Consider the following 139482-nt stretch of genomic DNA (forward strand, 5'->3'; position numbering starts at 1 on the left):
CCCAGCATAGCCCTGAAGTCCCGGGCAAAGAAGGATGCTGTGCGATGGCTGTACTTTTGTATTTGTTCTAGCTAAGGCAGGTGTGTGTCACCTGCCACATCTTCATGCTGAACACAAGCACAGCAGCTCCAATGGAGGGGCTGTGGTTGACTTGTACCCCACAGGGGGAAGCTGTAGCCCTGAAAGGCCCCTCCAAAGGGAGCTGATGTCTAGCCTACATTAGCAGAAGTCCCTCCTTGGCTTAGGGCTTCTCTGGCAACATTCTGCCAGGAAAACCGAGCTTGTTTTGTACCTCTCAACTTGCTCAAATGAGAATCATAGAGCAGCCTAGCCTGTGGCTGGATACTGATACTGGTGTCCTGGCTCTGCTAAGAGAACACAAAGTGTTAGGGGGCAAAAGGGCCTCTCTATCACTGACTGCGCTCTTGTTTTCTTTCAGAGTAAAGGGTTACAGCCTTGGTTACTTCCTAGCCCTCCATCCCTGATCGGAGTGCATCAAAACTGACCCATCCCAGGGCTCCAGCCCCACACTGGGGCTAGGAAGAAGTACCCTGACTTGCTTCAGCTTCCTCAGAGTGGTCAATCAGCTCTATACTGGTCCCTGCTGAAGGGAGGGCCCTCTGCCCAGTTGCTGCCTCCTTTGGTTTCAGCTGGGGTGAGGAGGAGTGAGAGGACAGTATGTCTGCGGCCCCAGCTCCTACTATGTCCTGTCTCTTGGCCAGGCGGGCCTTACTGTGCCCCTTCAGGCAACTACCAGCAGTGACCATGCATGTCAGAGCAGTCTGGTGACTTGTTCTTGGCAGTCTAAGACTGACATGCTGTGTGCAGGTGACATTACAGCTTTTTCTGGTTCATGCAGCCTCTGCTGCAGAAAATGCTGCCTGCTCCTCCACTGCAGTAGGGCAGAATAGCTGTTTTTGCAAAGTTCAGTACTGAATTTAGGAGCCAAATGCTATTGGAAACAAAAGGGAGGACAGGGGCTGGAAAAATACAGCAACAGCTGTAAGGGGCTGGCAAGGGTATGAAGCCTGATACAAAACAAAAGGTTAATTTACATTGCCACAGCCAGCCTGGACATCATGCAGGAGAGTTGTAAAGCACCCCTAAGCCAGTGCATAGCCTTTAGTCATACATTCCTCCTGCTGAGGGGAAGCCCTGGTGCCAAGCAGAGGCTGCATGCTGGGAAGCAGGCACCAGTGGTCAACTGACCTTTAGCAGAGCTTGAATCCTTAGCACTTGGAAAATGTATTTATTTTTTCCAGGCTCAGTTATGCTGGTGCAAATTGAAGGCAGCATATTTGAGTGTTTACCTGAGCAAGAGCCAGGACAGCCACAGCTGCCCTGCGTCACAGAGCTGTGGACTCTGAGGCTGTGGGGCTGCACTGGTACAGCTGGGAGTGCCAGGGATGCTGCACAGCAGACTAGCACCTTGGCCTGCGCAAAGCAGCTCAATAAAGCTTGCGCCACCCATCAGCCTGTGATTAGCCAAGGGTAGATTATTATTAACTGTTTTCACCTTCCCCTAAGCACACACAGTACCACACTGTACCTGGCACCAGGCTCCTGCTCTGCCTCCTGAGCTTTAAGCCAGCTGGAACCTTCAAAGGTGGGCAGTGTTGGCACCACCTTGTGCTGTGCTGAGGCCAGCCAGTGTGCACCCTCTACTTACTGTTGCTAGGGGGGCAGAGTTCTAAAAAACCAGCTTGCAGCAGCTGAGCCTAGTACAAGCATTGTTACATCTCTATTTGGACAGCTGGAGAAGAGCAGGGGACATCCAAGGGAGGAAGAGGCAGCTCTTCTTTCTCTTCAGAAGCAAAGCCTAGGGCAGCAGCTGGATCCAATGGGGCAGGAACCCATAGACAAGGTTACATGCTTCCCCAGAGCTGTGGTGCTGTTGTAGGAACCCTCCCACACACCCCTACAGTTCAAGTTAGCACAGACTTGCCCTGTGGCCCCACAGCAGATCAAGTCTTCCAGTGGTTCTTGACCCTGGAAGGAAGGATTTGCCTGACAGCTGGTGGAGTTTGTTCACTCCCATTAATAGCAGTTTATCTTTCTCTGACAGAGCCTGTCTTGCCTCTCTCCTTAGCACATACCCACCCCCAGAAGCTGTGCATTACACACCCCTTGAAGTCCTCTGAGTGTTACTAGAAGGTGATGGTATTGCAGTGCCTTCCTTTGGCCCCATACTGGTCCTACTGTCCTGGAGCAAGGAGGAGCAGAGCAAGGAGCAGGGCGCTGATCCAGCAGGCCCGGGAAACCCTGCCATATACGGCGTGAATTCAGTACAGACCACAACAGTGTATAAATTACCAGTCCATGGAAAGATCACAGCTAACAGGAACAATTGGAGGAAGGGAGAGCAGAGCACACGCAGGGAACAGCCCATTTTAAAATGCTAAGCAGAAGTAGTTGAAGTATTGTTACTATTTTGGGCAAAAGCAAAAAGAGTCCTGTCTTTACCAAGAGCCAGCTGGGTGGAGAGAAGGAGGCAAGGCATGAAAAGCTGGATTGTCACCTACAGTGGTGATTTCTGAGCACTGAACTAACATTATATACCACTTCAGCTAGGAGCAGAACAAGGTCTCCTGGCCCATCCTTGTCTCCAGAGAAGCAGCAGCTGGGAGAAGCAGTCAGGTCCCATTTTAAGGCTTCATATGTGGAAGGGCACTGGGCCCTGTAAAATAGAGTGATGCCCACATGCACTTTGGTCACACCAGTTCAGGTCACTTGAGGAGATTCTCCTGCATGTCAGAGCCCAGGATTAAGGTGCACAGCAGCCTGGGCAGGGTCAGCAGAGCTTTCCCTCACACCAAGCCCCATTCTAGGGCTTTGGCTGGACATCCACCAAAGCCCTCCCACACCCCAACCAAACCTACAGTGAAACTCAGCTTCTGGAGACCTGCTGGTCTGACACACTCCTCCTCCCCACCACAAACAGCCCAGCCCTGCGTCAGCACCTGGGCTGGCCTCTCTGCTCAGGGCCCAGTCACCAGGTGATGGGGAAGGCAGCACTGCATCCTGGCAGCGCTTAAGCCAGACTGTCTCAGGCAGCAGAGACAGCTCAGCCAAGCCCGCTGCGCTTCTGCAGCAAGAGCAGGGCAGCAGCAATATAAGCCACCCTCTGGCCAGCCAGAGCTACATTCTGCACAGATCCATGCTGCAGGGGCATTTACAGATGGCAGCAGCTTTGGCTTCAGCCGATGTCAAAAGCAACAGACCGCTGTTTCATCATTACCTGGGTTTCCCAGGTCTCTCTTCCCACATCTCAGCTCCCCAGGATTTCTGAAAAGCAGCAGCTCATTCTGGGCAGCTGGCCCAGGTCCCAGCTCACACCCACGCTCCACCCCAGCCATTCTTTCACAGGGTGGAACCACTTTCACAACAGGAGCCTTGACACATTTCCTGCCCTGAGCACTGCTCTACCAAAGCACTTGGAAACAATCTGCCATCTGCTTCATCAGCACACTGCTATCTCCCTTTCTTCCCCCAACACACAAACCTGCTGTGCCAGCTGCATCTCCTAGCCCTGCCTCCAACCACATGGGGCAGGACCAAGCACCTGGAACAGCTTCTGAATATAGCAAGCCAGGAAAACAAGAGGGCAGAGCCAATTCTCCTTCTGTCTGTTTATTTGTGGTAGAAGAGCAGCCCAATCTGACAGGGCCTGGCTCCTTCACCTCATCCTCAAGGCCATCAGCATGGTTTTGGTTACAGCCAGAGCAGGTGATGGGCACCAGGCCCAGGAGAGCTGCTGCACTGCCCTGCTGTAGGGCAGCATGCACCTTCACCCAGGCCCAGTGGGACCCACCAAGGCAAGAGGTGCTCACTGTTACACCACAGCAGGGCATGCTACAACCATCTTCCACTGTGCTCACGCTGGGCCAGAGCAGGGCTGGTCCCATGCAGGAGAGCCCAGGAGCTGATTCTAGGGGCTATTATTGCTCAAGTCTTGAGCTCTCAGGAATGGAAGTGGTCCAAGACAAGGCTGAGCTTGGCCTCCCTCACTCTGGAGCAAGCCACCGGTTGCCACACAAGATCAGGGAAGTGTGGCTAAAGCACACACCAAGCACCCAGCCCAGGCACAAAACAGCAAGGCAACCTGAGCTTATCATGTGGGGGAGGCACTTTAGGCTGTCACAACCCCTGCTCCGCACTAGGCACGGGGCATGTGTACTGTACTGGGCAGGTCTGGGCCCTCAAGTCCCATACACGCTGTCCCTACATTCTCCACAGCCACGCCTGAGCAGATACGCCAGGGCAGGACCCCCTACCTGGGCACACAGGGACCAGAAGGGACATGCAGTGCTGTGACATTGCACAAAGTGGCACAAGGCATGGCAGAGCAGGAGCACTCACGCTTGAGCTGGCAGTGGCAAGCAGCCAGGGACAAGTCTCCTCATCCACCCAGGCTCTGATGAGACAGGGAAAAGGAGAGGGCACCAGGACTGGGACCGGTCTCTTCTTTTGGTCCTACTCAGAAGGAAATGGCCCCCAGGGCAGAAGGGCCAGATGTAGGCACTTGGGGAAAGTTCCTTTGGAAACACTGGAATGGGACTGCAGCCCCACAGCTGTGATGCAGGCAGCTGCCTCTCTGCTCAGCAACACCGAGAAACAGCACAAGCCCTCCCAGGAGCAAGAGAAGTTGCCCATGGCTGCTCAGAGCAGAGGGGCTGGGCATGCAGACAGGACAGCAGGGCTGGGCACAGGGATACAACAGTCTGTAGGCACTTGACTTGGCTAGTGGCACCCAGGAGCAGGGGAACAGGTCCCAGCTGCCTCTGCCCCTGGGCTCTCATTGGCTCTGGGAGGGCCTTGCCCTCTAGTTGGCTTTGACCTTGCCATTGGTGACGGTGCCATTCTCATGGACGCTGCTACCGTTGTGCTGGGCTGCTTGCTGAGCCACCCTGGGCAACCGTTTGCCCTTGGTGTAGGACTGGTACCAGAAGTTGGAGAAGAGGATGAAGAAGATGGTCCCATAAATCCAGATGAGGTGGATGAAGATGGGGAACTGGTACTGGCAGCTGGGCATGAAGTAATACTGGGAGATGTGGAGGGAGACAATCACAAACTGTGCCTGGGAACAAGGCAGAGCAAGGACAAGTTATTAATGGGAGCAGGATCCGGGATTTCACCAGAGACCTTTCTAAAAGAAACCAACAGGCTCCTTTCCCACTCTGTCCTTATCACACAATCACAGAATGTCAGGGATTGGAAGGGACCTCGACAGCTCATCCAGTCCAATCCCCCCGCCAGAGCAGGAACACCCAGATGAGGTTACACAGGAAGGTGTCCAGGTGGGTTTGAATGTCTCCAGAGAAGGAGATTCCACAACCTCCCTGGGCAGCCTGTTCCAGTGTCTGTCACCCTCACTGAGAAGAAGTTTCTTCTCATATTTGAGTGGAACCTCCTGTGTTCTTACAGTGAGGCACAGCCAGCAGCAGTTGCAAGAGGCAAGCACAGGCAGCATGTGCTTCTCACTCTCCCAACATGGCTACAGTCCAGGGGCAGCAGGCTGAGCAGCACCCACACCCCAGCCAGGCTGGCAGGGCCAAAGGCCTGCAGGGGGCCAGAACTGCTGGAAACCCACAGGGAGAAGCTACAGAAGAGATAACTACAGCTGCTGGGTGCATCTTTCACAGGCACAAGGGCTGGCCTGCCCCCCCACATCAGAGGCTGAGGACACATGCTCTGCTCCACAGCACAGACTCACCAGCTGGATGGCTGTGATGTGCTTCTTCCACCACAGGTACTTCTGAAAGGCAGGTCCTGCTGCTGAGAGCCCATAGTAGAAGTACATGACAACATGCACCATGGAATTGATCATGGCATGGAATGAGCCCATTCCCCCTGTTAAGACAGATTTTCATTAGTGTAAGTCAATCCTCCACAGCAATCAGCCCTATAAGGAACTCCTAGGAGCCCAGCAGGGCCAAAATACCTTTTTCAGCATGCTGGGGTTAACCCCAGCCTTTCCCCAAGCTGTACGCCCAGAGTTTCCATCTTACCTGGACCAAACTTTGCTCCCCACCACCAGCTCCAAGGCAGAACAGAATGGTGGAAGACGTGCAGAAATGTGACCTGTTCGTTCTTCTTCCGCAGGACAAAGATCACCTGCAATGAGAGGCCAACAGTATCAAGGACCCGCAGCCCTGGGAGCAGCTAGGGCAGGCTGCGCCACTAACTCACAGTGTCTGATCTCTGTAACACTTCACCCCCTCCAAGCCCACTGCCACCACACATTAGGTCACCCCACAGCTTTCAGGGCTTTAATATGCCAAGAGTAGCATCCTTGGTGATGCCAGACAGAAGCACTACCAGCACAGACTGGAAGGGCTGAAGAAAGCACTGACCCAATAGAACACTGGGCCCCAACTACCTGCCTAGAAAGCAGTGACAAGGCCTCCTCAGTAAAAAAAATCTCACCGTGTCTGTCAGTTCGATGAACTTGGAGAAGACAAAAAGCCAAGCAACTTTCACCATCTGTAATGGAACAGGTTAACGTTAGAGACCCACCTCAGCCTGAACATGCCCAGTGACCAAGGGCCTCCATAAAGTAACCCTGGTTTAAAAGCAAGAGCCAGGGATTGCAAGTCCTCTGCCTTAGGAGAGGCAGGTAGCTGTGACCTTATTGTCCAAACAGAAGTGCTAAAGGCCATCCCCACTTATCAGGAAAGGGACAAGAACTCACCCTGAGGGCCTTGGGGTCCTGTGAGAAGTCCACAGGGTCACATCGCCAGGTGTACCCAGTAAGCCATCCTGCCATCAGGAACTGCAACAAGAGCATCAACATGATGAGGCCCAACACATCACCCACTGCACTGCCCAAGCCCTGTGCAGAAGGGCAGGGAACAGCCTGCAAGAGGGCTTCCCCTCACCCATGCAGCCTGTGTGCATTGCTTTATATATGCCAGACAAAGCCTACACTGACAACTCACCTCATAGACTATGTAAAGTGAGAGTCCCACCAGAAAGAAGTTGTAGAGCACCATGAACTTCTTCAGGTTAAAAGGCTTCCTGTTGGCCATTAGCCGGGGACCCAAGGATAGTACAAAGTAGACATATCCCAGAAGGATGCCCATCACAAGGAACGGGGACTGCATCAGAGGATAATCAGCGATGCGGGGGTCTGCAGAGAGAGCCACAGTGCAGAGCGGTTAGCATCCTCACCCTAATCTGCTGCCAGCACAGAGGCAAGGACACGGCAATCCTGTTCTGCTAGGGCAGGAGTGCAAGTGAGGGGCAGTCTGGGAGCAGAGGCTGGTAAAGCCAGCAATACTCAGTAAGGTACAGCCTGAAGCCACACTGCAAAGCAGCCCGTGCCCGAAAAGGGGCTGCACAGGCACTGAGGCAAGACAGCCTCATAACAGGCAGCCCCAAAAATCCACAGAGCTGCATCTATGCCAGGGCTGAGGCAGGATGCAGCCAGACCCAGACCACTTCCAGGATGACAGACCACCCCCCTGTGCCTGTGGCAGCAAAGCATGTAGTGCCACCTGCCCTGCAGCTGGGCAGAGCCAAACACTCACCTGCTTTCTTCATGAAGTCCTGATACATGGTCACAATCCCCTCCATGGTGGTGGCAGTATCTCTGTGGAGAGAGGAAGGGCAGATCAGGCAGCTGGTAGAGCACAGCCCTGCAGATCAGCACATTTCAAGTAGAGCTTGAGAGGTACAGTTGTGTATCTGACCAGCACTGCTCTCGGCTCATCACACACCAGCATACACTTCCAGCTGAGCCACGTGCTCCCCACTTCTCACTGAGCCTGGCTCTGCCTCTCCAGCTCTGCTGAGAACCCCATCATCTATCACCAGCAGTCCTTCCAAGGCAGGATCTTAACATCTTAATCCAGCTAGGAAAGCTTCCAACCTCAATACTCTATCTCCAGCCCCTGAGTCTTGCTCTCACTTTTCAGGCTCAAACATTAGCACCCACAAGAACCACGATGTTGCCATACCAGCTTTGCCACCCACATCCACCCAGCACACTGCTCTGCCCAGCACTGGTGCAAGGGCTTCCAGGGAGATGCAGAGCTGGCCCACACTCTCCACAGAGCAGTGCTTTTATGATCAGCTTTGGGCTCCTGCTCACTGATCCCCACCAGAGAAACACCACGGCATCACTAGCAGACCCACTGCAGGACGAACAAAAGTCATCAGTTCAGAAACACCAGTTTCTGGTGTCAGAGTCCCTGGTTTCACATCCTTGCACAAAACCCTCCTGACAAGAACTACCACCCCATCTGAAGGGTGGATGTCAAGAAGATGGGACCAGACTCCCTTCAGTGGTGCCCAATGATAAGATGAGTGGCAATGGGCACAGACTGAAGCACAGGAGCTTCCATCTGAATACGAAGAAAAACTTCTTTACTTTGAAGGTGACAGAGAGAGGTTGTGGAGTCTCCTTCCCCGAAGACACTCGAGACCCGCCCAGACACATTCCTGTGCAATCTACTCTAGATGAACCTGCTTTAGCAGGTGGGTTGGACTAGATGATATCCAGAGGTTCCTTCCAACCCAAAACATTCTGTGATAACCCAGCACCTCAGAGACTACGTGCATCCTACATGGCAGTGACATTTGCACTCCCCTTCCAGGCAAGGCACAGTACACCCAGGTAGTGGAGAAAGATGCAGGAGAAGGATATAAGGCTGCAGGGAGGGCTGGCACTACCTACACTTGCCCAGCCTAAGAGCACACACCAGACAGCAATCCAGGCAGATGCTTTCTGGAAAAGCAGGAAGGGCTCAGGCTCTTGCTGCTGCAAACAAGTTTGAAATGGTCTCCCCCAGCCCCCTGTGCTCCCCAACCTCACCCCAGCACACAGGACACCAGAGCAGCAGGAAGGGAAGCAGAACACAGGCCCAGCCTCACCTGACTCAGCCACCTGCAAGGGAGGCAATCCCCAGGGCTGCTACCAGACACTCCACCTACCCCTTCCTCCAGGAAGGCACACAGAAATCACTGCCCACACACAGGCCTGGGGAAACAGGTCCCCAGCCCAGTCTCCCCAAGAAGTTTATTGCTACCGCCACTAGGAAACATGCAGCCTCTCCCAGACCAGCAGGCTGAAGTCAGAGTAACCTTAATCCCAGTAAGGTTCCACCTAGGAGCATCCAGCAGCCACTGCCAACTCAAGCCATCACCAGCCAGGACCAGCATCACTCCATTTTCACTGCTAGAGGAAGAGCTCAGCGGAGTCCTCTTTGCTCTAGCTGGGACCCAGGCAGGAGAGCAGCACACATCACTTGTGCAGCGCTACCAGGCACCTACATGACAGGCTTTGCAGGCAGCAATCTTCACAGAGGCCCGGCACACACTGTTCAAGCTCACCATCCCTTGCAGATCACCTTGGTGCAGCAACAGTGCTGGCTCTGTGCCTGCCCAGTCATACCCCCTGTGCTCCCCCAAACTGGGAAGTGCCACCCAACCTCTCCACAACTGCACTGGGGTGGAAAAATGTCTCCCCCTTCAACTCCAGGCCCCAAAGTACCCATTCCTCCAAGCAAGGCTCCAGAGCAGCATGCACAGCTACAGACCTCAAGGGCAGAGCTCAAGTTTTGCTATGCTTCGAAAGCACAGAAGGGGGCTCCCCATTCCACCTCAGAGGCAGCTACAGCAACAGGGCAAAGCACACTCAGGACTGATCCCCACACCTCAGGGCCACCAGCAGCAGAAGAGATGCTTACCTTCCCAATCCAAGGTTTCAAGAGGTTTAATAGCAAGTAATACTCACTTGTAGTATCACTGTGATACAAGTAATATTTAAGGTCCTGGGCACTGCCAAGATCGTCCACTCTCCACACGCAGAGGCCAGAAAAGTATAGCAGCAACTACAGCATCCTTGAGAGCCACTCAATGCTCCAGCTGCGGGAAATGCAGTAAGTACAAGTCCTGAAAGCTGCTGAGCTTTATGTTGCTTTAATGGCTAAGAGCAAGCTCCAAACTTGTCTGTCTAGTTTCAGCTTTCAACCACTACATCCAGCTACACCTTTATTTGCTAGATTGAGGAGCCCTCAAGAGTTAGTTCCCAGCACATGTACCTGACTATTCAAACTCTGTTTATCTTATCAAGCTGAATGAGTCAGCCTTACTACAAGACCAGGGCAGACACAAAGCTCCTGCAGAGTACTTGCCTATTTTAGGCAGGCTAGGATGAGAAGATAGTATCAGTCACCCTTGAGCTCAGACCTACATCTCACACTGCGGGGCAACACTTGAGCTCAGGCACCACAGATTACTTTGTGGACCCCGATGCCAGCAAGGCTCCAGCACCACTGGCCAACCAGGACCCCAGCTCAAAACAATTCAGGGTCTCAACGATACTGTACACTTGGGTGAGAAGTCTCACATTGCAGTTTCACCCTGACAAACCTGCTAAAAGCTGCACAGAGCACACAGCAGGCAAGGGCCATCCTGGCAGCAGCCCTGAACCCAGACAACTATCCCCCCAAGTACTGGGAAAAATCTCACTTCAACCTGACACTAGTACAGAAGTCCCCATGAGTGTGAACAGCAACAAGTCCCTCTTACTGCTGTGTCCTGAGAAGCACCTCCAGCACCCCTATAGCTAGACATGCCACAGGGTGACAGGAGGCATTGGAGCTGTCCTGAACATGGGCTCTGGGCAAGCACCAGGACTCCTGCCAGGGCAGAGCTAGCAGTATAATGCTACAGGCGCTTAAGAGAAGGATCTATGCGTTTTCCACAGCTTCCCTACTCAGAACATCCTGCTGCATTCAGCTAACAGAGCAACCACAACTCCAGGGAATGTCCAAGGTCTTTGGGTCTTTGCAGGACACGGTATCTACACTAGCATGCTACACGGTCCCGCATTAGGCAGATGCTGAAGTGTGCCTTGCTCGGTGAGCAGATTTAGCTATGTCTCACCCTCCTCTGTCTCCCAAGGGGCAGCCCCTGGCCTCAAGGTGTTGGCAGCTGAGCTGCAAAAGGGAGAGTGTCTGGGAACCTGAACTCACCTCTGCCATTTCCTCTGTGCACAACACCAGCACCTGATGTCCTTCTACACTTTGAGAGGCATCTGCTCTTGCTGCCCTCCAACGCTACACCACACATCAGTGGCTGGTGTCTGTCCTCTCTGCACAAAGGAGCCACTTACTCTCCTTTGACTCCTCCTAGGTTCTGATCCTCTTGTGCAAGGAGCTGAGAGGACACAGGGAACCCAAAGCTGAGCCTTGAACAGCTGAAGGGAAGTCAAGCAAATAGGTCCAAGTACCTCAAAGCACCAGGAACCCTTAGGGCCCCAACAAATCCTGCACAATACCTAGAAACCTTGCAACACTCTACCACCTCTCACCAACAGGGTGTCACTCCCCACATCAGTGAGAAAGTTTCCACTGTTTACAAGCCAGAGCACTGGGCCACAGTCTGTCCCAGTAACCAACATCAAGGATTAGATACTTGCTTCCACCATGCAATGTGTACACCACACATCTCCAACAAGCTATACAGCTAATTAGTGCAACTTCAGCAAGAACAGCAAAACCCTTTATAACCAGCCCCAGCAGCCCAAGAGCAGTCAGATCACAGCATTGTGAACCACGACACTGACAGAACAGAGCTCAACCCAATTAATTGTGTTAACAGCGTCGCAGGGTGCATCTCTCCCCACACAGCAACCATCTGCAAAAGACACTCAGCCCCAGCCATGCAACACCAACACTCCTACCTCATCAGCATTTGAATCAGAAATCAGTCCTATAATAAGTGTGAAAGCAAGCCACCCTAATCTCCTCACTAGTTTAATTACAGGCAGCACCAAAACAGTCTGGTAGGTGGCCATAGAGCTGCCACCCCAGGGAGAGCTGGCGCAGGGCCCTTGCTGAACTGGCTGAAGCAGGCCTGGCTCCCGTAGCTCTCCCAAGGGAGCTGCAAACCTCAAAGGAAGGTCAGGAGATAAGCAGTTTGCCATCTATCAAACCAGCCTACATCCTTGACCTACAAGCTGGCAGCAAGGCTTGCTGTTTGATGCAACTCTGAAGAAGAGGCATCTTCATCTTCCAGCTCTCCACCACAGCAGTTGCCCAGCTTCCTGAAGCTCCAGCAAGTCACTATGGGGTCCAGCAGGGCCTGCATGCAGCTCCATGCATTCAGGGAGATGTTTCCCAGCAGAGATATGGGGACTTGTGTTTCAGAAGCATCTGCCTCTATAGAAGAGTGCGACTGACCAACCCAGGGTCTAGTGGTGGGGCCAGGAACAGACAGGGCTGTGCACAGCACACACTCATGTTGGCATCAAACCATCACCAAGAGCTGTCAGTCACAGCTCCAGAAGCTTTCCTGAGCTTATGCACAAGTGAATCCAGCAAGCTGAGGAACCAAAACCATTCCTACCCTGAACAACACATAAGCAACAAGGCAGCCAGAACAAGACAAGAGGGACAAGGAGCTCAGACACCCCTAAGCAGCAAAACCCTGTTCTTTATCAGCTCTGCAGCAGGATTGCTCTAAAGTTTACAGGTAAAGCCTAGAAAACTGGATTTGGATCTCCTCCTTCTGTCCCTCTGTGCTCAGGCAAAAGGGAGAGGGGCTCGTAACAAGACAGCGCACACTTGCTTCCCACACAGCATCTCAGGGCACCAGCTCAAGCACAGGCAGCAGAGAGCACTCAACAGGAGGGCTGGATTCAAGTACACCTGCATTACAGCAAACGATTTTAGCCATCTGACTGCAGATTCAGTTAAGGCACTGTCATCCACATGTTACTAAAGTCACACTGTTCCCTCAAGAGAAATCACAGCCTAAAGAGGTGCCTGTGAACCAGCTCACAGGGCACAGAAGCCCAGTCTGGCAGGTGAGCATGATCTGCTATGTTTCAAGTGTGGAACACCATACTAGCACATCAGCGCAGGGCAGCAGCTCTCCTAGCCAGGCATCATGGTTCTGAGCATTCAGCACAGAATCTGAGAACAAGCAGTCCCAGAACTCTCAGCCCATGACATAACTACAAAGTCCACAAGGAAACTTCATGCTAACACCACCAGGTAAGTTTTCCTACTTGAACTGCATCTATTTGTCACTTCCTCTGGTTCAGCGACCTCATGCTGAGTGTCAAAGGACACCGCTAACAGCTTGCTGCCATCTACTCTGCATCAGTGTGCTCTGAAGTCAGCCTAGGAGGACTGTGTTCGCAGAGAAGGGATCCAAACTCTTAAACCCTCAACACGCAACAGGCTCTTGCAAGAGCTGCGTTGCAGCTGGCACAGGAGTCACACTGGCTGGGTGCTGCTCCTGGCACATGGGCTGCCAGTGGCGGGAAGTGACCTGTCTGAAGCTGAGGAGTTTCCCCATCGTCACCAAGTGTGTGTCAATACCCTCCTTCCACTATCTCAAGCAATGGCTGTGAAACCCTGAGGCCTTTGGGTAACATCCTATGAACAGAGATTAAGCTGTCCTATTCCCATGCTCGCTGGGAGCAGAGAGAGCAAGAGGAGACTGCCAGATTAGCAGGCAAACTCTGCAGAGCCTGGGCAGTCAGCATGGCAGCCCACAAGCTTTGGGAAGGAGCAACCCCATTGCAATAAGGTACTGATAACCTTGTACAAAAAACAAGGCAGGTAATCAGACTTCAAGGTCCCACAAGAGCATACATGGCAGTAAAAGGCCTATATGCACAGCACACAGTGGGGCTTTTTTCAGGGACAGCACCTCCCCAAGCTGATCAGGCAAGCTGTTAGGGGTAGGATTATTCCTTATCACATTCAACACCAGTGGCTGCATATTCAGGGCACTGGTATCAGTACAGATGAGAGTAGTCAGAGAAAAAGCAGGGAAAAGGCAAAATTAGGCATGAAGTCTGACATAGCAAAGAATGAGGGAGTAAAGAAATGAAGGAAGAAAAGAAACAGAGGGTGAGATACCTACAGAAGTGGAAAATAAGGTATTTCCTTCCCAAGCTAACCATACCAAGCTGTGTCCACTCCCTCGTGCAGCACCAGCTGAGCAGAGAAGGAGGTGAAGATGGCTGGGCTCCCTCTCTGAAGGGATGGCACCCATCAGCCCCCCCAGATGACAGGAGAGCATTTGGGACAGACAGAACCAGGGCAGCAACAGAGGAGGACAGGCAAGATTAGACCAAGCCAGGCTGGCTCCTGACACCTGTTTCCAGATCTAGGTCAAGCCGTCCAAAGCCCTCTAGCAGATGAACACAGAGCATCTCTACCTGGAGGTGGGACGCACAGCACCAGAGCATTCATCTCTGTGTTTTTAATCATTATGCAAATGCCTTAGTACAAGGCTTCATCTCTGTTCCCACAGTCATGTCTATGATCACTATGCTGTAATGATTACTGTACTCTGTCCCAACCAGGCCTACATTAATTGGGCAGGCACACCAACACAAGTCAGACATTAGAAGTCTAAAAAGCAAGATGCAGGAAGGACAGACTCCTGAAATCCCTCCAACAGCTCTGTTTGGACCAGTCATGAAGCCCAAGTGTGAACCCAGAGCCATTTGTCATTGAGACAAGAGGTCACTGTCTGGAAATCACCATGACATCTGCTTTGGACCCCCATACCCTCTGCACCAAGGCAGTGCAGTCACATAAACACCCTCTAACAAGGGAAGGGATGTTCAGTGGCAATGCTAGAGCTGCCAGAGACTCCAGTAGCACAGTAGAAGCACCACAGACCCCAAGAGGCCTGAGGTTTAACAGATACCACCTTTAACAGGGGTCACAGCCCACCACACACATGAAAAGATGAATTTGGCCCAATTATCACAAGTGTACATGGACCACTCCAAGACAGGGCTGTTGTTCCTACTGCTGGTCCTGTGCAGCCAGATAAACCCTCTTAGGGTTAAGTAGAAGCACCATGAGATAAAACTCTGTATATATAAAGAGAAAAATCTATTAACAAACCATGAGAGTTGATCTGATCCACAGGGTAAGAGCACTCCTTGTAGCCAGGATGGACAACTTGCTGCCTAGTGACAGCTTAGCAATCTGATCCATCCCACAGAGAAGGAACAAGCAGAAATTAAACACCCTGAGAGACGCTAAGGGAAAAAAAATCAAGAACCACGAGACCTGGTTACCACATCCCCAGCCCCAAGCCACTAAAGTCTCAGATAACATCCCGGCACAGACCTGCTGGTGGGGAGCTGGCTGTGGCAGCTGCAACATGTCATCTCTGAGCAACAACAGCCTCAACTCCTGCAGGGAAAAGCCCTGGCTCCTGGGGACCAGCTCCTCCCTGCAGGAGCCCAGGCTGCCTCACCTGTCTGAGTGGCGAGAACCAGACTTTCCAGCCCTAGTACTCCCACCATCCAAGAGCCAGCAGGGCACATGCTAGCACAAATCCAACAGGAAAGCACAGAAACACCAAAGATATCTTGGGCCATCACAGGCACCACTCCCAGTATCTTCTGTAAGCTTCTTCCTAAAGGAAGGATCTCAGCCTGAGCATTATCTGGGCTGTAACCCCAGCAGAAGAGGGGAATGCATTCACCCACAACCTTCAAGGACAGTGCCAAGCCAAACACATAGCAATGCACCTGCTCCTGATGACAGCTTCAAAGCTTCCTGGGGATGCAAAGCTTTCCTCCGCTAGGAGACAGAGGAGACACTATGCACCTTGAATAAACTCAATTATTTTCACCTCCAAAACATAGTGCAAGACACCTCTGCACCAGATCGAGTTTTTACTACCCTAGCCTCAGCTTTAAGAGTACTTTATCTCATATTACGTTTCTGCCCTGAAGGACTAGATATAATCCCCCCCCACCTCACAGACTTTCAAGAAACAGAGGTGAGGATACAATGCAGGGCAGGACTGTGGAGGCACAGGCTGTGTGTGCAGCATGGTTTAATCCCCACAGCGAGATGCAGCAAGGAGATGCTGCAACAGCTGGCATTGTGCTACTTCTCAAAGGAACAGACTGTCAGCAGGAGCTCACACCCATGAGCTAGAGGGGCTTCCTACAAAAGAGACACAGCAGTCTCGGTCAAGCCCCAGGGGTTCAGCCAGCTGTTTGACTCTCTAAACCATCCTCAAGAAGCTGCCCAGCAGGTCTGGTGGGAAGGTCAGCTCCATCCAGCAAGGAATCTGCCCTGGCTGCATTCTGGCAGAAGAGAACATGGTCAATTTGGGGCAGCACAGTAGGATGGATGCACTGCTGCATAGGCAATTCTGGCCTCCAAGACGGGAAGAGATGCTCTACTGGAACACACTAGCAGGGAAAGCACCCAATATTATCCCATGCTGCCCACTGAGCATAGGAAGGTGTGTTTACCTCACTTTTTCCTGCCCTTGGGACTCCAGAACCAAGGTGGTCCATCATGGAGAAAGCACCTGACAGAGCCCCTGCAGAAGCAGCCAGGCACAGCAGCACACAGACTGTCCCCCCAAAGCCTTCCCTCCTGTCAATGCCTGTGCACCTACATTGCCTCATTTAGCCTGCTGCAGAGACCAAAAAGAAGTAGCTTTCCTACTGCCTCTTCATTATAAGGGAGGAACAAACCCTCATAAGAGACCTACAGACCAACTCTAGTGCTGCCTGTGAAAGGTCAGATGAGCATTTGTCCATGGTTATTAAACCTGCAGTTTCCCTGCAAGCACAGAGCCTTGTAGCCCAAGGTGAGCTTGCAGCCAGGCTACTGCTGCCACCAGGAGGGTGACAGGGACCTCCTCCTCCTCCCACCGGCGTTCCAGAGCAAGGGCCAGAGGGAGGCCAAGCACCTACACGAGCAGGCACTCAAAGCTAACATTGTGTGGCAGCAGCAGGGCAGGCCTGGTACTGCCACCCTGCCCGGAGGAGGAGGGAAGAGCCATCTCAATGGCACATTGATGTGCAGGAGAAAGCTCTCCGGCCGCTGAGCAGCCAGTGCTGCCAGCGGAGGCTGCTCTCGCCCTGCTGTGATGAAGGCCCAGCAGCCCACAGCTTTCCTCAGCAGCTCAGCATCCCCACAGCTCTCAGCCAGGGCCGAGCTCCACAGCCGCACCAGCACGGAAAGTGTTGCGGAGCCAGCACAGCCGGGGTCTCCATGCAATGTCCCACGTGTGCCTCACTCCCACCCTTCAGCACAGGCCGCTCGCCCCGCCGCCGGCTGGATGGAGCGCTGCGGCCCGCGGGGATCCGTCCCGCCGGGATCCGTCCCGCCGCCTCCAGCCCGGGAGCGGGAAGCGCGGGCGGCTCCCGGCGCGGCCTCGGGGTGGGGCGCCGCCGGGGCCTAGCGCCGCTGCGGGCCCCGGAAGCGCCGAGCCGCGGCCCGGCCGAGCGCCGGCACCAGCGCCAGCGGGGCCTGTACGGCCGGGCCCGCGGCTGCCACCCGGCTGGGGCTGCGGAGAAGGGCCGCTGCGTGTCCCAGCGAGACCCCGCGCCGCTCCGCGGTCACCGCGGGGGTTAAGCCACCCTCCAGTGAGCCCCGGGTGCGGCCTGTCCCGCTGCCGGCTGCAGGAACGGGCCGGGACCAGCCCCGGAGCTGTCCCCAGCCGCAGCAGAAGCGCCAACACCGCGATGCCGATCTCCTTCCTGGAAGCGCTGCAGCCGCCAGATTCCGACCCGGGGAGGAAACAAACCCCTGGCTGAGGGCCCATGGCTGCCAGCCGCAGGGAGGCAGCCCCAGCACAGCCAGGAGCCCGTCCCCAGCACGGCCGCTGGACACAAACCTGCCGGGATGGAGACCAGGGTGTTCGTGGCCAGGGTACAGCCAGCAAGGAGAGACAGGTCCTCCCTCCTGGCAGATGGGAAAGCATCCCAAGCACTGCACCGAGACACCGCAGAGGGGACTCTGGCATACAGCTGCCCCCAAGGAGGGCAACTCGGCTGCGGGAAGGGAATTACACCCTTCCCTGGGCACCCTAGAGGGTGCCCCGGCACAGCGGCACCAGGTCATGAACCAGGGGCTCTGGGCGTGCTGCAACTCCTCACAGCACCAGCTACTCTTAAAAACTATTTTAACAATCCAACTCGGATTCCACTTACCTTCCTCCTGGCAGGCTTGCACAGCACTGGCTGTCACATAGAGCCACACTGCTTATCACAGTTATCCCCCGCTCCAGGGGGGTGACAGCCCCCACCAGCACCTTCCTGCCTGTTGGCAGCCGCACCCAGCCTCACCATCTGCCAAGGGCATGTCACAACACCCTTCCCGCCCATCTGGCCACAACCTCCCCAAACTCATCCCTCTGACGCTTTGGCGATGGAGATATCACCCACCTCCTCCCATGCTCTGGAGCATCCCAGGTGACAGGGACACAGGCACACACAAGCCTCTTCCCACTGTTTAGTAGCTGTCAAGACAGCACATGGCCTTGCCAGGGCAGGGCCCACCATCTGCAACAGGCAAAGCTTCACTCCCAAAGCAGCTAAACCCCACTAAGGCCTCAGCACTTCCCTGATCGGTAACCACCTTCAGCAAACAGCCCCAAAAGCCCTTCCAGCACACACCATCAGCAAACCCCAACCCACCAGCGAGCTCAGAGACCTCCTCCCAAGCCTCTTCAAACTCCCCACACGCAATAACCTGAAAGGACTCCTAAGAAAGACCAGGCACCCTCAGGCCAGCCCCACCAGGCAGAGCTGAACCCATCATTCATCTCCCCTGCAGGTTCGTCATTCCCTCCCAACACCCACCGTCCCGGCGGGATGTTCCTTTCCCCCACGTGTACCCCGTCCCCCCGCACCGCACACACTCACCACCAGCCGCACCCCGCTCTGCCCGCCACCACCGCCGCCCCGCCCTTAAATAGGTCTGCCCTACCCCCCTCGCCGCTGCCGATTGGCCTAGGGGGAGAGCTCCACCTCCTGGGGCGGAGCTCGCTACTTGAGACCAATCGGCGCTGGCGTAGGGGCCCACCCGTTCCGTGGCCACGCCCACGTCGGCAGCGGCTGGGAGATCGGGGCCGGGCAGTGCCGTGACGTTTCGGGATGAGGGTGCTGGCTTTTGGGACGGTTTTGGCTGATTTTTAGGGAAGAGGAAGCAGGCTGGGGAGCCCGAGGGGCAGCAGGAGGGGGGGAAAAGTGGAAAATAACTGGGAAAAGGTCGCGGGTCTGGCCAAGGTCTGGATGTGGTATGGAGGGTGGGCTTGAGAATGATGGTGAGGGAATGGGGGGGACAGAGGTCCGAGCACTGCGCTCACCCGCCTCTGCTTCTCACACCCGCCTCTGCTTTCCCGGGTGCTCGGGAAGCAGAGCTGGTCCTGTCCTAGTTCAATGCCAACTGGACATCTATTGCAAATGGGAGTCCCAGTCCTGCAGGCTCCCCCATGGTGGCCACGGTGCTCCCCAGCAGGCGAAGCAGCCGCGCAGTGGGTAGAGAGGCCGAGCAAAGCCTGGGTTGTCATTAGCAGCCAAGGCACAGTCTCCTGGTCACCCGCAGGCAGTGGTGTACACCTCTCCACAGGAGTTCAGTGTCAGCAGGAGGCCCTCAACTTCAGTGGTTTGGGTAGACTCTTCCAGTCCTAACACTTACAAAACAACCAACGATAAATCAATAAGCAAGTGTCACATACAGTCACTTTTCTTTTGGCAGTAACACCACAACAGCTACCGCAAGCATTTGGTAACACGGGACAAAAGGACGCCCCAGAGATTTTAAGTGTGACTGCACACTGTCTCCAGCACCACTTCACGGTGTGCTGTCTCCACAGACATAACAAGCTTCATCTTAAAAATGGCTGGGCTTCAACTTGTGTTTGTCTGATCTGAAGGCAGTTTCAGAATTCATTGATCTAATTTTTAGGAACTATCTTCTCAATTCCAGCTTATATTGATGCACGGCCAGTTAATATCCATTTGTTCTGTGCCATCATTGTCTTTTATTTTACATACATCCTTACCTTGGTATTTATGCTCCAATGTATTTGTAGACAGCAATCATCTTCCTCTCAGCCATTACGTGGAAGACTGAACAGGTATTTACAGCATTTTCTTACTAGCCAGTCTGTCCCTGCATCTACTACCAGGGAAACTCTTCTGGCCATCTCACTGTCTCACTGTTCAAGTTCCCTCTCTGAAGACAAGTGACCAGAAGTGGTCACAGACAGTGCTCTCCCAGTGAGAATTCTCTGTCTGGATACAGCCAGGGCTGCATTCACCCCTCAGTCCCACTTTGCAGTGACAGGTCAGAGCTTCTCTCTGGCCAGTTACTCCCGTAACTCCTCTTCGGGTGCTTGCAGCTCACAAAGTCCCCCAAATGAAGTAATGAACTACACTCCTGGTGACTACAGCATTTCTTTACTCTCCTACAGTGCCAGTACTCTTAATATTTGTGCCACTCCTTAAGGAAATCAATCTATAAGAAGATCCACAACGTACCTCAGTAGTAACCTTCTGTGTGTCCTGATATGCATCCTTTCACCAGGCTCTACTTTCATCTTGACCTTAATCACTCCTTCCCACGTGAAATTCCTGTGCTGGTTTCTGCCCTAATATCTACCAAGGTTCCCAGTTGGTCCCCAGGCTCCCAGCTCCTTCCCTGGAGTCCACACAGGGTCTATAGCTTTATAGAAAGGGGTTTTTAAACTATCAGCTTAGTCAGACATAATAGACTATATTTTATCCCACTTTTCATTTCCTGCCCATGCACTGCATTACTCTTTAATTGAGTAGTATTAACATCAGACCGGCAGGCCTGCAGCTGTCTGGATCACTCTTTCTCCCTTGTTAAATACAGGCACCAGTCTTGTTTACTATTCTTCACTTTTTTTTCCTCCTTTTATTTTGCACCATTAATCTATTTTTAGTTGTTTTGTGCTCCAGTTCAGAGGAAATCTTGCTCTTTTGTTTGTCACAAAATGACAGGTCACCAGTGGATTCCTTCCCACTCCCTGCTAGATACCTCGTATCCCACATCTCATAGCTTTCTCCAAGCATTCTTTCTCTCCTCTGGATCCACCCTTGCTGGCAGGCTGAGCCCCAAATTACGCAGCCCAGCCTCTTCCTGCTATTGGAATAAATTTCCAGGTCACTCTCTTTTTTTTCTCCTCTGAATGGAATTTCTTTTTCCTCTCTCTTGGTCCTGGACTCTTGTTCCCTGTTGCATTTGCCGTTTCCACTATTTTTCCTGTGGCATATTTGCTCTTTGGATTTCCATTGTTATAGCATCTTCAATTTCTCTCCTTAATTCACCAACATACCAAATACATTTTTTTTTCCCATTTTATTTCTCCTTTATCAGTTGTTTTTTCTTGTCACACTCGCTTTGATGAGTTACCTTTGTCTGCCTGTCTGCCTTCTTTTACTGCTTATGCTCAGCAGGTGTCTGCAGTTCCTCAGCGTTCCGCATTCCCACATTGCCCCCAAAGCTCCATCAGCCTGGGCAAGAGCTCACCTGGCCCAAGGACCCTGGGCTGCTGGAGCACCCAGGGGACCCAGTGCAGTGCTGGCCCAGTTTCAGCTGGCAGGGGGTGATGCAGAGTCCTCTCCTAACCCTTGGGGACAGGCCTCCAGCAAGGACTTGACTAATCTGCTGCATGTTGTGGATCTGGGTTTCTGCCTTCCAGGCTCTTTGGAAGCAGGGTAGCATGAGCACACGCAGCAAAGAAAATCCCTCAAAAATAAGGGAGGTGAGGGAGACAAGGCCAGAGTGATGTGACCAGTTGTGTACATCCTGATGTTCCCAAAGTGGCTGGAGGGAGACTCTTATCAATGGAGAATCTTCTGCTACCGTCTTGAATCCCGCCTGCGTGACCTGAAATCTGGGAGAGAAGCTGTTTGCAGCCAGCCAAGCGTGTTGTTTCGCTCTGACTGCAGTCTGGACCGTCAAACCCGAGATGATTGTGTCACACCCCTGCACACGGGTGTCCTTCCTGTGCCAACTGCTCCTGCAGCAGGCAAAGCCCTCCAGGTCATTAACTCTTCACCTGCGATTCAGGACACAACCTGGCTGTTGTGCTCGTGGTTGCAGCAGCCTGGGCTGTGTCAGGCTCCAGCTTGGAAGAGCTTAAGCTCCTTCCTCCATTGCTTATCCTGGAGAACAACACACCATAAGCCACTGTAGCTTTAGTGAGGGTCTTGCTGGTCCTCCTCAACATGGAGACCGGTCAGATGGAGGTGAGCATGAGTCTCTGCAATCCTCCTTTCTGTTATTCCCTCCACCAGCCCTCATCTTCTGCTTTCTCCTTGCTTCATGCAGAGCTAAGTGCACCTCTGTTTCTCCTTTTTGCTCTGTCTTGGTGCAAAAAGCAGATGTGCACTAATGTGACTTGCTGAAGGCACTAAGGTGGAAGCCATCATCACTGCAGAGGATCATCAGACTATCAGATGGGAAGGTCTGGAGGAGCTAAGCAATGAAAAAGGGATGAACTTCAATGAGAGGTTATGAACTTAGGAATTAGTAATGATAATTTCTTCTGCATGTGATGAGAGAAACTGCTGGTGTAGTTTCTCAGTGTTGTACCTTTTCTAGTGTCAGTCTTGAATGCTCTAGTGTCAGGCTTAGGATCCCCATGCAGATAGGTGGGGAAAAGGTGGGGGGATTCAGACCCTCCACATGCTCAGTTTTCATGACAGAGATAGAAATTTTCAAAATCTCAGCTTTCTGGGGAACTAAACCATCTTTTTGACCATGTCTGATTTATGTAGTAAGTTTATATTTTCTTATTCACTGACTTTATAAATATGAATTCATTTTTTTAAATACTGAAAAATTGAATTGTGAGTTTTTTATGGGGAAAAACCATTCGCATGATTCAACTTGAAAAATCTAAAAGATAATAGGAACACCAAATGAATTTAGTGAAATTAAACACGTGCCCTGTAATTTTTCAGTAATGTATTTGACATACATAGTTAGCAAATTCACCTAACTTATTACACCTGGAGAGTGAAAAGACAATTTCCAGATCTTCCCATCCTTTTATTTTAAATCAAGAAAAGCCAGTGATTTTGCATGTGATCGAATAAAACCACTGAATGTAGATTGGCTCTCTAATGTTTAAGCTCTTCTCCCATGGTTGGACCCTAAAGCATTATCAACCACACATCAGCGCTGCGCACCTTCTCCGCGACTCCACAACAAAAACTGACAAGCTGATTACACTGACAACTGCAAAACATCCAAGAAAAGCTATTACACCACCTCTGTCTACACTGAGAGAATAAAGCAAGGCTTTCCTGACCACTAAAAGTGGAGACATATGACACTATTTGGAGCCTGAAGGACCAGTAAGTGCCAAAATGTCTGTTTGCGATTTCAACAAGTGGAGATGGGCAGATAGGCCATGCCCAGCACGTATGCTTCCTTCCACGGTTGATATCAACATTAAGCGACTCGTCTTGTGCAAACTCTTGTCTGTTATTTTTGCTGATTACATCACCCTGACAGCAAAGGCCAATTACCCCATCACTGTCAGTGTTGCCCTCTTTCCCCTTCAGCCACAAGAAATACCTTCACTCCCGGAATCCAAAGTCCCCAGAAGCCCCTCAAGCGACCAGCAAATAACTCACATTTCTATAGCCAGCAGGCATGAAATGACCCCGATGAAATCCCTGCTGTAACATGATGCTGTAATTTTACTTTAAAACATCACCCGGAAAAAGGCACACCATGAGATAAGAGGCAGAAGCATCACCCTGAACCTTGCAGGCACACTGGTGGTGTGCTGGGGCACAGGTGCTTTGATGGCAGACTTTTCACAGTATCACAGTATTTTCTGGATTGGAAGGGACCTCAAAAGATCATCTAGTCCAATCCCCCTGCTGGAGCAGGAACGCCTAAGTGAGGTTGCACAGGAACTTGTCCAGGTGGGTCTTGAATGTCTCCAGAGAAGGACTTTTACCCCGCTGTGTTTGATTGCTGGACTTTGCCTGACAGCTGGCTGGGCAGCACGCATGACTGAGGTTTCCTGCTGGGACCAGAATTCTTTATCAGCTGCATAAAAGCCAGCAGGCTCTCCAGTGTGAGCCCTGACACCCACTTCTGTGGGCTGGCAACACCACCCTAGCGATGAGTGACACTCTGGGGTCCTCCACAGACACGTCAGAAGTCTCAGCTCACACCGGACCTGCTAAAGCATCCCTGTTTGTTCCTGTGGCCTGTAGGACAACATAATGGAATAACGGTGCTTGTTCCAAATCTACACAAATCCTGTGTGGGGAACAGGCGGCATGGCTGGAGCAAGGCACCCAAGGAGACTAAAGCCTGGAGAAGCCCATTCTTCAGTGCTTCTGTATGACAGGAGTCACAGCAGGACCAGCTCAAGGCCCAGAACAGACCAGTGAGAGGGTGGAAAGGGCCAGGAGCTTTGAGGGCTTCAATACACACAGCACAACAGGAGTCCTTGGTCACCAGTGCAAGCACTTGTGATCTTCCACATGCAGGATACTGATGGCAGAAGACCTGTGAGCTCTGCCGCTGGTAGGGACCTGAAAACTGGCCCTTCTCAGGGAGCTTTCAAGGCTGTCTCATGGGCACATGCTCCTAGAGAGAGACAATGCAGGTGGTGGGAAAGCCCCAGTCCTGCTCCTCCCCAGGATCTCTCTTTTCAGCTGAAACCATTTAATTTTATCTCTGTGATTTAGAGCCCTCAGGAGCTGACTGGCTCCAGCAACCTGTCCCAGACTGCTTGGAGCCTGAGAGAGCAGCTTGGCAAAGCCAGGTGACTTCTTCACTCCCTGCAGGCAGTTAGAATTATGGTCAGACTTGGTGACCTGATACCCACATGCCACCCTCCACAACTGCATCCCAGGGCTGCCCTCCTAACATGCGGTGCAGCATTGCCACGCAGCCCCATGGAGTGAATAAAACCAGAAGAAAAACACCTCCTAAGTGCCCCAGGTTTCGCTGGGGACTTTCCTGGAAAGATTTAGCCTTGATATGAAGTGGCCACAGTCCCATGCAGAAGCTGCCCAGCCCAGTGGTTCTAGGTGCTGCACCTCAGCCATGGGGCAGCGGGGCTGCAGCAGACGCTGGTGCAAGCTGCCAGGCGTCAGGCTGAGCACACTGCTGGTCACTCTGTGGGACTAAGCTACAGAAAGGATGTTGTCAGAGCGGAGGATTGTTCTGGGAGAACAGGCTGCACAAAGAGGGATTGTTTTTCTGTGAAATGAGGCCGTGTTTTAGCTCCAGCCGGGGCTGGGCTTTGCCTGCCTGTCCGGGCTGCAGCGATGCTGAGTGCTCCTCAGCGGTTGCCATCCTCCCCAGCCTACCTGGCATCTTCTCTGCTTCTGAGGTTCTCCACTGGTGTGGTCAGCAGCACAATGCGTCCCCTGAGAGCCGGGGTGGGGGTGAGGACAAGGAAATTCAGGGATAAGAGAATCCATGGCAGGTCCTGCCATGGGCTCCCACGCCTGCCTGGCAGGTCTGAGGGGCACCGGGGCAGGGGAGGGCAGCAGTGGGGCAGCTCTCATGGTGAGGAGCTGCAGTGTTTCTCCCAGATAGTCAGGAGCAACCATCCTCCCTTAGAGGAACAGATATAACCAGGAGGCAAACAGAGATACGCAGTAAACTGCTCCAAGATAGTGGGCAGAGAACATAATGGCCTCCTTTCTGCAAATAGGTCTCAAAAAAAGTGCTGTTTATGGCGGGCGTCACAAGCGTCCTTGGGTGCCCTTGTGCTTGCACTGTGTGTGGGGACAAGCGTCTCGCAGTCAAGCACCAGCAAGACACAGCAGGGAGTACAAGGCATGAAGACATGAAGGAGAGGGAGCTGCACGCTCAGATTGCGTGTTGGAGCATTCCTGCTAATTCCTGTTTTCTTTCATTCCCTATGTGAGTGAACACAAATGGTTAAGAGCGAGGGTGGGCGCACCCACAGAGACAGTGTGAGTCACCCCTGGCTTGGCAGCTGCCCTGGGGATTCCGCAGCCCTGGGCTGCCCAGCCCCGAGCTCTGGTCCTCCTGCCTTGTCCTGTCGCCCGGCTCCCTGCCCAGCCCGGAGCTCTGGTCCTGCTGCCCAGCTCCCTGCCCAGCCCGGAGCTCTGGTCCTGCTGCCCAGCTCCCTGCCCAACCCGGAGCTCTGGTCCTGCTGTCCAGCTCCCTGCCCAGCCCATAGCTCTGGTCCTGCTGCCCAGCTCCCTGCCCAGCCCGGAGCTCTGGTCCTGCTGCCCAGCTCCCTGCCCAGCCCATAGCTCTGGTCCTGCTGCCCAGCTCCCTGCCCAGCCCGGAGCTCTGGTCCTGCTGCCCAGCTCCCTGCCCAGCCCATAGCTCTGGTCCTGCTGCCCGGCTCCCTGCCCAACCCGGAGCTCTGGTCCTGCTGCCCAGCTCCCTGCCCAGCCCATAGCTCTGGTCCTGCTGCCCGGCTCCCTGCCCAGCCCGGAGCTCTGGTCCTGCTGCCCAGCTCCCTGCCCAGCCCGGAGCTCTGGTCCTGCTGCCCGGCTCCCTGCCCAGCCCATAGCTCTGGTCCTGCTGCCCGGCTCCCTGCCCAGCCCGGAGCTCTGGTCCTGCTGCCCAGCTCCCTGCCCAGCCCATAGCTCTGGTCCTGCTGCCCAGCTCCCTGCCCAGCCTGGAGCTCTGGTCCTGCTGCCCGGCTCCCTGCCCAGCCCATAGCTCTGGTCCTGCTGCCCAGCTCCCTGCCCAGCCCGGAGCTCTGGTCCTGCTGCCCAGCTCCCTGCCCAGCCTGGAGCTCTGGTCCTGCTGCCCGGCTCCCTGCCCAGCCCATAGCTCTGGTCCTGCTGCCCAGCTCCCTGCCCAGCCCGGAGCTCTGGTCCTGCTGCCCAGCTCCCTGCCCAGCCCGGAGCTCTGGTCCAGCTGCCCAGCTCCCTGCCCAGCCCGGAGCTCTGGTCCTGCTGCCCAGCTCCCTGCCCAGCCCGGAGCTCTGGTCCTGCTGCCCAGCTCCCTGCCCAGCCTGGAGCTCTGGTCCTGCTGCCCAGCTCCCTGCCCAGCCCGGAGCTCTGCAGCGTGGGGCTGCACATGGTGTGTGCTCCCCCAGAGCCCCACACAGTCAAGTCACAACCTGGTGTGTTGTTACACTGACTGGAGCAAAACAGGCTGTGGTACGATGGTGAATGTTGACGATGACTGTGGCTGTTTCTATTGCTGCAATGCCCATGGGAGCCTAAAAATACAAAACCAAGCCAGCCAAAATTGTGGCTGCTCGGCCTCACACAGAACACATTTCTCACGGGGGCAGAAGCTGGTCCTGTACTTGCTACTGCCATTAGATCTTTAGGTGGTGCTTTGAAGTCCTGCCACGCTGTTGCAGCAGAGCAGGAGGCATCTCTCCCTTCCCACCCAGCAGGACGCTGACTTCAGTGCTGCACCAGTACCGAAAAGAAACTCCACGTAAATATCCACCTCACACTTCAAAGTTCCCAGTTCCCCAGTTCCACCTCTGTGCTATGTGCCAGGGTGGGTGACAGACGTGTCCCACCAAGGCCACCTGGTGATAGGCACAGCAGGGACAGTTCTGGGTTCAGAAGAGGACCATCCTGGGAAATGCTGCAGCTTCAAAATCACACCCATGGACAGAAACCCCTTTGGCCCAAAGCATGGTCAGCAAACACTCAATGAAAACAATAACGCGAAAGCAGCCTGGGGCACAGTCTTCACTCACAGGAAAGGATGTGCCATGCTATGAAGCACAGTGAGGCCTTAGCACCGCCATGAATTTGGTGTAGAAACTGCTTGGACTTGGCAGTAGTAAAGGGAGAAACTTTGCACCAGGCGGGTAAATCAGTGACAGAATCTGAGCAGCAGTGATGAGATGGCCAGTGCAGGAACCACAGCTCTGTGTCCTCTGAAGTGGGAAAATATGTGTCTCAGTCAGTAAAATACATGCAATAATTTCCTTTCATTTAAAAAATAAAAAAGAGCATAAAAAGACGAAATCTTCTCCTTCAGAGGGGCCAGCCAGCACACTTTGCATTACTCTTACACACTCCCTCATGTAAAGAGTTACCCCTGAGCAGATTCCAGTTTTCCATTAATTTTTAAGTGCAGGTTTCCACCAAGGCCATGTTCATGGATCCAGCCAGAGAGCCACAGTATCATAAGGACAATAAACAAATTGTGGAGTCATATCAGCCTGAACTATTTTTATGGCTTGTATTACAAATACATCCAAACATCCTGTCTCTCAAGCATGTACTTTTACTACCCCAGCATCCATCTGAAGAACGTAGTGGTGACATTTTGCTTCTAAGACAGATGAAGATTTACTGCACTCGGTTGAAAGGAAGAGCTCCATGGGTGCTCCAAAGGACCTCTGTATTCTTTTGTAGGCATCAACTGTCATGTAGACATGATCTGCTCCCCCAGGGCCACCAAGCTCATGGGGAAAGCCCAGGGCATAGAAAAGAGCCAGCCTCGGGTTTCTGCTTCCACCATGGGGCCATTTTCCCTCTGTTTGTGTCTTTGACATTCAAGCAGCTCCTGAGCTTTTCAGTGGCCAGTTCAGATGCATGTTTTGGTGCTGTTTCCATGCTTTTGTCCCTCCTCCGTGAGCTGCAGGTCAAGCTAACCTTGGGAGCGACGCAGGTGCAAAACTTGGCACCTTAAAAGCTCTGTAGGTTAAAAAAAACCCCAAAGTGTTACGGTTTCTTTTTTGAACAAAAGAATCCACCTGTGTGTGTATCTCCACCTGGGGACACAACAAGAGAACCCACACAAGGCACATGTTTGCTGTGCTGACCAGTGGATGCAAAGAGGTACAGGGAGGTGGTGGCATCATGCCAAGCTTTGTGGCTTCCAGAGGCGAGCTGGCCCAGGGCAGCGGCAGGACAGGCTGGATGCGCAGAACGGGCTGGGAACGGTGGGACTGTGGATAGCTGGGCAGGAAGGAAAGGCAATAAATACCTCGCTGCCGTGTTTGGGAGGAAGCCAGATGAAGCATTCCTGTCACGAGGGTGAAATGCTTTTCACCCTAACAGTAACTCAGGAAGATGTTAAACAAAAGCATTAGGCAAATGTTAAAAACTCAACAGTCTGGCTACCCTGCATCTCAAAATTAAAAACAAAGAAAAAAAAAAAGCAAAAAAAAAGCTGTTTTTAAAAATCCAAACTGTTAATACTGGCATCCAGTAAGACAGGGGAGCCTGGAGAAACTCCAGAGAACAATCAAGCTGTTGTTGTGCCAGCATTTAAAATAAATAAACAGGACGGCCTTGTAAACAGGTGTGTCTATTCAACAGTCATAACATGCAAAATAATGACAGAAAAATATGTGATCATATCTGTGAAGACTGAAAGCAGAGAAATATAAATACCAATCATCAGGGAGTACAAAAAATAAACCTCTTAAACTAACATGATAATTTTTGTGGCGCTCTGTATCGGAGAGTAACATGCTGGTGCAGCAGCGTGTGTGATCAAGGAACAACCTGGCCAAGTGTGAGACAGCAGAGGAGATGCTCCCCGGGAAACTGGTACCGAGGTTGTGTTTCTAGCAGGGAATGTTAAATAGCATAAAGCCAATGACCTGGAAGGAAACAAAGTCATGACAGGTAAAGCATGATGTTCTGGAAGCCCGGAGCATGTCAGCAATCTGGAGCCCTTGGGATTCCCAGGGCAGTGGGGCTGTGTGATGAAGGGTGTCCATCCTCTGCACCGGCGCCTGATGGGTGCTGGTGGGGATCTTGGGGGCCAGAACAGACCAGCGCCTGTGCTCTCCATCACCCTTCTGTCTCCTAGCCGGTGCTCAGGCAGCCCAGCAGTGCCTCCCGAACCAGGGCTGAGCCTCCTCCTTGCCAAAATTATCCTATTAGGAAGAGATGGGCTCAAAAAGTGATTAGACAAAGCAGGGGAAAAAACCCTGAGGGCTCAGTGTGGCAGCACGTCTGATGCTTGCAGGGAGAGGGCTGTTCCACGAGGGGCTGCTTGGTCCCTGCCACACCAGGCACAGACGGAGCCTTTGCCCTGACCCAGCAGGGCTGATGCTTTTATTCTGACACGATGCGCAGGGAATGGTGAATCCCTGTTGGACTTGCAGGCCCACGGTGACAAGCAGTGGACCATGAATTTCCACCCTGACTTTATGGGTAAAAGGCCTATTCCTGTTCCCTATTTAAACATTCAAGCACTGGTGGTGACTAATCAGCAGGGTAAAGTTGTTCTGTGTTTGAAATTCCCTTTCCCACAATTAGAATAGCATGTCCTGGTCCAGTGTCCCAAAGGACACAGATACATAAGATTTGGACGTGAGCCAAGAAGTGGAAAATGGAAAATATGCCTTAACACAAAAGGGACTTTAATCAGTTCAGTTTGTGGTAAAAAAGGATCAGGAAAGCTTGATCATAATATCCGACTCCTCTCTCTGGAACTCAGGGGCTCACTCCCTGGCCAAGATCCAGTAACTTGAGGGGAACTAAAGCCATGCAGCCCCAATATAAACTACAGTAAGAAAAGTAACCTTAAGAATAACCTAGCAGCCACTGCTGCAGAGATTATCAGTTCAACTGTTTTCCTAACAACAGTGCTCCAATTTACACAAGAACTAATTCAGGGCAGCCTGTGTCATGCAGGAAGTTACGCTGGCAGCCCCGCCGGCCTCCCCGTCTCTATAATCTACGGAAAAAAACCCTGCCTGTATTTCCCTTCCTCCCGTCCAAGTGTGTGAAAGGTCTGGCCTGCCCCACTGGAGGCGTTTTCGGGAGAGCCGGGTTAGCGCGGGTAGCAGGCACCACGCTCTGCCTGTGCCCCAGCCTGCCCCACGGCCCCGGCGCTCCCGTGATGAGACGTTTTAGCTTTATAAGGAAGCCGGTCTGAGGCGACAAAGTGAAGCAGATTCTTAGAGCTGAGGCTCTGTGGATGATTAGTGCCAGGGATCTGACATGCGTTCCTCTGACAGTGTTCTGCATGCCTTTCCAGCCAATGCAGGGACGTGAGACAGAGCAGGGAACAGCCGTCCCCGCGGTGCTCAGCCCGTCATAGGGCACAACCCTGCAGGCTCTGACTCCCCTGCCAGCGGCTCCAGGCCCCACAAAACCCCTGCACGGAGCCAGCATTGTGGCCCTGCCTTCACACCAGCTCCCCGTCATGGTCCGCGTTCATAAGGAGCAAAAAGCAATCCCATCTGTCTGGCTGGGCTGGTGCCATTGCGGACACGTCACCGGGCTCGTTTGCAGTAGAGCGGCTTTGCTTTTCGTATAAGCTGCTTGTGCTTCCAGCTCAGCTTCCTACTTCTCAGTTCAGTGCTTTTCAAGGGCCCACACTTCAAAATGGGTCAATAACTGCCCTAGTCACAGCTTTATGGAAGGTTTTATTTTGAGAGAACAGCCCACAGCCGCTACAAATAAGCTGGATCTGCTTAGCTCAGAGGCAAGCAGCGCGGGAGCAGCTGCAGGCTGTATCTGCTGAGTGGAGATTTCCTCACCCGTAAGATTGCTGACAGATGCTATTGAGTAAAATACAGTGCTGGCTTTCACCACAAGTCCAAAGGGAAGCCCAGGCAAGAGCACCAAGAGGCAGAACGATTGTCTTTAGGATGGTGCTCTTGAGTATGCATCCCGTCCCCCTGTTCTCCAAATAAATTCATTAGGCAGATTATATGTTACAACTCAAGGGCAGAAAGTAGAACAGGGATGGCTTCAAAATGCCCACTTCCAAAGAGAAACAGGCCAGATGTCACAGCCTGGCCAATTCAGAGGTGCCCTGGTCGTGAGCACATTGAAATACCTCTCTGAGGGTATATGAAGTAGCTAAGAAACTTCATAGGAAACACAGAAGCAGAGAACTATGGAAGTGATATCGGACCCAGTTGGGATTTGTAGCAGCACCGGAATACAAAAGCTCTGTGCTTCTGTTCCTGAAATGTTGCCTTCTTGTTGTGGGCCCTGTAATAGTCCTTCCCAGTATTTTGCTTTCTGGGGAATAGTCATAATGGGTTTACAATGAACAAGATGTTTACTGCTTATGTTTGTAGCCTGCTGACTCACTTTATAACAGCCCTTTACACATAAGCCTACAGCTTCAGCACTCAGCCTCCAATGTTTTCTGTATATTTTAGATTGAAGCTGCTCTGTAGCCTTACCCAAAGGGAAATGAGAGTCTTTATGACCCAACACCAGCATCTCACAGTGTGCAGAACAAGGTCTTTATTCAACAAGAGGGAGGAAAGCAAGAATATCTCGAGTGAACAAGCAGAAATGGACAGAGTGCTCTGTGCAGCTCTTCAGGTTCTGTATCAGGAAAGGGTACGCATCCTGCAGGCCAGACCTGAAGGAGATGGAATCAGTACCAGAAACAAAGTCTTCTGCTCCAACTGAACAGAGAAGTACTTGAGTCCAGGAGAACATGGCATTAGCGGGTCCACACAAGCCACCCAGCACTAAATAAAACCCAAGGAAGTGCCTCATAACCCCTGGCTCCCTGGGTATGGTGTGTGTGAAGGGACTTGGAAGTCCTAGAAGGAATCCAGATGTGGCGGCTGCAGCAGGGACAGTGCTGGTAACTGCTGTTCCCTGGGTCTGGTTCATCTCAGCTCATCTCTGATATGGATGCATTGAGGCAGATTTGATGTTTGTTTTTATGCCACTCGGCATTTTTCCTGGAGAGAGACAAAAGAAAAAGAAAAAGCAGTGTAAAATCAGCTGCCTGAGAGGACATTTCCCCAGGAGCATGCAAGACTCACAACAACCCTGTCTGGGCTTTTCCTGTTCCACTCCAGGTACCACACCAGGCTTACCTGCTACAGCATCTTCCAGCTTCTGACCTAGCACAATCAAACTCTTCTGCAAATTGGCATCTTTCTCTGTTGAGAAATCTTGACAATTCCTGTGTCCCCCTGCTGTCCCCTTAAATTCTGTCCTTGTTCCATCTTAGACAAGCTTTCCTCTTTGTCAGGAGGCTCCTACAGGAGCCTGGGACTTGTTCGGTCTCACAGAAGTACCCAGACTAATCTCCACTTCCACTCCAGAGAGGCAAACACAAGAGCCTGTATACCCTTCCATGTAGCATTAAATAGTCAGGACATATATTTAAATTACTAAGTCTCTCCCAGATCCCATATCCACCTCTTGGACATTATTACTCTTTGCTGATAACAATCACACATGGGAGTGTGTTCAAAGACATCATAGCAGCTGACAATAAGTGTACAGTGCTAGACAAAACCAAGATGATCAGAAAACGAATCAAAAGGACAGCATATCCAGCACAGGTGGATATTCAAAGAGCACTCCTTCAGAAAGTGTGATGTGTGTTCAAATCAGAACAGAAAAAGGGGACAACTTTTGAAAATTAAACCCACAGTGCAGCAGGACAAGAAAAGATCTGATGAGCAAATGGTTGAAAGAATAAAGATGATTAAATTAAACTTTCTCAAACATATCCAAAGCGAGTCCCTGCCTGCAATGAGTTGACAGGCAACCTGGTATCACTTCAGCACTAACCATCGGTAGACAAATTCATTAAGACATTACTCCAAAAGGAAGAGGGAACAGGACTGTATGGTTCACCCACATCTGGAATACTGTGAACGCTTCTGCTCCCAGTCTTGAAAACAAACAGAAAAGGTGCAGGTAAGTGTGACAAGGATGGCATGAGATAGACTGTAATTTAAACAAAGACAGATAAACAGAATAGGACTCATTAGCTAGAAAGAAAAAAGATGGACAAAGGGAGGAGGACATGACAGCCTTCAAAAAATGAAAACTTGTAGAAGAAAGCAACTGAGGAATAATTGTGCACTGTTTCCTACAAGACAGCTAAAAAGGAAACATGCAATAAAATTAACAGGCAAAAGATTTAAACATAAAGAGGATTTTTTTAAAAGCAAAATGGGATAAAGCTGTGGGACATACTGCCATAGGTGCTGTAGAAGTAAAAATTGCAGTTCAAAAAGGAACTGTGGAAATTGTTGGCTGCTATACGCACCGGTCTCAAACCAAACTCTGGCTTAAAAACCTTAAACAACAACAGCTGTTAGGATATACTTTGTTCTTATATCCTTTCAGCCTCGGCTACGGGCACTATCAAAAGCGGGATAGCGGGACTGGCCTTTGGTGAAACCCATTATAGCTGCTGTTATGGAAAGGGAATTGCGGGTACCACCAGCTGGAAAAGTGCTCGTGTTATCAGCGCTCTGCTTACTGCACGGCAGCAACTGCCTGCCCGTCCTGGAGACAGTGTTTGTGGGTACACAGCCAGAAATCACAGGAGCCCTCTTTGTTTCCAAATCACAGTGGAAATTACTTTCTAACTCTTATATAAATACATCATTAACTTAGGATTAATATTGTTGCTCAAGTTCATTTCTGAACAACAGTCATTACACAGACAAGAAAACACCAATTATGATATCTGATATTGAAAATCTCAATTAACATGAACAAAAGAATGACAGCACAGGGTTAGGCCAGCAGGTCCCCCAGGCCAAACCCACTCCTGACAGCAGAAGACATACCAGAACAGGGCAAGCCTGCAGTGATAGCCCTGCAGAATACCCACTCAGCTTCCAACATACTGTGGCTCAGGGACTTGGAGTGAGAGGTGGTGTCTTTTGGGATTAGCTGCTGATTGATTTTTCATCCAGAAATTCACCTACTTACTTACTTTTCCATCTCATAAAAAATTTAGGTACCCATCACACACTTGGCAATGTGTTCTACAGAGTAATTACTCAGTGTTCGGAAAAGTATCTCCCTTTTGTTTTGAATCTCCAAGCTGATATTTTCATTGGTGCACTTTCATCAGTCCTTCGGGATCATGAGAAACAGTGAACAATCATTCCCCATTCACCTGCTGTACACAATTTGGGATTTTATAGGCTTCTACACTTTCTTCTCCTTACCCCAAAACTATCGTCAGTAGCAGAGATCAGAACTGCACATAACATTTCAAGTGTAGGTGCCCAAAGGATTTATACAAATGCCCTCTGTTTCTCTGTTCCATTTACAGTAATTCCTACATCTGGTTTGCATTTTTGCCCCAACTGAACATCCAATTAATGTCTTTACAGAACTATTATATCATGTATCTATTCCCCAAATACAAGCAACTAGGTTAGAGTCCAGGTGCTGGACATGTAAAGTCAAATTGCTATGCCTATATGTTTCACCTTATACTTAATACAAATGTAATCTACTATTATTAAGTCAAGTCACTTTGTACGTTAAATCCTTCTGTGACTCTTTATAGACAGCTTTTGTTTTTTTCTTACCTTAAATAACTCATTATCATAAAACTTTTCCACTCTATTGCCTACCCAGAACTTAAATTTGACAGCAAAAAACCCAGCTTAGATCCCTGCAAAACTATACTGTGATCTCCCTCCACACTAAATCCTGTGTTCACTAAGTCTATTATTAAAATGGTATTGCAGTGTGAGTTAAGAAGCCGCAGCCAGATGGCTGGAATCCATTTCAACCTCACAGCCAATGTGAAGCAGGTGGTACTCTGCTGTTACAACCTGCCTCATGTTACAAAGGCCAGAAAGGAACCTCTTACTTGGTTATATCTAAAAGGTGCCTGGGGAAGGATCTCTACATCTGCATTTGTCTTTCTTGCTCCCTGCATTTCCATCACCCTCAGATATGCAACTTATTTACCTGGCTGTCCTGTTTGTGCCATCTGCACTCCTGCCAGCATCGGCTGCTGCTGAGCTGGTGCGCCCGACATGGAGACCTGCTGCATGCCCGAAGCACCTGCAATGATGGCACCAGCTCCTGGCTGACCTGACTGGACAGATGCTCCAGAGCCAGGGGGTCGCCGATTTGACAACCCTTTCCCAAAGGCCACAGCTGCTACCAGTGCATTAGTATCTGCAGGGTTGAAAGTCTGCTTGTTCTGTCGCAAACCTGTAGAAAAATAAGAGATTTTGAAGCACTTTGGCAATCAAGTCTAAAAAGTGGCACAGCTGGTCCTGAATTTACTTGTCTGCTATTTCAACGCATGTAAGAGATCAGCTTCTAGCAAGCTGTCCTAAGAGTTTCAGCAGGGTCAAAGAAGATGCAAAATCCAGGGACAGTGGTGATTCAAGGGTTTCTCTGCTGCCTGCAGGTCGTATACTGCTCAGGGACGGAGGAGAGAGGGAGCCAACTCCTCCATGCCCATAAGAATGTTCCCACTAAAGCCCTGTCCATGCTGAATCCTATGGCAGGTAACAAGCACTGCGTTTAGGATAAACAATGGCAACATCCTCTTTTGGAGGCTCATGAGCAGCACAGTGTCTACAGGTTTTTCTAACACACGCCTGCCCAGTTATTCTATTGACCGTGGAAACCAGACAGAACCTGTCCTTGGGTCCTTGTTCACACTATGTGTGTGTCAAAAAAATTACAAAAGAACCCAAAGCACCACTGCCTTTGAGAGTTGTGCATAGCACTCCTAGGAATAGTGAACAGCTGATGGCAGAGACCAAAAAAATCAGAGTCAGAAGCAGAAAAAGTTGACCATGAGTCTGAAGCAGCCATCATCTAGAGGATGTCACACAAAAGCCTGCCAACAAACATGTGGACTCATTCAGAACATGACTAAGGGGTTTCCCATTCACTGCCACTGCATTTTCACAGCTATTTTTATTAATCCAAGTTGACTGGGATGTTTTCTTGGTAAATACCTACCACCTTCTCAAACGGGGATATGGCAAAGGGTTGGAATGACCTTCCTGCCATGAACAGGTCACACAAGCAGGACCCATCACACCCACAGGACCCCTTTTCAAATTAGGGTGCTCCAGAACAAATCTTGCATCTTCTGGAATGCTTTCGTCTGTGCTTCTCTTCTGCATTTCCCACACTTCAGGCTCTTTGATTTACCTATTTTGGCGCTACCTTCCAAGCCTGCTGCTTGGACCCTGCACCCCACTTCCACCCCAGTGACGTACCTCCACTTTCAGATTCACGCTCCTCCTTACTGATTTTCTCCAGCAGATTTGAGCACATTTTGTTCAGACTTTGGATCTGTTTCTGCAAAATGAAAACCATCATAAACCACCAGGATACCTCCAACTCAGTACAAGTCAGCAAGGTAAATGAACAAACTTTCTCTTCCCCGGATCTGTGGAACCAAACATAAGCATTTTGGTGGCAGCGCCTAGACAGCCCAATGCTGATGCATGCAGGAGGGGACTATGGGGACAGGATAACCTTCGTCTTTCTCTGACGGGTTTGATGGCACCTCCTGTGAACAGCCAGTGGGCTGGATACCCTTGCTTTCTGAAACTGTGGAGGAACCCAAACCTCAGCTAGGGTCAGCTGGAGAAATCTTGGACAGAAAAGGACACAGCCAAAAAGAAAACTGTCAGGTGGAAGGGTGAAGGAAGCAGAGTTAAAGGGCATCTTGTGCTTGAGGACTAATAGGCAGAAATATCAAACTTCTTCACCCACCTGTGCCACATCAGGGCTAATTCGAGCTGCATCTGTGATTAGCTGCTTCTCCTGCTCTTCCACCTCGGGGTCAGGCTTAGTTCGAAGATGGTCGGGCACGACCTCATGGCTGAACACCGGCACGCGCCCCTCTGTCTGCCGCTGTGACGGTTGGACAAGACACACTCAGAGCCTCCTCCAGCCCAGCGCTCCGGCAGCTCAAGACCAGAGCGCAAGGCCAGCAGCTTGCTGTGGGGAAACCTCAATCTGGGCAGTGTTAGGAGGTTTCAACAATTTGTCTAGGAATTTGCACTCTGCCTGTTCAGTCAGAGCAACCCACAGGGTTCTGCAGTGCAAACCCACCAGCGTAGCCATGATCAGTTGAAATTTTTTCTCACTCAAGCAGAGAATAAACATTGCCAGTGCATGCCAGAAGTTCTGTAACACACTCTGTGTTGGTCAGATGACAAACAGAGAAGTCTAGATGGAAATATCTGACAGAAACAGCACAGCTATGGCAGAGGAAACCAGGAGCTTGCAAGGAGGCCTTCCAGTTACACAACAGGACATGATCTCTTTCAGCTCCAACGTCGTGAAAATAACATATTCATAAACAGGAACACCTTCTGTAAAGTGTATCCAGTTCAAGTGTTTGTAGGTGAAAGCCCCCCAGCAAAGCAGCTCCCAGGCAAACTACTCAACACCTTTCCCTTCTCTACACCCAGAGCTGAGGAATGGCAATCTGGAGCAGATGCACAACCACTTTCTGATGCTCCAAGGCCAACAGTCAAAGGGAAGTTTCTTACCATGATCTCCTCATCGCGGTCTGGAGACAGCACTAGGGGTATGATAACCTGGTTTCGCAACAGTGGGGTCTTCTCGTGCTTTAGCACTTTATTCAAGGTGTTCAGCTGCCCTGACAGCAATGCAAAGCTGTCCAGAACTGAAGGCCTGGGAAAGCAAACAAAGAGGACATAAGATGGAAAGGAATGCCACAGAGGGCTTTTATCTCTTCTTCACTCAAATGGCTGGAGAGTGAGGAAAACAGCCATTACTCCTCAAATCAGCCTATTCCAGCCAGCAAGCCAAGAAACCTAGAGCTGAATGTGCAGGTGTAGACAAATCCCAGTCCCTACATACTATGCTGCAAATAGCTCAGGGACGTTACAAGCAGTAGCCCTGGAAGTGGCAGATGTTTGGGATTCCAGTAGCACACAGAAGTAATGATTTCTTTATCACTATCATTTATCTCCTAAGCAGTACAGCCAGGAGAGATTATATTTATAGCTTGGCTCTCCAGACTAAGGAATAATGAAACAAAATAACTGGTAATCTTGTCAAGAAAGTCCCCTTCAGCTTGCTCCCCCCAGGGATTCACCACCTCTCCTGCCTTCTGCAACATGAACTATAAACACTAATTGCCTGTGAAGCTTTGCTGCAGTGGCAGACACTGTTTAAGATACTGTATAGTTTATTAAGCTGTAGATACAACATCTTCAATCAGGAGGAGAATGCCACCTTGCATGTCTCTCAAACTGTCTGGAGAAACATGCAGGACCAGCAAAACACAAGAGCTCAGTTTATACCAAAGCTAGAAAAAGACAGAAAGGTCAAGAAATACTGAAAAAAAAACATTGCTCATTTTATAGAGTATGTGGGTATCTGGGATATTTTGTTCAAGCAGCTTCCAGTCCCTGCAGATCCAAGTAACTACACTAGTTCTCATAAAAAGCCTAGATTAAAAGATACTAGCGTGACTCTACAGCATGAAACCTACTGACAGCAGGCTAATGTTTTTTAATTATACTTTGTGGCCATTTGAGCCAAGTCAGGAACAGCTTCAGCAGTGACTGTCAGTGTTCCCAGCTCTGTGAGAAACCTTACCATGTGAGTCGGTCATACTCATTCTCCAGCTTGTAGATAAAACTGACCAAGGAGTTCTTCAGGTCGGCCACCTGACTGATGAGCGCCTCCAGGGTCAGCTCCAGCTGCTTCTCCTCTCTCTAAAAATAGGCAGGAAAGACAAGGGATGAGGACAAAACGCATTCCCCAGGTGTTGTGGATCCATACACATGCAGCCACAGTCCCATTTCTCCTACAGAGAGACTACTTTTCAGGGGGAGCAAACAGAGACTCTGGAGAGAAAAATCCTATGGTTTCACACTGACCCCTTCCTCTTGGGTCAGAACACTTAGGCAAGAGACATGGCCCTGAGACAAACCCTTGGCTAGCTGTCCTCTTTAAGATTTACATGAATGTAGTGAAGACATTATCTTTTTACCACATCAGGCAAAGTCATCAAAGTTAGTTCACACCACCTTTGTGAGCCACTTAAACTCATCCAGCTCAAAGCAGATTAGCATTGCCTCAACCTTTTCTGACAGCAGATGTGGGCGCACTGATGTCTTCATCCAAAACAGCCCTTTGCAAAATGAGTACCAAGTCCACAGCCTCAAGATTCCAGTTTCTCCCCTTTGCATCATTCTTCACTTTCTTCTTTCCCAAGTGCCACTTCCAGCTGCTAAAGGAACTGGAAGTTCCTACTGTATTCATGCTGTACCCACCACGGGAGGCCCCGTCGAGACAGAGACCACACATACCACCACACGTACAGGTCACCTCCCAGCTCTTGTGCTGGATTATGTTGTTTACCTTTTCCACTGAGATCCTGGGATGAGGGAGGATGGTGACAGATAAAGTGTTGGGACAGGGGATCTGTTGCTAAAGACACCAAGGCATATCCTTGACTCTTGCAAAAACCCTCTAGAATCTATTCTAACTTCTTCATACTACAGTATTGCGCAAAACATAATTAAAGTCCCAGCCCTAATGAAGTGTTCATGTAAGTCAAGAACCATACAATAATAATCCATGAGGAGGGTGGGACAAAGCAATCAAATAATAGAAAGGGAATGCCGATTGGGAAGGCAGATAGAGTGACTCAGCCTCTTGGCACGCTTGCTATTGGTTTTGTTGTCATTCTGTTTAAATGCACTGGACCAGCGTGAGATTCACTGGAGGGATTATCAGGTATCGCCCATGTTCACAAGAATACAAAACTATTTTATTTGATTTATGGTCTGTAAGACTATAGAGGCTTTTTTTAGTAATCACTTATCAGGCGTCACTTCGCTTAAACACTTTTGAAGACACGGCTGATTCAACTTTGTTAAAAGGTGATCCCCAGTCCATGGAGCGTGTTCACAGAGTGGACTGCCGTGTGTTCTGCCTCGAGACAAAACCACTCTCCTCCATCTTGTGATGGAACCGGTCAGTTCCTGTGCAATTAAGAAATGAGTTTACAAACTCAACTGTTTGTGTGTGCTGTGTTTGTGCAAGACTAACTAATGCCTGTATTACGAGCTGGGCAGGCAGCCAGTGTTCTGGTGCCGGGGTGCCAGACATGTGCACCCACAACAATTCCCTGGTCCATCGCCTGTGCTTACCCAAACAGCCCTCAAGAGGGTGAGTGAAATCCTATTGCAGACACATTGCCCTTGCGGCAGCAGCGCACTCCGAGGCTTCTTCTTCCACAGGCTCCCTCCAACACCATTAAGAGCTGGAAGCAGGTGTAAGCACTGCAAGGCATGCACACAACAAGGCTGCCCAGTGCTTCCAAGGACCGCCGTGCCTCTCGCAGGGGTATGCTATATTCAAGCAGCACTTTAAGGAGTTTGTTAGCAATACTAAATTGCCCCAAGGTAGTAAAGACAGCGCTTATGGGAAGGGTTGCTGAAAGACCTCCTGATGTGGAACAACTGAGAGGTAAAGGTCAGATTCAGAGAGAGTAGATCAACGTAAAGCAACACGTGGTAAAACAAAGGGGAAAAAAAAATCCTGACACACAATGATATTCTCTGAGTAAATAACGTTATCACTCAGAAACAAGATATCGGGATTATCTGAGGGTAACCCATGAAAACATCTGCCCAAGGCTCAAGAAGCAGTCAAGGAAGTAAAACTGATAACTAGATTTATTAGGGAAGCAACAGAAAACAAAGCACCATGTCACTTTATAAACACGTGCCTCGTTTGCATATAGGATATCACATGTCACTCCTGCTCCTCCAGCTGAAAAGGGATACAGTAGGAATATCTACAAATAAAGGCAACAAGGATGATCAAGAATATTCATCAGTTCTACGGGTGCAGCAGTTAAAAACAGAAAAGAATCTACTATGTGCAAATGGCTGAAACAAGGAGAGACAATATAATGAACTCTATAGGTGAGGAATTGCAGGACAATACATTTTTACTGTCTTTTCTGGTAGGAGAACTGGGAGACTTGAACGAAGTCAGCAGGTTTCAAACAAACTAGAGGAGGTGGATCTTTACAGCCCATTAGCCCGTCATGAACCCCTGCAGCTCTTTCCCATCGGACATTATGGATGCTAAAAATCCACAGCACTTCGAAAAGTAACCAGATCCTTCACCCATCAACAAAGTTCACTCAACGCTATTGAACGCAAGGGATGCGCCAGCAATAGTTTATATAGAAAAGGGACATACTGGCAATAATTTGTACAGAGTGCCATCAGTAGCTTATTTCGCTCTCTCAGCTCCCGGGCAGCAGGTTCCCGGCACAGCCGGGGCCGGTGGCGCCGGGGCCGGTGCCCGTTACGCCGGGCAGCAGCGAGGGCACTGCAAGCGGCGTCCCCACGTACAGCCCTGCAGCCCACGGGCTGTTTCCCGCTCAGGCCGCGCCCCGGCCCCCAGCCGGGCTCACTCGGCCCGCGGGGAGCGGGCACCGGCGGGAGTCGCCGCTCGGCCCCTGCCAGGGCCGGGACAAAAGCGGCAGCGGCGCCCGTCACCGCCTCGAGCCGGGAACCCCCGAAACGCGGGGCCCGACGCCGCCGGCGCAGCTCCCGCCTCCGGCCCAGGCGGCCCCGCTGTCCCCAACCGGGCCCGCCCGGCTCCCGGCTCCCGGCGCCCTCACCTGCATGGCGGCTGCCTCGGTTACCGCGGCAGCGCAGCGCTTCCGGGTCGGCCGCGCTCCGCGAGGGGCGGAGGTCAGAGGGCGCGGGGCGGGGCCGCGCGGACATGGCGGCCGCCGAGAGGCCGGACTCGGAGGTGGGAGCGGGACGGGGCTGCGGGGCCGGGCCGGGCCGGGCCGGGCCGGGCTGGGCTGGGAGGGGAGGTGAGGGGCGGCCGTCGTGCGGGGCACGGGGTCGCGGTGGGGAGTAGGGGGGCGGGCGAGCTGGCTGGCTGGCCGGCCGGCCCGCCCGCGATGGGCTGGAGCAGCCTGGGGTGCGCGGTGGGACCAGGGTGCCCGCCCGGGGTCCCGCCGAGCCCCGGCTGAGCTGGGCCGCTGCGCTCCCGCCGCAGGTGGAGGAGGCCGGGCATGTCTTCCTGCTGATGAAGAAGGACTATCGCATCTCCCGCAACGTACGCCTGGCCTGGGTCCTCAGCCGCCTCCACCAGGTCATCTGGGCCGTGCCCGAGCCCGAGCTGGTGAGTGGGGCCCGGGGTGGGCAGTCAGCGCAGCCTGCTGTGACAGGCCGGCCCTGCGCCGCTCGGAGCCTGCAGGAGCCCAGGGCCTTTCTCTGAGGCTTGGGTGGATGTTCCAGCGCTTACTATTCACTTGGTTTTGTAGGTAAACTCAGAAAATGAACTTGATGTTCTCAGCATCTTGCCTAACGGGTGGCAGCCAGACGAGCCTGTCCAGCCCAGGCCCTACCTCCTCGTGCCCTCCACGCGGGTCACCTTCCTGGCCCGCCAGTACCGGTTCGTGATTGAGCTTGACCTGAGCCCCTCCACAGGGATTGTGGTAAGTGCAGAAGCTGCTTCTTTGGGCTGTTGTGTATGAAAAGGCTGGGCCCTTTTCAGTTTGCTGAGAAAGCATATTAGTTCCTGTGTTAGTTTTACCTTTGACAGAGGTTTTGCTTTTGCCAGGAGCAAAGAGTGCAATGCATGTAGCTGTGCAGCTTCATGGCAGATCCCGTCTCTCTGCTGAATGCTCAGTATATGACCTTCATCTGCAGAGAGCTGTCATTCCAATCCAGCTGCCATTGCAGAAGGATGTTTGTTGTTGGCTCTGCATTTTAGGGCAATGAGCAGTGAGACTGAAAGTCCTAGAAGATGATAAAACTGTTTCCTTTCTCTGTTTCTGTAGGATGACTCAACAGGGGAGATAATTTTTGATGAAGTGTTTCATGCCCTTTCCCGATGCTTGGTGGGGTTGTTAAGACCTTTTCGTATCCCTGGTTCAGACATTATTTACCAGCCAGAGATCTTTGTCACCATCCAGGCGTATTCCTCCATCATTGGCCTCCAGTCCCACCAGGTAAAGTTCAGCCTCTCCCTTGGCACGTCTCAGCGTGTGAGCAGCCCGCCCTGTTGGCTTCCTGGGAAGACAGGGGAAAGTGGGGTCTTGTGGTACCCGCGCTTGGTTATCTGGGGTGCTGCATGCTTGTCTTGTTAAATGTGCAGCCTGGTGTGTTGGGAAAGGATGTGTGAGTGACTTCTTCTTCCTGGGGAGGAGGCAGCAGTTTCTCCTGGGGGAGCAGCACCCAGCAGAGACCACCACCCACAGGCACCTTCTCAGAGCTGAGCCATGGGGAGTATTTCCCTTGTGTTGAATATGTGCTTGTTGTTTTGGCTTTTTTTTTTTCCCCTAATTTCTATTGACTAATGCTTTTTGGCCTGTTGTAATTAGAAGTATTCAAGAAGTCTTGGTGTGCCCCAAAGCTTGTCTGCCTGCTCCAACTGTGTAGCAGTGGTTTATTGAAAGATAATTGCCTCTTCCTACAAACCTTGCTCTCTTTTTGCGCTGGTACAAATGTTTCTCCTTGCTGAAGAGACCAGCTGGGCTCCAGCGAGATTTTGCTTGAGACGGGGCAGGTCTGTTTAACAAATCAAAATCTGGTTTATGGTGCCAGTGTAGTTTTTGAAGTTTATCCTTCTTGTTTACCCTTCCACCTCACGGTATTTTAACGTTATTTTCAGGAATTTCCTTATTTGCCAATGATATTTTTGTGTCATCAGCAGACACCATCATGCTTTGCCTCATCATCTCCTCTGTTTACTCTAAATTGAACACTGTGACATTGCTATGTGTTTCATCTTTGGATCTGTCTAATGACCTGTTTATTGTGTGATGCCAGGAACTGCAATCTTTGGGTACAAGTGAATAAGCTTTATGTTACTTATGTGGAAGTAAAGGCACATACGTGTATCACTTGTCCTGGAATGCCTATCTGTTTTGTAATCATTTAGTTTTCCCGTGTTGTTCTGAGGTCTTGCCCATCTGAGGTTCAGGGGTTGTAGATAACAGTGTCCCAGCTGTCTGTTGGGTTGTCTGTGTGTTGTGTCTTTTTTGCCTCCTGGTTGTGGGCAGAGATTTCCTGTACAGTGGTGGCGTCTGTAAACACAAGTGTCATGCCTGTCAGCTCAGGGAGTTCCTGTGGTGACAGGCTCCCTCTGTCACATCACTCAGCCTCCTCTGTGATGTCCTGTCTTATTTTTGCTTTATTTCAATTCCCTGTTCCTTTATCCAGCCACTTACTGGAAGAGAATAGGATCAGTCTATAGAATCTCAGAATTATTCAGGTTGGAAAAGATGTTTAAGGTTGAGTCCAGCTGTGCCAGCCAGGTGGAAGGACTGTCCTTCCTTCTGCAGTTTCTAGCTGTGACAAGCAAAGCCACCCTGAAATCCCGAAACACTGAGCGTCCCACTGGTGTTCACGCTGAACAGGTTGAATATGGAGGGATAAGCACGGAAGTACAGAACCTTAAAATATAAATTTATCAACAAGCTCTATTTTTTTGAAATGTTTAAGATGAACTCCATCATACTTAATGCTTCATGAAGAATAGGGCAGAAAAAAGCTGCATGAATGAAGAATCCCAAAACAGTAATGACAAAAGAACAGTATGCTCATATACCTCTTACATATACTGTCTGAAATTCTGTGTGGGGTAATACCTTGCTAATAGTAAAAGGATCTCTAGAAGACATTAAATCTACTTTGACTAAAAATCTAGTTTATTGAACACATCTTGCCTGGTATATTCTTGGCTTTTAATTTCAAATATATCAAGGTTATTAGTACAATAATAGCCAATATTCATGCTGCATAATATTCTTGTACAACTTGTATTGATGAAGTTTAAATCTGCTGAACACAAACGTCACAGCTCTATAGGCACGTTAGATTAGTACAAACAGGCCTTCCCTGGAGACATCAGGTCAGGGTTAAGGGCTTCTAACAAGGATCTTGCATTGCTTTCTCCTGAAAACTGCTTATCCTGGAAGAAGGAAGAAGTAGGAATTTGCCTGAGAAGGAGATTTCCCAAGGAGCGATGTGAGCATCTGCCGCAGAGCTGCTCGCAGGCAGTTGGCACTAAACAGCAATAGTGACAAGAGGCCAGTGCTGGACCTGGGCTTTGTCAGGGATGTGTCTGAACTGTGCTCCTGTATATCGTTTGGGGGGCTGGTGTTATAAAACCCTAACTTGGTGACTGACATGTGTCCTTGGGCCAGGTACTATTCCAGGGCTGTCAGCTGGATGAGACGAAACGAGAGGCTTTTCTGGACCAAGTTTACTCACAGCTCTGTGCCTTTGAGAACAAAGTGGCAGAGATGCTCCAGCAACAGTATGAACCCAAACCGCAGGTGAGGAGGGCAGAGGTGGTTGGGGTCTCTTGGCTCCTTGGAGATCTCTGCTCTGGGGGGGTGGCAACAAGAGGAACAGCAGTGTGGGCCTGGAGAAGGAACAGCTAAGGAGTTTGTAAGAGAACTTTGTGGGATCCAGTTATGAGATGTGAACACTGAGGAAAGCAGAACCGAACCAGTGATGGGAATGGTTACTTTCCCCAAGATGATTGCACCATAAAGCATCCTGACTTCTTGTACATCATGGGATAAACTGTAGGATATGCTTTCTCTCCGAAGAAGATGGTGGGAGAGATGATTATGCCAATATCCTCAGTCTGTAAGTAGCTGTGAATATGCCCCTGGCCCTTGTTACAATCTTGAATGAAAATACTTCCTTGTTACCATGAAACTGACCATGAAACTGAATAAACAGCTGGTGCAGATTCTAATACTCCTTATAATCTGTGGCAGATGCTGTTCAGTAGCCAGGATGTAGGGATCAGCCAGTTAATGATAGCACTCTAAAATACAGCTTAGGATGAAATTAAAAGTGAGACTCTGTAAGGATTCAGAATGTTTATGGGTTTCTTATCAAGATAATCTCTCCTGATCTTGGAAATTAAGAGCATGAAGGTTACATTGTGATACTGCCATGTTCATGTAGCAGTCACAGTTGTATCTGTGGGCACATTTTTGCAGTCAAAGGCATTATTGGCTTGACTGAGATTATTTAGTCCTTATTTAGCATTAGTTATTAGAGTTTGGGCAAAAAATAAAAAAAATGTCTCAAAACCAGGTGAGCTGCTGGTTACCTATTGCAGTTGTATATCTGAAGTGCTTCGAATCTCGTATTCTAGTGGAAATGTATATTTTTGAATGCCAAGACTATCAGTCCTGGAACAGAAAGAAGACTGCAGGAAGTAAATACCTTTACCTGTGTGTCCAGCTGATGTTTTTGCAGTGCTTTGTATGCATTCCTGCTCGCTGTAGTATTTCTCTTGTGGTAAACTATCCTATAACTTTTTTCATGCAAATGGGGGGAAAGAGACGCGCTTGCAGCCGGAGGGACTGGTGAGTCCTGCCACAGGCTGTGGGTGGAGGCGGGAGGTCCCAGGGGAAGGGCAGGGACTGAAACTGTCTTTAACTTTTGAAGTTGCATTAGTTATATCATTGTCAACAAGTGTCTGCATTTCAGGCATCTTGCAAATTAAAATGATGGATTGTCATGGGTTTTGCTCATGAGCACAAACTGCTCCCATTTGTGCAGAACAAAAGTTCACTTAGTTCTAATGTGCTTTTCCCAGCTCCAGGCATCTGTAGTTTGGCAGGGGAGGGTCTTGCTCATTCTCTGTCATGGCAGTAAAAATGAAGCAATAGTTTATTACAGGGTTGAACTACCAGAACCTCCTGGAGATGGGGGACTATGAATGCAGTAGGTTCCTCATCAGTGTAATTATACAAATTTCTTGCTTTGCCTGAGGGGTATTTTTCATAGAAGACCCACAAGAAACCTGCCTACATTTCCTTATATCAGCACTGCATAACGAGTGCTGTTTAAACAGAGTTAAATGTATAGGCACTAGACTTTGTCCTTATGAGGCTCCTCAACCCCTCTGCTGCAGTGCTTGGTATGTGGGATGTTGCTGTCTCTGCCTCTCCAGTGTTTTTGGGCTTTACTTGAGTAGATACTGAATAGCTGCAGCTTCTGCTAGACTACAAGGAAAGAAGAGGTATTAATCATCTCTTTAATTGGGAATTGCTCTGCTTTGCAGAGGGGTTTTAGTGACCCCAAAACATCTCATCTTTCCCCTAGTGTGAGAAATCAGCCTATAATAAAGCTCTGAGCATGTTGTCCACTTCCTCTGCCCCCAAGCAGCCCTGCCCAGCTGTTCTAAGGGGCCTGGGAAATTAGGATTTTGAGAGCACCTGGAAATCTAGAAGTTGAGTCTGCTGAAGTGCTCCAGAGCTGTGGTACTATGGGGTGCTAGGCTGAAGGCTGTGAGGAGAATGAAAACTAGAGCTAGGCTGAAGTCTGTCCCATGGGGCCTAGTGGTTGTTTTTTTCACTTTTCCAGATGGATCTGTCTCCTCTGAGCCAAGAGAGCCCTGGTGATGTGCAGGAGCCGTCTGGGAGGAAGCCCAGCGTATCTGTTGTCACTGCAGATGTTGGCCTTGTCAGCATGGTCCGACAGGGCATCCTGGCGCTGCAGCTGCTGCCCTCCAACTCCAGCGCAGGTTGGCTTCCTCTGCTGCATGAAGGGTTGCCCAGTTGCCTATGAAGGATTGTATTCCTCCTGCCTTGGACTGAGATTGATTTTTCTAAGGGTTGATGCATAGACCCTTTTGTTAGGGATGACATTTCAGCAGCAGCTATTGCTCTGCACTCTGTGGGCAAATTGTGACGGTGGGAACAGGGAGGAGAACAACTCTGCACCATGTGTGGTCTGTCACCGTGAGGGGATTTGTGAGGAAGCACAGCCATGACTGTTGCTCAGAACAGCTCGGGGTGTGCAGAGCTGTGCCCCATCTGAGGACTTTGTTGTACCTGGTTGGGAAATTTGCCAGCTCCACAACACCTTGGAAGCTGTAAACCAGCCTCAGCATTTTCCTCTCTGCTTTTGCCCTGCCTAAATTTTATCCCTGGTGGATATGTCTGGAGAGTGGTATCTGGTTGAGATGGAGAATGCACTAAGATACTGCCCTCTTCACAGGTATCATAATAATTACGGATGGTGTGACGAGTGTCCCTGATGTGGCTGTGTGCGAGACTTTACTCAACCAGCTCCGCAGTGGCACTGTGGCCTGCTCCTTTGTACAGGTAGGTCTGCTGTTGTCTGTGAGCGTGCGGGCAGCTGCTGGCAAGAGGGGAGGAGAGGAGTCGCTGTCAGCAGTGTTCACCTTCAGAGGGGACTCTTCTGCCTCTCCAAGGCCTTGGCTTGGTTCTATCCCTTGTCCTCAGCAGTGCCGCACTCTGAGGTATTGTCTTTATCCATCCCATAGGTGGGCGGTGTCTACTCCTACGATTGCAGCTTTGGCCATGTTCCCAATGTGGAACTGATGAAATTCATCGCCATGGCCACTTTTGGTGCTTACCTCTCCACGTGCCCTGAGCTGGACCCCCTGAGCCTGGATCTGAATGTGTATCACAAGGCGTTCCTACTGTACTCCTTTCTGCGTACTGGCGAGTCCCTGAATCCAGAATACTACTGTGGTGAGGAGTGTGCATCTCTTCCTTCCAGCAGACAGATGTTTACAGCACCTCTCTTTGGGGTGACATCCCCAGGCTTGGTTATGCTGATGCCCTCCCTTGTCCCCTCCAGGTCATTCTGAGTATTATGGAGGCAAGGAAAAGGCAGCAGTGTGTGCGCTTTGGCAAGAATGCTGCCTTCTCTGACAGGCAGCAAGGCATGCTTGTGCCTGGGTGAGAAGGAGGGCCCTGGGGGTGCACAGTATCTTGGACCCCCCAGAGCTCTGTGTCTCCTGTAGGCTCTGGGCAATGTTGGGCCATGCGGCCTCTTCTGTAACTCCCCTCCTGGTTCCAGGAATTGAGTGAATTGGGGAAAACTGCTGTCCCATTTTGCACTGTTTCCCTTTCGGTGGATTTCACTCAGCAAACTGCAGTTAGGCCTGCCATGTTGGAACTTGGAAGGGGCGAGAAGCTGTTGTTTGACCTTTCCTGCACGCTGGCTAGCTCGCAGATGCAGACATTCTGGAGAGCTTGTCCTAATTGGGTTTGCAGATGGCAGTTTGGGTTGAACAACTAGGCCCCTGAGAGCTGTCCCAAATACCTCTCTTGGTTGTTCTTATTTGTGAGTGTTAGTGACCAAGAGTATGCCAGGAAAGATTAGTTACCACCCTTTCATGCCCTGGCGATGTGCTCGTGCCATCTGTGCTTTCTGTAACTCAGCAGCAGAATCTGTATCCAGTCACAAGTTTGAAGAGAGTTGGCCTGGGACTTGAAAATGTTGAATCTTAAAAGGTTCAGGAGTTAGTAGTTTAAACGCAACCCTTCTGCATCCTGATACCTTTTAGAAAGCACCTGGAAATTCAGGGTTTTCCAGGGAAAGGGGTAAAGCCCAAAAGCTTGCTGTGCAACTCTTGCAACAGCTGTGCAGTTTCTGCCTGTCTAGGCTAAACATGTAACACCAGTGTGTGCCTTGTCACAGAAGCTGTCCCAGGGGAAGCCAGGCCTGGCTTCCCACCCTGCCCCTCTCCCAGGCCTCTTGGTGACACGAGTGGACCTGTTTGCTGTGTTGCAGAATCAGGATTGGGTGCAACTGGTGCCTGAAGGATGTGCTGTTCTTCAGGCCAGTGAGTGTTCCTGGCAGTGTTTGTAGAGCACTTTGGGAGGGCTGTTGCTGTAGGGCGAGCAGCAGCGGAGCTGCTTCCTCACAACCCCCATCTGTGCCGTTTGCAGTGTCCCAACATAGACTGTTCAATGAGCACCTCGTGTCTGCAAGCAGCAACCCTGCTCTGGCGATGAGGAGGAAGAAGCACACGGAGAAGGAGGTGCATGCTGACCTTGTGAGCATTGTCTCCGTCCGGCTGCGTGAGGGCTACAGCATCCGTGAGGTCAACATCACGAAAGGTGACTGTGCTGCACTGGGGGCTGGAAACTCAGATAGGACTGTTCTCAACTGTTTAGAGTAAAGTGCAGGGTCTGCCACCTCAGCAGAGTCACTGGTATTGTGAAGGAAGGAGCCATTTTCTGCAAATTCTAAGTTTGTGTTCTGGAATAATTGCCTAACACAGAACTGTCCAGTATTGGTTGTGCAGTTGTGCACTTGCCATGCTCATCCTCTGTGGCTGTAAGTGCCTGGAGAGGGACAGACAGACTGTGACCCTCTGTATCCTGGAAATGAGTCTCCACAATTGCAGGGAAACTACTGATAGAACTTGGGGTTTTGCAGAGTTTTCTGGGATTTCCTTTATATTTCTCCTTTTTTCATCCCTTTCTACTCCTTTGCTAGATGCACTCCAAAATACTAACACAAAGTTGAGCCCTTTGGTACAACAGATTTAATGCTACCAAACTACAGTCTTCCAAAGGAAGAAGTTGGGAGGAAAAAAGGGTATTGTTAGGTGAATATGCCAAACAGTCAGGACCATGACCAATACTAGAAGAACACTGAACCAGCCAGTGGTCCTGTTCTCTCATCTGACTCACTAGATTATTGCACCTGGAGTGTGAGAACAAACCACTGACTGAGGAGCTTGAGGGATATGAGTAGCCCAAGGAGTACCAGTAAACCATGCCTGACTTTCCCTCTCCAGCTGTGTGCTTTAACTGTGGCTGGTGCTTTAACTGAGGGGAAGATGAGGAAATCCATATAGAGGTTATGAATTGCACGCAAGAGAAGAAATTATTGTTGGCCTTCACAATGACCAGCAAAAAGCCAGGAGGATGGGATTCTTAGAACACAGCGTAAACATATACAACACATGGTGACACAGTACCTTCAACTATTCTTTTTGTCATATTAGTACACACAATATGTTTTATATCAGAAAAATCAAAGTCTGTGGTGCAACTTCAAAATCATTCCAAACTTGCCATGTGATGTTTTCTGTGAATTTACTGTGGTCTGCCTGAAAACCATGTAAATAAGTTATGCAACTGCTCTGCTTGGAAGATTGTCCCAGAGCTTCTTTGTTCTTTCTCTACCTTCCTTTCTAAACTCACTCAGACTCAATTAGAGCTGTGTTATTTTTATTATCCTTAATTAAAAGTTTATCCTCCTTCTCCGGTATTGCACAAATGTGTTTAAGAACAATGCCTCTCTCCCTGTAACCTTTCTTGTGGCAGGTTAAGCAAACCAATGTTTCAACCTTCTTTTGTAAGAGCAGGTTTTCTGTTTTGTTTATTTATCTTAACAGCACACTTTTTTCTCCTCCTCAGTTGTTCACTTTTTGCAGTTTGATGTCCTATTTCTTGAAACAGTTGGTAAGACTGTTGTAAATGTGCTTTTATCAGTGCCTTGTTCAGTAATGATACTTCTTCCCTGCTTCTGAAGTAAAATACCATATCTGATAGATCAGGAATCACATGAGCTTTCTCTGTGATTGCATTGCATTGTTAGCACAGAAATCCCTGCATCTTTCACGCACTTTTGCTTCCAGCTCTTGAGTCCTTAAGGGTGTTTTATTGTTTGTTTTATTTGTTTGTTTAGTAGGCCCTAAATGTGGTATTCATCACATAATAGTGCTCTTTAAGTTCATCTCGCTGAGTTCAGCTCACTGTTCCTGTGCGATGGCTGGGAATGAATTGCAGTTCTTTTGGCCTCAATGGTTCTTACAAACTGAATGGATCTAAACCAGCTCTTTTTGGAAGGTTGCTAACAATCATATTAGGTGGGATAATTTCTAAAGTTGGTCTTCCAGGAATATCCCTGATTTCTTGTTTTGGGAGTTTTCTATTAAAAGTAATAATCTGTTAAGATTTCCCATTGACACAGGTGTTCTAATGACATCTGCAGATTGCTTTGCTAATCTCCTATAGGTGTGGCATGAGGTGCTTCCCTTCAATCCAGGCAGATTAGGTCCATTGCACTTTCCTTGTCTAAGAATGTCTATGAAACAGCCCAACAAGTCAGTTCCTGTCCACACTGTGCTCAGTATTGTGTCTTTTGTCCTTCTGTGCACCAGTTCACTTACCGCTTGGACAACGCTGGAGAAAGAGCCTTTCTTTAATCTGGCAGCAATGGTGATGTGCTGTTATGACTGTGAAGTCCTACAGAGAAATGCTGGAAAAGGTAGCAAGTGTGAATCATTCAAAAAACAATCAGGCAAATTCACATTGTACCTTTTTACACAAAGGTGTAGCTACAAGCTCTGGCTCAGGGTGTCATTAGGCAGCAAATGCAGGAGTCTGGAAGACTGTATCAGAAATACCACCACGTGTTCACCACACTCCCTGCTCTCTCCTCTAGGTATTTTTGTGCCACCTTTTAGCCCCTGGAATGCTAAACAGGTTGATCTTCCATTTTTATGAGAGAAGGCAGCAGAAGAGCAGCTGCACTGGGTCTGAGTTCCCTTCTGTGGTGAATAGCTATGGGGAGGTGCAGAGGGAGGAGTAAGAATAGGATAAAAGTACATGGTATCTCCCTTCTCGTTATTTCTTCCCTTTGAGTGCTCCCTATCTCTTTGTAGCTCAGGGCTCCCTGAGCCAGAAATACCTCCTGTGTATTTTGATAAAGTTTTTTTTTTAAGAAAGAGTTTAAAAATGAAATGTCTGAGCTATCAAAACCACAGTCTATATTTCTATGCCAGCCTTCAGAATGGTAGCAGATAATGTTACTTATACTTTGGAAAGGTTAAATGCTCTGGGGAGTTTCTGGCTGTGATCAGAAAACTTTTAAACTAACAAAGTAAAATTTATGAAAGATGAAGACATTGAAACATTCAGCACTGCCTCTGCTGAAGAAAAGCATGTTTGGCTAATTGAACCTCTCTGCGCCATTCTGTAACAAAGTGTATGACAAAGAACAGTTAATTAACCCGGATTGCCAAAAGCTTTTGCCAAAACATGCAAAACTAAAGGCTGTTAAGGAGCCAGCTGGCTGTGAAGCGAGAGGAAACAGTGCAGTCGTGGACTTTGACACTGCCGCTTTTCTGCTTCACTTCGCCGAAGGCAAAATAGAATAAATAGCTGGATTTGTGCTCAGAGTTGCCTGGAGAGGTTATTTGTGATATTTATAAGTGCTCTGGTTACCCTCACTACTTGATTTCAGATATTTAGGCATTTAGAAGGCTACTGTGGTTAGTTAGGTATGCAGAAGTGCTCGAGAAAGGGGGAGGACCATTTTGTGTTAGTGTGTGTTGAGGAGAGCCTGGAGGACATTTTTCAGAACCTCATTTTTCTCTGTGAATTGGTTCAGCACCAAAAATGGCCAGGCACAAGCTGACCAGTGAGAAGGGCCGTTCTCAGTCTCAGGGACTGACAGACAAAGTGAGTTTTCTAAAAATGAGACCTGGACTTTGAAAGAAATCAAAGCAGCAGAAACTTGTATTAGCTATTAAGTCAAGGACCAGAAATAGATTGATTTGCAGTAAGAACAAGCCAAAGATTCATCTAGGTCTGACTTCAAACTAAGCAAATATTTTGCCTGTGTTTTAGTTTTACTTGTGTTGGATCATAGGAGTGAAGCCAGGATGACTAATGGAAACACAGGTGAAAATAGGAAATATTTTCATTAATGATCTAGGCGAAAATGTAGGAATTTACTTATCATGTTTACTGTTGATGAAATGGAAATACTTTGTTATGGGAACCAAAATACTGTGCAGAAAGCAGTAGATGAGCATTAAAGCGGTAAGAGTGAAGTGACAGTATGATGTGGGAAGAGACAAATTTATTTAGCCTCTCTGATAAACTAGATGATCTTCATATGGAAACAACAGATGGTAGAACCCTGGCAACTGTATGTGTAGTAACACAAAGCACCCATTGTTAAAAATATTAGTGACCTTAAATAAAATCCTGGTAATCCCTCAGATGAAATACAGGTGGAATATAGTGTATAGATGAATTCTTGAGGTGCAGGAAGGTCTGGGGTGGTTAATGGGAAGGATATTCTGCTGGTGACTGTGGCTTGGTTTAACCTGCACAATAACACCTGAAACTGGGTGAGGATTTCTCCCCCTAGTGCATGATCCTTGTCAATGTTATGGAAATGAAGCTTCTCAGAAGAAAAACAATTTAATCAAAAGAACAACAGAGCATGAATTTGGCATGTACTCTGGAAGGTTTCTTCTAAACACTGATGGGGGAAGAAAGCTCTGAGGGAGCCTCCCAGAAGGGACCACGGAGGCAAAAGGCACGGTGGCTTTTAAATGGAGTGTAATTGGCCTGTGAAGGGGCTGGCATGATGTGCCTATGGCAGCAGCAAATGCAACTCTGCAGGAAACATGGGATCCAGGCTGGTGACCGGTTCGGATGATTTCCAGCAAATACAATCACTTATCTCACAAATGTTACAAGTCCAGCAAACTGCAGAGCAGGCTGGACATCAGAATCGATGACTGAGCAGTTGAAACAGCAGTGTGGCACTGTTATAGAAAGTCATTTGTTTTCCTGGCTTGTTTTAGTACAAATACATATGCACAGTCAGCAGGACTGTGACAGTTTTCTGCTCTTCTGGCTCAGTGCAGCTTGCTGGCAGGTGCTTATGTTAATCTTGCTAGAGATGCAATGGCCCGCTTAAAGAAAAAGGTAAAAAAAATGTACAGTTTGAAGAAAGGGTGAATGTTTATTCTTTACTTTGTAACTTTGTGAGGAGAGGGTAAACATGGTGAGAAGCTTTTGATGTTTGAAGTTCTAAATTGCATGAAATACTGTCTGTGCAGGAAGAACATGGAGTTTGATTCAAGAAGTGGGCCTCACCTTCCAGGTTGTTTATGATCTGGGCCCACTGTGTCTCAATGTCCGTGTTTCTGCAGTGGGATAGATTAACTTTGCAGAGTGCAGATGAGAAAACTTTACAGCTTAAAGGCCCTAGTTATCTGTGCTAAGCAACGGTTTTATTGGAAATGAACTTGAAGCTGTGAAGAAGAGAGCCTGTTGTGAATGTCACCACCTCCTCTGAGTTTCAGTTGCCTTCTCTAGTGTGGATACTATGTGTACATTTAAATAACTGTTCACCAAATGCTTACTGGGTAAGCAAAGCATTGCTCTGTTGGGAAGGAGGGAGAATGACTTCAGCTAGAGCAAACAGCTGTTAGATTACCTTGTCTTCCTCATAGAACTCAAACAGTTTCACAGCACTGGGAGTCCCTGGTCAGAGATAAATCTCAGATACGTACCAAACAAGCACTTGAACTTATTTTTCTGCTCCCATGCAGGTGGGTCTCAGCTGGAGGTGAAACTAGTGCTGCTTTGGAAGCATAACATGAGGATAGAGTACTTAGCTGTGACACCCTGGCCCCTGGACCCATCGAAGCGCAGCACATGGGTAGAGGTGACGATGGAGGGAAGCTATGACATCTTGCACGACATCAGTTGCACCATGCGGAAGCCTATCACCAGCCTGTACCGCACTACAGTCATCCGGCGCTTCTGGAACACCTTGCAGAGGTGAGCCAGGTCATCCCCAGCAGTTCCCAATGTCTGTTGTGACCAAGAAATTCCTTCCTGGGCATGCTGGGGCATGGGTTATGCAGGTGGCCATCCCAACCCAGGGTCCCAGAGGAATGTGCTCTGAGAAAGAGGCATGACTGGTGTCTAGGCAAGGAAAATCTCAAACTGGCCTGTGACCTAGTCTGTAAGGTTTCTTCATGGTGAAGATATTGCTGTCCCAGAGTCCTGATCGTGCGATGCAAACCTTAACTGTGACTGCCACCCCATGGAGGTGGGCTGTTCTTACCGTGCAGCCTTGCAGCTGTGCTGCGTGGTCACTCTAGGAGCAACACCTAATGTCTCTGGGCATGAACGGCCTGTGGGTTATAACCATTTCCTGGCCAGGGTGACTATTACTCCCTGCTGTTTGGCAGATTGCTTTTCTAGCACTTCATTCCCAACTTGGATCATCTGCCTTGTATATTAGGCTGTTACACTTGAACTTCCTTAACATGCTCTTTGCAAATCAGGTGTTGAATCCCAGCGTTCCTCTGGAAAGCGATGTTGGTGTAGATGGGCTCCCAGTACCTCGGGAATGCTGTGTATGCAGGCACTGGGCTGACTGGGGCAGGACCAGGGAGAGCGTGGGCTTTTGTGGCTAACTGCTTTTTCTCTTTCAGCATCAACCAGACAGATCAGATGTTGGTTCATCTGCAGTCTTTTGACACAGTCCCGGAACACTTCACCATTCCTGAGAGCACCAAGAACGGGGTGCCCCTCTTCTACATCCCCCCAGGCTCTACCACTCCGGTATGTTTGCACTCTCTCCCATTTAATGGAGGATAGCTTGTCCCTCCTGCCTATTCTATCTCTTGCCAGGGGATGCTGAGTTCCAACAGGCAATCAAGATCTTCTGTAACTCTCAGGCTTTGTCTCTTCCTCTTTGTCCTGCTCAGTAACAGAGTTCAGGTGTAATGCAGTACCGCTCAGCATCCCATACTTTTCCCCCTCTGAGACATCACTCTCTGTCTTTACTGCTGTAGCTACACTTCTAATTCCCACAAAAAGTCTCCTAAGTGTGCTGCGAAGACCAGCTTATTTTTGCCATGCTTTATCAGTAGTTACCTGATATGTGTGGAGTTCCCGCTGGCAGTCTTGTGCCCTGGTGATGTAGCTCAGCACTGTCAGGTGAAGACATAGGATGTACTGAATAGTTGCTTTTAATAGTCTCATTGCTCTGAGCACTCTTGTGGAAGGTGGAAGAGAGATACATGTCATCTACACAGCAGAAACTAAATGAAATATGACCTAGTAGTTTCCACTGCAAAATTTGAACTCATTGAAGCTCACTGAGCAGAAGTGCTAGCATATTATCTGTGCCCTGCTAGCGGTGTCCTTGACATTGGTAGAAGATGACTAGCAGATATCAAAGCTAGACACACTTTAAATTAAGAGAACTACGCTTTTAATTTTATTGCTTAAGTCCTTCCTAGGTTTGCCCAATAAACTTTCACTGTGTATGTAACCCATAGTATATCATAAGCATCCCATCTTATAGCTAACCGCCACTTTATTTGTGTGTCAGCAGAGTTGCTATAGTTGGTGGAATCATGGTTTTATCATATAAGCATGTTAGAGTTGCCCAATGCCACCCATTACTGGTACCCTATTTGCATGAACACTCTCAGATGAGTTATCTCAGTGTTTAATTGCTCTGCTGACACAAGCCATATATCCCCCTCTCAATCAGAAAGCACACCATTACATATGCCATTTTTCCACAGTTATTTAATTGACACTAAGTAGCTAAATTCCTAATTAACTTGACATTTCAGGAACCTAATTTATTTTTGCTTACATTGTACTGCCTGTTTCAGTGTGAACACACTTATTCTGCTGAGAGGCAGTTACCAAAAGCCAGGGATGTGGCTTCTCTTCTAGGCCTCCACAGCTCAGCGACCAGAGACATTCCTGATCTCTCCGGGGTGGAACCAGACGGTTTCTTGCTGAATATTGCCCTGTCCTTTTCTCAGGTGCTATCCCTGCAGCACAGTGGGTCTGACTCAAGCCATTCCCAGTTTGCCTCCTACTGGAAGCCTATTCTTTCCATGGATGCCAACTTCTGGCAGAGGTGGCTGCACATGCACCGTATAGTCCTCCTCCTGGAGCATGACACGTATGTAACCAGCAGGGCTGAGCTCACGGGCACACTGTGGGCCAGCCTGCAAAAACAAGGTGTCCAGTCCAGCCCAGCTGCAGAGTTGCAGCTGTCTTGGCAGTGCCTGTGGCCAAGGGAAGGGCCTTGCTGGTGGCACCTGGTGGATGGTGAAGGCTCATTTATCTGAGAGCGACTGTGGGTCAGAGAGTCATCTTTGTCTAGAGGGGTTTGTTCCCAGGACCATATGCGGTTTCTCAAGTCCCTCTTGGGTTTGGATTTCCTGATTGCAGGGGGTTTGGGCCATTCAGGTGGTACTATCCCACATGTTTTCATTTGCTGCTGGAAAACGTCTTCCCCAAAAGCATTGGTTTGCTGGGGCTGGTTCTATTTGCAGAGTCATGTGAATATTAGCTGTATATTGAATGGAGGGAGGTAGAAACAATACAAGAGTATGTTCTCTGTAAGGTGGAGAGCAGAATCCCTGTGCGCTCAGGGAGTATGACTCTGGCCATCAGGTGCAAGCGGTGGAGGTGCTTGGGAATGGGCTGCTTTGGAGGAATAAAGCTGATATACTAGTCAGAGGACGGGTTGGGATGGATGGAGCAAAGTCTCTTTGGGGAAAGAAGAGAAACTGTGGTTCTAAAAGGACTTTCTGCCACACCCTGCAGGCCTGTGCCCAAGCACCTGCACACGCCGGGCAACAACGGTCGCTACAGCACCATCCAGTGCCGCATCTCTCACTCGGCGCTCACCTCCCTGCTGCGGGACTGGAGCAGCTTTGTGCTGGTGGAGGGCTACTCCTACGTCAAACTGATACACGGGTGAGTGGCTCTGAAGCAGTCCCGTGTGGGAAATCGGGCATATGTCCAGACCAGAGATCCAGTTAGACCAGTACACTGTGATGGGCTAGAAAGAGATGTCTAAAGGAGGGGATAAGAGCACGACAAACACATATGAAACCCTGTGTATTCTGAACTGCTGCCACTGGGTTCCAGGTGCAGCCAAGATGGACGGGGAAGCCAGCTGCGGGGTTTGTGCGTGCTAGAACTGATGCGTGGTGCTGCCAAGTTGTGTGGGCTGTTGAGCTCTCCAGAGAGCAGGCCTCTGCTTGGTCTGACATGACAGAGCAGCAAGATCATGCTATTTCAGCCCTGTCTTAATCCCTCCTCCCTTAGCTCTGAAGATCCCACACCTACCTCGTTTTATGTGGTGCGGATCATCTCCAAAGCTCCCTGCATGGTTCTCCGGCTGGGGTTCCCCATTGGCACACCTGCCCAGGCCAGGAACAAGGTGAGAGCTTCCTGGCTGCTTCCTGGAGTAGGAGCAGAGCAAGAAGTTCTGGATGTAGAAGTGGTGGGTAGATCGCAGGCAACACTGTGGGCAGATATCTTCTAACAACTAACTACTATGTTAAGGCTTAGGTGGGTGTGAAGTTACTGTAACAAAAACGGACAGTTGGGACAAAGCTTTCAATGTTAAGTCTATGAAAGATCTAAACCCAAACACTTGATGATCAATGGAATAGCTGGTCACCTGCATGTTTTTCCCACTGCTTAATTCAAGTGTGGGGCTTTAAATGACTCAGAGGTTATCTAGTCTATCCTTGTGACCAAACCACAACCGATGCTGTGTGTCAGGAGCAGCAGATACTTGTCTGACTCATCTGCAAGAACCTCTGTGATGGATATGCTACACATTTCTTAGGCTGTCTGCTTCAGTAGGTGGTGAATTGTATATGTATATCATATCATTTGGGCAAGGAGGAGGTAGAGTTAAATTGTGAACAATGCCCCATATGAGCAATACAGGGAGAGGAAAAACATTTAATACCCAGACAATGTTCTAAAGAGATGCAAATCTGCTAGATAGACTTTTAATATCCTCTTTATATCACGAGAAGTGGGCTGCCCTAGTCAGATGTGGAAGGTGGGGTTCCTGCGTGGGCTGTTTCTCCAGCTCTAATGGCTGAGACAAGTCTAAGTGTTCCTGGGTAAAACATAAAGCATGAGAAAGTTGTCCTGCTATTAAGCTGTATGAACCTTTTGTTGTAAACATGAGGTTTATCATTAAGCCTTGATGTTTTGTCTTCATGAAAGAATTCTCTCGTTTGCCTCACTTAGCTTTAGTGTTAGATTAGTCTGAGGAGTAGGTGACAAACATGGAAAGGACCATCTCTTTCTGAGATAATGAACCCGGATTATACTAAATGCTTTGGCACTCTGGAGGATTTACCTGTTCCTGTCTTCAGGGGATCCAAGCCTTGGGCACTGGTTGCTGGGCCAACACATGGGCCGGTAATGCCAAATGAGGAGTTTTATGAAGGAGTTCTCTCTAGCAGGTATAAGTTAATACCTGTCTCATGAAGAATAGGTGAGACGGGCAGCATACCCTGCAGCTCTAGGCAAGCTCCAGATCGTTGCACCAGGAACTATATTTAGTCATGCACAATGTTTTGTTTTGGTTTCTTTTTGCCTGCCGTAGGGCTGATTAGCTACCCAGTGTGGAGGATGGCAGTAGAACTCAGCCTGCCTTGTTTAAGGGGAAGGGTTTTTTGTGTTGACCTATTCAAATTTCCAGTGTTTAAGGGAAGCAAAGCACTTGAGACAGCCAGACTTTCAGAAGGCTTTTGGTGAGACTCCCATATAGGGCCATGCTGTAGAACTGGAGCAGAAATGGGGTGTTGTAAAACAGAAACTGTCTTGGGGAACAAGGCAAGGAAACTCAAATCAAAGCAGAAGCTGTTTGTGGTTTTCTCAATCTTTTCACTAGTCAAAGGGTAGGGAACTCATCTGCAGGGAGGTGGCCAGGTAGTGAGGGAAAATCTGCAGGTGGCACAAAGCTGTTTGTTTTTTTCCTGCCCTTTCAACCTGTGTGCTTTGTGGACACCTAAGCAGTACAATGGTGGCTGGCAGCCAGTATCGATCACTGCCAAATAATGCACCTTGGATTTGGGTGCTCAAACAACATCAGATATTCTGTATTATCAGTATAAAACCACGCAGGAGACCCCAGTGGCATCACAGTGCAGAAAAGAGCTCTGCTTCACGTTTGGGTTTGGGGGCACTTCTTTCCTTGAAAAGGGCATAATAATGATGGGGAAAGTTGCTGAAATAATTAGTGTTGAGGGAGACGGAGAGCTGCTGTTCCCTTGTTTACCTGCAATGGTGATAGAAATTAAAAGGAGGTGAACAAAGATTATGAAAAGAAACCTAACCATGGAATTTCAAAGAAAACACTGGGGCATTGTGAGGATCAGATGCTGGTGTGGGCAGAACCATATTCAGGACTGCTAAAAACTAAAGAGAGTAATTGGGAAATTAGTTTAAAAGTATCCGGGTAAACATTAACCTAAAAAATAACCTAAGCTCTTAAAAGCTTTTACCGTAAAGGTTTGACACATGAATGTGACAGTGGGAAAACACATCAGCTGTGGGAACAGTCTGGCTCTGTCTTATATTTACTAGTTTACACTAACTGTAGGCTGTTGAAGAGGGGAGGAATGAGGGTGGGTACTCAGACTGCTGCTGTGGAGGAGGTGGCATGCAATTAATTTGAAAGTTATGGAAGGCGGTTTCTTCAGCCTTGAAATCATCTTTGTTTGTTTTTTGGACCTTTCCTTTGCTTTTAAAAATATTAATAGTTGTTAAAGTGTGGATGTAAGAGTCTTGTGTCATCTCGGTCTTGCTAGTGCCTCAGAAGTAAAATTACCTTTAACTCCTGCTCATCTGTATATTTAAGGAGGGTTCTGTTCCTTTTAGCTCTTGTTCTGAAAGCTTATTTTGAGTAGCTTATGTCTCCAGACAAAGGTGGTCACATTTACCTTTTGCTTTTGCCATGACAGATAGTGGAGGAGTTACGGGACCGAATCTTGCAGCTGCGCTTTCCCCACAGGGTCCAGAGCAAGGAGGCAACTCCAAAAGCAAAAAGGAAAATGTTTGGCAGTAGTTCTCCCTCCAAGTCTCCACCTGTGGCTGGGGCCCCATCAGACCTCTCAGACAGACCCTGCCTCGTTGTGCTGCACAAACCCTTGGAGAAGCTACTCATCAGGTAGTGATGGAGATCTGGGCCACCAGCACAGCCTCCTGCCCTGGGAAGTGGGAGAGAGAAGGTTCTGTGGGTGGTGCTGCCACTTGCAGGATGTGAGTGCCATGAAGCTGGTGCTTGTTGGAGTGGGTTTGGGTTGCGTGGCTGGAAATGGCAGCTGTCATCTGGGAGGGCTGTGACTTTCAGCAGGGAGTCTTGCTGGACAGGCAGATTTGTTACTCTTAAATGGTATGATGCAGAAGTAAATTTAGTTAGCAGGATCCTGTGCTGGGCTTGCCATGTTCTGCTGCTGGAGGGCTCTATCCTGGGTCCAGCAAGCAGGCTGTGAATGCAGACAGCTCTGGCCCTGAGCACAGTTTGCTTTCCACCTCAGTGAGCCACACTTCTGCCTTCTAGGTATGAGAAGCTGCCTTCTGACTATCGAGCCCCCTTCATTCTCAACCTGGAACACCCTCCAGTGTCTGGCCCGCTCACTATGGTGGCCAACCGTACTGCCTCTTCCACCCTGGCCTCGCTGTCCCGCTACTTCTATCACCAGCGTTGGATTTGGAGTGTCCAGTCGGGGCTGGCACCAGCTGTGCCCATCACCGCTGTAGCCCAGCTCCTTTCCATACTCACAGAGTAAGTCACACACCTGAACAGGGTGGCATCTCCAGCTGGTCCTGGGGATGCAGGGAAAGCAGTGTGGATCGGAGGCCTTGTTATGGATAACAGTTGAAGCTGCTGTGCAGAGGGTTTTGATGCTGCACACAGCTTCTACAGCTGCTTGGGCCAGTGCTTTACCAAGTCCTGCAGCGCAGTTTAGAGGAAGGAAAGTCCTGGAAAACATACAAAAGAGCAAAAGGCGTTTCTGTGCCTGGAGTTTGCTGATCTTCAGACAGGCTGTCCTGTGCAAAGTGTCACATCTACCTGTTGTCTGTGGGTAGCTCCCTGTCTTGGGAAGGAAGGTGTTATGGGGTGAAGGGTACAGTCATTCTTGTATGTAAGGCTTGCAGTATGGCTAGAAAAGCCCTACATGTCTGACTGACTCTCTGTTGCCAGGGTTCGTCTGTCAGAGGGTTTCCACTTTGCCTCCAGTGGGGATGGAATTATCAATATGGTGCTGGAGCTGCCCATACAGGTGAGCCTGGGTGCTGCAGTGTAGACACAATCCTTCATTGCTTCTTCTGAGGTGGATTCACCTTCCTGTGATGGGATTTCCCCATCCACTTCTAGCACACAGCCTTGTCATGTAGTGGGAGACCTGCCTTCTGCCCTGAAGTACAGGAGCTTGTGGATTGGGCATTTTCCTGTCTTCGTCTGCAGTTACAGAGCTGCTTTGCTGGCAGGGACATGCTGTGCTGGAGGAGTTGTTTGGGCTGGGCTGGGCTTCCTCTCACCACCACTGCTAGTGGAGCTGGGCAATGGGGCTGTGTTTTGGGGGGCCACTGTGTAAGTGTGGGCTGTTGCTGCTGGCCAGGCTCATGCAGTGTCTCCCCTCCAGATTGACAGCTCAAGTGAGAGCAGCGGTGGCAGGGAGAAGCACACCTGTGTTGTCCAGTACATCCTCTTCCCGCCACACTCCACCTCCACCAAGGACAGGTGAGACTGTTTCTCCCAGGGAGGGCTGTCAGCGGAGTCATGGGCAGTATGGGAAGGAAGGAGTCCCCGGTCACCTAATACAAACAACTGGCTGTCGTGGATTGATCACCAATTAGCTGGGGCTTTGCCTTGGTTTGTGTGGCTGCTCTCATAACTCTGCAAGGAGCTACTGGCTCTGGGCCATCTCGCAGGACTTGCCTTATGTCTTTCCTGCAGCTTTTCCACAGATGATGACAATGATACAGAGGTAGAGGCCATTGAAGTGGACACAGAACTGAACCTGGTCACAGAGTGCTGGGTAGAGCCACAGAGTGGCCTTGTCCACAGTACTGCTGAAAACTGGAAGCACCTTCATGGCTTGCCCTACCAGAAAATACCTAAAGCGGTGAGTTCCTGAAGGGGTAGGGACATGGGCTCTTTTGCGGAAGGAGAAGGGGTTATTTTGCATGTTCACCACAACAAGCACTGCAGGTGAATTATTGAGGGCCAGAAGAGAAAGGAATGCTGTTAACTAAAGAGTCTGAGATTTCTAAAAGAAGAAATGAGCTTCTGGACAGAAATGTTTTCTGGATTGCAAGACAGTGGATGCAATGCTGCTCTGAGATAGGTGGGAAAATACAAATTACTTTGTCAAGAGCTTTTTCAAGAGCTTTTTCTATTGGAGGGGGAGCGAGCTGGACCGGAGCAGTGATTGCAGGCAGTGGTGCCCATGCACCTCCTGAACAAGGCAAAAAGAGGCTGAAGGGCTGGTGGAGAAGGAGGGAACAATGACTGAGAGTAGGGCAAGTCAGGGGATGGGATTATGGGTGTTTCCTCCCCTTGCTTTTAGACTGTTTTCTCCTGTGTTTGGGGGTAATAATTCTGCTGCACACAGCTGAGCCTTGACTGCTTATTGCAGCTCTATCCCCGGGACCTTGCGTGCATTGCCACCGTGCTGACCTTTGAGTACATCAGCCAGTTGTGCCAGAACAAGGACTGGGTCTGCCCTCCTTCAGACACCAAAGCTTCTGAAGGTGAGTCTATCATATGTGTCTGAACAGATAAGATTGAGAAAGAGACAGCTAGACCCTGAATGTCTCGAGGCCCATTAGAAGTTTCTGGATGGTGGAACAGGTATTTTGACAATGACTTTCTTGACTTTGATGGCTGTGGGTCACTTTATTGCGCTTGTGCCAGAGACATGGCTTCATTCTGGGAAGGTCAAAAAAGCATTTGCAGCTTTCTGCTGAGGCTGGAAGGGTGATTAGGTGACCTTACTTGAGCAGAGGGGTGGACCAGATGACCTGCAGAGGTACTTCCCAACCTCAACCATTCTGTAATTCTATGAGAGGGGCTCCTTATGTGAACATGACAATAAGCCCAGGGGACTCTTCCAGCACAGTGCCTCTCTGTAGGCAGCTCACTACCTGCTGCAGCCTCCAGTGGGCTTTGCACTCTCCCCACATTCATTCTTTGAATCGCTCTGTCCTCCTAAGCACAGGGACTTGGGCAGCGTTGCTGTGTTACCTTCACTTGTGCTGCCCTCACCGTGTTTAGGGCTGGCACTGTGCACACGGAGGTGACATGGCAAGCAGGGCCATGTGGTGCCCACAGATGTGTTACATTCCCAGTTCTTGTTGCAGATCCAGACATGGGGGCTGGTTTTCGAGTACATGAGGTCCCATTCCAGTTCAACCTCATGAAGCTGTTGCCCAGGTGCCAGCAGGTTGAAATGTTCTTCCTAATGCTGACAAAAGGTAGGTGCCACTTCACCGTCTGCCTCCTCTTCTCCTAACTTCATGGTTGTGGGCACCTTTCTCTGTGTACTTGTCTCCCTGGGCAGCAGGCTTGTGAGAGCTACCATGCCTCTTTCAGTAGCTCAATGCTGTTCTTCCCATCTCTGCAGCTCCAGGGCTGTGCAGGAATATTGCTGTCTTTCTTGGAATTATAGTTCTGGAAAAGTTGCTTTCGAAAACATTAAACCTAGACTGTTGCTCTCTGCTGGTGGCTTCTTATCTTTAGCCCCAAACATCTCCAGAACACTTACAGTAGCAGGGTGAGTCAGTGCAGGGTACCTAATGATGCTGGAAGACCAGAGGTTCCTTAGCACTCTCCAAGTCAGCCTTACAGAGGTGCTGTGTTAAATGCCTAGCTGTGTGAAAGTGTCACTTAGTAAAGGGCTTTTTGGGGGACTGCGCAGGTGGTAGCTGTGGAGATTCTGTCTCTGAAGCTGCCATGGTTCTGTTTTGGAGCAGAGAATGAGGAGGTGACCAAGGACTCTGCGTTTGTGCCCAATGAAATGCTACTAAACCTCTTCCATGGCTGCCTGCAGCATGACCTCAGTGACCGGGAGATACCCATGGATGATGCTGATCATGTGGCTTTCATGGAGCAAGTTCTGCAACGGGATCGTGATGGCCATCAACCCCCCTTCACACTCCCTGTGATCAAAGGTAAGGGCCAGGAGTGTAGCAGCAGTGACATTGGGAGCTGGGGGGTTTTGGAAGTCTTGCTTTCAAGTCTCTTCCTTGGTTGGTGTTTCTCAGGTTGGTTTCTCTGTGCTCCATTTCAGAAGAAACCCTGAAAGCTGCTGGCACCCTGGAGCAGCAGGATGCTTCTGCATCCTATCATCTTGTTGGCAGCAATGGCACCAGGGATATGACTGGCTCCACAAGTACTCTGCAGGTACTGGTTCTCCTCCCAAGCCCTCTCTGAAGGCAAGGTGGCAGCTGTTGAAGGGCAGTAAAGTTAGCAGGAGATTTGAGAACAGATTGAAAGGCTGGTGTTTTCCCCACGCTTGGCAGCAGTTTAAGCTGTAGCCTGTGGCTGAAGTCAAGGAATCTTGTGGGTGTGTGGATAGTTGCACTCACTGTGGGCCTAGCCTTTTACAGCAACTGCTCTTAGAATGGTACAGGGGGTGGTCAGAGTGATTTCAGCATGGTTGCTATCTGCCTCAGGGTAGGCCTGTGCGATGTGCTCTGAGCTTATCCAGCCTCTGCTCTTCCATCAGAGCCTCGGCAACACAGAGCTGCCTGAGGATGACATGACCCTGAGTGACACGATGGGGCCCTTTCCCCCGCAATGGCGATGTTATGCCAAGCTGGTCAACCCGCAGCATGTGTTCCTGACCTTCCTGCCAGCCACCTTCTCAGGTGAGGCCGCCTGTTGTGGGGAGCAAGATGAGGTAGCACCTCCTCAGGAAAACAGCAAAAGCAGATTCAGCTCTGGTAGGATGGAGGGAAAATTGAATAGTGGCGTCTAGACCCAGTCTTTTTGCACCGTATGGCCAAGAACCAGAGTAGTGTGAGGTGCTGAATGTCTTTCTCTTCTCTTCTTGGAGATGGTGCTGCCCACATAGTGTTTTCAGGCAGGGGATGTGGCTGGCTGCAACCATTGGACTGTTTTCCCAGTAGGGTTGTTAATTAATTAAGGAGACTGGTAATGGGATAGTCTGGGAGAGTCTCAGCTTCTGGGCATTGGCACTGGTCTGGCTTCTACTGAGCTGCTGGCGAAGGCTGCTAGGCCCAGCTGGAAGCACTCTGTGGAGCTGCTCCCACACACAAAGAGGTTCCAGGGACATCTGCCCTCTTGGGAATGTAGATGGAGGAGTTAAACTGTGCTCACTGTACAGAGGGTGATTTTAGTTTTTCTTCCAGATGTACAGAAGCTGATGGCTTGTGGGTTGGACAAATCTCCAAAAGATGAGAGTCGATCTGGAGAGGACCCTCTGGGACCTGTCTGTGCGGAGCGAGTCAGAGCTGAGGCTGAAGAAGGGGATGCTGCAGTGCCATTACCCACCCTCAGCATAACACCAGCCCACGGTACCGCCCTCAGGACAGCACCTTGCTGTAGTATTAGTATCCTTGCTATACGTGAGCACGCTGCTGGGCAGGTTGAGACAGAAGGAATAACAGGCTGCTAGAGCCTGTCAGCTCCTGCCTGGCAGTCAGCAGAGCCAGAGCGAGGACAAAGGGCACAGCGAAGCCTCAGCCAGCTTTCACATTTTTCATGGTGGGGTGAGAGAATGTAATGGGAGCTGAGTGCCCACAGCCTAAGGCTGCCTCCCTGTGGGCAAGGAGGCTGCAGGTACATAGAAGCTGCTAGGAATGGCTGTACTGGGCTGCACTGGGAAGTCGATGCCTCTTGTGTCATGATCCAGCCTGGCACTGCCAGCAGCACATTGTCTTAGGGAGAAGGCCACAGGTCCTGCAGTATAAAGCATTTAATTGCACAGCCCCTGGTGCAGTCAGCCAGGCCTGCAATGAGGGTGGAGGGTTGTGCTGCTGCAGAAGGTGGTGGTGAACCATCATAGCTGCCCAAGAAGGAGATCTGAGTGGCCAAAGCACTGGGTCAAGTGGTTGGGTTCTGACTGAGGAGAATGGCCTCTGAGGTTTGAGGGGAGAGAAGCTTGTAAAACTGATAAGTACCTCTGGGTGCTGCTGTGAGGGCTATGAGCTTGCAGATGAGGAACAACGAGCCCACTGAAGGCCCTTGTCTCAGGTTTATTTCTTTTGCAGAAGTGAGCCGTGACCCTGGAGAACAGAGTGGCCCCTCACGGAGAGATGTACATATCTCCTTCTGTCACCAGAACTCGCAGTCTGAGCTAGGCGAGTGCCGCCGATTTCGCTGCCCCATTTACATCTACAGCTGCTCTTTGGAGCTGTTACGAGAGCAGCTTGTCAGCCCACGGGCACACCGTCCTCCCCGGGACATCTTTTTCAGGTAATAACAACCGTACGTGGTTCCTAGACAGGAAACTGAGGAGATTTCTTGACAAGAGGCTGGCTTCAGCCCTGCCTTATTCTCGTGGCTTGATCCTCTGCCTTAGAGCAGCCATGGCCTATGTGTGCCCTAGGGCCTTGCTTTACTGGTACCAGAGATGTGTATGGTCTAAAACGTGCTTCAATGGCGCTGAAGGCTGCGGTTCCTCTTTTCCAGGTCCCAGTCTCTGGAACGTCCTCCCACTGCTGCTTGGCTAGACCACAAGCATAAGGAGCTGGTGGGTTACTGCACGCTGCTGCAGGAGCATTCCCACCAGTGCTATGTGAAAGGTGAGGAGTGATGTGATGGGAGCTGGGACGGGGTTGTGGTTGGGGCTGGACCCTGGATCTTCTTTTAAGAAAGCAATGTCACATTTTACATGTGATCTTACACTGAGCAAAGGGAGGAGCTGTGGGACTGATCTCCCACCAGGAGGGATTTAAAGATGTCTCTGCATGTTCCCTATGGGCCTTGCATATCCTGTTCCTGGACCTGTGGAACTGTGGAGCGGGCGTCCCTTCTTTGACTTTTTCCTCCCACTTTCAGGGTGGCAGATCCCTAGGCCACTCTGGTGTGACACATGCCCAGGATAACCTGTAGCATGAGGCGTCCTAGTGGCTGAGTCTTTTTTCCCAGCACCTGTGCTGACTGCAGCTGCTGTGTTGGAACGTGCTGAAAGCTGTATGTGGCTATCACCTGACTCCCATGGCCTTGCATCTTTGCGGTGGGGTGCTCAAGCACTGTGTTTGATCTGTAGGGCTGTTCAAGAGCCTTCAGCAGTCACACAGCATCAGCTCCCAGGACCTGCTTACAGCCATGGACTACTGTGAGGAGCTACTCCAAGAGATCGATATCACCAGCTTCCTGCTGACGGTGTGCAGCCATGTCCGCTCGTTCCGAGAGAGCCACCAACATTTCCATACGCACTCCAAGACAGCCAGCTTCCAAGTGGGCAGCATAGAGCAAGAAGAGGAGCAGAGCTCTAGGGAACGCGGTGTCTTGGTCTCTGAATCAAGGTAGGGGCCCACCTTGACCTTACTTCTGTTCTTAACATTGGGCCAGGACAGATCTTTATTCAAGCATCTTCTGCCTGCTGGAAGGAATGTTGTAGGGCAGGGTCTAACAGAATCAGAGATATTTCCAGTGGGATACCCACTTGGTATGGTGCCCACCAGGACCTTCTCTTTCTTATAATCTCTGGTGACATCCATCCTTTCACTTTCTTTTGTAGTCTTAGCTTATTGCTGTCCCATCTGGCCTTAGCTGGAGGGCAGTTTGTCTGCAACTCTCAGACTTGTTTCTGGAGAAATTCTGCATCTCCTTCTGCTTGACTCATTTGAGTTTGATGTTGACTCTGGGGAAAATGACAGGTTTATTATCTTTTTCTAATGAATAAATTGACATTTTTAAAAACTAAATCTCTGGAAAAAATTCACAAGAGAAATATCAAGGCAGAATTAGAATGGACTTAATGCAAAACTTCTGTTGTTTCTTAGGGTATTTCTGAGGTTTGTGTTGCCTCTGGAAACTTTAGGAGAGGAAAAAGTGTTGTGCTGTGCCTTAGTGTCTGTAGAGGAAGCACCCTTTTTAGCTCCTCTGTTGTCTGCACTTGACTGTTTTCAGTTTCTTTATGTGATTTCACTAGCATTTGTTGGGGATCCCAGATCCTAGTTCTTATACTGTAAGTCATTGAGATGAGGCTGTGGTTTTGAACAACACTCAGTGTTTGGACTTCAAGTTCTGTTTTCCCAGAGAAAAACTGTGAGAATTTTTTTGTTTATAAGATATTATGAATCACGTATCTCAATGCACGTTGTGTAAACATTACTGAAGGACATACAGCTTGTGACACATTGCATCCAGATCTGCCATCTGTATTGCTAATTCAATTACCTGGGGAGTACTTTTGATCAACTAACATCCCAATCCCCAGATCGCTTTTTCTGAGCTTTAGGAACAGATTCTGTCATGGAGCTGAGTGAGCACGGGCCTGAGCTTCATGCTCTGGTCTGTGCTGCCAAGACATGGGGTGTGCTGGGATGGTGGCGTTTGCTGGGAGGTGCCCTGGACTGGGTGCTCAGATTGTGCCAGGCCTGTCCCTGTACTCAGCCACATGTCCCTCTTTCCCAGGGAGGGTGTGTAATGTGGTGTAAAGTACTTGGCCACAGGATCAGCATGGTTAAACTGCCTCTGGCCTGGCTTCAGACAGCTGGAGTGTTTATCAGGGTTAGTGGGTGGCAGGAGAGTTTCTGGGGCTGTGGGGGTGGGGGCTGTGTAAGTCACATTGTGTTTACACAGATGAAGTTTGGGGAGCTGTGAGGTGGGATGCTTGCGGAGTAGATAATACATATAACTACTCTCACTTCTCGATTTGCTTGTCTGACCTGTCCACAATCGTGTCAGTGCGGAAATGGAGGACTACAGTGAGCAGGACTCCCGTAACATCGCCAGCCCCACAGAGGAGCCAAAGAGCAGTATGGGCACCAGCTGCTGTTCAGAGTTTCCCCTCTCACTGCTGGAAATTGGACAGCCCTGCCAAGCACACCCTGACTTGCATAAAATTATCCAGGTGAGGAACGTGGGAGCTTGGCTTGGGTCCTGCAGGAGGGTAGAATTGAACATCTGTTCCATATCTGGGATTTCTCTTTTAGGAAAAATTCCTGGAAATCGGAAGTTTACATTTCAAGCCAGTGCCATCAAATCCTCACTATTTCTTCTATTGCCCACCATCAGCTAAGAAAGAGGTAGGCATGGTGCTGTCCTGGCAGTCACCTGGTCTTTGTGGAGGGAAGCAGCTTTACTAGGTGTCAGGTCTGGATTTGGAGCTGGCAGACGCCTGGATAGACTGAGCCCCTGAGGTGCCCATTGAGAGTCTGCTTCACTGCCTGGCTTGGTTCTAGTATCTGCACTTCTTCTCTCTATCTCAGGAAGAGGCATCTCGGGATCAGGCAGACAGGAAAGGCAGTGAGGACATGGAGGGATCAGAGGCAGAGCTGGCAGCTGAAGAAGGTAACGTTTGCTTGCTTTGTCCTGGACAAGAACATGTCTGTAGTCTTACTGTGGTGATGCCCTTCAGAGCATGACTGTGTCTGGTGGGGTCTCTGGAGATGTGGGCCTGGTTTGCTAACAGGGAACCTTTGTCAACAGGAACTGTGTCTGGGTGCTGCATTGCCACAGAGAGCGACCCAGAGCTGGAGGTGGAGTATCGTGAGAAGCTGGAGCACGAGTTCCCTGATACAGATTCCCTCTCGGACTCCAACACGGTGAACCAGGATGATGACTCCTTCAGTGTGCTGGGAGGGGACTCGCTCAATGAACAGGAGTTTTTGGAGCAGGAGATGCCACCGCTCTTTGTACACCTCACCTGCTCAGTGAAGCTGCGTAGCCAGCACAGCTCCATGCCCGTGCAGTCCTTGCCAACTTGTCTAGGTAAGAGCAAGCCTTGCTGTGAGGTTAAAGGGGAGTAGGGCCTCTATCAGGTCCCTGCTGGGTGAGGAGCCACTGGAACAAACTTGCTGTGTCCTAAACAACAGTCCTTCTAGACCAACCCACCCTGTACGGAGCCCCCAGGGTCTCCCAGCATCGGACAAGGGCTTTTTCACTAGGTCTCCCACTTACTGTGGGATTGGTTGTGGAAGGTCAAAAGCATCGTGGAAGATGGTGGCCTTCTTGAGCCTCTTCAGTTGTGTGACAGCCACCTCTTGCAGTCTCTCTACTCGCCACCAGGCTGCACATGTGTCTAAGCAGAGCTGTTAGTTGCCTGATTCCCTTTGTCTGTGATCTCTGCTCAGGGGAAGTTCTGGGCTGCCTGGAAAGCTGCCAGGGCCTGAACACTATTGACTTGGGAGACCTCTGTGTGACCCTGGACATCTTCGTGCTGACATTGCCCCTGGAGATAGAAGTTGTGAACGCAGACATTCTCCACAACAGGTAGGTGGAAAGAGGCCCAGTCACTCACCCACGCTCTGCCTGCCTTTCCCAGCCTCCTTCACCTTCTCACAGAGCCTCCTACAGCCCTAAGAAAACTAAGATTTTTTTCCAAGATGGGCTCACCTTCTCTGGAGATCCCTTTTCCCTCTCTAGAGCTTGTCTCTGTTTATCCTCACTGACTCAAAAGCAGAGCTCAGCCTCTTCTCTTTCCTGTGGCAGATGCACCTCAGAGAGCAGCGTGACCTTCACACGCTCTCCGGGGCAGCCATCCTCTTTCCGCTCAGATGAGGATATCATGCACAACTTGGAACGGCTCCCGTCCACTGGAGATGAGAGGTAAGGCACTGCAGATGTAGCAAGCTCCTCATGGGCTCCTTTGCTGCCTAATAGCTGCACTGTGGTGGCTGCATGAATGAGAATGTCTGGTGAGATTGGTTCTTCTCATCTCTCCTAGGCACCCTGCACTTTCCAACCTCCCTGGAGTGCACAGGCAGGCTATTGAAGCCACCATGAATGAGGTAAGCCAGCCTCAGCCACTTGCTTCTGGCTGGAGCAAAGTGGCCACAGCGTACCAATGCTGTTCCACGCTTCCTAGTCTGCTCCCACCTGCGACCTCTGTCAACTGAAGTGACTTTCAGGCCTTGCTGGTATCACACAGGCTGTTGTCCTTATGTTCCCTAAAAGTCTGGGATTACCCTCTCAAAATTCTTACTGCAGATGGGGTGGGACAAACAGACCTCTTTTCTGAAGACCTTTTCTTAGGTACTTTCAGAAGGAGATGAGGGGATATAGGTGATGCAAGGGGCTGCTCTCATCCTGGTGGGACTTGGATCAGAATTGGGGCAGCCATGCAAATGCTGGGCACTTACGTCTTGCTTTGTGTCCTTGCTCTGCTCAGATTCGTTGGCTCCTGGATGATGAGATTGTGTCTGCACTGCGCCACTCACAGGTCATCAGCACCTCCATCCTGCACCGGGTGGCCACCCACATCTATAACTCCAAGGGTCGGCCCAGCTGCCACAGCGAAGTCGTACTGCTCCAGTTTGTCTTTGGACCTGAACACTCTCTTGAGAAGTTCAAGGAGGTAAGGAGAAAACCCCAAGACAGTGTTATACACTAAGCTAGAGGGATGCTTATTCTTGCCTGTGTTGCAGGAGTTCAGAAGAATGGCTCTGCCAGGCTACATGCTCAATGCAGAAGGCAGTGACTACCACTACGTCTCCATCAGCCGCCTGCACTCCAGGCAGGAAGCTCCAAACCCTTCAGGGACACCCTGCTTGCAGCAGCCAGCTGGAGGGGCCACCAGGACAGCCCTGGGCCAGGCAGGCCAGGAGGGGAGCAGTGAAGTAGAGGCAGAGGGCTCCGAGCTGCACCATGCAAGCTGTGTCCTCCCAGAGGAAGCCCAAGGTCTCTGGGGGTGGCCGGAGAGTGAGACGCGCATTGTACCAGACACAGGAAACCCTGCACATGGAGGCAGCCACGCACAGGATGAGGTGAGAGACGCCGAGTTGGTCTGTTGGTGGGAAGGTGTGGGACACTCTGGTAACAGAAGGTGGGATGCAGGAGTATGACTGGACATTTTTCAGCACCCAGTTTTCTGGTAATCTTTGCAACCTTGGCTTGTGTGCAGGTCCCAGGAGAAGTGCTGAGCCTTGAGCAGAGCAGAGCCCCTGGCCATGACTCCCTGGAGGAGACAGCTCTAGAGACAACCATACAGTCACTGCCATCCTCATCCTCTGAAAAAGGCAACAGTGAGAAATCACCATTGGTGACACCATCTGCAGCGAGCTTGGCTGACTCTGTGACACAGGGCAGGGAAGGTAGGAGCTGTGGTTGTGGACAAGGTGTACCTAAACCTCATGAAGGGAAGGGCCCCGTTTTGGCTGTAGCTGCCTGGTTGTCCTGTGGTGCAATGTTTCTCCAGCAGATTTCTCATAATCAAACCCCTCTTCTCTTTGCAGGCTCCAGCAAGCAGCGTCCCAGCCGCGTGCAGAGCCTCGTGTCGAGCCAGGGCAGCATGGACTCCGACCACCTGGGTGAGTCTGCCAGGGCAGGAGTGACTGACAGTGTGCAGGCAGACTCTGGCAGTGATGTGATAGTGTGGGGGCATGGGGGACTGTGTGCCTGCGCTGGCATGACCCCTGAGGACAGGGCTTGTGAGTGGCCTTGATCTCTGAGAGCTGCTGTGCCCAGGAGGAGGCTGACTGGCACAGCAGCCTGGGACTGAGGTGAGGATACGTTGCAGGTTATGATGGGGGAAGCAGTGACTCAGAGTACGAGGAGGCCCTGATAAGCGACCATGAACCCAGGTGTCCCCTCATGCCGGATTTCTGGCTCATCATAAAAATCCAGCAGGACAGAGTGGAGGTCTACTATCACACACGGTAAGGAGCGTCCCGCTGTCTGGCCATGGCTTCTCTGTACCAGAACCTTATTGCTACTCCCTCATCTCTGACAAGGATCTCCTTCCTGCCCCATGTGGGTGCAGGACTAGACTGGTGCTCCCTAAGGGGAAAGCAGCCACCTGTCCTCATTGTGTTCCTGCTCCCAGGACAGGCACCGTTCAGGTGCTCTGCTGACCCCTCTCTCCCCTTCCCTGTAAAGCAGCCTGAGTGTGGAGAAGGCAGCATCAGCAGAGACAGAAGAGGAGCAGCCAGGGGAGTGCCAGAGTCTCAACCAGGTGGTGGTGAAGAAGATCAGTGAAATCTGCAGGGTTGTCAATCAGGTAACATATCTGCAGAGGACAGGAGTAGAGCTACAAGTCGTGAGATGGCTTAGAGGAGACAGGACCTCTGGAGGTTGCCTGATCTCAGTCCAGCTCAGGGAAGGGCCTGGGGACCCAGTTCAGCTGGTGGAGTCTCAGCTTGGGGGTCAAAGGAAAAGGGACTCAGTCCAGCCCTAAGGCTGATGCTGTCTTCTGTGGGCTTTGCAAGCAACAGAACCAATCTTTTCTCATCCTTCGCAGCGCTTGCTGCTGCAGGACCTGCACGACAGCCATATATGCAACTCATTACTGGTGGCAGAAAGTGAGGAGGACATCTGGAAGAGTGAAACACCGTATACATCTTACAGGCAGCGTGTCATGCCCACAGATGGTATGAATGTGCCCTTAGCCATGCCTCAGTGGCAGTGCGACTGCCTGCCCATGGGTGACTAAAAAGATGGTGACTTCCATGCTATGGCCCCAGCTATGTCCTGTGTTCTTTGTAGATTACTCTGTAGAGGAGAGCTATCAGCCCCGGGACTACCTGGCTGCCACCATGCAGTTCATGCCAGGGCACTTTGCTTGTGACGTTGTGTGGAGCACACTCATCCATGTGCATTCACGCCTCAAGATGGGCCCCAACATGGGAGTCTCACGAGGTGCGTACAGCCCAGGTTCTCCTTCATTTTGGGTGTCAAGAGTCTGGCTTCTGGCTGGACTGGCACATCAGAGGAGGGGATGTGGGATAGCTAACATCCCACCTTGCCTACAGCTATACAGGCACTTCGCTCTGTGCTCAACGCCTTCTCTGTGGTGAACAGGAAGAATATGTTTGTCTACCAGGAACGTGCCACTAAATCTGTTTTCTACCTCCGGTAAGAAGCCAGCGTGACTTGTTGGCCTGACCCTGCCCTGCTACATGCGTCAGACCAGACTGAGAGCTCCTTCGGGGAGAAAGTGTCTGCCTAGCCTCAGGGACCCTGCTGTGACCCGAGTAGTAAATATCTGATTTCTAATGAATCAAAGTCACATCAAGCCAGGCCCTTCCTGCCCTCCGTGTGCTTTACATGGAAGGGAAAAGGATAGTTTTTTTTGTGGGAGCCAGAGAGCAATTTTTCTACAAGCTCCATATCATGAGGACTAATTCCCAGAAAGTGCACAGGGGAGAGCAAGGAATACATGGATCTTCTGTGGAGGTATGATGCTGTCATCCTTGAGAATGGAAGCTGATATGTCTGTCTCTTGTGTTTAGACTGACGGAAACCACCTACAGTGGGAAGGTGTGGGAAGCAGAGAACGTCGTTAACCCAGCATCCCGCTCACTGGCACTGACACGCAGCCAGGAGCCCATTTACACTGAGGATCTAACAGTGAGTGTGCTGCTCTCTGGATGTTGGTTCTCTTGGTCATGGGAGTGGAGGGAACTTAGTAGTTCCAGCAACCTGCATTTTGTATAGGATAAAACTCATGTCATAGATGTGTGAAGTGGGGCAGCAGTAGGTGGGTTCTGCCTGACTTTGCTGGCAGCCCGAGATGATGATGGATCTAGAATTCACATGGGAGCTGTTTCCAGGTGGCTGTTTTTTGCTTCGCCAGGGTTCTCGTTCCTCTCTGGATGCAGCCTCGTGCCGTAGTGTGGACTCTGCCCGCCCTGTGGGACAGGTAGACAGACACATCCAGCTGATGGTCCATGGTGTTGCCCCAGCAGGTAAGTGTTACCGCACCTGGCACCAATGGACTGTGCTGATGCAAAGCAGCGGAGCAGAGCTCCAGTCCCTGCCCTCTTTGCTTGAAGAGCAGGGAAGGTGTCTCCCTCCTGAGCAAGCTGCTTTTCCTTAACCCAGAGCTGCTGTCTGTTCTGTCTGGATGGGAATGTGAGGAAAGGATCCATAGCCCACAATGAAACCTCCTGCAGACCGGGTGGCTTATGCCAGCTTTCCCCGTGCAGGAGTGCGTTTGTCTTTGACTACTGTACCAGCAATCTTTTGTGATCATGAATGGGTAGAAAAAGATGACTGAAGAAATTGATGGTGGGGAAGACGTGTTCCCTGTGGAAAGTGACTGTGAGGGTGGTACATCCTGAACAGGCAGGAAGGGGTGGCTGTGGTCATTCTTACTAGATGAGGTGAAAAAGCTGCTTGTACCTCTGCTTACTTGTCAGGGCCTGAGATCACAGATGAGCTGGTGAAAGTGCTGCGCAGACGCCTGGATGAGGCCACCCTGGATATCATCACTGTGATGCTGGTGCGGAACTGCAAGCTGACCCCAGCAGATGTGGAGGTACCTCGCTCATATGGACTCTGCTCATCCCAGGGCCTATAACACTTACCTACTCTTTGACCTGTCTCAGCTTCTCCTGCCCTGGAGCAGGGAAGGCCAGGGCCATTTGCTGCATCCCATTCCCTGCTCTAGGCTAGCGTTCACCAAGGTACCTGCTGTGTGGGTGCCTGGGTAGGTGGGAGATCCCCTTTGCAGGGGTTTGCAGCATGGCAGGGCCTCCCTGTGAATACCGCTGGAACACCAGCCCACATCTGTCTCAGGGTGCTGCCTATAGACCTGGGTTCTGCCCACCACGCTCTCCCTTTGTATAGCCAGCTGGCGTAATTTGGATCAGTATCAGAGCCCCGGGGCATCCTGCTCATCTCAGATGAGTTTTAAAGCTTTCTCTCTGCAGTTTATCCAGCCCCCCGGGACGCCGCCCACAGAGGTCCTGCAGTTCGCACTGCCACCCTCTGCCATGCCCTGGCTGCACGCGGTGGCCTACTATCTGCGCCAGAACCTGCTCATCTTCCTGCACACCCCGAAGTACACGGACAGCAACGTGGAGCATCACTTCAAGGTGAGGAGGGCTGCAAGCTGGGACAGCAGTCTACCCAGCTTCTAGCTACTGCTGGTGGCATTTAGGGGGGCAGCTCAGTCATTCTGTTGCCAGCTCTTCCATGTAGTGTTAAGGAGGAACTGCCACTGAATTCTGAAGCCTGGAGGAGTTTCACAGGACTATAAGCAGTTCCTTTTTGGCCTGGTATAAACTTTGACAGGCTTTGCTTTGATTCGAGTGGTCACTTGCTATGCAAAAAGCAGCAGCCACAAAGAAGTCCTCCTTGCATGGCTGCTTCAGATACAAGGACTGAAACATCAGGATTAATAGGAGTTTGGGAGCAGCCACCCACTTGCTCAGCATGGCCATAGCAGGGATAGAAGGGGAGGCCAGATGTGTGGTGCCATATAACTTGCACAGAGCTGCAGAAGGGTCCTCCTGCCCAACAGTGGCCAGGGCTGTGCTGGCAAGTGTTTTAAGTAGGTCTGGATTGCTTGTTACAGGCATGGGGATGAGCTCTGCACACGCATGAGCCTCTGCTTCCAGTTAAGGCAAGTTCTCTAGTCTCTACTGCTGTTCTTTTCTCTTTAGCACTACTTCAACCACAGTGGGAGCGTGCCTGACCAGGATCTCTATCTGTACAACAAGCCGGGTGGCCAAGGCACAGGTGGCAAAGGTACTGTGCTCAATTCATTTTTGAAAGAGGGTATGAGGCTGTGTGTTGAGGAGCTGTTTCCCATGTTGGAGAGTTCTGAGTGACTGAGAAGGGCCAGTGTCGAGGCAGCTCATTCCTCCAGTGGCTGGGAGGTGGGCAGGGTGTGTGTTTGCGGGACTGCATGCCCTTGGATGTGTGGTGGAACAAGACAAGGCCTCCCAGAGAGCAACTTGCCTACCAGCTTGGCCTGTTGCTATGGGAAGCAGCTCTAGGTTGCAAGAGCTGTGGGGCAAGACACAGTGAGACCTTGGTGAGTGTGGGGCACAGAGGCTCGGTGGGGCTGGAGCAGGAACAGTTGTTGCGGGAGCCTTGCCACAAAGGTGTAGCTGAATGCTGCGTGTAACTGAGTACAGGCTGCAGGGGCAATACCGTTGCTCTTTTCTCTGGAGTGCTGGAGGAGGAATTGGATAGATCTCATCCTGCAGCAGGCTGTCATGTCATGTTTTGTCCAGGCCATGTGGTCTGTCATCTGGCTATCGTGTGTCTTGTGCTCCTCATGCACCGTCTGAATGTTCTTCTGTTGTGTAGGTACCATGTCGGACCTTGTGCAGCACCTCTTTCCACTCTCCCGCTTCCAAGGTAGCACCTGTGGCTCCAAGTATTACTCTGGTTGCCTTTCTCATGCAGCTCTCTGGCCCCTCTGGTCCCTGCTGTCCTTGTTTACCTTGTGTTGTGGCTTCAGCTCTGACTCCTCTGTGTGTTTGTGTATGTGTGTCCTTTTAGCTGAGCCTCCTCTTCCTGTTGGCTGGATACATGAGCAAACAGAACCTGCTGCTCTGAGGTAGCAGCTCTGCAGTCCCTGGCTGTTGAGGGTCCGTGTGCTGCCCTGTGAGCTTGCAAGCAGTGAACTCCAAAAATCCTTCACCCTTTTTTCCCCACAGGTCCAAAAAGGCATCTCCTTCCTGAGGAAAACAGGTCATGATGTTTCAGCCGTGGTTTCATGCTCCAGGGTTTAGCATCATCACTCTCCCAGTGTCTGTGTCCTAGGATATGGATATGATAGAGAAACCTGCCAGAAAGGGAAGGGGCTCAGTGTGGGAGTTTATCTGGAAGAAGAGGGGAATAACGACATCCTAGTCTGAAATTACCTGTATGAACATCCACTGTCATTCTGGTGGGCCCAGGGCTGACTGTCAAGCCAGGCAAATAAGGAGTTTGTGCCCTTTACTGTTTAAAGAGAGAGAGTCTGCTTGGGAGAGCTTGTACTGACTGTCATGTGGGGCAGATTTGCTGTTTTGGGTGAAGTCCTGGTCCCCTCTACTTTTGATATTTAGGAAATCACAAAATTATCTTATTTGCTGGATGGTGGGTTGTTCCTGTGCTTATCTGAGGAAGAAACATGCCAGAGTCTGCTGCAGAGCATCTCTAGGATAGAGCAGCTCCTGTACTTTTCTTCAAGCGGAGGGATGCTCATAGGTGTAGAGTTTCCTTTCCTCAGTGTGAGTGCAAGGGAGCTATGCTCTGACTTGAATGCCCACCTCTCCCCTTTGGGAGCAGCTCTCTCCATTCCAGTGCCCTCTCCCTTCCATCTGGCACGTCTCAGAGGAAAGGTTGCTGCAGAGCTTATGCTTCGTTAGGAATGATGGGGAGACCAGGTGTTTGTGCTGCTGATCAGACCTGGGCACAGCCTGCTGAGGCTGGATTTGTCTCAGTGCAGCGAGGGCACGCGTGGTGCTGTGTATCCATCAGGTGCAGCTTGGTTGCTCTGTGGCAGTGGAGTCTGGTGTCATCCCATCCTTACTGGGATGGAGAAGGACATAATGTGGGCTCAGCAACGCAGTGGGGTAGAGGTCATTTGCATCTGGGCATGTCACCCTTGGGTAGTGTTGTGGCAGCTTTACCATCTGGTCACCTGAGTGCTGGTTTAGCTGGTCAAGGTGCTTTGAAAGGAAGTAGGAGCATCACAGGACTCACAAGTCCTGCTGATTGGAATGCATGGGGAAGGCACCTGATCTTGTGTGTGTGTACGGTAAGGAGGGGGCTACGAGTCTAATCTGCAAAAAGGTGTCACGTATACAGGTTTACTCAGGTCCTTCATAGGTTAGAGAGGGCTGCTGGAGAGCATCTGGACTCTGTACTCTGTCCCTTAAGAGGACAGGGATGGTGAGCCCCATCCTGGATTTCTCTGTAATAAAGCCCCTTCTGGGGCCAATGGAGATACTTTCCGCCCGCATATGAGGCTGGAGAACCCAGGAAGCTCGTGCAGGGCAAGGTGAAAGCTGCTGTGATGCTGCAGGAGAGAGATTCTTGGAGCGCTGAGGACACCCTGTGCTAAACACCATGCTTCTTACCCTGGCTCCCCACAGGCACAGCTGGCCTCTGCTCCCTGGGCTGCATCCCCTCCTGTGGGCCCTGCCTGCAATGTGGCACTGTGCCACCAAAGCAGTGACACGTCTGTCCCAGTGCAGGGTGGCAGGCTGTAGGCTGGGATTGTAGAGGTGCACCCAGTACTGGGCTGACGGAGACTCTTGGACTCTCCCCGCAGGAATCGCTTGCATTGCATTGACGTTTGTGGATGAGCACGGCAGCCCCACCTCGCTGCCCCACGGGGAGAAGCCCGACCCTCTGAAGCTGCCTTCCTCCTCACCCATCGTGGGCCTGCTGCAGGACACTGACTTCGAGAGCCTCACTGCGGTCAGCAGGCACCAGCCAGAGCCTGGCACCCCACATTCAGGTGGGGAGCAAAACACGCAAAAAGCTGCCAATACTCTGTTGTCTCCACATCCCGTGGGGCACCTCGGCAGGCTGGTGAAGGTGGGGGTACAGAGCCATGCAGGACTGCCCTTTCCCCACAGAACCCTGTGTGCTGGTGCGCCTGGATATCTGGGAGAAAGGCAACATCAGCCTGCTGCAGCTGTCGGAGAAGCTGCGTGGGGCCCTGCGCCATGCTCTCTGCGATGCGGTCATGGAGTTCCTTGTCCTGCCAGCCCCGCTCTGCGTGGAGACCACCTGCCCCTTGGGTGCCGTGGATCTGGAGGACCTGAGCTCTGCAGGTGAGAGCCCAGCCGGGACAGCCACCTTGAGCCCCCAGACACTCTTGGTCCTTCACCTGGCCTGTGGGAGCTTGGCTGTGTGAGAGGAACTGGGACTGGGGGGACTGGGAGGGAAGAAGGTGCTCTCCCCTCTGCAAGCAGTACTGTGTGATGTCTCAGGGAAGATGCATTATAGAAGTTTGAGTTGGAAGAGATGCTTAAAGGTCTGTTTGCTCCCTGAGAATGAATCTACTTTGCTGGGTGTTGCTGAGAGCTCTCTCCCTTCTGCCCAGCCACAGTGGGGTACACGGAGATACCGTCAGTGTTGCAGTGGGAAGCTCTGGAGAGTCTGATTCGCTCTGTCTCCACAGGAGGCCTAAGGAGGACCATGTCGGAGACCAAAGGCCTGGCCATGGCCGCTGGTGGGGCTGGCAGGAGCTGTCCTCCACCCTTGCACTACACCTCTGCCCCTTCGTCCAGTTCTGGAGAGCCAGTGACACCCACAAGCAAGCTGGGACGCCGCAGTTTCTGGGACATGCTGGTAATGTTGCCGAGGGACCAGTGGGGAGGAAGGCCTGTAAGTTCTCGTGATGTGTCAGGCAAGGAGGAATGGAGAGGGGGGATCTGGCTGGGGTCAGGAGGCTGGTAGTGGGGTCTTTGAGATGAGAGCTCGAGCTGGGTTGTGGATGTGCACAGCATTAACTTACCCCCTTCTCTCTAGAGCAAGGCAGAGTCCTCAGAGCTGGGCAGCCCCAAGACTACTGACGACATCGTGCTGGAGAGGCCAGAGGAGGCTCGCACGAGGCGGCGGCACAAGACCGAGAGCGTCAAGCAGCATCCAAGCCAGGATCGGGCCACAGCAACGGCTGAACTGGAACAGGCACAGAGGCAAGCACAGCCGGCAGGCTGGGCCACTGGGGTGTTGTTTCTCCCTGTCTGCTGTAGAGTGTTCTGCAGCCCAACATCCTGCTGGCTCTGTCTGCATCTTAACCCACTGGACCACATCCCCTTTCCTTGCAGTTTTTCCCTGACACAGACAGTTAGGGGAGCTGTTTTCCACACACAAAGCCTCCATCCTTATTGCTGGAGTGCTGCTGGGAGCACTGCTGGTTCTCCCTGCCAGAGATCCCTTCCCTGCGGTGTGGGGCCCCACGCAGCACCTGACACCCCTGTGGCTACTGACCCAGAGGGACCAAGCTCAACAGCTGTAACAACCCAAAATAGGGGCTCCCCAGGCTCTCCTCTGAAGCTGGGTGGGGAGAGACTGTTGCACTTTTGTACCTTCATTGCTGTTGATTTTGATCTGGTATAACTGTGCTTCCCTTTCCTCTTCCCAGGCGCCGAGCCTGTCAGTTGGAAGAAGGGGATGTAGGTACCATGCACCCACTCTTCAGCCAAACCTGCCAGCAGTGGATGGCATTCATGAACCACCTGGGTATGTACCTCAGGTCCCTGCTCCTCCAGATGGTCTGGGGATGGGCCTTTCTCCCCGGAGCTCCGAGGACAAGTGCCTACATGACACCAAGCCATCAGTCTTCATCCCTTGTTGATCTCCACCTAGTTACACAACCTGTCTATCCCTTTCTGGATACCTCTCACTTCAGTGTTTGCACATCTTCTCACACCTGCTGGCAAGGTAGAGCTGTCCTCCTCCTTCTCCTCTGATGAGGAGTAAGCTGGGGACCAAGGAGTAAGCAGAGGAAAAAGTGCCATACTCAGAGCTTGCAGGGAGTTTGGTTCAGGCCTGAAACCAGAGGGTATTTCAGCCTTTGTCTTCTCCTCTTTCCATCCAAGGTCCTTATTCTCCAGCTCTGCCTGTCTCAGTCCCTGACAAGGCAGGAACTTGGCCTGCTCTAGGCAGCAGGCCTGCAGTGGGGCTCCCTTAGCCTTGTCTGCTGCCCAGGTGGGGTGAACTTGGCTCTGGGGCAGCTTGACGCCTTGTCCTATAGTACTTCTTCCATGCAGGGTGCCCATCAGTGCAGCAGTGCTCGTTGGAGATTGTGTCCCGTTTCCTCCTGTCCTCCATCCTCGTGGAAGTGGTGAGCCTGGTCACTGCCCTGGCAAATGATACCACTGTCAAGGTGTTTGAGCAGATCTGGTGAGTTATGCGGTTCATAGGTGTCTGTTTGGCACCAGCAAATGCCCACCAGCTGTGCCAGCCTCTACTTCCATGGCTCTACTTGTCAGCCACCTTGGCTGCTCTTCTTTGCAGCTGCCATGGGAGCTCTGCCTTCCTGCCCTACAAACCTGGCCAGAGCGCCAGCCCTCGCCCCGCTGCTGTCAGACACTTCATCCTGCTGGGACGCAACTTCCAGCAGTGGCGTTGCAGCACAGAACAGGGTGAGTACCCGGCCAGGTGCCACAGGACCATGTGCTTGGGGGTCCTTGGGGTGGAAGATGTACAAGCAGGGCTCCCATCTTTGCTGGGACAGGCTGCTTGTGCCCAGAGGTGTGCAGTGGATTGTCTGTTTCCCGCTTCTGACACCTTATTGTCAGATTTGCTTATAACTACTTATTTCAAGACAAGCTGAGCAGTACTGTGACACAATATCCTGTCGTACTGCTGTAATGGTGTGTGCGGGATGTAAGAGCAGGATGAGCTGGTACTGAGGGTCACAACTCTGGCTTCTTCCAGCTCACAAAGGGCTCCAGCGCTTTGAGGCCATGGAATTCAGCTCTGCAGAGAGAGGCTCTGATCCCAGCCTTGTTGGACGAGATCTGGCGCCCCGGCAAAGGTTCCTCTTCATGGAGATCATTGATAAAAAGGTAGCAGTAGTGCCTGTGTGATGTTGTCTCATGAAAGCCAGGCTGTGCCCAGCTGGCCCAGGGCTAGAAGGAGGAGAGGAAGAGTGTCCCTGCAGGCAGGAGCCCTCTGAAGCAGCCGTGTAGGACATCTCTGTTTATGCCACAAGCAGAGCTGGAGGTTCCCTGCAGCACCGTGGGGAGTGCTGGGGGGCAGCAGCCTTTGCTGTCTCTGACTTCAGCTGCCCCACTGGACTATAATCGCCCTTTCCCTCCCTCTCCACAGCACGGCCCACCTCAGTGCTGCCAGTGCGAGTACCACCACTGCGGTGGCTGTTAACAGGGGGCTGTGGATGCGCTGTTGCCACTGTCCCTGTCCCAGCCTTGTCATCTGAAACTGGCTGCAGAAAGTGCCACCCAGGGCACCTGAGGCAGCCTGTGTCACCATGCAGGCCCTCTCTGAGTAGGTCCTTCAGCCTTCCTCCCTGTCTTCTCTCTCCAGCTGACACTCTACACCTACAACTGGTCTCCAGACCTGGGCGCCAACCTGAACTGCTCGCTGACTCGCCTGCTGCAGTGGCAGAACGCCCGGTCCCACATCGTGCACTGCCTGATCAGCCAGAAGCTGGGACTCTTCCACCACCACTGCTTCATGGACACACCATGGCATGAGGACAGCAAGCAGGTAGGGTACCCTGCCACGCAGGGCAGTCCTTTCACCCTCAGGAGAGGCCTTGGCAGCTTGAGGCTCTGAGGAAGGTTGGAGACGCTTCTGTGCTTGTGTGTGCTGGTTGGCAAGGTGTCTCCAGGTGCTCATGTGTCCAACTGTGGCCGTGTCCAGCCAGGTGCTTGCTGTCTGCTCTTGGGGGCATCCAGAAGTGGGAAGGTTCTACTATTGGCAGCACTTATCTGTGACTAGATTATTTAGGATGGAGGAAGCTGTGGAATGGGCTTCCCACTGCACATTAGGGCCATGCTGGGCCAAGGCCTGCTCTCCTCAGGACTGGTGAGGGAAAAGGTAGATAAAAGACATCTGCAGATGGCCAAAATTGGCTTTACTCTGTTCTTGTGGGTCCTTGCTCCAAGGCTGGCAGTAAGGAGTCTTTCCTGGGTGTGTCTGTTTGCTTAGGAGCCAAATCCCTTCCTGAACTCCACTTTGGAGGTGGATGCGCTGATCCGGAGCCCCTGCCCCCCACCTAGCAAGGAGCAAGGCCGGCTGAGCAGCTCTGCCCGCAGCCTGCCGCCTCTGCACTTCCATCCCGATGTGGTGCCCTTTGACGAAGCCCTGCGGGATGTTACCACCATCAAGCGCATACCCCACGGGCCTGAGTTGGGACCTTTTGACCCTGTGTCTTGGCATGGGGCCCAGTTCCTGGAAATCAAGAACATGGAGAGAAAAGGTAAGCAAGGGGCCTGGTGTCACGAGAGCCTGCCTAACTCATCTTGCTTCTGGAAAAGGAGCTCAGGACGAGCAGAACAAAAGTTCTGGTGGAGGGAACAGTTCTCAGCTCCTCCTGCCAGGGTGCTGTGAGGGGATAGCTGATGGCTGGTGTGGGAGTGGAGTGGCAATACTTGGGGCTGTGGCTTGATACTCCTGTGGCTGTTCTCTTTCCTCCAGAACTGGAGAAGCAGATGAAGATTGAGAATCTCTTTGTTACCTGGCAGCAGAGATCAGCGCAGTCCAACATGCCCATCAGTGTGAGTGCAGCCTGGGCAGGTGGGCAGCAGGCTGGGCTTTTGTACAGCACACTGGAAACACCAGCTTCACCAGGGCAGAGAGAAGCACTGGAGCTCAGAGGGTGCATGGCAGGGATGGTGTTTGGCAGTGAAGCAGTGCTCTCTGCTTGAACTTCTGAGGTTGCTGGGCTCTAGCATCAGACTTGGGAATGCACCCTTGCTGCCCAGCACTGGAAAGTCTGTACACTCTGAGGGTTCTCTCTAGAGTTTGATCCTTACTTGAGCAGCTGGGCAGTGTTGCAGACAGCTTGTTCCCAGGCTTGATGAGGGACATGTGCTGTAACCATGTCCCTCTTGTGCTGTGCAGCTGGCAGACCTGGAGACCCTGAAGCAGTCCTCGCGCCTGGTTCACTACTGTGCTACCCCCTTGCTCTTTGACCCAGCCTTCCGGCAACAGATCCAGACTGACCAGCAGGGCAAGGTGGAGGGGAAGGTGAGTGTCAGCCAGTACCAGCAGGGTTGGGCCTTATGCACTGAGGCAAAGGATGGCTTTGCAATCTTTTCCCAAGGCAGTGCTGCTCTGACCTCACTCCTGCATTACAGGATGAATTCGCACCCTGTAAGATGGAGACTGTGAAAATCCTTGGTTCCCCAAAGCCTTTCTCCTGTATCTACACCATCCTTGGGGAAGCTTGACTTCCATTTTCTACCCAGGGAATTCAGGGCTGAATCTAGCAAAGCCATCAGAGAGTGCTCTCTGGTACTGATCTGTTGAGGAAGCGAAATTTCACTTTATGCATTGAGCAGGCAGACCTGGAAGACCTTGCCTGGACACAGCAAATAGCTGGAACAATTGAAAGCAAACCAGCTGAATCCTGAGCAGGTTGCAACCTGACACACTCTAACTGGTGCGGATCCCGCACCAGCTGTTCACGGTCTGTATGTGTGTGAGAAGGGAAGAACAGGCTGTTATAATTTATCTAAATGTCAAAAGGATTCTGACAGGGTCTTTAAACGGAGATTGCTACAGAAATTGAGCATTCGCAAGAGAAAGGAGAAGTATCATCACGAAATGAAAACTTCACTTTCTTTTTGGAACAGAGCAAAATAAAAATTGGTTATTCAATTTGAAGAACCTGGCAGCAGGGGTTTCAAGGTTGTGTATTGGGTTCTATATCTCCAGATCATTTATTGCAGTACATATGAGATGCCAAGCTTTGCAATGCTGTGTGACTGCTCAGATTGGTCAGAACAGACAGAGACTGCAAGGAGCTCGAGAGGGACCTGAGCAGCCTGTTAAATGGAAGGTGTTGTGGGAGTTGGGACCTGGTTCCCACTAAAACAGAGCACAATGTCGAGAGGAATTTGAACTCCTCCTGTATTGTACACTAGCTGCAGAGGCTGTACAGAGCAAATGGCTCTGTGGATTTCTTCAGACCATGAACAGTTGTATGCAAAAGGCAAACCATTGAGAGCACATCAGCAAGGGGTGTTAGTGTTATGAGGTAACATTCCAATACATGTCTAAAATACTAGTGTATTAATGCCTTCGTCTAGACAGTAAGTATGAGACCAAGTATGTTGTAGAAAAGGCACTAAACTATAAACACTTGGCGAAGGTCAGAAAGTAGCCAGAGAGACCACAGGTCAAGAAGGTGCTCCTAGGGTAGATGAGTGAAAAGACAGATAGGAATACGTTAAAAAACCACAGGCTCGAAGCAGAGAGATCAAGAAAAGACACCTCAGTCTCTCACAGCACAAAGACAAGGAGTATTCAGGACATCAAATGAAGAACTGAAAATCGTTAAAAGAAAACACTCTTCATATTCAATGTTACTGAACTACTAGTAAATCGTGAGAAGTCAACAGGATTCACAAGGTGACTGGACTCTTACCGTGGCAGTAGGAGCTGAAGCTCTGAGCTTTGTGTGAACCAGTTGCAAGCCACTAACATGTTGCGGAAGCCGTTCTGTGGGAGGAGATGTGAATTTTCCCCTTCTGCCAGGGCACCTTTTCCTGCAGTCTGTTGCAACCTGGGTAAATCTTGGATCTTGTGTTTCAGCACATGCAGTAGGACGGTGTTTGGGGAACCAGCTGTTAGTGCTCTCTGGCAGAGGGAGGTCTGTCCTCTGCTCATCCAGAGCAGCTGGTGGTGTCCCAGCGAGTGTCACCTGCTGGGGCCAGATGTGGCAAGTTTCTTCAGGAAATTATTTTCTCTTCCAGAAGCGCCACCGCTCAAATGACTCTACAGCTTCAGGGAGGGACCGTAGCCACAGCTGCGACTCGACAGAAGCGCTGCCCTGCAAGGTGAAGGAGGAGCCCTGGCTGCAGGAAATGTGCAATGCCTTCCTGCAGCAGTACATCCAGTACCTGCAGAGCATGGGCTTCATTCTGGTCCAGGTGCGGCCACCCTCACCCACCACTCGCAGGTCAGTGACATTCTGGGAACCCTGTTGTTGGAGAAGGGCCAGCACACTGAGCTGTGCCCTGGTTTGATGCAACAGGAGATGTTGGCTCCCCTGCTCAAGGCTCTCTCTGCTGTCATTTCCAATAGCACAAGCCGGATCCGAGCTCTGGCAGCGATGGGTGTGGAGGGGAGAGGGTCCTTTTCCTACACAAAGCCAAAAGCAGAGGGGAGTCCAAAGGTGAGTGCGTGTCTGTTAGAAGGGTAGAACTGGGGTGGAAGTCAGGCTGTGCAGTGGGGCAGTTCTGGGGCTTTTGAATCAGTGTCAGACAGAAAGGATGGGAGAGGGCAGGGAAAGGACTGAAGCCAGAAAGTCTGTCTAGACCGGCACCATCTTTGGGATATTGGACCAGATGAGACCTCCTTGTCCTCCTACCTGCCCTTGTGCAGCCCTCAGAACCCCTTCCTGGGATTGGATGGAACCAGGGCAAATTTCAGAAGGACAGCAACAGCTTTGAGGTGGCTCAGGATTGGAACAAGGTGATCTGGGGCCAGGACAGTTGCCTTTAGGTATGATTCTGGAGGTTTACCTGTCAGAGAAGCTTCAGCATCTATGGTGAAGGGCAGTTCTGGGGCAGAAGGATCTGTAGTTAGGGTGAGATGAACACGGAAGTAGAAGAGATCAGAGAAGATAACTGTGTAATGGTTCCACTGTGAGAGCTGGCTGTAGCTTTTAATTTCTAAAGAGGTGGGAACTAGGGAGGAACAGGACAGAGCCCTACCAAATCCCAGCTGACCTGGAAAGGGACTGACTCCTTGCTATCTTATTTGATAAAAGACTTAGACACCATCAAATGAAAGTATTTGGAGAAAGTTTCAAAGCAAAAGGGAGTATTTCTTTGTGCAGCGCGTAACAGTGGTCTTTATCAAAATGTTCTGTGAACAGCAGCATCACCCCTCAACTCACAGAGTCCTTGAACTCTAGGGACACCGTGTCCTGAGTAAGCAGGAGTAGAAGGGAGCAGCATGCCTGGTGTGCTCTTTTGAGGGGTATTTATTAGGTTTGTTAAAATTCTTTTCACAGTCAGCTCTGGCATGTCTGCTCTCCTCCTGCCAGTGAGGGTGCTCAGTTCATGAGGCTCCTCTATTTCCATCTCTGCCACAGGCCCTCATGGCAGCCTCACACCCTGGTGTGCAGGCTGCTGTCCTGTGCCAGAGAGCATCTCCAGCTCTGTCCTTCTCTTCCCAGAGCACAAGCCCAGCTGTTGCCACCTATCACCTACAGAGAGCACTTCCCGGGGGAATTGTGCTGATGGAGTTGGCCTTCCAGGTAAGAAAGAACAAGAAACAAAATACAATCTTTGGGGACAGTCTTCAGAAGTGACAAAGTGGGTGAATGAGAGTGCAGCAGGGACATGTGGTCCTGGCTCTTCCATGCTCCTGCAGGACTGTGGATCAGTTAGAGACGGTAAGAGTTGCCTGGAGCGGGGCTAATAAGGCACAGCACCAGGTGGGGTGCTCTGTGCTCAGCTGTGTGCTGGCTGGGCCAGTTTGATTTAGACAGGAGGGGAGAGAAAATACGGAGCAAGAGTGTCTGGGACACAGCCCAGAGGGTGAAGCATAGGGACTGTTCTTGTTCCCTGGAGAGGCTCGAGGCCTGTGCTATGCTCATGTGCTGTCTCCTCCAGGGCTATTACTTCTGCGTGAAGCAGTACGCGCTGGAGTGCTCGCGGATCCCCATGGGCCAGTCTGTGAACTCCCAGGTAACGGCTTTGCAGGCACAGCTTGTGCTCCTTAGGGTCAGGGGCTGCTTTGGGGCAGGCAGTGATCTCAGGGATAGGGTGGGCATTTCAGCTGCAGCAAGTTCTGGAGAGCTCTGCTCCCTCCGCCTGGAAAAGCAGAGCTGCACAGAGCCTGCTGCAGCCACATGTCCTCCGTGACATGCTGCTTGAGCAGGTCTGGAGTGCAGTGAAAGGGGGTGGGAGGTTTGGCAAAAAGGTGACTCTTGTCCTAGCTTCAGAAGCAAGATAGAGCAGGCTGGGGAGAAATAGGAGCAATTCTGGCAAAGGTCACTGCTCCAGAGAAAGTCAGTGCATGGAAAGCCAGAAGCTCTGTGCTTCCCTTGAAATAAGAGGGAAGGGGAATGGGAACAGGGATCTGTGAACATGATTTGCTACCCTTTGTCAGAGGAGATCACTTTTCACACCATGAGCCCTGGTTCTTGACACCTTTCTACCTTTCTCTGCAACACCATGGGGTTGCCTGCTCTCTTCTCTTTTGATGTGTCAGGGCGTCTCCTGCCCGTCCCCAGGGCACTGGGTGGCTGCCTAGAGGCTGGCCAGCCCCAGCCTGTCTGAGGCAGGAGGTGTCCATGACCATACTGTCCTTTCCAAGGTGGCTCTATGGAAAGGCTGCATCTTATATATGCTAAAAGTGGCTCCCCTAAGCTTTGAGCCTGCCACAACCTCACCTGAGGATTTGCTGAGCTTTCCCTGGGAAGCCCGCATGTGCACAGAGCAGGGTTCCAGGCTGCAGCTGGCATTGCAGGGAACATCTGGGCTCTCTCTGGCTGACTTAGGAAAAGACTTTTCCTAGTTTTGCAGTGGGAGGGGCTGGTCCTAGGAGCATCAGGTGAGAAGTGTGGGGCTTCTTGCAGGGGCCTAGCCAGTCTTTCTGCATGCTGGGACTAGACCAAAGTTCCTCCAAGCATCGCAGGTGTGGTCCTCTGCCCCTTCTCTCCCCTTATCCCATCCCGGGCCTGTGCAGGACAGGCTGGATGCAGGAGCAGGGGTGGGCAGTGCCTTGTCCCTCTTCCCACTGGCTGTGCATCTCTCTCCATCAGGGCACTCTTACAGCCAGAGCTCGCAGCAAGAGCTGCATGGGACCCAGCTCCGTCTCTGAGTCTGCGGTACGTTTTCTTCTCCCACTGCCACGCTGGGCACAGCAGAACCTGCCAGTGCAGGGCTGAACCTCCCACTGGCTCTGCTTCCACCTGCCAGCACCAGCACCTCTTGCCTCCTCTGCCCAGTGCTGTCTGTAACGCCATGTGCCCCACTGGGCAGCCCAGCTTGGGAGGAGGATAGCGTGGGCCCTGGGCGCTGGCATGGGGCAGTGCCTTGTGTTTTTTGCTCTTCTCCCTGTGTCTTTCCTGGGGCAGAGCTACAGGCTCCCCTCTGGGCTCGTCCTGGCTGTCTGGGTTGTCTTCTGGCTCATGGCAGCAGCAATGTGGGTGGTGCAGAGATTGAGGGCTGCCTGTTCTTGTGCCAATGCCTCCTGCCTGCTGGTTTTCCCTGCTTGCCCTCTTCTTAAACCAAGGGTTTATGCTGTGGGTCAGAGACCAGAAACACATTAAAACTGTGGGCTTTTAACATGAGGGTAATGCTGAGGTCTTCACCAATGCTATCCCCTGGCACAGGAGCTGCATCTGTGGTAGGGGCATGGCCAGGGATGTGTGTGTGGCGGCCGGGGCTGCTCTGGTAAAGGACCAGCACACTGAGCAGAGGGGATGGCCCTGTGCAGGAGGGATCCTCTCCAGGCACAGCTCTGACAACCAGCCACTGCTGGATCTGCCTTCCCAGCAGCCATGCTGGGTCCCTGTTAGTTGCTGAGCACAGGGTTTTAGCAGCTTTTTTGTTGCCCATCTCTGGGTCCAGTCAATCCCCACAGGCCCTTGTGCTGCCTCCTGCTCTCAAGGGGCATCCAGGGAGTCAGTCTTTGCCTGTAGATCCAGAACTGGCTGGACCTCCAGCCCTGGTGTGTCCTATACCTGCTCAGGGACTGGGCAGGGCAGAGCAGCACTTGCTGAAAGGAGGCTGTGTCCTCCTCCACAGCCATGTCGCTTTCAGCTCAAGGTGGGGCTGAACCTCATACCAAAAGGGAGGCAGTGCCCATTCGTCCCTCCTGTTGCTGGAGACCAAGAGTGGGGTCAAGTGTGTAAGGAGCCACCGAGCTGTATCTCCCGGGGCGAGGCTTGCAGGTCTGCTATTTGCACTGTGCACACAGCTTCTCAGCTGCATTCTGCTCTGGTGTCGGGGTAGGAGGGGCTGCACTGGCTCTGCCATGCTTTGTTGTCAGCAGGGCCTTGCAAGAGGGTGTGAGGTGCTTGGTAACATTCCTGCCTCGACTTCTTATCCCTCTGCAGCTCTCCATGCTCTTCACAGAGGAGTGTGACAAGGTGCGGGACCTCATGCACGTGCATTCATTCAGCTACGATTTCCACTTGCGTATAGTCCACCAGTATCTGCTGGGTTCCCACATGACACTCCGCCAGGGCTACCATCTCACCAGCTTCCTGGAGGATTTCATTGCCCACCACACAGACATCCCCAAATTTGGCCGCAACCATGTTTTCCAGGGTGAGTAGCTCAACATGTCGTCAGTCTGGGGTTGATCACCAGCCCATAACTTACCAAAGCTTCCTAAGTACTTTACAAATAAACCTGACCCTGGGAATCTCTGAGGACATGGCAGGGGGAGGGTGACATGAGGGGCCCAGCTCCAGTGGAAGTCCTTGGTACCCTGGTGTGTCAGGGAGGCGGGTTGCTCTAGAGCTCTGTCCCCAGAGTGGTTTGTAGGACAGCAGCCAGGAGGCACTGAGGGGCTCCTGTGATAGCAAGGTGTCCTCCTCCCTTAGGCACGCTGGCCCTCCCCACCAACATGATCACTGCGCACCAGCTGTACAACTACATCGCTGACCATGCCAACACCTACCACATGAAACCTTTGCGCATGGCCCGGCCAGCCACGGGCAGTGACAATAAGAAGGGTACACCAGGCACGGAGCAGAATGAATACGCGCTGGTCTCTATTTGGAACAGGTGAGTGCATCTGCAGCAAGTTCCTAGAGCTGCTGGAGATCAGTGGGTCCCCCTCAGTGCTGGGACGCTGCCCCAAGGTGCCAGCAGAGCTGACTCAGTCCTACATGGTGCCAGGCAGCAGTTCTGCCCAGCTTTTCTGAGATGGCCAAGAGGGGTGTTGTGCAGCTGTGCACATGCATTTTCATTTGCCATAGCACTTCTGCTTTTCTGAGATGGCCAAGAGGGGTGTTGTGCAGCTGTGCACATGCATTTTCATTTGCCATAGCACTTCTGAGGAGTCCTGCTGTGTTGAATTCCCCATGCCAAATAGTTTTGTTGTGACCAGGAGCTCTGGGGAGAACAAAGTGAGGTCCCCTTCATACTGATGTGCTTTTGCTCCCAGCTCGGGCTCCTACAAGGACTCTGAAGGTCTGCGTCATCACGATGACTTTGACGTGTCCCTCCTGGTGTGTCACAGTGCAGCACCGTTCGAGGAGCAGAGTGAGGCAGAGAGACGGATGCTCCGGTGAGCACTAGGGTCCCAGAGGCAGGACACCAAAGCTTTCTGGTTGGGGAGGAGGACCCTGGGAGGGACTGGGTCTCTCTGGGATGTCACAAGCAGGTTTGGTGCTGTCTGGGCAGGATCCTCACTGGGGACTGGGCAATGTGGTATCTGTCCTTTTCTGGGCAGAGAAGCAGCCTTACTGGCAGGGACAGAGAGGCCCATGATTCATTTGCAGCCCCCTGAGAAGGGAGAATCCCTTCACCAGGTCACAAGTGGGTTTTTTTGTCTCAGCTTGCGTTTCTACGTCATCATGACGAGCCAGCGGGAGCTCTTCCCCCGGCTCACGGCCGATATGCGCCGCTTCAAGAAGCTGCCGCGGCTGCAGCGGGAAGTGCTGGAGCCTGTGGTGGGCCGGGCGGCGTGGGAGGCAGCAGAGCCGGAGACGAGCCTGGGGCGGCAGCAGCCAGCAGAGCCGGAGCTGTGGCAGGACGTGGAGGACAGCAGCGAGTTCTACGCAGGGGGCACACAAGTCAAACTGGGGCCTGGGCTCTTCTACACCTCACCTCTGTTCCCCTTGCTGGCCTCTGAGGTGGCTTCAGCCCAGAAGCAGCTCAGCAGCATGGTGCAGCTGGCCAAGTGCCACTGCCGCAGGGACAACCTCTGGAAGCGCCTCTTCCTTCTGGAGCCTCTGGCTTCTGACAAGTTGAAGCTGGGCAAGCTCTCACTGGTGGAGCTGGAGGAGCTTCTCGACGCCGTGCATGGGAAATCCATTGCTGATGTTGACCCCCAGCTGGTGAGGAGTCATAGTGCACAGCAGTCCTGTCCTGTCCTGGGGAGGGAGTGGTGGGGCAGGTGAGGGGTCTGCAGGGCACATCTCTTCCTGCTTGGTGGGAGGATAGATCAGGAACATGGTTCCTGGCTGGCAGGGGAAGGGGAGGCTTCATGGACCTGTCTGTGGCTAGTGAATGGCACTAGGTCAGCGTGCCTCAGCAGGCTGTGCGGGATACATTTAATCTGGGGTCTGAAGGCTGCTGTAGCATTATAGCTGCTGGTGCCGTTGCTAGAAGGAGGCTGAAATCAGCCCTTTTCCATGCCTGCAGGGATGCTTCCTCACAATGACAGTCTCCTGGTACCAGAGCCTCATCAAAGTGCTATTGAGCCGCTTTCCCCAGAGCTGTCGGCATTTCCACAACGCTGAAACTGGCACCCAGTACCTGGTAAGACAGCCCATCGCCCACCTGCAGCCTCTCCCCTGTCCAAGGCCCCTGCCTGGCGTGGCTCCTCGCAGTGTGAGCCTGGTGTGTGCTGTCAGGACAACGCTGGCGCTGTCATGATGTTGCTCTCCACTCTGCTACTGGTGCGGTGTGAGGTGTGTGCTGCTGTGGCCCAGCAGTGTCTGAGTGCTGCCCCAGGCAGGCAGGACACTCTTCACACCGAGAACCTCAGGCCACATAGAGCTGCGCGGTTTGACAGTGTCACCTGTGGTCCTGGCAGACTTGTACCTTCACAGCTCTGTCATGCCACTTGTCCTTCACGTCAGTGTGTCCCTGGGTGGGTGTTGTTCATATCCCTGTCCTGAGGTTTGTGCTGTCTCCTTTGCAATGTGTGCTGTGGCTCTCTTGGCAGGTTGTGCTCAACCAGAAGTTCACGGATTGCTTCGTTCTTGTGTTTCTTGATTCCCATTCAGGAAAGACGGTAAGAACTTGGGAACATACAAGCAGCTATATTGGCTCAGGTCCTGAGTGTAGATTCATCTAGCAGTTGCCAAAGGCAGGTGCCCATGGTGAGAATAAGAGCAATTCAAAAAACTTGTTTACAGCTACCAATTAGCATCCCAGCATCTGACAAACTGTGGCCCAGGCCTGTCTTGCGCTAGAGGTGGCCTTTGCGTTTATTTAATAGCCCACTGCAGCTTTATTTCCTTGGTTAATTTGTGGCATCCTTGATTTCCCAACTTGCTGCTCCATGATGTAATTGCAATCTAACTGAAGAGCTACCTTCCTTAGCTTGTTTTTTAACCTCCTGCTTTTTTCCTATGATGCCCCTTTGTTCTTGTATTGGAAAATGGTGAGTGGTCGATTCCCTTTTCCTTCCCAGGGTTGCTTTTGGATCATGTTGTCAGCTGTCTGTCTGTCCAGGCTAAAAAGTCCTTCTGTATTCAGTCTAAAGCCAGATGACACTGGATCTGGCCGGGGGGTGGGGGGGGGTCACCGGTTCTGCAGGCTGCTCCTGCCTGTGCAGAAAGGATGGGGACCTGCACTGTGATGGTCCCAGCAAACCTGTGTGGGCCTTAGCTTTCACCAGACTTGAGGGCAAAAATACTCTGCCTGCAGCTGGGCTTGTAGGCAGGATGTAGGATGGGTCACAGGGAATGCAGCTCCGTGGAAGAGCAGGGGATCTACAAGACAGTTCCGTCTACAGTGAGGCTTTTGCAGAGACTGCAGCATCTCTGATGTCCTTGTAAATAAATCAGAATCCATCTTAAAAGCAGGTAGAGGAGGTGGTACCTGCTGGAAGGCTGCTCTGTGCCTCCTGCCACCTGATGGTGCAGAGCCCTTCCCATTACGTGCTGGAGCTTTCGTCACAGCCAGTTCTATCCTTGTCACGCCAGTGGTAGCTCAGAGCTGAAACTGCTCTTCACTGTGCAGATACCCGCTTCCTCCCTGCCCCCCCAGATTCACCTCCGCATCTGAAGGTGGAATTTTGGCTAACTCTGTGTTCTGTGTTAAGCAAACTGAGTTCTTAAGCCTGCCTTCCCTTCTCCAGGGGCTTCAGCATCATTCTCCGTTGGATTCAGTGTCATTCAGAGCCCTTCAGAGCTTGGGTCAGCCTTTGTCAATACAGGTGTCCAGGACTGCACTCAGTATTCCTGGGAAGTCTCAGCAGAGCTTTCTGCAATTGTGCTAAGGCTTTTCTGTCCCAGTGTGATGCTTTTGGTACAGCTTAGAGTGATATTTGCTTTTTCCTGGTCATGTGTCACTGGTCATAGTGTCACCTTGTGGTCATGGATACAATACACCCAGACACTCCATCTCTCCCAATGACTCCCATCTTTTAACAGAAACCCTTTGTGTTCCTCACCCTGTATTTCACACTTAGTATTCATCCCATTCCTGTGGCCTCTCGAAAGTCTCTAGGGCTTTTTTTGCATTATTCAAATCCTCTTTTGTATTAGTGCCTCAAATTTTATCAGCGTGCTCCTCATCTTTGTGCCAGACTCATTAAAGTACTAGGGAACGTGAGTCCCAAAACCTGTCCTGGAGGACTCTGTTTGTAACCTCTCCCCAGCCTGCTACTTCCCCTTTCAGCACGACCACCTTTGCCTTATAATTTTTGCGTTAATTCCTATCTTTTCAGCTTACCTAAATTTCCCATGTGGCACTACATTAAATCCTTCCTGAAGCTCAGATAAGATATACCATGATTCCTTTTTCTAGACATATTACCTTATCAAAGAGAACTCCAGAGTTAGCACATCACTTTGGTAATACTGAGCTGTATTTTCCATGTGTTTTTTTTTCTCTCCAAGCCTGCTCTAAAGCCTTCTGTGCTGCTGGGGTTAGGCTCACAAATCACTTTCTTTTCCCTCTTAAATGGTGATGGTGCCTTTGCCGGTTTGCAGTTAACATGACTGTTCCTAATGGCTTCACAAGTTTGTTAGGAAGCCCTGGCTACTAGATATGCTGCATTTCAGCTCTGGAGAAATCCAGTCCCTATGTCTTGCCTCCATGATGCTGATCCGAGTGCACTGAGTTGCTCATCTTTTTCTTCTGCTTCAGCTCATGCAACCTTTTCTTCTGAACCCTGTTCTCTGCTCCCCTCTGCCCTTGCCCTGCCTTGTCAGTACAGTCACTAATGAGAATGAAGCAGCCAGCATTTATTTTTAGGATTGCAGTTATTACATTTAATCTCCTCCCCTTCCCCATTTGTTGCACTCCTACTCTTTGCCTTGAAGAAGAAATTTCCCTCTAATTTCCTTGGAAGCCCCTATTAGTGTGGAGGCAGTAGGATCCCCTCCTCTCCCAAGGCTGCTGCTAGGGTTGGTATAACTGCAGATGGATGGGGGCTGGGACAGAGTGAGTGGGCAAGTCATTGCGCCTAATTTCCACCAGGAAGATTGGGAGGAGGTTCAAACGTGCTCTGTCACAGAAGGAGGCACTTTGCTTAGTGCCATTGGCATTTTAGGGCTTGTCCCAGTATCTGGGCCAGGGACTGCACAGCACTTGTCTGAACCCTGTTCCCGACCTCCTCCTTCTCCGCAGAGCCTCACCGTGGTTTTCCGGGAGCCGTTCCCAGTGCAGCCCCAGAACAGCGAGAGCCCTCTGCCGCAGCTTGTGTCCACGTACCACCACCTGGAGTCAGTCATCAACACTGCCTGCTTCAACCTCTGGACAGGCCTGCTCTAGCACTGGCGCGGTGTCCTGGAGCAACACGTACTGGACCTCCCGGTGTGGCTGTGCCATGGGTGACGATGGGGAAGAACAGGTCTCTAGTGGGGGACCTGTGCTCTGGTGCTGCAGGCAGGGCTGCTGCTGGCACACGTGGGTACTCACCTGAGGAGCCTGGGGATGGATATGCACCTCCATCGTTCGCTGGCTGGTGTGGCCCTCAGTGGACTGTTTGTGGTGGGTTTGATACTGAATGACCTCGAACCAAACCACAAGGGCAGGAGCCTGGCTGCTGTGATTTGGCTGAAGCAGGGCACGTCTCAGGGACATGGCTTTGGCATCTGCAGGTGAGCTCTGCCTGCCAGGAAGGCACGGAGGAGCACACACAGCACGCCTTCTGCACATGGCAGCACCGCACAGCGCTCTGGCTTTAGGTAGAAAGACTCCTGCAGTTCAGGGCTCTGGGCAGTGAGTCTGCCCACATCAGGCCCTTTGATCTCATCAGGAGAGCACTGAATTGGACAGGAAGGGTGAACTGGACCAGGGGAAGGTTTAACTGAGATGTACATTAAAGCCATTGATGTTTCTGTGAAATACACTGAACCAGATCCCCACTCATGTGCCAGAGGTTAGGATATGGAAAGCCTCCCGCAGGGAATGCAGAGACAACTCTGGCTGCAGCGCTTGATGGGTTTGCACCAGTCTCATCCTTGCTGCAGGGCAGGAGCAGCAGGGCAGTCTGTCCCGCATGTCTGTGGGCAGGCAGCCCCTGGCCTGTTCTCTTGGTTTGGGCAGCCTCGTGGGGGCTGCTGGCTTCACTTTCCTCACAGGTTGCAGGGTCAGGGCTGGGCACCAGCAGCAGCCTTGAGAACCGCAGGACCTGGAAGCCCAGAGCCCTCTTCACTCAACTCCAGTCACCAGCTGGAGCTGGACTGGGAAAACTCACACCTTTCCCAAAGAGTGAATGCTCTGCTTAGCAGGGGAGACTGGAAACCTCTCCCTGGGCACCCCTGCAGCCTGGAGGTGAAGGTGCTCTTGTGTACCTCAAGTCACCTACAGTGATGCCCAAACCACCCCTAAATATGATGTGCTACAGATGGTGCTTGAGTAGATGAGGGTCCAACTGCATGGGCTGGCCCAGCAGGGCCTGGGGAAGGGCAGTAGGACATAGATGCTCTTAACTTTGCCTCAGGTCACAGAGCAGACAGACACACTTCTCTGTGAGGCCATTGCTTTGACTTTTATTCCAGTGCTTTTCTTGCTTTACTCTGCTGCCTTGCTGGTCCCACCATGTTGCAGGCCTCGGCTTTCCCAGTAGGAACGCAGCCAGCCCAGACCTTCCAGTGTGTCTCCTGCAGTGACAATGGGGTCTGCTGCTGGCACTTCTAGGCAAGCTGGAGCAGCTGCTGTTTTGGGCAGGGCTCTTATCCCCAGGTAAGGACCCCAGTGTCCACTGCCCATCCACCCCAGGACACGCCTGCCTTTGCAGTCCCCAGCCAACTGGTCCATGCTGGGACCTGCCAGTGGAGCTCCAACCGCTCACAGCCCACAGGCCCACTCACCTTTTGGAGCATACTCGCACCCCACATAGCCAGCGTAGCCAAGGGACTCCAGAAGCTCAAAGAGGTAGGGGAAGTTCAGCTCCCCAGGACTGTTGGGCTCATGGCGCCCTGGCACTTGTGCAATCTGGATGTGACCTAGGGAGGGGACAGGAGAAGCCCTGTCTGCAGCCTTCTTGAGGCATGAGACAAGGTAACCCACGGGCAGCCCCACACCCCTAACCAGCCAAAGCAGAGTGTGGGGCAGTTGGGCCCCATCTCAAAGCTACTCCTGCCCCACAGCCACAGAGGAGCGGGTTTGGGTGCAGGGCTTTACCGATGAGTGGGAAGTATGTCTCCAGGTTGCGTGACAAATTCCCGTCCATGATCTGGCAGTGAAAGAGGTCCTGTGGAAGAGAGAGGAGATGGATGGTACAGCTGTTCAGCAGTGAGCAGTCAAGGATGGCTGTGCTATAGTCCCTGTCTCTCCCCATTAGGGGATAACAAGCCCACAGCCCCTAGGACTCCCCTATGGGCCTGTGCAAGGTTTCCTGATGCAGGGTGGACCCTGGAGACCTTCAATGCTGACTCACCAACTGCAGCTTCAGGTTGGGTCGTCCCACCTTCTCCAGGATGGCGGCAGCTATGGGTGCAAGAAATGAGAGACCATCACCCCCAGACTGGAAGCTTCATGGTGAAGCCCTGAGAACTCTCATCAACTGTGCTCCCTCAGCATCTCCCTGCAGGTGAGGCAACCTCCTGCCTTTCAGACTTCGGAGATCCTCCTCCTTCCTCTCTTGAAGGAGACTTTGGGGAGAGATGTCTGCCTTACCTTGGTGTGGGGTGTTCAGAAAGTAGCGAGGGTCAGTGATGCGGTTGTTAATAGGCTCCACCAGTCCAATCATGTCTTCCTGTAACACAGTAATGTCAGCCTGTGGAGCATCCTGTCACCTCTGCAGCAGGGAGCACTCCTAACCCATGCCAGGCTCGTGGGGGATTCTCCATCTTTGGTATCCTAAGAGCTGTACCCACAGAGCAGGGCCTGTTCCCCACTTACCTGGGCCAGGAGGTCAGCAGCGTATCTGAGATTCTCAATGAAGGTGGTTTCCATCTCACCTACCACTGCTGCTCGGTCTGCACCCAGGGGAACCCGCCCAGCTATCAGGTGGATCCTACAGACACAGAGAGATCAGCCGCAAGCAGCAGCTCCAGTCTCCAAGTAGCTGAATGGATCTAATAGACCTTCATCTGCTGATGGAAAGTGGGGCCAGGGTGGGGGAGCAGACATAGAAGGATAAGAGGAGCCATCTCTCATTCATAAGGCACGACAGGCATCAGTGAGCTGCAGGGCCACAGACAGGCACCATACCACCGCCGTACACACAGGAACATCTTTGAACCTTCTGCCTGACAAATTGCAGACCTTGATTCTTGCCTCTCTTGGCAGCTGCCTCCAGCTCTTTCATCCTGGGGCTGGAGCTTTCTTGGGGTCTCATTCCTCTGGGGGCCAGCAAGATGGGCAGCAGGCGGGGTGCTGCCTCTGCCAGGGACAGGCTCTCTTGTCTCACCACTTGCTGACTTAGAGCAGGGTGGGGACAGTGGCCAGTGCTGGGCTATGCCAGGCTCCGTGTGGCGCGCAGTGGCCAGGCAAGGCTATCCAGCAACCAGCTGGGGAAGGCGCACAGGGGAAACAAAAACCTTTTCAGTCTACCCGTTACCAGCAAATGCAAATAGTTCTGGGCAACTGCTGGCCTGCCTGGCCCATGCCCCTGTGGGGCTTTGGAATGTGTTTCTAAGGGAAAGAATGATGCAAACTAAATGGAATAAAAGGGCCACGTTGGTTTTCTGAAGGAGGTTGTGCCAGGCTCATTGCATCTCTTACAGCATCTCTGCTGTGCTGTAATCAGTGCGGCCTTCAACAAAGCAACTGTTGTGGTGTTCTGGAGAAAATGACTGGTACAGTTGGGGAGGAAAAGGAGAGGATTATCAATGGGGTCTGTTGTGTGGAGGTGTAAAGAGCCTCCATGGCAAAGGGCAGGGTTGGACAAGGGTGCCTGGCAGCTCTGGCTCTGCAACAAACCGGCTCCTGTCCGCCACAGCCAAGCAGGGGGACACTGCCCCGGAGAGGCTCCGGGCCCCGGCGGGCTGCAGGCACAGCGGTGCAAAGGGCCAGCCCTGCCCGGCAGAGGAGCAGGAGAGGTGCGCTGGCGCTGCGGGGGGTCGTGCCTCGCACCTACCTGGGGCAGCCCACCGCCCGGGCGTACTGCACCGCCGCGGCCAGGCCCTGGCGGAACGCGTCCTGCCGCCCCGGCACGGCCGCCAGCCCCATCTCTCCCCTCTCCGGGTCCCCTAGGAGAGAGCGGCGGGGTCAGCGGCACCGGGGCACCCCGCGCCCCCCACCCACGCACCCGGGCAGGACGCGGCAGTACCGGGAGGGGTGTTGAGCAGGACGATCCGCACCCCCGCCCGCTCTGCCGCGGTCCGCAGCGCCTGGGCCGGGCAGCCCGCCGGCCAGGCTGCCTCCACCGCCCCGAACCCGGCGGCTGCCGCCGCCTCCAGCCGCGCCGGCAGCGCCGGGAGCTCCGGGAACAGCCAGGAAAGGTTAGCGGCGAAGCGCAGCGACATGGCGGGCGGCGGGGCGGGGCCACGAGGGGTAGGGGCGGGGCCATGGGGAGTAGGGCGGGGCTATGAGGAGTAGGGGCGGGGCTATGAGGAGTAGGGGCGGGCCCGAAGCGCAGCCAGGCTCGTTCGTCCCGCGTGATCCGCGGGACCCACCCGTGGGGCTGCTGGGGGGTCCCCACCAGCTGGGGCAGCGCTGGAGCGCAGTGTCTCCCCAGCAGCTGGCGGCTCCAACGCCTGCCGCACTCTGCCCTGCCAGCGTGTGATGCGGTGACAGTTCCAGCATGTGCTCATGGCCACATCGGTGGGCAGTGCCGCAGGGCCTGTGTGGGTCAGTGGCCCCACGCTGCACCCCAGCAGGCAGAACTGGCCCCGTGCTGCCTGCAACACTGTCAGAGGGGCTGGGGGACAGGGGCGTGCTGGGGTGGCCATTGCGCAAGGTGGCTGGTGTTCTCTCTGGGAAAGGTGTTTTGCCAGGTGTTGGCCTGACATACACACCGTGCTGTGTTAATTGGTTTCCTGGGGAGCTTGTCTCTAACAGTGTCTCATTATGCAAGAAATGCTTTCTCTTTTGTCCCACGTTCTGCATATTTTACCATAAAATGTTCACCTCCACTTCTGCAGAGCTTTGGCTCCAGTGTGCGGGAGTCCAGTCTCTGCGATGCCTGTGACCAGCCATGCATCCCCAGCTCCTGTCCCCTGTGCTCTGGGCATCTTTGGGCACAGCTCGCAGCCTGCATACGTGGGGTGTGTGTCCTCTCCAGCCCGTGGCTGCCCAGGGCTGTGCTGTGGCTAGCAGAGGCAGCACTGTGAGCCATGGACATTTTGCTGAGCCTGTTCCTGGGGGCTTTCACCTGCCTGCCCATGCCTGGAGAGCCCTGCATGCTCCAGCTCCTCTGTGACCGCAGCCCTCAGCCCCATGGCCCGCTGCAAGCCCCAGCAATTCACAGCAGTTTGGGAGAGCCCAGCAGCAGCGCTGCCTTTGCAGAGGCCAGCCACAGCCAGAGCTTTTTGGTGGGAGGCTAGGGCAGCACCAGCAGAGGGGAGAGAAGTGGCGAAGCTATCCATTAAACAGTCCCAACTCAATTAAGGCTATTGATTAATCACTTAGAAGAAGCTTGATGCAACTTCTCAGTAACAATCCAAACTGTCTCTAGTGACAGACAGCGGCGCAGGGGAGTAGCATCTGTGTCTCCAGCACACATGTCCCCAGTGCATGTGTCCCCAGCCCACATCCCAGTGCAGGTCACTAGCACTCATGTCCCCAGCACACCAGCTACCCCCTGCCCGCCATGCTTGGGGACCTCTACGCCTTCCATATGTCCTTCTGCAGCTTTGCTCCATGGTACATGGAGGTCGCTCTTCCACTTCAGTCACTCCCAGGAGGTGCCTGAGTATGCTGGGCTCAGCACCAGCTGGCGGGTGGGTGGCAGACCCACAAGGGGAGCCCCGGAATCAAGGGTGGCAACTTCCTGGCCCAGGGGTACAGCCTCACTGAGTCCCTGCACCTTGGGACTGGAAAGGTGCCCAGGAGGTCGTGTGTCACTCCAACCACAGCAGTCCTGGACACATCTCCAGCTGTAGGCTGGGCACTGGGCAGGGGCAAAGCCCTGGAGGTGGCGTGTGGGAGTGGGAGAGCTTTGCTGGGGGACACACAGCTGATCCCCAGCATGTGGGTGACTCAGGCAGCAGGATGGGAATGCAGGGAGCCCTCACAGCAAATCTGCCGTGCCAGTGACAAGCAAAGCTGCTGGGCTCCACGCTGAAGCATTAGTGGCATCTTTATATCTCTGGTAACACATAGCATTGATTTTCTCTCGTTATAACTGCAGTTCCTGCATTGCAGGCTGGTGTTTTGTCACTTTACCTTGACAAGGCGCTGTGGATTAACTCCCCACAGTGCCACTTGCGGCTCTGGAGCCATGTGCCACGCCAACACTGGGGCCTGCACCCGGCACCCACGGTTTGGGGAGCTGACAGGAGTGTGAGATCAGACCAGCACCTGTGTCCCCCAGGGAGGCGGCCGAGCACATTGCTGGTGCAGGAGTGCAGCTCAGTGCTGAGCATCCCAGCTGCCGCATGGAAGTTTTATTGGCCCAAAGAAAACGTAGCTCCTGCACATTTTATTAGCGAGTTGACATTTCAGCGCAGACCTGGCGCTGGCCTCTATGATGGCAGGGTGGGGAGGCGGCTGGTGGCCCCCGTGCCCCAGCACAGTGCCTTGGGGTGCCCCATGGTGCCAGCAGTGGCAGCTGAGCCAGCCTACCCAGATCCCACTGCAGTGGGGGGCACCATTCCTCCCAGGACCCCATAAATCCACCAGCTCGTTTTGCTGTGGGGAAGGTTTTATCTCTCTCTCTTTATGAATCACATTTTAATTTAAATTGACATTTCTATACAGAAATGTCTAACTAGCTTTCCCCAGGGTCTGGGGCGGCTTGGTTGGCACCCCAGGGGCTGGGAGGGCTGAGGCACCATGGGCTGGAGTGGCTGGATGGCACCATCCCACTGGGCCTTGTCACCCCCATCTCTCCTGGGCACCCCCACACCTCCCCAATCCCCCTCACCCCCTGTGTCCCCGAGGTCAGTCACCTCCAGCCCCAGCCCTGCTACCCCATGCTGGGACAGGCTTTGCTGAGTGATGCGACCTGGCCTGCTGCCATGTATCCCTAGCTCTCCTCCTTGCCCAGAATCCCACCTGAATTTCTTGGACCTCCCTGTTTTCATGGCCCTGGGCATCACCAGGGGTTTGGCTCAGAGACCTGGCACCGCAGGGACGTGCCAGCCGCGGTGCCCGCTGGCGACTCCTTGGTAGGATCCATCACTCTGCCACATCCTTCTTTACTTCCCACAGCCCATGCATATTGTGCAGAGATAATTTGTTAATTAGCGTCTTTCTGCTGCTGAGCCACCTGCTTTACTGACATCAAAGTCTGCTGTGCCCTTCACAGCCATTTTTGCTGCTTAGCCTGTTTCCCACTGAAATTAAGGACCTGCCGGGGTTGCAAATGGCTACTGATGGGGTGCAGCAGGGCTGTGCCATAGCCAGGGCTTGCCCTGGTCCTCAGGGTCTTACTCTCCCAGTGGGAGCCTCCTTTTGATCCTCATCCTCTTCTTCTTCTTCTTTTTGTTTTTCTTCTCCTTCTTCTTCTCCTTCTCCTCCTCCTTCTTCTTCTCCTTCTTCATCTTCTTTTTCTTCTCCTTCTTCTTCTTCTTCCTCTTCTTCATCTTCTTTTTCTTCTCCTTCTTCTTCTTTTTCTTCTCCTTCTTCTTCTTCTTCTTCTTCTTCTTCTCCTTCTCCTTCTTCTTCTCCTTCTGCTTCTTCTTCCTCCCCCTCTTCTTCCTGCTGCTTCTTTCCCTCCATCCCCTTCATCCATCTGTCCCCTCCGTCCCTCCATCCCTCTGATCCCAGGCACTGGGCAGCATGTGGTAGAAGCAAGGAAAGGTGGAACCCCTCCCAAAGCTATGATAAAGATTGCTCCAGGATGCCTTTAATGATCACTTTGCCCCTCTCAAGCCTCCCTTTCTTATAGCCTCCAAAAACACTCAGGTAAAAGAAAAATCTACAGATCATATTATGGGAAACAAATGGCCAACCTTTGCCCGTTTATGGCTATTCTTCATCAGGGAGGATCGAACTGGGTGAGAATGCGATATAAATCCCAGGGAAGCCAAGAAGAGGAGGTCAGGGCCAGGCATCCCCGTATCCCCGCAGCTCCTGGTGCGGGTGGGCTCTTGATCAGCCGGCCAAGATTTTCTCACTATTCCAAGATTTCACGGGAAATTAATGAAGAGGCCAAATTCTCCTCCAGCTCTTGGAGGAGGCTGGGGCGGGTGGTGCCTGGGCCCGCTGAGCCGGCAGATGTTGTTTAACATTCCCGGCAGTAATTAATAGACGGCTTCATCACTCTTGTATGATTCAAGCATGTCATCCTGCTTCTCTCCAAATACAGAGCAGAAATATTTGTTAAACATGGCTGGCGTTTTCACCTGATCATTAGCGCTCAAGCAGCTCCAGCGGCTGCAGGATTTATCGCCTTGCCAGGATTTCTTTTGGCCTCACAATGCCGTCACCATCCCTCCCTCTGCTGCCAGCCCCTCCTGGCGAGAGGCTCCCTTTATCACTTTCCCTCTGATTTATGTCCTGCTGGTTGCAACCTCTCCTTTACACCATGGTTATAGATTCCCTCCTTTTCCATTTGTTACGCTGTGGCAGGATGGGCTTGGTCAAACCATGTCCCTGACCAGGGGCACCCGGTGAAGTTCATCCCGGCAAGGCTCCTTGGGGTTTGCTTCCATCACCCAGCACCCGTGGCAGGATGCAGGGGAAGAGTCCCCCGTGGATGCTTCAGCCCACAGCACCCAGGTGAGCTGGTGAGGCTGCCCTGAGCAAGTGACACATGTGGGGACACAGCCTGGGCTGGGCATGGTGACAGCAAACGGGGAGCAGAAGAGCTGGACTGCAGGAGGTGGCAGCTCGTTAGCCAGCATTGTTAGCACCCCAGGGACTCACTGCAGAGATAAATTAATAGGAGCCTCCCAGCCCGTTGTTGCCCACTAACAAAAGCAAGCAGGGGTCCCCAGGAGTGCCCTGCTCGTGGCGTGGCACAGCATAGTGTTGGTCCCTACACCCAGAGCAGGAACATGGTGAGGTCACAGGGAACTGGCAGTCAGGAGGGCCCTGATGGCCACACTGGTGAGGAGAGCGGGACCTGGGAAGGGAAAAGGATGCTCCCACCACTCCTGCTGAGCTGGGGCTACCGAGGTGCCTGAGGTATGGACTCAGCCCTCACCTGGCTGGGACACTGGGGGCCTATGCAGCCTGGCACCCCAGAGAACAGCCTGGCACCCCAGGGCACAGCTGGCCCTGGTTCCCAAACCCTCCTGCAGTCCCACAAGGGCTCACGGACCAGCCCTGGCTCTGCTGGCCCTGGCACACTCCAGCTCTGTGTCCCATGCCGTGGGGTGCAGGAGCTGGCCTGCATGGCACCCCTCCCCAGCGTGGCCCTTTGCAGCCCGGTCATCATGTTAAGCCATCTCTTAATTAATCAGGCTGATTGTAATGTGTTTTTAGGTCATTAAAATTCAATTGTGGAATTCTCCGCTGGCTGGGCTCGCAATGAATACAGAAGTTTGCCTAATTAGAGTTGACATGCAGCCGGCGGGAGAACCAGACAAACGGCCCCGCCAGGGCTGCCCGCCTCACACCCCCTCACCCGGCCCAGCATCCCCATCCCTGCTCCTACGGGGGTGCGATGGGGACCAGTGCCTGCCATGGGCACAGGGAGGGCAGCGCTGCCCAGCCATGGTGTCCCTGGGGACATTCCCAGCCCTGTGCCAATGCCAACATCCTGGCGAAGATGTTTCCTTATCGGCAGCATCAGGTCTTCACTGTCATTACCACAGCAATTATCATCTCGTTTGGAGTCTTTAGCTGCCATAATCTGTCTCTTGCACTGATTTATTCCACAGGCCTCTTCCCCAGCCATGTGGGAGGGAAGGAGCCATCAATAAGGAGGCAATGAGCTCCATCTCCCGGAGGGAGCCTCTCCCTTGCTGGAGCAGAGCAGAGGCGCTTTGTGGCCACGGCATCCTCCCGGCAAGAGCAGGGCTGTCCCCACGGCAGTGCATGGCCGGGACCAAACCAGAACCCAGTACCTCTCAGCACCACTTCAGAGCCAGTTCCCCCAAACCTGGTGCTACTGTTGGCACCAGCACCCACAGGGCTGAACCGGCCATGCAGACAGGTGGTCTGGGAAGCAGAGGAAGGTCTTCACTCTCCACGGATGGACAGAGAGACGCTGAAGCCACAGCTTCCTTGTCTTTCTCCTGTTACCAGATCAGGCTCTTGCTTGGAGTTGGTTTTCTTTCCATTTGCTTCAATCAGCACCTCCTGCGACTGCCAGCTACCAAGAGCTCTGTTGAGACTTTTCTTACCTGCATTTGCTGACTGCCCACTCGCACTCACTGCTCCTGGTTTCCCATTTCCCTGGGCTATGGGCAACTCTCACCTCCTCCTTCACCTCACATTGCAACCAGGACATCTGAGGCTTTTCCAGATGGCAGTTTGGTGTCAGCCCCAAGGATGGTCACAGCAACCGAGCAGAGCTCCCCAGGCACCGTAAGCTGCCCCAGAGGAAAGGCAGAATGGTGAGACGGGGACAATGGGAAAGTGCCAGGTGACTGCCACCCCTGAGTGAGCTCACTCCATGTCCAGAGATGCTATAAGGCTTCTACATGTGGTCACCGCAGCTCCCCAGGATGGCACATCCCTCCTGCCTGGCTCTGGCACAAAAGAGGCTGTGGATGTGCCAGCAAAGCCCTGCTCATACCTGCCTGTTCCTCTGCCCACCCCTCTGTCCCTGCCAGGAGCAGCTGTGCTGGGCCAGGGACAGGGCAGGCTGGGGCTGTGTGTGGGTCTTGGAGCTGGAGCATCCCCTGGGAAGGGCCCAGCGGTGACAGGTGACGCAGCAGGAGGCCATCTGCTCACACCAGCTGGTCCCTGCTGCCCAGCCCTCCCTGGGCACTGCTGCCTTTATCATCATCCCGAGGCAGGAGGGGTGTCCCCTGGCTGCCTTGAGCCGCCAGCCCAGCTCCCCCATACATGGAGGGACGCCAGACATGGGTGCTGGTGGCAGCAATCACCCTTGCTGCATGCATGAAGCAGGTTGCCGTCCCTGCAGTGCCTGCAGGAGGGACCCTCTGTGCCCCCGTGGTCTTGCTGACATGCTAAGCAAGAAGAACCCAGCACTGCAGGATCCCATCCAGACCCCCATGTCTGTGGTGGGATGTGTGGGGTGGGTGTGGGATCAGCAGGGCAAGGGGAAGCCAGTGGATCTGAACACAGGTATGGCACCACTGGCTAAGCCCCCACACCACATCTGAGCACATCTGCAGGGCACAGTGGAGCAGAGCAGGCAGGGTGGCAACAGCGCCACTGGTCCTCACAACTCCATCTCCGTCTGGCAACACGGCTCCCATCCCACCTCTGCACCCACTACAGCCCAACCTGCCTAATGGAATCCATTTATATGCAAAATCCCCAGAAAAAAACGGTAATTAATGAAGTCCCTTTCATTACCATTATGCAAATATGATTAATTTCAGCTGTTATGAATATGCAAATATTACAATTATGATCTAATTGCCAATGTGTGTAGGGGAGTGGGCAGAATATCAAGTCTCAGCCTAAGTCCCAGGAGCTTTGGGGTGTGGAGCCACACCGGGATGCTGCAGGCGAGAGGGGGGGTGCCCAGCTCCAGGGACTTCGCCTGCTCCTGCAGGTTCATCAGTAGAGTGTATCCAGGGCCAAGTGGCAGGGACTCACCTCAGCCACTACTTGCCTGTGCCATGAGTCCTGCATGGGCCCCCTCCACCTGCCCTCCAATGCTCTGGGACAGGCTCTCTGCTGCACCATGACCCCTAAACCCCTGTGCCAAGCAAGCCTGCACCAGGGCTGGGGCTGAAGGTGTCCCCCCGAAACACCATCCATCCTTCTCCAGCCCAGTTCAGTCTTATAAGACATTCATCCCTGGGCTGCAGGGAGAAGGAAGGAGGAGGAGGGTTACCAGGCAACTTGGTGCTGCATCGCTGGAGGGCAAGGAGGCAAATGGCAGTGAGAGTCAAGAGACCTGCCCTGACCCTGCTCTTCCCGTCCTGAGCGATGGTGGCCCCGTGCCCATAGCATTGCCCGTGGGGTGCCATTGCTGGTAGCAAACTCCAGCTGTGTGTCACCAGCCCTGCTGTAACCACCACCCTTGCCACAGCTCCTGTCCTCTGAGCCAGCTGCGCCCCCCAGACCTTCCCCCACTGTCTTGTGGGGCTTCAGCATCGGCCACAGCCAGAGATGCTCTGACCTCATGGTGGGGCTGGTGGGGACAGGCAGCACAGCCATTCTGGCAGGGGACCGGCCTCGGTGCAGTGTGAGCCTGCAGCAGGCAGCATCTGCTGTGGGGGGGCCCTGCACGGGGCTGTGGGGGCGCTCTATGTGAGGCCACGGGGGTGCTCTGTAGGGGGCTATAGAGATGCTCTGTGTGGGGCTGTGGGGATGCCCTGCGTGGGGCCACGCTCCCGCAGGACGGCAGGCTGCAGGCAGGCGCTGGGCTGTGCAGCCGGCAGGCTGTGCTCCTGTGCCCCGTGCGTACAGATGTCAGGCAAGGAAAGGCCCACAGGAGGGCACGGCTCTCCCGTGCCAGCTCTGGAGCCGGGGGGGCGGCGGCCCCCGGGCTGCCCCGGCAGGATGATGCTCTGTCGACCGCACCGCTGCGCTGAGCCCTCACGCTCCGGTGCGCAGCCCCTGCTCGGCCCGGTGGCAGCTGTGGCTTGTGCACAATGCAGCACAGCAGCTGGTCCCAGCTGTGCCCACAGCTGGCAAAAAGCACCTTCCCCAGGGGGAGAGCAGCCTATATCTGCCCCAGCACATCTCAACCCTGTCCTGCCTTCCCTGCCAGGGTGACAGCCCCCTTCCAGACCTCATAATGTCCCCCTGTGCCCGCAGAGAGCAGATTACGGGTCCCTTGCCTGGCCCTGGCTGCTGGTGGTGCTCTGTGCATGGGTTCTGTTGTGCCACAGAGGAGGGGTGTGCTGGTTGTCTGGGGAGACTCTCGCCTTGGGACCCTCTGTCCCAACATCCCCCATGCTGCCCTCCCCAGTCCCCCAGTCCCGTCTGTGGGGCTCCTGTCCTTGCAGATGCAAGACAAACCCCAACTGCCACCCCAGGGGAAGCTGGAGGATGGGAGGGCTGTAAAGGGGCTATAAGGACACTGTCACTCTTCAGGAGACCCCGATGCTTGCCCCCTACCATCACAGCATCTCCATCTCTGCAGCCCGTCGAGGCTGATGACCCTGCTCGGGGACTTGAGAGGCATTTTTCTCACCCAATACCACAACCCTGTTCTCTACAGTGACAGGGACCATCTGGAATCCACATCTCCCCTCTGTGTCCCCGATGTGGGGATGAAGCAAGACCCCTCCATTGCTCATGCTAATTGGAGCATTGTATGCTTTAATGGGGGACTTCTCCTTGCACCGGGGGGAAAGAACTGAGCAAGGCAGCAAGCAGTGAGGTGCCCAGTGGCTGGCACAAGTAGGCGGCCCCCTTGCTTGCACCCAGCAGCACAGTCTGGGCAACCCCTCTGGCTTGTCCCCAGCCCCAAACCCCCAAATCCCCCAGCCTCTTCCCATGGGACTCAGCTAGGAGGAGGAGGAGAAGGAGGAGGAGGAGGTGGAGAGGCTTCTCAGAGCTGCTGCTTGGTTTCCAAGGCAATGAGACGTAATGGCTGTTCATCCCAGCAGGGTCAGCCCTCTGTGCTGGAGCCCGGGAAGAAGGAGCTGGGGGGAGCAGCTGCAGACCCCAGCCCCACGGTCCTGGTTTCCTACGTCATCAGGACCTGCTGAGCACCCACAGCCTTGTCCCTGCTGGGGCCAGCACTGCTCCATGCAGGTCAGTGCAGGCCAGGCTCCACTGAGGGACGCAGGGAGTTTTGCACAAGCTGTTCCTTGTCAGTCACCATCAGCAGCATCAGGGATGGAGCGGGATGTTCAGTTCCCTGGTATAGCTGCCACTGTGTCCTGCAGCAGTGTCAGACCTGGGGTGACCCCCAAGGGTTGCAAACCAAACAAAACATCAATGCACAGTGTTTCTCCACCATCTCTCCAGGGTAGTGTGGGCACCCATGGGTGCCATCACCACTGTGTTCAACAGCCTTGTTGTGACTTGCAGCGGGTTCTGGGTGCTCCATCCCCCTGGCTATGACAAAGGCACACAGCCCTGGCCCTGCTCCCTGCATCACCCCTTGTGTTTTCCCAACTAATTGAATTCAAAGAGATTTCTTCCTGGCAGTGCCAATCGATGAACCCCACGTTATCAGCCTCCCCGGCCCTCAGGATGGATATGGGCGAGGGGAAAAATTGAATTTGCGGCCATTTTCATTGGGATTTAATTGGGCAGTCTCACCTCGTCGCCTTAATCCCGGCCGCGGACGCGTGCAACCAAGCCAGCAGCTCCCCTTATTTATCACTTTTCAAATATTTGCCTCTTCGCAGTTGTGGGAAATCGATGCTCCTGCCTGCAGCATGCTGGGAGTGACCTGGCCAGGCAGCCGGGCGGCTGGGGATCCATCAGCCGCTGCCATCGCTATTGACAGGGCGATTGGGGTTTAAGAGGCACTTTGATAGCAGAACCGGCACACATTAAGTGCTCATCATCAGGGGAGGATCATGACTTATTACCACTAATTCTCCCTGCGCAGCGGCAGTGCTGCATGGCTTTTCCTTGCTAATCGCCACATGGCTCCATGCTGAGGCGCCAGCGCAAGGCTCCTGTCCCACTCCCCAGGGACAGGGTGCTCTGGTCCCTCCCATGCTCTTGGCTTGGCCCTCAGTGCCTTTGAGGGTCCTTTTCCCCAGGGTGCAGGGTGTTGCTGGAGGGGCTGGGGGCTTTCTCTGCCCCCTCATTGCACATCCAGCCTAGGGGAGGTTGACTCCCCAGGCCCCAGTGCCAGGTCCAGCCCCCTTGTCTCACACCATCACCCCCCTCAAGCTATCAGCATCCTGGGGGTTCAGTTGGACAGGAGACAGGACCAGCACCTGCAAGATGGGCAGCACTGTCAGGGTGACCCTGTACCTCTGCCATGTCAGCACCAGGACAGGGGATGGCTGGGCTACACAGCATCTGCCTCTTCTCTAGGCTGGAGTGTGGGTGGGAACTGTATTCCTGTGCTCCTTCCAGGTGCCAATTCCAGCTGTGCCAGTCGTGCTGGTTTGGTTCTGGTCTCATGTTCGCTTTTTGACTCCCAGGATCCTTCCAGCCCAGGATGCTCCGGGATCCCTGTGTGAACTCAAGCTGCCTCCAGGCCTGGCTGCCCTGTTCTGCACAGAGGTGCAGCAGGGCAGCCACGGAGCCCTTCATCAATGCAGGTTCTCACTATGCAACCAGCCAGATTAGTGTCATCCAGCCCCGTCACTTGGAAGGCATCCAGTAATGAGCAGCTGGAGAGAGAGAGATCCTCGGTGGCAGCAAACAGACGCTGCTGTCGCCACACAGCAGCTCTGGCACACATATGCTGCCAGCTCGGCGCTGGGAGCAGGACCATGGAGGTGCTTCCTGATGGTCCCATGGGATGGGAGCAACGGGTGACCCCATCCTGCCCCTGCTGGGTGGGGAAGGGGGTCCCAGGCTCCCCACAGCAGCATTGGGGCAGGCAGGGGATGAGCCAGGAGATCCCTGGGAGATCCCCTGGGATTCACGGGAGATCTCCCAGCTGCGGTGCAGAGGAGAAAGGTCTTGCAGGCTGGACACCAGAGCCTCACCAGCACAGGGTGGGTGCACCCAGGAGGAAGGGCACACAAAGCTGGGATCCCACCAGCACCCATCCATTTCCACACGCAGCTCAACTCTTCCTCCAGCCTGGCCTGGGCTTGTGCCCTGGGCAGTCCCACCTCAGGCCCATGCTAGGGCTGGCTGGTCCGGATGTGAGGACCATGCTTCTGGTTTCCAGACTAAATTTATTCACGGTCAGAGCAAACCCATCGTCCCTGTGCCAGCACTGTGCTCCAGACCGGCAGCTGTGTGCCCTCCTGGGTGTTCATCCTTGCAGTGCACTCAGAGTGAGCTTGTCGCCTCCACCTCCTGGGGGATGCGGGTCTCTGTGGGGACCTCCTCCTCAGAGCAGCAGGATTCATGCCAGGAGGGGCTGAGCCCAGCTCCCTTCCCCAGCCCTTTCCCCCCCGCCTCATGCCCCTGTCCAGGTCGTGTCTGCTGCTGCCTTCCTGAGGGCTGGAGGTGTCCCTTTGGAGGTGTCCCTTCCCTGTCTACAGATCCACCGCAGGGTGAGATACTTCATGCACTTGTCCCCATTGCCATGTCAGTGTGTGCTCACTGCCCTCCACCTCACAGGGTAGTCCTTAACGAGGGGCCTAACAAAATGAAGAAGTCAAACAGGGCATAATGAGGCTGGTGACAACCTGCTGACCCCTGGTTCATGCAGTCTCAGTGCCATGGCCACCAACAACCCCAGCAGAGCCCCCTGGGGCTGTGCTGCCCATCCCAAAGCATGGAGAAGGTACTGCCCTAGGATGCTCCGGAAAGGGCACAGGGGCTGGCTCCCCTCACGGCCGCTGTGACGTGGAAACCCCTTTCTGGACATGAAAGATTGAGCAGAGGCTGAACTAGGGTCTGGGGCTTTGCAGGATGGGAATTGGTTTCCTTGTTAAGCGCTGGGTTTGGTTTTTTTAGCAGCCTGTTTATGGGAATGGAACCGCCCCAGTGTGAATTATTCATGGCCCCTCACAAGCTCATTCTCAAAATATCAATTTCTCCCAGTCACGCCAAGCAGCACTTAAGCCTAAAAGCCTTGTTAAAATGAGCCGCCAGGCCAGTGAGCCGAGGAGAAGACAGGACCAGCCAGGATTAGGGCTCTGCAGGGGTCCGGCTCTTAGTTCCTCTGCCCACCTTGTGGGTCCCGGAGCCACAGAGCAGGATATGGTGAGAACTGCAGGAGGGAACCCGGAGTGGGGTGGAGTGTGGGCATGGGGTGGCTGGCACAGACCTGGAGCAGAGCAAGGAAAGTCATTGCAGCACCTGGGGACTCTCCCTCAGGCTCTCCATGAGCAAGCTGCTTCCCAGGCAGGGGACACACGCGGGTCGCCCTGCTCCAGGCGTTATGGCACCATTTACAGAGCCACATGAGGAATTAATCAGGTGGAAGAGTGGGGACAAGCACAGGCATTAGCAGGGGGAGCTGCCAGGGTGGGTGGCAGGCAGGAAGCTGCTGCGACACAAATGAAACCAGCTGTGGCGGCAGATGTCACAGCACTGCTCCTCTCCCTCAGGGCTGCAGCTGGGACACCAGGACACTCTCTCCTGTGCATTTGCGTGGAGTCCTGCTCAGCAAGTCACCCTGGCCTGCTGGGGGCCATCGGTGCCAAACCCTCTGCTAGTGTGGGCAGGAGGGCAGGGTGGGCAGAGCAAGGGCATCTCTGGCTGCTGGGAGCAGGGGCTCAGAGGGCATCAAGCAGCACCCCCTGGGTTAACCCCTGCCAGGCCAGTGCAGCCTGCCTTTGCCCTGTGTTCGTGGTGGTGTCAGACAAGCACAGGGCAGCGTCCAGCCCCTGGCCAGACCAGGCATCCGAAAGTGGGGCTGAGGGCTCTTTTTCACCTGGGACCACCCTCTCCTGCATCTGAGAGCAACCACTCACAGGAAGGTGAAAAACTCAAACAACTCAGAGGTTAACATGCCCTGTGTACAGAGCTGTGTTATAGTGTGTTTTAGGAAGAGCACAACTCATTTCTCCTTAAACCTCCACTTAAACACCTCCCCAGTGTCACCTCTTGCAATGTGGCTTGCTCTGCAGGGCTTGCCCCAGCACCTCAGGCTGTGATGCTGCAGCAAACTGTCTTCTTCCTTGTTATTATTTCACAAGTCTTCCTCATGTCAGCAAAGCTTTTGTATCCTCACGTTGCCTGTTGGTGCAAACAGTAAATAGTTTTGCTCCCCAGGGCCTCTCCTTGGCACAGCACTTCCCTGATGCCTCCCCATTAACAAGGCTGTTTAGGGAATCTGTCCATGAGCGGGTTTTTAATCCATCTACTGTGCCCTCTTAATTTGTCATAAACCAAGTTTTTTAATCAAAATGCCATGTGGCTGTAAGTGAAACGCTGGAGAGGAATCAGTGTTGCTCTGCTGGTGCTTCCACCCACACCTGCCAGGCTCTGCTCCTGCCCAAACAGGCAGTGGGTCTGCTGTACAGGGCTGATGTGGGGCACACAGCAGTTCCCCCCCGGCTCTTTGACACGACCCCAGATGAACTCGCTGCTGTTTTGCTGAGCTCAGCATCTTCCCACTTGGTCTTCGCTTTTTGCACCGTCCCTTTTTGTTTGCCATCCTAGTCCAGTGGAAAGTGGCTTTGCCACCAGCATGCAATTCAAGACAGGGTTCAGGCTTTAAGTATGGCTTCATTTTCTCATCATTTGTCCAAATTAGCAGCTGGAGGATGCATCAGCAAGACCGCTCAGCAATGAGGGGGTTACCTGCACCCAGGGACCTGCACCCACACATCTCCTGCTGCATCCCCTCCTGCTGCAGGGCTGCGAGTCGCCTGCATTGCTGGCCCCAAAGCAGGTGCCAGGAGGATCGCCCAGTACCCAGGTGTCCTGGGTGGGAGGATGTCAGCTTCTGACAGTGTGACCATTTCCATGGCAACAGCATGTGACAGCGCAAGCACTGGCTGCTCCGCGGTGTCAGTGCCCGCACCCAGAGCCAGGGCCGCCGTTAGTGTGTTTCTCCTGGAGGGAGCCAGCACGGAGAGAGCACCCAGTGCCAGTGATGGGACGCGAGGGGCTGCCCAAGCCCGAGTTCCACTGAGCAAACCTACAGCTTGTCCCTGACTGCTGCTCTGTGAGCATGGGACAGAGCTGTTCCCATGGCCAGCTCAGCAGAAGCAGTGTGGGAAGATGGGGACCCCCTTGCCCAGGTCCTCTTGTGCCATGGAGGCAGGCAGAAGATGCTCAGGAGTGTGACAATGCAGTGAGCGCTGCAGTTTCTTCTCCAGCATGAGCAAGTGTGGAGCCTGCAGTCCTGCCCCTGCCAATCCCTGTCCCCAGCAGGCATGGGGCAAGGTGGCATCCCCGTGTGCACTGCACCCTTCCCCAAAATGGATGCACTGACACGCAGATCACAGATACGCAGCATCCCCGCTCTGAGCAGAGCCAGGAAGAGCCCACCCGGAACCCTGACACGCAGCAGCCTGGTACCCCTTGATCCCACCATGCAGGTGATGGCACAGCCTGCAGTGTCCCCAGGGTGAGCACCCACGAGTCGGCGGCTGGTGCTGAGCTCTGCAGGGGCTGCGTGGCCGGATGGGGACACGGTGGGGAGGGAGGGATGGACAGCAGGCAACAGGCACGTGAGTGCTCAGCCTTGCTCCGGTCCCCAGCACGCCTGTTGCTCGGAGAAAGCTGCCAGGGAGAATGGAGTGGGCACTTAATCTCCCCCTATAAGTTTAATTAATGGGCTGCAGCGCTCATTCTGTGCTGCTGCCTTAATTGGTACAAGCTGCAAACGCTGTGGAGCCTGGAAAAAAACATTTGGAAATGAAAAATATATTAAGCAGGAAACAAATCAATGCCTCTTAATGAAGCTGATTCGGGGCTGCCTGTTGTCGGGGTGCTGGGGCCAGGAAGACACGGCCATGTCCCAGGCTCCACCACCCCGGCACCCTCCCTCGTTAGTACAAACGAGCAGCCCTTGGGACGGCGCAGCAGCCCTGCTCCTGTCCACAGGAGAGTGGTCTGGGGCTGCATCCCTCTGTGCAGAGCTGTAGGGCTCTTCCCCTATGATTTTGGGGGCAGCTTGGGCTCTCCCTGCACAGCTGGAGAACCCTGCATGAGCACAGCTGGAAGAGCCAGATCTGCACAGCTGGAGTCCACTCCTAGCCCTGCACAGCTGGAGAGGCACCCTCAGGTACGGCTGAAAAATCACCTCTGCATATCTGCAATAGCTGGAAGGGACACTGAGGGCACAGCTGGAAGGGAGACCCCAGCACAGGTGCAAGGGTGACACCAGTACAGCTGGCCCATGTAGGGCTGCCCAGGGCCAGCCCCAAGAGCACCTCCAGCCCTGCGGGGCCGGAGCGGAGTGGCTGAGGGCTGCAGGCAGCACTGGCCACATTTCATGATGGTGTTTTCCTTCGAGTTTCTCCCTTTACATTGGCATGGTGGGGGCTGGGGGGGCGACAAGGCTGTGCTGAGGGCTGTAATTGCCTCGGCTGTGCACAGAACATTAGCTGTGCTTCCCAGATATTTACACAGGGGAAAACAAAGTCATAACTCACCAAATAAATAACCTCCCAGACGCAGAACTTGATGAACGGGTGCTCTCCTGCACTCGCACAGATGCTCCAGCGCAGAGCATCTTCCGCCATTCCCTGAGGGATGGCAGCACCCCCAGGCCACGCACTATGAGGCAGAGAGGGCACCCAGTGAGGTGGGAGGAGGTCCTGGGTGCTGGGGTGCAGCGCTGCAATCCTCCTCACCAGGGAAAGAGAAGTGAGACACTAGGGACTGGATGTAGGCAGATGTCCCAGCTCCTGTGCAGAGTGGGGCAGCCCTTCATCCCCTCAAATCAATGGGGCCAGGGGGTCCTGCAGGTGTCCCACATGCCAATGGACACCCCAAAAGCACCCATCACCCAGAACCCAGGCCTGTGAGACCTACAAATTGCCCTGAGCCCCACACAGGAGCAGGATACTGCGTGAGAAACAGAGACCTTGGCACCGGCCCATTTCACACAATACATTTAATTTAATATTTGGCATTTCACTTTGTCTACTTGACAGCCAGCTAACAAATTAGCACGGCGTGGTATCAATAGCTCCAGACTGCGTAGATTAAAATCTGTTTAACCAATAGATCCCAAGAATAAAATACTGAATGAGGGCAGTGGGGCAGAGAGGGAGGTTCCTGGGAGTCAGGACTCCGCAATGGCTTTGACATAGGAGAGCAAACTGTGTTTAGGTGACATCCAGGGAGCTCAGCCACTGGGTGACTGAGCAGAAGGACCCTGTGGCTCCCAGCACTGGTGGGAGTGGGGGGACTCCAGCACAGGCTGTGGCCAGGGAGTGTGCAGGATGAGCAGCCCCCCTGTGCCCTCAGCTGCCTGGCTCACTCAGCGATGGGCCAGAGTCTGCAGGGACCACTTTGATTTCCTTCTGCTAAATCCCAGCCCCACTAATGTGATTGCTGACAGCACACAGCCCCTAATGGGGAAAGTACACTGCAGCCTGCCTGCCTGGGACAAATTGCAAATCTTATTACGAGGTCATGTCCAGGTTTTTAACATGGTAATAGCTCCCCAATTCAAATATGCATGTAGCTTGCTCCCCTGTTGGTGCCCGGGAAAGGCCTTAAGCTGCTTCACTCTGCTGTGCTGCCAGGGCGAGGGCAGATGTGGGGCATGGTATACGGAAACCCCTTTATGATGCCCCACAGCTGCCCTTTGATGGCAGCAGCCCCACATGGTCCCCTGTGATGCCTGGTCAGGGATGAGCATGTGTTGGCCACACAGCCCCATGCACGGACCTTGCCCCACGAGCCTGGCTCCCCTGTGCTAATCCCAGGGCCAGGCAGTGGCAAATGAACCCAGCCCCACATTGCTTTTCCTCCCATTGTGCAGGGACACTCGGCCCCCACCACGCTCAAGCACAGCTGTACTGCTCCTGGTCGGCCACGCACGGCTGCTCCTCTCGGCGTCTAGTTAGAAAAAGAGAGAAAAAAAACCCTGGATAAATAATTTAAAACATGAAATCCTTTGCACCTCTTTAGTGCTTCGCACTTTCAAAGCCCGCTGTGTCCATTAACTAACGAACCACATCAAACACGCTCTCGCCTCGCATCTTGCTAGCCTCTCTGTTTGTCTGTGCCAGCCTCTCCTGATCCGCTGTCACTGCTGTCCCCAACCCTTCCCAGGCCCCCTGGCATGTCACCACCACCACTCCAGCCTGGGGATCCCTGGCAGCAGCCCTGGCTGGGGCAGGCAGCCTCAGTGCAGCACCGGGTGCCTGTGGGGTCCCCCTCACCACCCCCTGCCATGGACTGTGCCCAGTGCTGCTCCCATTGTCACTGGGATTACTGGTGAGTGCTGTAGCGGCGGGATGGCAAGCCTGTCACATTTCAGCTGTCATTACGCATTCATTACTTGGTATCTTTTGCAAGCTTTTAAGCATGTTACGGAGTTAAGGCCACGTAAGTAGAGGGATCATTTTCCTTCTCCCACCTGCGCAAGGCAGCCACCCCGCAGCAGGGTGTAATCGCTGTTTAATGACACACACGGATGTTACTCAGCAAGGGGAGCGGGATCCCACGTCCCAGAAAGCTGACGGATGCATAACTGTAAATTACTCAGATCGAGCGTTTCACAGTTTCTGCTCTTGCAGATGTGGTGGGGTGGGTCACAGGGGTCACGTTTGCCCCCCACCATGGGCACATGCTGCTCTTGGCTCTGCTGCCCCTCCACAGCCCTCCCAGTTTGGGAGCCACCCCTGCTCCCAAGGGACACACCACCATGTCACCAGCAGCCCAGCTCCTGGTGTCACAACACAGGTGATGCTCTGCCCGCAGCAGCTGGAGCAGGCAGGGCTGGTGCTTACGGGCAGCACCGTGGGCATGCACCCACTGTGTGCAGGGTGGCAGGAGAAGTGGGGCTTAGCCAAACAACGCGGTGTTTTCAGAGTGCTGAAATTAATAACACAAACCCTAATTTAAAATTATATTAGGCTATCAATTACTCCCTGAGTGTCCAAGAGCTCTGCTGCCAGGATCAAATTGCCAGCTGTGATAAATGGTTTTATTGGGATTTCATAAGGTCTGAATTATTTGCAGATAGGAAATTTTTGTAGATTAATTAAAATTTGTAACAAGCTGAAGTGGTTTGCTGCACTCCCCCTCACTGCTGGCCTGGCGTGGGGTTGGGGCTCTCCTGAAACGACATCCCCAAGTTGTCCTCAGGGACCCCTGCAGCAGGGGTGACCCCGCCAGTGCCATGGAGCATGGCAAGGAAAAACCCTTTGTGTTTGGTAAGTTGGCAGAGCCAGTTATCGAGACCTGAGTGGCTGGAAGATTACAGTGTGCTCGGCTTGAGCCAGCACAGCTTCTGCACAGGAGCATCCAGCTTCATTTGTTACATTAGAGTTCTTCTAATACTTCAGTAAAGAGTGGGTAGAAGAAAAACCACTCGACATAGTTTATTCAGATTTTCAAAAGGCCTTTCAACGAGATCCAGCACAGGAGGTTACTATAGAAATTAAGTTGTCGTGGAGTGAGAGGCAAAGTATTGCCACAGATCAAAGTCTCACTGAGAGAGAGAAAGCAGAGGAGGAATAAACGGGCAGTTGTCATCCCAGCGCAGGGCGACCACGGGGGTCTGCAGGATCCACTGTAGCCCTGCAGCCATTAACATATTCATGGGGCTTCCAGGGAGGAGGAGCAGCACTTTGAGAGACACCTTGTTGGATGTGTGTCGGGGTCTGGGAGGCTGCTGGACGTGGCAGGTGTGGCACTAGCCTGCAGGTCATGGCAGAGCCGTGGGGCCACTCTGCGATGAGCATCCCTCGGGGGCTGCTCGTGGGCAAACGCAGCCTCGCAGCTCGGCAGACTGACATGGCATTTCTGTGAGCATGGGGGAGACACAGCATACAGGTGGGGTCCAAAGGAGGCAGGGGGCTGTGAAGATGGGGAGCAGGGCCAGGGTGGTTGGGTAGTTGAGCAAACACCTTCATGTCCCAGCTTCTCAGCCCATGTCATGCTGCTATGGTTATCCCTGGACTCTGTCCTCCATCCTGGGACTGCTGTGTGGGGCAGGGCACCACCCAACTGGGCAGGTGACATCCCTGCTCCCATGGTGGCAGTGCCAGCAGGAGCTCCGTGGGCATGACAAGCCCCTGCTGCCCTTGCAGGCAGGTTGTGGCAAGCCCCAGGGTCTTGGCCAGTGCCTTTGGGTACAGATGGGCTCTGCCATGCCACCCTGTTGCACCGTGTACTCACTTGGTGCCTTGGTGCAGGGCTCTTGTTCAGGGCCAACGTGGTGGCTGCGAGACAGAGCTCTCCTGACGGGGACACTCTGGGGGGTCGCTGCAGGCAGAGCCGGGGCAGGGAGCTCATGGGCAGCCCATGCACTGGTGCAGGTGGGAGCAAACGGAGCCAGCACCACGTTCCTGTGTTTACCAGGGCTACAGTACCACATGGCACATCCCTGGCAAGTCTTTGTTCTCTGGGCTCCAGGAGTTTCTGCCTCTTCTGCAGCCACCTCCAACTCCACATGCCAGGAAAGTTCCCTCCTTCATCTGGCAGCACGGCCCAGCCCAGTTTGCCACTTGACTATCCTCAGCCCTGGCAAGAGCCCTGCCAGTGTGGCCACAGCTCCCTCCCTCCCTCTCACTAACAGGCAATTACCAGCCGGATGAGAGATGGCTGTGATTCCTGCATGTCTGCTGCTTCCCCCAGCCCTGGAGCCTGGCCACGGGAACAGTCCCAGCCCTGCCGCCTGGCCACGGGAACAGTCCCAGCCCTGCCCGGCTGCCCTGCACACAGCCCCGGTCCCTAAGGCTGCCTCTGTGGTGCGGGTCTGGGGGGCCCTTGGGGTGGGAAGCTGTAGGGTGCGAGTGGCAAATGCACATAGCGGCACTGCCCAGCGACGAGCTCACCAGCGCATCCCTACCAGTACTTGGGGGTTGCCCCGATGACAGGGCAGCCAGCTTCTCCCGGCTCCCAGGCTGTGCACAGGGCACGCTCGCAGGACCAGGAATTTCCTGGGGAGGCAGTCAGAGCTCAATTCAGTGAGCAGGTGGGCTGGCGAGGCCATACTGCCATGCAGTGCTGTCCCATCCTTGGAGTCACCCTCTGCCCTGCCAGTGCATGGGGTGGGAGATCCTCAGGACCCAGAGTCACCTGTGACCCCAGATCCCAGCCAGAGAGGTGCAGACACAGGAGGAGAGGTGGGGCGTGCTCTGGGGAGCCCCCAGCCCTCCACCCCACGCAGACACAAGGTCAACTGGGCTTTGGCCCATGACTGCCCCATACAATGTCCCTGTCCCCACAGGCGTCCCCGGCTGCTGAGGAGGCTGCGGGGCCAGCGCTGGCGCCCAGCTCCCCACTCCCGCCACAGAGAACCTGTTCAGCAGGAAAGAGGCCCCATGAGTGCCACGGCGCAGATAAGGGCGGGAATGTAAACACCCTCCCGGCTCTGGCATCTCAGCTATCTGAAGTAGCAAGTGCCTCCAGAGCAAATTCCTCCCTCTCCAACTCCCACATCAACTGAGGGGCCCTCCTGCCCCAATCTGCAGAGACGGGGCCAGCACTTGCTGTCTCGCAGCCCTCCATTTTCATTCACCCCGCAGATGCACTTGCTTCTTTCCCTTCTGCCCCCACCCAGCTCCCCAGGAGCCACCTGGGGCACCCCATATTGTCACCCCACCCCAGCAGGAGCCTCGGCAGAGGGTGTTGGTGATCCCCCCACTCCAGCAACCTCAGCCTCCTGCTCTGACCAGTTTTGCCAGATGAAAAGTCTCTCCCATGCAACCCTGCCAGCGGTCAAGGGGCCTTTCTCACTGTTTTCAGCATTTCTCACTGATTTCAGCAGCCACAATGCAGACATGCCAGGGCGGGAGAGGCCTTGGAAGAGGCTTGGGGGTTGCAGGGCACCCCAGTATGGGGCATCCAGCATCACCGCCAGGTGTTTTGGCTGGTGCCAGAGGCAAAAACTCCCCTCCACACTCTGAAATCAATAAAGGCAACTCCTGTCAGTCCCCTCCTTCCTTTCGTGGACTAGGTGGGGACAGCTATGCTGCCACTGCAGGGAAGGGGATGCTGCAGGGCTTTCGGAGCAGCCACCGGTCCCCACTGCTCCCTCTCAGCAGCAGGTTCAGTGTCCCACCTGTCCCCTTCGGCACTGGCTGCAGCTGCCCATGCTGCTGCCTTGTGATCACGACCATGTGGTGCCTTTGCACGGCAGGGATCTGCTCGGCGTGCTGGGGGCAGGCTGCAAACCAGCAACACTGGGAGAAGCAAAATGCACCCAGGGACATGGCCTGGCAGAGCTCTGGGAGGAGAAGAGGAGATGGCACCCAAGGGGACAGGGGGCCATAGCAGTGCAGGGGGCTCAGTGTGAGCAGGCAGGGCTGCTAGCACGGCATCCCAAATTGCTGCATCTGCAATGAGGGGCTCCGCCAGGGAACTTGTTGATATGGCAACCCTGCGCAGGGAGGGGGAGTATGTGCTCCGCTCGCCTCTGCGTCCCCTCCGCATCCCCTCCGCACTCAGTAGCCCCTGGAGCCCCCATGGTGTCCCCAGCCAGCATGGTCTCCAGGGGCCACAGCTGGGCTGGGAAATGGGTGACGGCAGGGGGGCGAAATGCAGCAGGATGAAGCAACATGCCACACACGCAGAAAAATAACCCCAGCATTCATGGACAATGCAGGGCTTTCAATTACTCTTTGGATAAAGGACCTAAGTGTCCCTGTGGGCCCCTCTCTGAAGCACCATCAATGCTCAGAAAGGTGAAGAGAGGGATGGACGGATGCTGGAAAGAAAACAGAAACCACTCCGGCAGCGTGTGCTGGTGCAGCAGTGCAGCCAGCAGCTGCCCCCGCTCAGCAAGGGACCGGACACTCTGAGGGGTGATGATCTGTGGCCAAGTTTTGGTTGCAAAGAGATTCAGTAGCCTGGGATTCTTCATCAGTATTGGCTGTGTTTCTCAAAACAAGGAAAGCACCCAAATTAGATGATTTGGCAGGTTTAAAATCAAGGATGCATTTTCTTATGGTGTACAGTTAAACTGCGGAGCCCATGGCCACTGGGTCTAGTGGGGGCTGAAGGGGATCACTCCCCACCTGCCTTGTCTTCGCCTTTTTTCTGTGTATCTGTGGGGTTTGGGAGAGCAGACAGCCCCGGTACCACTCTGGCTTCACCACGGGGACTGAGGGGCTGCAGGCGGAGGGACAGTCTGGTGGCACCACCAGCTCTCGGGGCTGGCTTTGGAAAAGGTGTGCTTGCACTCGCCTGAGAGCCGCTGGTGGCAGCAGACTTCAGCCCTTTAAAATAAATGGTGCTTAAAATTAATCCTCTTTGCTGATGATGGAAGTTTGATGGATGAGTGGCATTTCTCTGCATTTCCAAACCAATTTTTGGTGGTAGCTCTGCAGACAGACTCCTCATCTGCACCCCGGGTGTTGGCCCTGGACACAGTGATGGCCGCACTGCCCTCGGGGACACATGGGGCACCCCAGTTGTGACCCCCAGGAAAGGTCAGCACAGACAGCAAGCAAGGAATTGCTATGAGCTGTAATTAAACCAGACAAGGAGCAATTCCTCACTGCACAGAACTGTAGTGGGCTGCTTTAGAGGCAGTTAGATCCATCTCAAGAGCTGCTGAGCCTTTAATCCTACCTGCTAATCCCCTACCTGAACCTTTCCCTTCATCTTCCAGGGACTTCGGTGCCTCATCACCACAGGGTGGTCTCTTCAGAGGGACCCACTGAAGTTTCGTGTTTCCAGCAGTCCCTTATCTAAGGGCCAGAGCCAATGCTGACACTACTACAGAGGCTTCTTTCTGGCTTGGGGGAACAGGGCTGCAATCCTGAGCCCCAGGGCAGCCCCAGCAGCAATACTGGAGCTACTGCTTTGTGATGCTCTGGGTTGCATGTGCTGCCGATGTCTTTCCTTCCCCGTGGGCTTGTTCCCTGCCTCACCGTGACCTGCTGTTCCCAATGTCACTCCCAACCCCAGACATGTTTTACTAGCTTGGGATCACTCAAGGAGCCGCACAGTCGTGTCCCCCAGGTGTAGGGCTGCAAAACCAGCACATGCAGTTAGTGCTGATGCTGCACATCACAGCCCAGCGCAGGGACTGCTGGCCCATGCTAGACCGCTTCTAGATGGTAAAATGTGTTTGGATGAAAGGCAGGACAGCTCCTTGCCAGCAACCCCAGCAGTACGGTTCGCTGATGGACCCCAGCTTGGTTTTTCCCAGAACCCCCTGCCCTTCTGCTGGCACCAGGGCATCTGCAGAGCAGGTGGCTCATCCCAAGAGCCATTCCAGGAGAGAAACAAAGCAAAGCTGTGGCTTGAGCCCCATGCAGACTCCTCTGCTTGTGAGGCTTGCAGGTAGCAGGGCTTGGGAACAACCCGCAGGAGGGGACAGGGCCACCGAGATGACCTTCAGGAGGGGTGTCAGGCAGCCGCCAGCCCTGCTGCAGGACACGGAGCAAGGAGGCCATTAGGAGTGTCAGATGTCTGCGATGCCATTACACGTGATGCCTGTCTCTGTACCCAGTTAATTATTAATGGAGTCCATTTTGCTGCCGAGAGGGACACGGCCAGGCTTGACTGGCCCCATTGCTCTGTGCAGTGACTGCTGCCAGCAGTGAAACTCCCTCCAGATCATGGCCCTCCCTGCAGCAGCCCTGGGAGCAGGGAATCCTGCATCCCACAGAGGAGCTGTGCCACCAGCTAGGGACAAACATGCGTTCACAATAACGCCTCTCTTTTCTCCCCTGTAGACCCTGTGCCGTTTTTCTCTTCTCCTTCTCTCCTCCTGGCTTTGCCATACACAATAAGGAGTAAATAAAGAACACTGATGTAAAAAAAATAAAATAAAAAGGATCAAAGGAAAAGCTGGGAATCCTTTCCCTGGGATCTCACTCATAATAGCCCCAGGGGCCCTGTACCTGTGGTTTAGAGGGCTCTGCACCCTTGATGCTGCAGCCTGGAGGGACCAGAGGCAGCTGCCCAGCTTGTGTGATGGCGTGGGGATGTCACTCAAGGCCATGATGGGGACTTGAGCAAGGGCACAACAGGTGACTACTGCTCCAAGAAACACATTCAAAGCACTGCTTGGGTGTTCTGCAGTGTTTTCCCCACCAGGTCTCATGCAAGCCTCCATTTGGCTTCTTCTGCTCTTTAAGTGGCTGGGGTAAACACAAAAGATTTCTGAGTTTCAATAAGAGCCCCTTATCTCAGCCTCCTCCATCAGCTGCTCCCCATTCTCTGCTCTCCAGCCTCCTTCAGGCCGTGATTTCCATGGCAAAGGCATATCCCCCTGGGGTTAAATAGGGAATTTGCACTGGTGCCCAGCAGACGGCTTGTCCTTGGGGCAGGGGGGCAGGGGGACTGCCCCAAACCCCTGCCCATGGCAAGCGCTCCTCAGGGAACCATGATGCTCAGTGCAGGCAAAGGCATGGAGAGAGCCCTGGGCAGGAACACACCAGTGTCCCAAGGCCACCCAGCACACTGGGGTGTGTGGGGCACGTGGACGGCACGAGCCTCCCTGCGGGACCACTCGAGCTTGGCACTCAGCATTGCTTCTTCCCTGCTCTTGCCAGATGGTGACTGGTGCAGAAAGGCAGAAATGTTTAGTAGATATTTCTGTTCTGTATTTGGAATGAAGCAGGAGGATATATTCATCTCCAGATGATACTGTGGATGGAATATAAATCCTGCCATCTGTAACAATGGGGGATGTGAGGCATGATCTCCTCGAATTCAGCATTTGCAGATCATCCGGACAGCTGATGCTCAAGAGTCTAGAAGGAGCTAGCTCAAGCCAATGCTGCAGTTTAACATATATCAGAAAAATGGGCAAATTCCAGAAGAGTGGAGAAATGTCAGTGTAGTTCCAGTGTTTAGAAAAATTTAAAGGTACAGCCCAGAGACCTGCATATCAACCAGTCAGTTCATGTGTTTTTGTGGGGTCTTTTTTTGGACAGACTTATAGGCGTGGTTGATAAAGGCAAGTATACCAATTCAGGAAACATGGATTTCCTCAAAGCATTTTGCTTATTACTACATGACATTCGGATCAAAACCCCCATGCTTTAAAAAGAACTATCAAGGCACACACTAGATGGACTAAAATCTGTCTCAGACAGATCACACTGTGCGGTGGTTACTGGGGAGACTTCAGAGGATGGAGATGTCCTTAGTGATGTCTCATAGGGAATCTGTTCCTGTTGCAAAGCTATGTATGTTTTTTACCCAGTGATCCACCTGATCATAAAAAAGCTGTGATGGTGAAGCCTGCAGGTGACTGGTAGGGATATTAACAACAAGAAGGCCAGGTTGCTCCTCTAGTATCTTTTAAATTGCCTCATGAAATGTCCATAATCCAACTAAATACATTTTAATACGGCTGCATGCAAGGGAAGGCATCTGGGAACAAAGACGGCAGCCTTCATCTCCAGGATGGGGCTTGGAAAGCTGTGACTCAGAAGGCGGTTCAGGAATGATTGCAGGTAACTGCCTCTACATGAGCTCTCATTTCAACAGCACGCTGAAAGCAGCTAACACCTTCCTTGAATATATAATGGGAGAATATCAAACAAAAGTAGGGGAGCAATCTTGCCTCTGTTCACGTTACTGTTGAAATGATTACTATGGATGTTATTTCCAACTTGGGTGTGCGGAATCAAAAAGAACAGCAAAGTTCTGAAAAGGGAAGACGTACGGACCATCCAGGCATCAGAGCATTTCTGGCATGAAACAAAGTGTACAAACTGCTCATCTGGCTGGAGGGAAGGCTGAGAGATGCCCTGACCTCTGTGAGAAGAGTTCGTGACAGTTCACCCGTCTCCTTTAGATCTGAAAGCTGAAGCAGAAGTTAGAAAAATTCAGCCTGGAAAGAAGATACAAGATCTTAGCAGGAAAGGAGGAGATTTGCCTATTTCACAACAAGCTCCTGTATGTGAGATAGCTAAACCCAGATCCTGGGGAGGTTCTGTAGCCCTGTTGTGCACAACCTCCTCGGCACCCAGGGGTGCTTCAGCCCCTCCGCAGGCACCAGGACCGCCTGTGCTGGCCTCCAGATGTTTGTGGCCTGCACGCCACAGGGTTCGGGAGGTGACTCAGGACTGATTTGGTTTCCCTCTCTCCCTCCTTTCCCAGGATGGAAAGTCCAGGTCAGCAGGGCCGGACAGCTGCTCAGCACGCTGGGCTGGGACGCCCTGTGGAGAAGGTCTGGGATCCCGAACCCTTCCCAGTGACTCTGCTCCATGTCCTCCAGGCTACATCCTGACAGTGCCAGGAAAATGCAGCAGCATCGCCCAGTAAGAAAATATATTTTGTTGAAATCAAAAAAGTTTGGAAGTTTGGTGTGTTATTTCGCCTGCCTGTTCTCCCTTCTCTTCCCATTAGTTGTTCCTGCTCCGGAGCAGAGCAGAAGGATGGTGGGTGGGGACTGCCTTATGACTTTTCCCTTTCTAGCTGGAATGGGGCCAAACTTCCTCAACTTTGGAAAAGTGACAAGAGGAAAAAAAAAAAAAGGCGCACTAATTTTGGTGAACTGGAATAGCAGAATAATAAAAATAGGGGTCTGGGCTTTGATTTTTTTTTTTTCAAAGAGGCAAAAGAGGGGATGAAAAGAAAAATCCATGAAGAAGCAGGTGGAGAGAACATGAATGGACAAAAATGAGGGGGGACGCGCAGAGAGGCTCAGGTTTTGGAAACCGAAACAAATTAAGGAAAAGCTTTCATTGGAACCAAGCAAAATGGAAACAAGCTTGAGATTTTTCATGAAGTTGCTTTTCCATTTGTTTCTGTTTGGGCAACAGCTACAGCCCTGGGGAGGGGAACAGTAGCATCGCTTTGGGAAATGAGCTCATCTCCTTTGCTAGAGAAATCTCCTGTAGAGTCCCCGTACCCGCTCAGCAAGAAGAGGGTCCAAGGGGTCCGCAGGATGGGTTTTGCCACGTCACGGCTTTGCCTGAGTGTTTCTGGCTCTGCACAGGCAGCAAAATGAGAATAGGAAACTTTTGGGGAGAATTAGAGAGGGTATAAGCAAAATATGTCAGAGCTGTCTTTGCGTTGAGGCTGGAAACCAAGGGAATAGGCAGGAGGAATGAGAGGTTCTCATGCATGAAGACAGTTGTGATTGAGCTGGCGTTGCCGAGGCCTGGTGGGAGGGTATGTGACTGAATTATTGGTGGGGAACACAGCAGAGGCACTGTGTGTCGGGGGGGACCACGGGGAGGGATGCCGACTGCCAGCCCCCTGAGCAGGGGTGCCAGAGCAGGGGGAGTAACAAAATCCTGGAGATGACAGCCAACATTGCAGCCAGGGAGCCCTTTTACACCAGGACGGAGCCCCAGTGCTGGTCACAGGGTGCTTGGGAGGCTCTACTGTTGTTTAGAAGAAAAGCTCATTTTTATTCATAATTAATTGCAATGCAGATCAGCGGATGCACATGTGACGGGCTTAAACCTTAAAGCTCAAATATAGGATTGTTGGAAACTTAGTGACTCATTAATAACAGGCAGGCTTGTATGGAAAAGACCATTAAGTAAATGAGTTACAGAGGGCTGTGAGAAACTGCCATAACCTGAACCTCAGCCAGAGGCTTTTGGGGTGAAATTCAGCCTGGGCAGTGGGTTGGCTGCTGGGCTGTACGTGGCTCTTGCTTAAAGACAGAAGGATGAAAAGGCTGGCAGTCGCCAGCCAGGCTCTAAATCCCTCTCTGCAGAATAAGCAGTTATTTATGCTGCATCGTTTCCAAAACAAAACGATTTAAAAAAAAATAATAAAAAAAAAAAGGCAGAAAAGAAAGTAGGAATAAGACATTTTCTGACAGGCAAGAGTCCCTATTTGCTAAGTTTGGTTGGAAACACAAGGTGAAAATAGTTTCATACTTAGTCAAATATGCCACAAATGAAGCAGAAAATCATTCTCCATGGTAGTGGCGGGTCGTGCCAGGGTGCTTGCTGGCAGAGAGGGCAGAGGCAAGACTGCATGTGCAATGAATGTCAGCAGAGCAAACCTTTGCAGAGGGGCAAATATGCTCAAGCGAGCATATTTTCAAGGGTAAAACTGAGAAATGGGTGTGCAGCCACCAGAAGTTGGCAATATTTCCAAGCGCTAAAACCCCATACTTAAATCCACCCCAAATGTCACCTATTTGGTGTTATTTGCTTTCCAGCTTCTGAGAAGGCAGTTGCATCACATTTTAATGCCATTCTCTGAAACCTTGTGGGATAAAAACTTATTCTTTCCCTCTCCCAAAAAATAAGTTGGTCAGAACTGGTGAATATGTCTGAAAAGATGGGCTTATGGAAGTAGGCTCAAAACTGGAGCCCTGCGTGGTGCTGTGCTGAGCCTGCCCTGTCCAAGCTGTGTGTGTGGGCACAGGGTGATGGGCACAGGGTGATGGGCAGGGGGAGATGGGCAGGGGCGCAATGGGGAGGGGGCAATGGGTTGGGGGGCAATGGGCAGGGCGGCAATGGGCACAGGACAAGGGGCTGCAAAGAGGGAGCTGGTGCTGCCTCCTGTGCTGGCAAGGGGTACATCAGGCACCTCACCTGGGACTGGGGAAAGGCACAAACCATTTTGGACATCACCATTTGAATGCAATACAGGGTACTATAGTTAAGGGAATTAATAAGGAGCCTATAGCAAAGACTGCTTCACCATTAGGATATAAAAAAGGACAGTAACACGCAATACTGTTTGTCTTTAAACAAGCACCAGGAAATAGATTTCTAACAATTCTATCCAGATGCACCACTTGAGAACCTCTCCTAAATGTGAAATTCAAAATATTTTTGCTGTAAATGCCACAGGATGACATATAGGGACATATTCACCCTGTGCCACTCCACACTCTTTGCAACAGTCGAGTCCCACTTTAGTTTAAAGGTTGGTGCACAGAATGTCATTTACATTTTTAAAAAAATTCATCTGCAAAGTAGGAGAAACATTTGCTATAATAGGCTTAACCCTGGAGGATTCTCAGATATCTGGTTGGGCTGCAGCTGTCTGGAAAGGGAATACCACATTAAACTCCAAAGATCAGTTACTTCAATGATCTCTGCATAGCAGAAAAAAAAAAATCCAACTTTTAAGGGGTAAAGATGTAACATAAAATAGAAAATCCGTGAGTTATTGAAAGAATAATATATTTCAGATGGAGCTAATTCTGTATCTGTCATTGAAAAGCCAGCTTAAGGAGGGAGATGCTTTGGTTTACATTATTTAAATGCAGCTGCAACACATGAACACTGTTCTGTGAAACTGCCGTATGACAGGCAGGTTACCAGGAAAAGGGAGGAAAAAATCACTGTGAAATGAAGGGCATTTGCTTCAGCAAATAAACTGTGAAGAGACAAGCTTAAATCTAACTTCAACAAGATCTTTAATATGCTATTTGGATGTTGTAAGGGTATGAGAATGCCCTTTGATATTAGTCCTGCTCCTGAGATATTTCACGCAGTAATTGCCTACATCTTTAAGGCACAATGTATCGAAGCTATGGTGACTGCTATTTTAAATTGGGCAATGGCTCTATAAAAGCAGAACCAAAAAACCAGGCAAGAACTGCAGAGAGCAGAGAAGATACTTCAGTATGAACTTTAGAAGGTCAAAATTTGGTCTAGCAGAATTACCTGTACCGGCTCTGAGCTGAGCTATGATGACTTTGTTACCAATTTAGATAAAATAGAAGCAATAATTAGAATGTCTAGCCTCCAAGATATAAAGCGGATCTACTGAGATTTATGAAAACAATATACTATTTGGCAATATCTATTCCTAAATCTATGGCCAGCATTTCCTCAGGAGAGAAGTGCTGCAGTCTGAAATTGCCTGGCGTTACGCAGGCGGAGAAGCAAGCGCTGGAGAGGCTGAAGCCACGGTGATGGAGACCCTTTCCGCACACCCCGGGATCGCTGCCTGCTGCCTGCCTGCTCTTTGCCGGCCCTGCCTGAAGGCAGCGAGCAGAAAACCCCAGCGAGCCATTTGTGAACTTGTCTTGCCAAAGCCGGGCTGACATTTGGTGGTGGAGCAGATCACCGTCTGAGCCTTTGTGGGGTCTTTCTCTTCTGCCCACTGCACAGACACAGCATTTCCTTACATTTTTCTATGGATATGGATGGAGGGGACAACAAGCTCCATGGCAGGCTCCTGGCCCCCAAAACCTGGGACGTCAGCTGGCACTAGCGGTGCTGAGCACAGAGAAATAGAAAACCACCAAGGGCCTGGCACAGAGGAGGCTTTGCAGAGCCTGTCCTGCACAAGCCCTGTCCTGCCAGCTCCACCGCAGCAAAAAGGATTAAAGCAGGCTGTAGACAATTCCTTCCTTAGGAAACCTGCAATTGCTTTTATCCAAAAGAGACAGCACTGCTGAGTGTCTTGAGCCCTGGGAGTGTGGGACACTCAGACTGATCTGTTCCCTTTGGTCTCTGTAACCACAGTAATATACAACTGCTGTTGTCAGCATCTAAATTTGGGCTACCAAAGGCCATAAGTAAGCATGCCATACATAGGGGTTCATTTAAAAGGCTCAGCTTCAAGAGGTGCTAAGCACCAAGTCTTTACCATAGCAGAACACATGCAAGTGACTTAAACAGCTTCAGAGTCCTGACATACTTATGTTGGATTTATGTTCCACTGCTCAGCACCTCGCAGAATCACGCCCATGGTGATTAACAGGCAAGAGGTAATAACATCAATAGTTAATAACATTGAACTCTTCCCATCGAGATCCAGGCTGAATATCCTTTCCTAGTGATCCGCAAGTGCTTCTGTAGAAGAGCGAGTCCATCCAGTGTTTTCACCATCATTTGGTGGTGGCGAACCCCATGCCTCCCAAAGCCAGGGGGACATCCCAAATGCTCGGCAATGACTTATCTGTTTTCCAGGTCCTTCCTGGAGATGCTGCTGCACCTTCATCTATCCACTCACTAGACAGGGCCAGCGGGTTGGTGCCAGGTCGTTTGTCCTGTCCCCATTTAGTCGTAAGTGGCTGACAGATGGTTCTGTCACCCGTGGGCAGTAAGGGCTGGGAGGACACAGTGCAGGGAGAATTGCAGTCTGAGTGGCCGGGTGGTGAGCATAGCAATGCAAAGATAATCCACAGGTGTAAAACGGCAAGAGAGAAACACATAGCTAGGAAAGCATTAAAAAACACCATAAAAACTACAGGAGAGGGTTAGGAAACAAGAAATATGAAAATAGTTCATATACGTGGGCAGAGCAGTGACCTACTCATTTAATCTATCAAAAATATGAACACACCAGATCCACGTGAAGGCAAGCAAGTGCCAAAACAATGCGTACCTGTAACAGTATGCTTGAACTGTGTATTTTAAACATCCTCCATGTGGACAGCTCTAGTCTCACCGCAGTGTTTGTACATTAATTAATTTTATTTAAAAACAAGAAGGGAAGAGCACAGGAATTAGGGAATAAATCCAGGTCCTCCAGTAAGCGAAGGCTGAGTTGGGCTGACTCCTGGGCGGTTTGGGTTGGAGAGAGCTGCTCTCACCTTCAGTAATGATAATGAAGAAATTGGGGATTCTTCTGCAGGATTTATGAGAGAGCAGGTGGAGAGGCCAAGAGCAAAGGATAAACACAGAGATGGTAAAAGAGTATCTGACAAAACTCAGTCTACATATTGTAAATCTGCAGGTCCAGACACAGCGTGCCTGAGAATTTTAAAAGAAATCTCTGAAGACAATCTTGAAAAATAATCTTCCCTTTCATCACGGGAGTTATCTGGGCCCTGGGAAAGGCCCAATGTGCATCTCATTAGAAAAAAAAAGGCTGAGAAGACGGGGCAGGAATCTGCCACCCACTTGCCCACAGCTCTCTGGCAGCAGGGTTTCAAATTGGACTTGTTTTCTCATCCCTCCGTCTCCTCCTTTCCTGCTTCTTGTTACAGCCTTACCCAGCCGGGGAGCTGGGAGGCAAGGCAGCCTGCCTGCAGCACAACACAGCCCTGCTGCAGTCCTTCCCGTACGCCAGGAGTGACTCTGTGTGTGTTTGCACTCCACCTTTGCACATGGAGCCTCTTTGTGCCAAAATCCGAAGGGAATTGGATGTAAGTGGGGAGATAAAGCTAACTCCACGTCTTGTTTGCAAACTCCATCACCCCAGGTAACCCACAGCCTTTTTAAGTGCTGTCCCTGGAAAATAAGAATTTCAATAACCTCCGTTCTCAGGTAACCCGCTGAGCAGCTGCGCATCTCTCTCCCTCGCTGGGAAGAAGATGTGTTGCCCTCCTCCCCAGCCCTTTCTTGTTTTGGGAAAGGACTAAGATGTGAGAAAGCTGGTATGATTTGAGGATTAAAAGCTCCGGGAATCAGTGGTATGAAGTTTCTTGAGGATAGGGAAACTCCCCTTCGCCCAGCTCCTCCTAGTACACAGATCATACCAGCGATGAATCACGGAGCTCGCAATCTGAGGGCATGAAAATGTAGTAATGAGGAAGCCAATGTGGGATGCACCTTGAGCATGACAAGCAGCTTGTGGTTTTGGGACCTCTGCAGTAATCAGAGCTGCTTTGCCTTGGGTTGCTGCAAGGCGCCCAACCACAGGATCTCTTAAACCCAGAGGGACATTGAGCAGGTGTGGAGGTGGGACTGCACAGCCTCTAACCCACTCCATCCCTATGTGTTACAACTAATTTTCTTCCCTTCTTGAACAGACCGTCCTCATTATGCAGGCTGCTTCTCCAGCTCCTGTGTGGCTGGTCCTCTCAAAGTCATTATTGTAGTGCTATAACTAAGTTTTCTTAAAAACTGAACGAAAACTATAGATTTCGAGAATTTGGTGTGGGCTAGAAATTGGTTGATGAGTCATAGATTCAGATAGTAACCATAAAAATGAAACTTCAAAATTGGGAACAATTTTAGTGATGTTACCACAGGAGACAGGACCGGTACTTGCATTTAAAGTTTCATTAAACAGAGAATGAGGTAACAGTGATCATACCAGCGTCACCAGTGGGTACTGATCACAGCTGTGGGTACTGCCAGCTGTGCTCCAGCCCTCCGGCACTGGGCTCTTCTCTCCTTCCTCCCCATGGGGAGAAGGACCCGAGGGGCAGAGGTGCAGGCAGCAGGTTTAGTGCATGTCCGCTTGTCTGAATACAAGTCGTTCCACGTGTAAAATATGAAAAATGTTTCTCTGTTTTGAGAAATATAGGTAATAGGTAAGTAACGGGAATGATGCCAGGATTAAAGCACATGGTTATGAAAGACTGGAAGAACCAACATTTTATAAATTAGCAGCGTGAAGAGTCAGAAGGGATACAGCCTTGCTCTATAAATACCTTCAGGGTAACCATATAAATGAAGGAAGGGAATTAATTCGCAGTCTCAGAAGATAGCAGGACAAGGAGCCTGAAATTAAGGAGGCAAGGCTGAGGCTGGATGTAAGAGGCTCTCAGCAGTGAGCATCCCCAGGCAGGGCACTCTGCTCCCCATGGCACATGAGGCTGGAGCGATGCAGGATGCAAGGAGCAGCCCATGAGCCTGCTCCTCACACACTGCTCATTGCTGGCACATCAAAGTTGGAAAGAAGTTTGAAGCTCTGGCTTGTCAACAAAACAAGACCTGGCAGAGCAGAAACACTGTGAACTGGAGAGTCTGTGCATTTGTTGGTGGTCCTGGGGTGGGGACTGTCCCCTGTCCCATCCCGGCACAGGGCTCCACGCTCCCGCTGGGACATGCAGGTTGGGGTAGTGTCTCATTTGCAGAATGGCCTCTCCTCGGGGAGCTGCCAGGGTGGGTGCTGACCATGCAGGGTACCTGCCCATTCCGTCTGCGGCAGAGGGCAGGAGAGGGTCTCCAGCAATGCCACCCGTCCCCATGGCCATGTCAGAGCAGCTCCTTGGAGGGCTGGTTCCCACTACCACTTCCATAAATTCAGAGCATATTCTGGCAAGGATGTGGGTGAGGACAAATCCAGTATCCAGTGCTGCCACACAGTGGTGAAGAGGCATTTCAGAAGGTAATATCTGCAAAACCACCCCATTAAGATTTTTGGTTGGAACCTGAGACAAACCTAGGGTGACCCCAAGGGACACCTGGGCAGGTGCTGGCAAGAGCTCGCAGGCACAGGACCAATTTAAAGCTCTTTGGTGACCAGCATGACTCTTCCTCAGTGGACACAATTCCCTGCAAGGTGCTCCCAAAGGCATACTTTCCTCTCCACCATTGCTGTTGGGGACGTGTCCCTCATTGTAGTAATGTAACTGTGGGGAACATTTTGTTATTATTAACGTTTCTTCCATGTGATTTCAGCCCAGAATTCCAGTTTATATTGTCTCACATCACCCAAACCATAGAGCCTCCCACATTGGGCTCCATAGACTTCACAGACTTGCAGCTCAACAGTTTGTCCTTCTCTGGCCGTGACCCTGAAAGGTGACACTGTACCAACACAACAGGTTCATACAGCAGGTTTTTAAATGTTGGTGCTCAAATATGCAGAAGGGTACCAAGGGGAACTCGGGAGATATCCAGGTGCCCAACTATCGTCTCCTTGCAAGGCTCAGAGCCCTCCAGCAGGAGCCCTGACCTTGCAGAAATGTACCTTGGAAAAGGTGATCACTTTACCAGGCCAAATATATTCATCTGTTAAACACTGAACAGCAATGAATGCAACACAGAACTTCACTTCCCCATGATCTGAAAGGCTCCTCCCAAAAATACTTGTGTCTTTCCATGGTGCACCTCACTTACTGTGGTAGCTCCTGCCTCTATTGCTGAGGTTCACAAATCTTTTCTATTATTTATCTTTCTTCACTAGTGCATACAACAGTCCCAGCTTTGGGATGATCTGTATGCACATAGTGTGCTATTAATACTCCATTGCAGATCATTACTTTAGAAGTTAATTAATACCATGCCTAAGTACTAGGCCTGTGGCAGCCTTCTGGAAACTCCATACAATCAGCAGGCTGTAGTTTACTGTTGCTCATCGTTCACCCTGCTGGCATCCCACTTGCCCCATTTCACCAGTCTCAATTAACTTCTGAGGTACAACAATAGCTGAGATTCAGGTGAACCCGCCATCCGCCGGCTATGAAATTTGATCAAAAGGCATAATTACATCAAGGGAAAGAATAAAGTTTTACATAATATGTATTAATAAATTAAGCTTTATAGAACATAATTATATAGATATTATTATATGTAATAATAAAAAGGCCACACCACAGCCAAGCACAGAGGCAATGGGATCTCCTGGCCAGCACTTAGGTACTCCATTTCTACACCCCAGAGTTTCACCACCTATTTTGGCCCTGAACCATGCTGGCAGCTCATCTGCAAGTGATTCCCCACCAAGTCCTTATTAGAGTCATCGCTTCAAAAGTCCTCATTCCCAATTTGTAGCCACCCTTCTTTGTTTCTAGATAAATGAGTTTATTATACTATTGTTCACACTGAAACAGACATTGTGTGCCCGCTCCTGCGTTATATACTGCAGTCTGGATCGCTCAGTAAATGACTCTTTGCTGTTCATCACCTGCCATGCCTGGAAGGGTAACAGTGGGGTGGCAGCCGCCGCTCCTGGCAGGCGGCGTGATGGTTCGTGCCAGTTGGAGGGACCTTCTTCCCCAAAGCAGGAAGCTGGCAGCACGAGCACACACTTTCCTCCTTCACCACCCACTTCCCCTCGGCAGGCTGGCAAACACCATGTGCTGGGTTCCCTCGCACAGGTTGCTCAAGACATCTTTGAAGGAGTCTGGAAGCAGAGGGTGAGTAGTGAGATGACACAGCCTGAAGATGATGTGAGATTATTCAGGTTGCTGAAATGAAGCTAAACGCAACTGAAGCTGACTGCAAAGAGTGGAGGGTGATCTCATAATACTGAGTCAGTGAGTTTAAAAATGAAATTCAGTGTTTGTAGCTGCAAATATAATATTAAGAGGAAAAAGGTAGCCTTAACTTTGCATATAAAATCATGGGTCCTAAATGAGCTGTTAGTACTGTGAAAGGGGTTGTGGAATCAGTCTAAAAAGTAAATCTAAGATTGAGAATTATACAGGAAAGAGTGGAGAACAAAACAGATGGAATCAGTGTCACTTTCTAAATCCACCTTACAGCCATGTCTTGAATACTGCACCCAGTACTGATCCCTTCATTTTTCTTCACCCTGCTTCCTTCCTTCCTTCATCCTCCTTCAAGATCATACCAATGTATTGGGAAAGGTACGAAAGCTTATGCTACCAGCATAGTCACCAGGAAGTTGGAAAAGAAAGGTTGAACATTGAACTGACAAAATTTGTTGTCAGTAGTTATTCAAGGTTAAAGGACAAGAACTTACCATGAAGAAATTAGAAGGATCTTATAAATCAGAATGACTGGACAATAAAATGTCATTAAAATCAATGTAGATATCTGCAAAGTGCTGTAATGAGAATACACCAATCTAATTTTAGGTACATGTGTTACCTCTGAGTTGACTGTTACCACACAGAGAAAAGATTTTGAGGTTATCGCACAGAAATGCCTGGAAATGCCATCTTGGTGTTCAGCAGAGATCAGAAAAACAAGTAGAATAATTGAGGAAGGAATAAAGCCCAAACCACCAAAGAGCACCAGGTCAGTATAAACCCCATGTACAGTGGGTACTGGGTGCAGCTCTGGTTCCCCGTCTGGAAAACAGGGAGCAGAGCTGGAGGAGCGGGGAGCTGAGCACCAAGGGCAGTTCAAAACCCCAAGTACACAGGGATACAGGAACGGCTGAATAGGTGAGGACTCCCAACCTGAACCAATGCAACTGTGCTGGATGTTTATGCCATGAGCAGTCCAGAAAAGCTGAACTGGCATTCACTGTCTAACACATCTTTCAATACAAGAGGCTGGGGGTATGAGCAAAGCGACCAGATGGAGGTTCAACACCAAGCAGAGGAGATACCCCTTCAGAGGAGAAGCAAATGAGCTGAGTAACTTTGCTGCCAGAGGACGCTGAGCATGACGAAGGATCACGGCATTCAAGAAGCAATTAAGCAGATTAATGAGATAAAATTTTACCTTTGTCTATAAACTGAAAAAATTGCTCACCTTTTCTGGTTTAGGAAGAGCTTGAGTTG

The 139482-nt window shown here is 52.0% G+C and overlaps 4 protein-coding genes across 9 annotated transcripts; 1 reads left to right on the forward strand and 3 right to left on the reverse strand.

Moving 5' to 3' along the window:
- Positions 1 to 3567: 3567 nt before the first annotated feature.
- Positions 3568 to 9778, reverse strand: ELOVL1 (ELOVL fatty acid elongase 1). The gene is made up of 8 exons (XM_080348583.1): positions 9737 to 9778; positions 7530 to 7591; positions 6939 to 7129; positions 6692 to 6772; positions 6427 to 6483; positions 6009 to 6114; positions 5714 to 5850; positions 3568 to 5077 (listed from the first exon to the last, which is right to left on the reverse strand). Exons 2-8 carry the CDS (start codon positions 7573 to 7575, stop codon positions 4823 to 4825), a joined length of 873 nt encoding a protein of 290 aa, XP_080204709.1. The 5' UTR covers positions 7576 to 7591; positions 9737 to 9778; the 3' UTR covers positions 3568 to 4822.
- A 22149-nt stretch (positions 9779 to 31927) lies between these two features.
- MED8 (mediator complex subunit 8) lies at positions 31928 to 42148 on the reverse strand. 2 transcript variants are annotated; one of them, XM_080349060.1, is made up of 7 exons: positions 42084 to 42148; positions 39032 to 39150; positions 37954 to 38098; positions 37169 to 37309; positions 36667 to 36742; positions 35390 to 35638; positions 31928 to 32388 (listed from the first exon to the last, which is right to left on the reverse strand). In XM_080349060.1, exons 1-7 carry the CDS (start codon positions 42087 to 42089, stop codon positions 32324 to 32326), a joined length of 801 nt encoding a protein of 266 aa, XP_080205186.1. In that variant the 5' UTR covers positions 42090 to 42148; the 3' UTR covers positions 31928 to 32323. The 2 variants fall into 2 exon arrangements, with proteins under 2 accessions (XP_080205186.1, XP_080205185.1); XM_080349059.1 differs by having other exon boundaries at positions 36667 to 36748.
- Positions 42149 to 42181: 33 nt separating this feature from the next.
- Positions 42182 to 98568, forward strand: SZT2 (SZT2 subunit of KICSTOR complex). 5 transcript variants are annotated; one of them, XM_080348632.1, is made up of 73 exons: positions 42182 to 42217; positions 42473 to 42598; positions 42741 to 42914; positions 43260 to 43430; positions 45630 to 45761; positions 47818 to 47977; positions 48454 to 48560; positions 48743 to 48953; positions 50160 to 50330; positions 55583 to 55814; positions 56477 to 56606; positions 57830 to 57972; positions 58623 to 58775; positions 59130 to 59244; positions 61796 to 62001; positions 62395 to 62619; positions 63040 to 63118; positions 63482 to 63579; positions 63796 to 63964; positions 64478 to 64592; positions 65202 to 65315; positions 65814 to 66011; positions 66131 to 66243; positions 66569 to 66710; positions 67215 to 67379; positions 68076 to 68280; positions 68497 to 68609; positions 69077 to 69335; positions 70723 to 70888; positions 70971 to 71063; positions 71247 to 71328; positions 71467 to 71748; positions 72111 to 72249; positions 72469 to 72585; positions 72704 to 72767; positions 73148 to 73333; positions 73404 to 73742; positions 73880 to 74069; positions 74211 to 74285; positions 74495 to 74633; positions 74854 to 74974; positions 75215 to 75344; positions 75460 to 75612; positions 75726 to 75828; positions 76206 to 76323; positions 76550 to 76661; positions 77115 to 77233; positions 77628 to 77792; positions 78363 to 78447; positions 80972 to 81160; positions 81282 to 81479; positions 81830 to 81999; positions 82180 to 82346; positions 82796 to 82893; positions 83424 to 83556; positions 83671 to 83798; positions 84094 to 84224; positions 84703 to 84885; positions 85330 to 85600; positions 85819 to 85898; positions 86245 to 86370; positions 88101 to 88306; positions 88432 to 88522; positions 89531 to 89611; positions 89970 to 90044; positions 91124 to 91189; positions 92423 to 92636; positions 92915 to 93098; positions 93481 to 93603; positions 93874 to 94375; positions 94683 to 94799; positions 95209 to 95277; positions 97845 to 98568. In XM_080348632.1, exons 1-73 carry the CDS (start codon positions 42188 to 42190, stop codon positions 97986 to 97988), a joined length of 10980 nt encoding a protein of 3659 aa, XP_080204758.1. In that variant the 5' UTR covers positions 42182 to 42187; the 3' UTR covers positions 97989 to 98568. The 5 variants fall into 5 exon arrangements, with proteins under 5 accessions (XP_080204758.1, XP_080204759.1, XP_080204760.1 ...); XM_080348633.1 differs by having other exon boundaries at positions 74857 to 74974; XM_080348634.1 differs by having other exon boundaries at positions 73199 to 73333.
- Positions 98569 to 98696: 128 nt separating this feature from the next.
- HYI (hydroxypyruvate isomerase (putative)) lies at positions 98697 to 102143 on the reverse strand. Its single transcript, XM_080348637.1, has 8 exons — positions 101938 to 102143; positions 101746 to 101857; positions 100566 to 100680; positions 100341 to 100419; positions 100102 to 100151; positions 99846 to 99915; positions 99533 to 99667; positions 98697 to 99322 (listed from the first exon to the last, which is right to left on the reverse strand). The coding sequence occupies exons 1-8, from the start codon at positions 102131 to 102133 to the stop codon at positions 99234 to 99236; spliced, it is 846 nt and encodes a 281-aa protein (XP_080204763.1). The 5' UTR covers positions 102134 to 102143; the 3' UTR covers positions 98697 to 99233.
- Positions 102144 to 139482: the final 37339 nt, after the last annotated feature.

This window comes from Nesoenas mayeri, assembly GCF_963082525.1.
Source record: "Nesoenas mayeri genome assembly, chromosome: 8".
NCBI classification, from domain to species: Eukaryota; Metazoa; Chordata; class Aves; order Columbiformes; family Columbidae; genus Nesoenas; species Nesoenas mayeri.

Excerpts from the sequence above, each read along its gene's own strand:
- ELOVL1 (XM_080348583.1), bottom strand. The coding sequence starts at position 7,575 with ATGGAGGGGATTGTGACCATGTATCAGGACTTCATGAAGAAAGCAG. Across the intron at positions 6,115-6,426 it reads TCATCGAACTGACAGACACG|GTGATCTTTGTCCTGCGGAA; the intron begins GTGAGATTTTTT and ends CTCTCATTGCAG. Across the intron at positions 5,078-5,713 it reads ACATCACAGCCATCCAGCTG|GCACAGTTTGTGATTGTCTC; the intron begins GTGAGTCTGTGC and ends CCTTGTTCCCAG.
- MED8 (XM_080349059.1), bottom strand. Across the intron at positions 36,749-37,168 it reads TTAGCCCTGATGTGGCACAG|AAACAGATCCAAAGTCTGAA; the intron begins GTGGGTGAAGAA and ends TTCATTTTGCAG. Across the intron at positions 35,639-36,666 it reads GCGTGAATCTGAAAGTGGAG|GTTTGCGACAGAACAAGCAG; the intron begins GTACGTCACTGG and ends ATTTTTCTACAG.
- SZT2 (XM_080348632.1), top strand. The coding sequence starts at position 42,188 with ATGGCGGCCGCCGAGAGGCCGGACTCGGAG. Across the intron at positions 68,610-69,076 it reads CCACCAGTGCTATGTGAAAG|GGCTGTTCAAGAGCCTTCAG; the intron begins GTGAGGAGTGAT and ends TTTGATCTGTAG. Across the intron at positions 75,613-75,725 it reads CAACATGGGAGTCTCACGAG|CTATACAGGCACTTCGCTCT; the intron begins GTGCGTACAGCC and ends CCTTGCCTACAG.
- HYI (XM_080348637.1), bottom strand. The coding sequence starts at position 102,133 with ATGTCGCTGCGCTTCGCCGCTAACCTTTCCTGGCTGTTCCCGGAGCTC. Across the intron at positions 101,858-101,937 it reads CCTGCTCAACACCCCTCCCG|GGGACCCGGAGAGGGGAGAG; the intron begins GTACTGCCGCGT and ends GCTCTCTCCTAG. Across the intron at positions 100,681-101,745 it reads CGGGCGGTGGGCTGCCCCAG|GATCCACCTGATAGCTGGGC; the intron begins GTAGGTGCGAGG and ends CTGTGTCTGTAG.